This window comes from Somniosus microcephalus, chromosome 5 (genome assembly GCF_052327205.1).
Source record: "Somniosus microcephalus isolate GS21.2 chromosome 5, FLI_Smic_1.0, whole genome shotgun sequence".
Classification (NCBI taxonomy): domain Eukaryota; kingdom Metazoa; phylum Chordata; class Chondrichthyes; order Squaliformes; family Somniosidae; genus Somniosus; species Somniosus microcephalus.
The window spans coordinates 166,038,155-166,182,333 of NC_140991.1; the positions used below are offsets into that span (position 1 = coordinate 166,038,155).

Below are 144,179 nucleotides of genomic sequence, written 5' to 3' on the forward strand. Positions count from 1 at the left end.
TGGAACAGGTGTCAAAGGGTATCATCTGCAATAGTGGTTTTAGGATTTAGCTGATTGCAGAGAAAATTTATGCACTTGAATTCTAGCAATGCCCCATCAGTGAATAAAGTACACGTGTACTTAAGCCCAGGAGTGATACCTCATAGAACAAAGAAGTAGTTGCGTAACACAAAGCCACACCCTGTTACAGGCAGAGCTGGTGAATTCCTCGACTGTGTGGGAAAACTACATTTAGTACTTAGAGTGCTGAATATCCTTTACACTTTCAAAAGCTATTATTTTACTGTCATCAAATTTACAGCAAAAAAGATTTTCTCCAGCTCTCATACTCATTATTGTTTAATTCTTATTCTCAGTTTTATAAATCAGACCGAGAGACGTGTCTGGACCATATTACGTATATTTTGTGCAATAAAATGTTACTTTGAATAATTATATATCATGAATTGCATTTGTTTCCAAGTATTAATGTGAAAACCTCCACATTAAGGTCTTCTGGTGACTGAGGAAAAAGTACAGGTTGAAAATGTGATACAAATGTATTAAATTCTAAAACTTGACACATGCATTAGGCTTTCAATGGAGACAAATTAAACTGCATTATGCATCAAAAAATGAGTTCCACGTATTGGAATTTTGATCATTTTATTCTTCATGGGAAAGAAATGGGAGTGTGCTCTGTTTTAAGTATTGGTCCAGAAATTCGGGTCGGGAGCTTCCCGCGGGTGCAAGCCCCCAACCTGCACTTACCTAGAGCGCCAGCGGTTGAGCTGTGGGATTCCGATCCTGGGCCTCCTCCAACTGCCGGCACGCAGTGCTTGCGTATCCCAGGGGCGCAGTTAGTTCGAAGCATCCCCTGGGATCGCGTGGGCCATGGAGAGCCAATGGTAGCAGGGAATGCTTCATTCATAAGTTTGACAGGAAGAGCTGTCAAACCTATAAATACTATAAGCCCCAAAACATCACTAAAACTTCAAATACATTTTTTTTTTAAATTACATGAAATAACTATTTTAAACAATAATTTAAATTTTTGAAAAAATTAATTACATTTTCTAACGAGGCTAAAAATAAACTTGCCCTTTAAAGTATTAAAAAATAATAAACCTGTGGAAAAAATGTTTTAATTTTAATTAATTTACCACTTACCTTGTTAAAAGCAGGCCTTGCGCCATCTTTTTAAAAGTGTAACTGCTGGAGACTTACCCTCCCGGAGAAACCTGCAAAAAAAACGTAAGTTCAATGCACACGCGCTGCCTCTCCGGCGCACGCGTTCCACCTGTCAACCCCTTCTTTCAGGGGAACAAAAGTTCCGGTTTCCCGCGCATGCACAGTGCATGCACGAAACCGGCACTTTCGTTGGGCCTACACATGAGTACCCAGTGCGTACTCACGCGTTGGGACCTGAATTTCTGGGCCATTATGTTTTACAACAACGTGATTTCAGGTTTAGAAAAAAGTCAGATTGCAGGCATTGAAGTTGTGTGAGAAAGCTAGACAAGTCAATTTCTGGAATGTTGAGGGTTATGGCAAAGCTCTAAGGATACATCAGACATAAATCCCTTCATTCTGGAAATATTGAATGATTGAAAAGAGCTGACAAGATGGAAAACTGGTGCCTTTGGTTTCTTGCACCTATTTTATTAAATCCTGGTCTGGGGAATGGAAAATTCAGCTGGAGTTCCTGCTGTTGGTCACCTTCCAGTCACTTGTGCTGGGAAATTCTTGTCTGCGGACACTATGGATAACTTTCCGATGTTCGCTGGTGGTGGGGAACTTTGCTAGTCACCATTGCATATTGAAAAACCACAGGTGCCTGAAATTTGCTACCACTGATTCTCCTAAGGCCTGCAGCACAGCCATGGGTTTCTGAAAGCAACAGTCCACACCAGCAGCATGTTATTTTTATTTTGGGGATGTGAAAGTCTTAAGGTAAGACTGGCATTTATTGCCCATCCCTAGTTGCCCTGAGAAAGTGGGCTTTGTTCTTGAACTGCTGCGGTGAGCTGTTTGCAGCAGTTTGATACAAGAGAAACTATGAAATTAAATTATCAAGGAATATAAAAAGAAATAGTAAAGTATTCTACAGACACATAAATAACAAAAGAAAAATCAGGATAGGGATAGGGCCACTAAGGGATGCACAAGATAAACTCACAGGTAATGACAGCGAAATGTGAGAAATACTAAATAATGACTTTGCCGGATGGATTGCATCCACACGTATTAAACGAAGTTAGGGAAGAGATAGCAGAGGCACTATTACATATATATAAAAAATCATTAGAAAAGGGAATAGTGCCAGAGGATTGGCGGACAGCTAATGTGATTCCTATATTTTGAAAGGGAGATGGAATAAGACTAATTAGCTTGACATCGGTGGTAGGAAAAATAATGGAATCCTTACTCAAAGATGTAATAGAAAAACATCTAGAAACTGAAAATATAATAGAGTAGTCAGCACAGATTCCAAAAGGGAAGACCTTGCTTCACCAACCTTATTGAATTCTTTGAAGAAGTAACAGAAAGGGTAGATAAGAGTAATGTGGTAGATATATTTAGATTTCCAAAAGGCCTTCGACTCATAGTAGACTCATGACTAAGGTCAGAACATGTGGAGTCAGGAGACAAGTAGTAGAATGGATAGCAAGCTGGCTACAAAACAGAAAACAGAGAGTAGGGGTTAAAGGTAGTTACTCAGACTGGCAAAAGGTGGGAAGTGATGTTTCACAAGGATCGGTCCTGGGACCACTGTTGTTCACCATTTATGACTTGGACTCGGGAATTGGAAGTACAATTTAAAAATTTGTAGATAACACCTAATTGTGGGGTGCAGTTAATACAAAGGAAGACTATGACAAAATACAGGAAGATATTAATAAACCTACAGAATGGGCGTGTAATTGGTAAGTTAACTTCAATATAGATAAGTGTTAGGTGGTACATTTTGGTAAGAAGAATAAGGGGGCCACATACTCCTTGGGAAATAAGTGTCCAATTAGGGTTGCCGACCAGAGGGATCTGGGGTATAGATACACAAATCACTAAAAGTAGTGACGCAGGTTAATAAGGCCATAAGAAAAGTAAACAAAGCACTGGGGTTCATTTCTGGCGGGATAGAATTGAAAATCAGAGAAGTTATGTTAAACTTGTATAGAACCTTGGTTAGACCACACTTGGAGTATTGTGAACAGTTCTGGTCTCCATGTTGTAAAAAGGAAATAGAGGCACTGGAGAAGGTGCAAAAAAGATTTACTAGAATGAATGATACCAGAACCTAGAGGTTATACCTATCAGGAAAGATTGAACAGTCTGGGCTATTTTCTCTAGAAAATAGAAGACTGAGGGGTGACCTGATAGAGGTCTTTAAGATTATGAAAGCATTTGAGAGGGTAGTCGTAGGGAAGATGTTTCCACTTGCGGGGTGATTAGAACTAACGGCCGTAAGTGTAAGATAGTCACTGATAAATCCAATATGGAACTCTGGAGAAACTTCTTTACCCAGAGAGTGATTAGAGTGTGGAACTTTCTACCACATGGAGTAGTTGAAGTGACTAATATAGATGCATGTAAGGCTAAGCTAGATAAACACATGAGGGAGAAAGGAATAGAAGGCTATGTTGATGGGGTTAGATGAAGAAAGGTTAGATGAAGAAAAGTAAGGAGGCTTGTGTGGAGCATAAACACTGGCATGGACCTGTTGGGCCAAATGGGCTGTTTCTGTGCTGTAAATATATATAATACTATGTGTTATAATTGAGTGGCTTCAGAGGGCAGTTAAGAGTCAACCATGTTGGTGTGGGACAGGGGTCACATATAGGCTAGACTAGATAAAGTTGGTAGGTGTCCTGTCCTAAAGGGCAGGAGTGAGCCAGTTGGGTTTTTACAACAGTCCAACAGCTTCATAGTCACTTTTACTGATTTCAACATTTTATTTTCAAATTTTTTAAACTAAATTCAAATGTTCAAACTGCAATGGTTGGACTATAACTCACATTCACTGTATTATTAGCCCAGGCCTCTGCATTACTAATCTAAACATAATTACATGAAAAGTTACCCAATTGTGAAAGGACACGCATGAGTTCTGCTGTGATGAGTCTAAATGTCAAATTGTCTGTCAACATTAATTTTCTAGACTCAACTGTGAACAGTGGCCACTTGGGCGAGGTACTGAAGAATATGTTGTACCTGTAAAATGTAAATTAGTGCCTCCAGGAGAGGAGGGGAGAAAATCATTGGATTTATCAAAACCTGTTTTGAATGCAGTAGCCCTCACATTTACTCCTGTCAATGAGCCCCACCTTCTGCTCCCTTGAATCCATTCCCATTAAACTGCTAACCACCCAACTTTCCTTCTTGGTCCTGTTTTTCCTTGCGTCCCTGTGAGGTGTTTTTGGACATTTTTCTATGTTAATAGCACTACATAAATGAAAGTTGTTGTTGTGTTGTTACATGTAAACAAGTGAAAAATTATGCTTTGCATAGGATTAAAGATTACACAGTCACCTTTACATAAATGTTATCATTGACAACGTCTCCAACTTTTGGAGGTTTAATATTAGGTAACATAACCAAGTCAGTGTATATGCCTCTAGAGGCAGGGAGCACCACCGAGGTAAATGGTGTTACACCCTACCTGAGGGAATAAAGCATCACCAAAGACAAAGATAGATGATCGTTACAATGTTGGGAGTTTCTTATGGCAGTGACAAGCATCTGCATCAGTGAAGTCGCCTCCAAAACCAGCATAGGATGGAGCTTCTGATCTGCGCACAGTAGGCAATGGACACACAAGCAACTTGACACCTGAAGTAGCTCTTTCAAGGATATAAGCATCTCTGAGATGATTGCCACCTCAGTCCTTGAGTGCTCCATCAATACAGTCCCAGCCACAAACCTCATAACCTCCTGACACCGAGGTAGCACCACATAGGAGTAAGAGGTTAGGATCACTCATGGAAAGCATTTAGGTACAGCGGTAGTTATAGTGATAAGAGGTAGCAGTAGAAGTAAAGCACAATGCAGGGATAAGGTGGTAGTAAACATACATTTCTGGCAATTCTGAGTATATGACTGCGATTTCCCCAACCTTGGCGGGTCGAGACCCCGCTGCTGGCTCCAGCCCGCTGTGTAGAATGGCTTTACATTGATTGGGCCCAGCACATTTGCCGGACAATTGAAGGAAGCGGATCTGATGACATCATTTGATGATGCATCATCAGCCAGTTTCCTTAAAGGGACCATGCGCAAATAGATTTTGACAGTTGTGCTGTCAGTGTTCTACAGCATTGAGGTGCTGCAAACACTGACAAGCACTGCACAGAGGTGCACGGCTGCACCCAGGCTCTCCCATGGCTCCCTCCATATGGAGGGAGTCACAGCATGAAGGAAGGTTCTCTTCCCTTCCAATGGGCGGAAGAGATCTCCCCAGGAGACCAACACAGCCTGGTTGCACATTGCACAGGAGGGTACAAGCAGGGATGTGGTCAGGAGGACCTGGGTGCAGTGACACAAACTTTTCAATGATCTCAGTAGATCACGAAACGTTAGTACAAAGCCACACTCAACGTCATCCTGCTGTGCCACTCAACACATCCCCATCACTCTGCCTTCCCTACCCTACTTCTGCACATCCATACTCACACCAACTTACCTTGCACTTCCACCCATCCCTCTCTATCTACATTATCACTTCCCCATCTCACAAGCCACCCCTCACACTCACCCTCATCCTAGTTCAATCATACCAACTAACAACACACAAGGGTAGGCACTTGGATGTTTAACCAATGTTTATGTAAAGTTTCCGTCAATGTGGTGTCAAACAGTGAAACCTTTATTTTCAACACTTTGCATTCTTGGACAGATCTGTGTGCACCTTTGGAAGTGGCTTAGTGAGTTGCAGTGAATGGTGAGACATAACAGTATCCCCCACAATGGTGATGAGTGTGAAAGGAATGGCTTGGGCATTGTAGGGATGCTTTATGGTGTTGGTGTGGGGTGGTGCCAACCTGGCGCATCATGTGGCAGTCAGGGTGTACAGCATCAAGAGAAGTAAATCTGGCCATGGTGAGGCCATCCCTGGCCTCCCGGGCAGCAATGTGGTCAGGTGCTGATGTCCTGTGTCTTGTGCAGCATCAGTTGATTGCGGAGAAGGTTGGTGTTGTTGTTGATGCTGCTGGTGTGTCTGGTGCTGCTGGTGTTTGGGCTGATCGTGGTGGGATTCTGAGGAGCAAGGTGAGATAGTTTCAAGGGCACCGATGCTGATGTAATAGATGGCAGATGAACTTGAAAGCGATCTGTCAATGGTGAGCGAAGTTGTTGCAATGAGGTGACACTGGATAGAGAGTTTGCTCCAAACATTGCAAGCTGCATAAAGCTCAATCTATCTTCCAAATGCAGTAAGCAACAGCTTCTGAGCTTGGAAAGTGAACAGCTCTGAGCTGGGAGCTTTTATAGCACATTTGCAGCTGTGAATTAATGAGATGATTCCATGGTCATTCAACTTCCGACCTCCTTACCTGATGTGATCCCCGAGCAGCGTGGACCCTGTGGGTGACCTGGTAAACTGAAAATACTTTTTAATTGGCTGTTAACAAGGTCATAATAGCGTGAATTGCCTCCCCCGCCGCTGCGTGTTGGGTCTGTTCAGCCCTGACAGACCCGACATCTGGGAAAGTCGCGTGGTGGTGGGTTAAAAGCGAGGTCCCGACCCGCTGTCAACATTTTTTTCCCACCTGACCAGTCACCAAATGCACCCACTGACCCCTGAAAAATTTCTCCCTTTGTGTATTTATTTGTAGGGAGGCCTCCTGTTATCCCTCTTAAATGTTGATTAATATTTGTATCTGTCCTCTCCCAGAGAGGATATTATAGGTATTGCAGATTAGCTGAACGATTGTCTGAGAGTAAGGTAAGGGATTATGAAGGGCTCTATTGTGTCATGCAGATGGCACCCTCTTTATTCAAATAAGTTGGTATTGATCGCCTTCCTGAGGGCATGGACAGCTGGCATCCTCCGCTCTCTACTGGGATTCTTTATCATGCACAGGAGATTGGTCTCCAGTACTTCCTTCCTTTCACCTTCTGTGCTTGGAAGGTCCAATCCTTTTGCAATGAGCAAATTATGAAGGATGCAGCAAGACACTACGGTGGAGAAATTCATGTGGCTTGCACCACACGTTAGTGCCAGCTGGCGCTAAAGTGCCGTTGACAGCTGTAACGACAGCTGATGCTGGTTCCAGCGCTGCACATCATATCGTTGTTGCTGGTAGTGCTGCCGATAACCTCGTTCGCCAGGGAATGCACCATGATGAAGATCGTGATGTCAGTGAGTGTGCAACGCTCACTGGACGCCTGATCTCCCAACTTTGTTTTAGCCAATGTACTTACCGGCTGGAGAAAGCAATGACAGCTTTAAGTGGCGTGCAGCAGAAAGCTGGCTCCAGTAACGTTATTTAAAGGAATCCTCACCAATCACTCGCACCTGGCAGGGTTTTGCAGTTTGAGTGGCTGTGTGCTACTTCCTGCTACTGGAAGAGTTTTTCTTAGTCATTTCAAGGTTCTTTGCTATCAGGGAGTGTTCTGGCAAGTACAAAACTCCCCCATTATTTTTGAAAGGCTTCAAAGTACAACAGTTGCTAAAAATGACTCACTCACTTAATGTGCAATTGGTGTGCGACCACAGACAGCGAATCCTCAATGTGAATGCTCGCTATCCTGGCAACAGCCACGATGCCTTTATCCTATGCCAGACCGGTGGGCCAGCACTCTTCCAGCCATCGCATCAAGCTCGAGGGTGGCTGCTCGGAGACAAGGGCTATCCACTCTCCACCTGGCTCATGACTCCCCTCCGCAACCCCAACACTCGTGCCCAGCACTCATATAATGAGAGCCATGCTGCCACCAGGAACATCATTGAGTAGACCATCGGCTTATTGAAGCAACGGTTCCACTGCCTTGACTGCTCGGGAGGAGCCCTCCAGTACTCACAGGAGCGGGTGTCCCATTTCGTGGTGGCCTGCTGCATGCTCCACAACTTGGCCATCATGAGGGTGCAGTCCTTGCCAGTAGAGATTGCAGGACCACCTCAGGAGGAGGACGAGGGAGAGGAGGATGAGAATGAGGAGGAGGAGGAGGAGGAAGACGAGGAGGAGGAAAAAGAGGAGGGAGGGAGGAGGCAGCGAGACAATCGGCCTTCCGGTCAGGCTGTCCGTGACCAGCTCGTCAGACTGCGATTCAAATGAATGAAACCCCAGATCCCCGTAGCTCACCACATCCCCGTCATACAATCCCTGTCTCACACCATATCACAGCGTTCTCCTTGGCGTAAAGGTGAAATGAAAGAGACCACAAAATATTCCAAACCCCATTAATAAATTTATTTATAAACATATCACATGAATTCTAATAATTAATGACCCTTGTGCCTGCCATAGTTGAATAGTTGTCATTGTGTGCAAGGTGTGAGATGTGGGTGTGATTGTTGGTAGGTAGAGATTGTTGGTGGGTGAGTGCTGGGGGTGTGGTGCATTGAGCAGTGTGTGAAGCTTGTGGTACAAATGGTGGTATGTAGCATTTGTTGAAGTCTTCACTCACCCTGACCACCAGTTAAACTTCCTCCTGCACTGGGCATGGGACCTGGGGACCACAGTGCTACCCGTGATGTGGTGTGCCACCTCACTCCACATAGTCCAGCAGACTTGTGGCGAGGGCCTCCTGTCAGTTGGTACAGGACCGCCCGTCTTCTCCCCACTGCTAAAACGAATGCCTCCAAAGCTTCCTCGGAAAAGCCCCGGGCTCTCTCCCTGGGGGGCGGCGGGGGGGAGGTGGTGATCTGCCATCAGCATTTGTAAACATGTGCTCCTTCTCTTTGTCCTCCTTATATTGTTGAGGCAGCTGCACACCCAACAATGCTGAGAATGAGGTGCTGCAGCATCAAGGGTCTCCCCTTTAAGTAGTGAAAAAAGCCTATGGCAATCATTACTTGCGTTTAGACTACACCTGATATTGGTCAAACTTTTCAGTGTAACGCCAATGAGCTTGGGTTTTTAGACGAGAATCATGACTGCAACCACTTTAATGAGGAGTGAGGACAAATTTTGCGTGCAGTGTAGACAACTTTCACCTGGCGCTGCTTAACCATTTTTAGTGTAAACACCCCCATTCCTTGGCTATAATGAATTCTGGAAACCCGTGCTGGACTACACTGCAGGGCTTCCCTTGATCTGTCCAGGCACTGGAAATGGAATTTGAGAATTCTGATGCTTTGTTCCACAATGATCCTGGTAGCACCCAAGGCTTCATTAAACCTGCTTTTGCCCTCTGTCCATAGATGACATCAGCCAAAGGGAAGCATACGCTCTGGTCTTCTACCAGCCACGCTGTCACATTGCTATAGTTACGCAGTGCAGGTATCCTGGATTTGCTGAGAATAAATGATCATGACTCTTCCCTGGGTAGCATGCATTACCATATGTATTGAGGTGGAGAACGTCATTCACCAGCTGGACATTCAGGGAATTAAATCCCTTCCTGTTGATGAAGTTGATTGGATCAGATGAGACCTTTATAGCCACATGGTGGCATCAATGACACCCTGCACTTGTGGGAATCCAGCCACTGCAAAGAAATTGATATCTCTGCTTTGCTGTCACACCCATGGCACGGTACTGCTGAGCAAGGGGGGACATTTAAAAGAATCTTATTTGTTCTGAAATGACATTTGAATGAGTGAATTCAAGGAACAAACCCATATTTGTTTCCACTCCACTGCCGGCCTGCATGCGAAGTCAGCCAGTGACAAATGTAAATCATGAAATAGAACTGATGGGAAATAGGGGAAAAACTACAAATAAAGATTTAAAAATAAATTCATTTCCTACACCCTGCAAAATTGCAGAGGAAGCGGAATTATGGATAGAATCCATTCAGTAGCATGTTTGATTAGCAAGGTGAAGTGATTGGGGAAAGACTGTTCTCAGTTCTTGTGATTTTCAACAAGTCATTTAGTTTGATTGGTGAGATGAAAATGTTGGCGGTACAATTAAATAAGTTGAACATCTAACAGTGCCACTATCACCAAGGCCCATGTAAACAGGTTTCTGCCACGCCTCCAGCGAGGCTATGGCAGCAGAGCGAGAACAGCTTTGAGGAAATTCCCGGCCATGGTTCCAGATTTTTCATCCTCGTTGCTGGCTTTGCTTTAAAAAAAACAAACGTTTGGTAATTCCATAAGATAAGAAAAAGACAGACACTTCATAAAACTTTATTTTTTTATTGATAATTCTAAGTAGAAGTTTTCAGGCAATATACCGGACGTATGGAGAGACACATATTAAACTCTCAGTGCAAACACTTAGGGCTAGATTTTGTCAATGGAGGCGGGACTGCTGCTTGTCGTGTCAATGTCCCGCCTACATCCTCAACTGACCATTCAGAGGGATTTTCCCCTGATTGAGCTTGTTAAATCCGCCCTGCGGGCTCAGCAGGCCAATTAGGGAAGAAGTTACTGACAGATCACGTCAACGTCAGACGTGCTATCTGTCAAGACTTCTTGAAAGAAGAAATGACAGCGTTTGACAGCTCTGTGAAGCTGTCAAACACTGACATTCTCTTGAGTTTGATTAGTTTTGTGGTGAGGACTGAAAAAACATTGTTAAAAAGTAAATTTCAGATGTCTGATGGATCGGAGGGTCTATCAGCCATTACCTGAAATTGACAAGGTGGATGTCCGCTCTCCCGATCCAGCACGGCTAAAGGCTATAGAAGTCAAAAAAGTAAGTGAACACTTTTTTAAACTTATCACTCACCTTGCATATTTACCACTCCACCCTTGCACCCATCACTCACCTCTACACCTTACTTCCAGGTGCCTCCGACCACCGCAAACCTCCTCCAACCCGGCGGGGTTCTCCGAGATCGGGAAGCTTTCAGCTGTGAAGGTAAAATGGCACTAATCCTTTTTTCTGCCTGTTAACTACCTGTTAACAGGCAGTTAAAAGGATTAAAAGCCTTTCCCGCCTCCAGGAGATGGGACCCGAAGCTGCACATCCTCCCGCCTCCTGGCAAAAGGGCACGGAGGCGGGATGGCCATCCGCCCCCAATTTCTCCAATTTTACGTGCTGTCCCGCCTCCATGCCCGCCTCCTCGGGGCTTGGAAAATCGAGCCCTTAAATTACTACAAAGCAACCCACTAGTTAGTAAAAATGTTCGGTCATGATCATTGCAACATGAGCATGAAGTTTGGTTCACTTACAATATGAAATAAATAAAGTGTAGTAGGAATGCAGTAATTCCTTTAATTGGAAAAAAGATAACATTTTTAGTATCTTATAATACATTGGACATGAAAAATTAATCAAAATTGTTCAAAAGGTGATTATTCAATAATATATATTTATTAATCCACCATGTAATTGAGTATTCTTTAAATCAAGAAAAAAATTAAGGCACAGTGTAAGGTTTACAAATTTCTTGCATGTTGATTTTGGGCATTAAAGGATATGAATTAAGTAATTAAATGGAATCTGTAAAGGTAAAGAAATAAAATCCCAGTTCCTCTCCCTCAAGTAAAAACAAGTATCATCACTGCACTTTGTTATAGCTCAGCTGGCAACAAACGTTTTGCTTTTTTCATGTTCTGAATCACTGGAAAAAAGGAAAAAATGGTTAAGCGATTTTTGTCAATTCAATCACAATAATCTTACAGCAAGAAGCTGAAATATTTCTCTAGAACCGTCCAAAAACATATTATTTTTATGTGATGTGATAATTCCATTTTTCAGTATAGTGGCAGATCAATAATTCGACCACAGCCATGTCCTCAATTTTAAACCTGAAATGACCAAATTCCGAGCTTTTCAATCCTTTCTCATTATGACAAATGTCAGTCTGTTCAGAACTCATTTAACCTTTAGGGGGAGAAATTTCCCCTCTTTGCATCTCCCGTGAGGGGCGCTAATGGGGTGCAAAGGCCTTTTCGCCTGGGCGCGGCGCTGACCGCTCCTCCCGCCATATTCTGTGGGAGGTTAGCGGCGGCGCTACCAGGTTGTGACCTGATCTCATGCACCTGGAAATTGTGACGTCATCTCTGGGTGCATTGCCCCGGTAGTGCCCCTGCACAAAAATTCCCCTTCGCCCCTGTAACGTCCGTGTGTAATTGAGACACGGACTGCAGGAGTTGGTTATAACAGGTGTTTACTGAATGGAGACAAAACTGGAACTACTATACAAAGTTACTGCACAGGCTTATATGCAGGGGTGGTCACTACTGGTACTGCAGTATACAGGGGCTGCAGAATATAGTTCCTTCTTCAAGGTACATACACTACAATTCCTCCCCTTTTAGCTAAACGGTACATAACATTCGATTAATAATTAAATAACATATTTACAATTACAGTTGCTATATACATTAGCTGAAGTTAAGCAATTATAAATTCAGTCTTTGAGGAGGCTTCCTGATTCTGTCCGGATAACGCCTCTTTGGGGTATCAGGTTCTTCTGGCAAAGTTGATTCGGGATCAACGTCGTTGTTTGGTTCGTCTGCTTCCAATATCACCGATTCTGAGGTAGATGCAATTGGTACTTCGGTTTCATCACCAGGTGTATAGGATCGTGGTGTAGATTTGACGTTTTCCAGTGACTCTAGAATCTGGTCAGCATGGCGTCTTACAATGCTCTCTCCAACGTCCACGGTATACATTAGAGGTCCTTGCCGTGTGCAGATCGTTCCTGGCTGCCATTTCTCTGTGCGGTAGTCCCGGGCCAAAACTGGTTGACCTATCTTAAAACTCCTGGTTGGCCTTTCATTCATATTCTAAAACTGCCTGTTCTCCACATCTCTTCTGATGTTTGGCTTAACCAAATCCAAGCGGCATCTTAGTCTTCGATTGAAGAACATCATGGCTGGAGTTTGGTTGGTAACCGCATGTGTCGCATTCCGGTTGGCAAACAAGAAGTTATCCACCTTGTATTGTAGGGGTATGTCTTCATTACATATTGCCTTAATAGCCTTCTTGAATGTTTGAACGAACCTCTCAGCCAATCCATTGGTGGCTGGATGACATGGGGCGGATGTGTAATGCTTAACACCATTGTTTGTTAAGAACCTCCGGAACTCTTCAGACACAAACTGTGGTCCACTGTCGGAGCAAATCTGTTCAGGCAGCCCATTTCTGGTGAATATGGTTCGTAAGACTGTGATAGTTTTTTCTGTGGTGGTTGAGGACATTTTTATTACCTCTGGCCACTTTGAATGTGCATCCACCGCAATTAAAAACATCGAGTCCATAAATGGACCAGCAAAATCAATGTGTACCCTTTGCCATGGAGATGAGGGCCACTCCCATGGATGTAGAGGGGCTTGTGGTGGGGCGTTTTGGACCTTCTGGCATCCTGTACAGCTCTTGGTCATCTCTTCGATTTCTCTATCAATTCCCAGCCACCACACAAACGCTCTGGCTAAGTTTTTCATTATTACCCCTCCCAGATGACCCTCATGAAGCTCATTGAGCACTCTATCCTTCAATTTGGGTGGAATTACTACTCTGGATCCACACATCAAGGTTCCTCGGCACACTGACAGCTGTTCTCTTCTCGGCGAGAATGCTGGCAACAGTGGTTCGCCATGTGCTGGCCATCCGTTCATCGTTAAATCATAGACCCTGGAGAGTGTTGGGTCATTTCGTGTTTCCTTTTCTATGTTTGCATTCGTCACAGGTAGACATTTGACTATGGTCGAGTGGAATATCTCCACAGGATCCACTGCAGGTGCTTCTTCCACCGTCGGCAACGGTAGGCGCAACAATCCATCAGCATTCCCATGCTGTTTAGTTCCTTTGTACTCGATGTCATATTGGTGTGCCCCTAGGAAAAGGGACCACCTCTGTAGCCGTTGTGTTGTCATTATTGGGACGCCCTTCTTAGGGTTGAAAATGGAGACAAGAGGTTGATGATCAGTTAGTAGAGTAAATTTCTGTCCGTGCAGGTAGTGATTGAACTTCTTCACCCCCCACACCAGGCTGAGGGCCTCTCTGTCAATCTGGGCATAGTTACGCTCGGCTGCAGTTAATGAGCGTGACGCAAAAGCTATCGGCCTCTCTGAACCATCAAGGGATTTATGTGACAGTACCGCTCCAACGCCGTAGGGAGACGCATCACACGCCAGTCTTATCGGTAGTGATGGGTTGTAGTGAGCCAATACTTCTCTTGAAGTGATCAGGCCTTTACACTTCTGAAAGGCCCGCTTACATTCATCGCTCCATTTCCATGCTACTCCAGTTTGTAGCAGGGCGTTCAGTGGGTGCAGAATTGTGGACAAATTCGGCAAAAACTTATGGTAGTAATTCACCAATTCGAGGAATGACCTCAGTTGCGACACATTTTCAGGCGCTGGAGCCTTAATAATAATAATTCAACTTTGTCATTGTACAATGAAATGTGATCTTGCAAGCTCCCATGAGTCCAGTACAAATAACATTAACATTAAACGTAAATAGCACCGTCCTGGGAGAAGCAAAGCCGCTGCGTCTGTGCGCGCCGCCATTTCATTTCCACCATTCCTCCTATCTTCAGCCCAACGCCCAGGCCTGCTCACCAGCCGCCCCTCCCGGGGCTCTTTTCATGACCTTCTAACCAACCGCCCCTCCTCGGGGCTCCTTCCATGACCTTCTGCGCCTGGTCTTTCCTGATTGTCACCCCTCCAGGTACTAACCAGGCCTGGCTCTCGCTTAGCTTCAAAGCCTTGCCAGTGACCCTGTCCCTAGTCCCAGGAACAGTTTTGTCAGGGGACTTATGTAACCCCTCTTCATCAATCACGTGGCCACAATACGATATTTGTTTCTTAAAAAACTCGCACTTGGGGCGATTGGCTCGTAGCCCGTGTTCTCTTAGTCTAGTGAGCACCTGCTCTAGGTTGGCAAGGTGTTCACTGTCATTTTCACCTGTCACTAGGATGTCGTCCAAGTAACACTGAGTCCCCGGAATCCCTTGCAGGACTTGTTCCATCGCTCTTTGCCATATAGCCGGAGCTGATGCTACTCCGAATACCAGTCAATTATACTGGTAAAGACCTTTGTGAGTGTTTATCGTGAGATATTTCCTAGAGGATTCTTCAACCTCCATCTGCAAATATGCTTGTGCTAGGTCAATTTTTGTAAAACGTTTCCCTCCAGATAGTGAGGCGAAAATATCTTCTATCCTCGGAAGAGGATACTGTACTGTGTGAAGGACTGGGTTCACAGTCACCTTGAAGTCCCCACAGATGTGAACCTTCCTTGGCTCCTCAGACTTATTGTTTAATGTTTTCTTCATGACAGGAACGATGGGTGTCGCCCACTCGCTCCAGTCTACCTTAGTTAACACACCTGCATTCTCCAGATTCTCCAGCTCTGCCTCGACGGCTGGGCGAATTGCATACGGTACCGGTCTTGCTTTGAAAAACTTGGGAATTGCATTCTCTTCTATTTTTATCGAGGCGGTTATGCCTTTAAGAGTTCCCAGTTCTTGTTGAAATACCTCTTTAGCGTTAGCCAAGACTTTTGACAATCGTCCAGGTGTGACATCGTCATCCTTTTTACCAGCCACCATCAGCGCCTGAATGGAGTGCCAGTCTAAACTTATCTTTCTGATCCATTCACGTCCCAATAACGGTGGTCCACCATCTTGCAGTATGTACAGATACAATTTCTGTATTTCCTTGCCGTTGTATTCGACAGGCACCCTTATTTTCCCTCTGGGGTATACTTTCTGCCCCGTATATGTCTTCAAGACAATGGATGTGTCTTTCAAGGGTATGTGTGAGAATAGCCGCTCGTAGTCTCGTCAATTCATGACGGTCAGGGCTGATCCTGTATCTAATTCCATTTTGACTTGGGACCCTGCTATTGTGAGGGTGACCCAAATGGTTCGGTGATCCTCCTTTGTGATTACGTTGTGTAGTTTGAGACAGCTTAGTCTCTTGTTCGCGGATTCACTATCGCTCTTCTGGTCTTCGGAACTACTGTCCGTCATCTTTTGTACTTTCCTGTACTTTTCCTTAGTAGTCTTTTTGTTGTCGTTAGTCTTCTTCCCGGACCTGCAAACTCGTGCAATGTGTCCCATCTTTCCACATTGCCTGCATGTTTTGTCCTTGGACCAGCAGTCCTTCTGGTCATGGGTTGTTCTGCCGCAGCGATAACATTTTTCAAATCCCCATGTCATTTCATGGGTGCCGTATCCCTGTGGCTTTTGCTGTATTTCCGCAGCTCCCCTTGCTGCTGCTTCGTACGATACTGCCACGCTGAAAGCCTTATCTAGCGTCAGCTCTTTCTCTGAGAGTAACCTCTTCTGGGTTCCTTCACTCAGGAGTCCACAGACAAATTTGTCCTGTAGGGTATCTGCCAGTCCTGCTCCGAACTGGCAGTGCTTTGATAGCTTGCGTAGTTCCGTAAGGTAATCAGCATTGCTCTCATCTTTATGCTGATTTCTCTTGTGGAATTTAAATCTTTCTGCTATCAGCAGCGGTGTAGGATTTAGGTGTTCCTGTAGGATATCAACAATTTCGTTGAAACTCTTCGCCATCGGTTTGACTGGAGTGATCAGGTTCCGCAATAGGCCGTACGTTCTTGCGCCCATTAAGTTTAGTAGTACCGATGCCTTTTTCTCATCAACTACCTCATTTGCCTTGCAATATACTTTGACCCTTTCCACATACGTGGTCCAGTCTTCTATTGCATTATCGAAGGCAGTGATATTGCCAGTCTTCGGCATCTTGGAGATCTAAGATGGCACCTCACGCGCTTTGCCTTCTTCCCCGATTGAACAAAATGGCGCCTCCCGCGCTTTGCCTTCTACCCCGCTGGATTAAGATGGCGCCTGCCGCGCTTTCTGTCTTTTCCGCTGCTGCTAGCGCTGTTGCTGGCGTTTTTATGCCTTGATGGCGACGCCCTATGGTCTTTGCGCACTTCCCCCCCGCGCTGCTGCCAACGCTGCTCTCCACGGTCCCCGTGGCAAACTGCAGCTCCTCGCGGCTTTCTGCGCTTCTAATTTCTTTTATTTTAATTACTGTTCCCGTCGTCAGAGCAGACCCTATGGGACACTTTCCTCCCTCTTCTCGGGTCTGTACGCTGCCCGGCTTCATAGCACTGGCCGCGCCCTGTGTGCTCCACCCTCTGTCTCTCTCTCCTCTTCCCGACAACGCTGCTCTGCCCCATTGAAAAGCCACCCGATCGAACTCTAGCCCGCCGCAGCCCAGGAAGGATCAGTGTACTACCTGCCACCAGCCCGATTAGCTGGAACACCATAGACTGGATAACCAAGCCCAGCTCTCGACAGCCTCTCCTGCAAATCTTCGAATTCGATGAATCAGAGGGCGGTTGCCCACGGTCGACGCCCGTTTCTTCTGTTTGTTTTTTTTTCTTTTTGGATTTCTTCCTTCTGGCTTCGACCTCTAACAACTTCACTTCAGGGATGGATCCCCGTGAGGTGGTGCAGAACTGTAGGTAAGTTTGGATCTGCTCGTCGCCAGTGTAACGTCCGTGTGTAATTGAGACACGGACTGCAGTAATTGGTTATAACAGGTGTTTACTGAATGGAGACAAAACTGGAACTACTATACAAAGTTACTACACAGGCTTATATACAGGGGTGGTCACTACTGGTACTGCAGATACAGGGGCTGCAGAATATTGTTCCTTCTTCAAGGTACATACACTACAGCCCCCTGCAGAGGCGCCGGGCGTTGGCAGTGACTGCTGCAGGGGATGCGAGCAGGACGGCCGGCCGCTAGTGGGGTGGAAGTTAAAGCCGAGGTGCCGAGCGATGGCAGTGACTGCTGCAGGGGATGCGAGCAGAGCGGCCGGCCGCTAGCGGGGTGGAAGTTAAAGCTGAGGTGGCTGGCTGCCCTGAAAAAATGTTGGATTTTTAAAAACTTTTTTTTGCGCCTCCAGACGCAGGGTCTGTGCCGCGATCGGTCAGCCCGGCACTTTGCTGATTGCGCGGCACCCCCGCTCCCCGGTGGTCCAGGTAAGTTTAATAAAAACTGCAGCGTTTGCAGCGTGGGGCCCTTCCCTTTAATTTAGGGACGAGCCCCTGCAACGTGGCAGCACCATGCTTGGCCACTCGTGGCGCTGCTGAACACATTGCCCTGGGTATGGCCCTGGTCATGAACCTCCCCTCCTCTTGTGCTCCAAGAAGGAAGTGGAGAGCTTGATTTAACGCTCCACTTCCCTCTTGGAGCGAAAATGGGAATTTCAGAGAGGCTGGAAGAGGCGCTAGCTTTTCCAGCTTTTCTGATTTAGTGCCCCAAATGGGGCGCGAGGGGAATTTCTCCCCCTTAGAGTCTAGCCTGTATGACGGGCTAGCAGGGTAAATTGGGATAATTCCAAATACATTTGGTTTTGACAAATGTATGCAAATTGTGCAATACTTGTTACACACTTTGCAAAATGGACTGTGATAAAGTAAATTTGTATAACTCACAAAGATAAAGATTACTGTAAGCGATGTTATCGTATGAATGTTTAATGTTCTCTTACCAAATTCCTCTTTGTTATTTTAACACAGATATTAATCATATCGATACATCATGAATCTGTTCTATCATTTTTATTGGTTAAGTCCAACTGGAACATTTTCAGGGAATGTACCTGACGTAATGAATAAGAATTAATGTCTGCATTAAAGTAGCGGAAAATGAATTTGGTAGGAGTGCATTAATGTTCAAACAATACCACTTTTAGCAATTTCTACCCTACAGTATTTAAACATGGGCTCAGATTCACAAGCTCTTATTACTATGCAAACCTGAAACTTTTTGACAGTTTACCTGAAAAACCCAGAACAATTTCGCGAAAAAATTACAATTAATTTTTGCAGACAAATTGCAGAAAATGTTATGTTAGCAAATTGGCAAAAAGTTTTTGAATTGGGACAACAGGATTCAATGGCCGTGAAATTCGACACCTTAGCCCCGGGTGATATGGCTGGTTTCGGAAAAAAAATGGCGGCTGCCTCTCTTCCGCCCACTTCTGACGTGTCCCGCGGCGGCCGCCATTTTGGGCATGTCAGCAGCGCGGTTGTTGCCTGCGCTCGCTGGAGAAATGGTAATGAGGCAGATTTTGACGCCAATCAGTGTGCAATGCTGATGTGACGCACGACCTGCCATTTTCGACGTCGCTGCTCTATTCAACATCCTCTCCAAATGATGAACAGCTGAACAAGCGTTCAGCAGCAGGAAGGATCCCCCACCAGCGCTAGTTAAAGGGATCAGCAACAACTCGCAGCTGATTTGCTTTTTGATTTGGACTGGCTTTGTGTAAGTTTATGCAATTGTTTGGAGCTTTCTACAGCTATTTAAAGTTGATATACCACTTTGGATATTGTTGAGGGAGATGACTTATCAGGGGAAGGCAGCAGCAGCCAACTTCCTGGCACCATGGGTGGTCCTGCTGCACAGGATGGGAGGAAAAAGAGCGGGAGAGCTATAGTGATAGGGGATTCTATTGTAAGGGGAATAGATAGGCATTTCTGCAGCCGCAAACGAAACTCCAGGATGGTATGTTGCCTCCCTGGTGCAAGGGCCAAGGATGTCTTGGGGCGGCTGCAGGGCATTCTGGAGGGGGAGGGTGAACAGCCAGTTGTCATGGTGCATATAGGTACCAACAATATAGGTACAAAATGGGATGAGGTCCTAAAAGCTGAATATAGGGAGTTAGGAGGTAAATTTAAAAATAGGACCTCAAAGGTAGTAATCTCAGGATTGCTACCAGTGCCACGTGCTAGTCAGAGTAGAAATAGAAGGATATTTCAGATGCATATGTGGCTAGAGGAATGGTGCAAGGGGGAGGGATTCAAATTCCTGGGACATTGGAATCGGTTCTGAGGGAGGTGGGACCAGTACAAACTGGACGGTTTGCACCTGGGCAGGACCGGAACAGATATCCTAGGGGGAGTGTTTGCTAGTGCTGTTGGGGAGGATTTAAACTAAAATGGCAGGGGATTGGGAACCTGTGTAAGGAGACAGAGGAAAGGGAAACAAGGATAGAAACAAAAGACAGGAAGGAGAAAAGCAGAAGTGGAAGGCAGAGAAATCAAGGGTGTAAATCAAACAGGACCACAATAAATAAGAATTCTAAAAGGACTAAGAGTGTTAAAAAATCAAGCCTGAAGGCTTTGTGTCTTAATGCGAGGAGCATTCATAATAAGGTGGATGAATTAGCTGCGCAAATAGATGTAAACGGATATGATATAATTGGGATTATGGAGACATGGCTCCAGGGTGACCAATACTGGGAATTCAACATCCAGGAGTATTCAATATCAGGAAGGACAGGAAAAAAGGAAAAAGAGGTGGGGTAGCATTGCTGGTTAAAGAGGAGATTAACACAATAGTAAGGAAGGATATTAGCTCTGATGATGTGGAATCTGTATGGGCAGAGCTGAGAAATACCAAGGGGCAGAAAACGTTATTGGGCATTGTATACAGACCCCCAAACAGTAATGCTGAGGTTGGGGATGGCATTAAGCAGGAAATTAGAGACGCGTGCAATAAGGGCACAGCAGTTATCATGTGTGACTTTAATCTACATATAGATTGGGCTAACCAAATTAGTAACAATACTGTGGAGGAGGAATTCCTAGAGTGTATAGGGGATGGTTTCCTGGACCAATATGTCGAGGAACCAACTAGAGATCAGGCCATCTTAGACTGGGTATTATGTAATGAGAAAGGATTAATCAGCAATGTTGTTGGGCAAGGCCCCTTGGGGAGGAGCGATCCTAATATGATAGAATTCTTCATTAAAATGGAGAGTGAAGTAGTTGACTCAGAGACTAGGGCCCTGAATTTAAATAAAGGAAACTATGATGGTATCAGGCACGAGTTGGCTAAGATGGATTGGGGAGCGTTACTTAAAGGGTTGACAGTGGATAGGCAATGGCAAACATTTAAAGATCGCATGGATGAACTATAGAATTTGTTCATGCCTGTTTGGCATAAAAATAAAACAAAAAAGGTGAGTCAACCGTGGCTAACAAGGGAAATTAGAGATAGCATAAGATTCAAGGAGAGGGCATATAATTTGGCCAGCAAAAGCAGCAAACCTGAGGATTGGGAGCAGTTTAGGATTCAGCAAAGGAGGACAAAGGGAGTAATTAAGAGGGGAAAATAGATTATGAGAGTAAGCTTACAGGGAACATAAAAACTGACTGTAAAAGCTTCCATAGATATGTGAAGAGAAAAAGATTGGTGACGTCAAGCATAGGTCCCTTGCAGTCAGAATCAGGGGAATTTATAATGGGGAACAAAGAAATGGCAGACCAATTAAATACATACTTTGGTTCTGTCTTCACAAAGGAGGACACAAATAACCTCCCAGAGATGTCAGGGAACATAGGGTCTGATGAAAGGGAGGAACTGAAAGAAATCAGTATTTGTAAGGAAATGGTGTTAGGGAAATTGATGGGATTGAAGGCCGATAAATCCCCAGGGCCTGACAATCTACATCCTAGGGCACTTAAGGAAGTGGCCCTAGAAATAGTAGATGCATTGCTGGTCATCTTCCAAAATTCTATAGACTGTGGAACAGTTCCCATGGATTGGAGGATAGCTAATGCAACCCAACTATTTAAAAAGGGTGGTAGAGAGAAAACGGGGAATTATAGACTGGTAAGCCTGACATCGGTAGTGGGGAAAATGCTAGAGTCCATTATAAAAGATGTAATAGCAGAGCACTTGGTGACAGGATCTGACAAAGTCAACATGGATTTACAGAAGGTAAATTGTGCTTGACTAATCTACTGGAATTTTTTGAGAATGTAACTGGTAGAATAGATAAGGGAGAACCAGTGGATGTGGTGTTTTTGGACTTTCAGAAGGCTTTCGATAAGGTCCCGCATAAGAGATTAGCGTGTAAAGTTAAAGCACATGGGATTGGGGGCAAGGTACTGACTTGGATACCACTCAATGTGCAGTTGATGTGTGACCACGCCCAGCACATCATGATGGTGAATGCCCGGTATCCTGACAGCAGTCATGATGCCTTCATCCTGTACTAGTCCGGTGTGCTAGCAATCTTCTAACCACCACGTCGAACCCAAGGGTGGCTGCTCAGAGAGAAGGACTATCCACTCTACAACTAGCTGATCACTCCCCTCTGCAACCCCACCACTCGTGGCCAGCACTCATATAATGACAACCATGCTGCCATGAGGAACCTCATTCGAGCAGACCATCAGGGTTCTAAAGCAACGGTTCCTGTGCTTTGACTCCTGAGGAGCCCTCCAGTACATGCCGGCTCGGCTGTCCCATTTCATGGTGGTCTGCTGCATCCTCCACAACTTGGCCATCATGGGGGCGCAGCCCTTGCCACCATGGGTTCTGGGACCACCTCAGGCGAAGAAGAGGAGGAGGAGGAGGAAGGGAGTAGGCAGGCAGCAGAGCTCCGTTCCGTGAGTGCCTCATCTGAATCCGGTTCCACTGAATGAAACCCCAGATCCCCGCTGCTGCCTGTCAGTCTGGCTGGCTGTTAGGCAGCAGCAAGGGCACTGGCGGAGTGGCAGTGGTGGGAGTAGAAATGCTGTCACCCTGAGAGAGGACAGCAGGTTCTTGCTCCACGGAGCCTCTGCCACTCCCCCGGGGTGGCGCCTCAGCATTCCTAGCCATCTGTTGGAGGATGGATTGCTGGCCTGCTGTAACACCCTGCAAGTCCCCTTCCACACTCGTAAACCCAGCCACGATGGCAGCAGTCAGCTCCTGTGTGGCAGCAAGCTGAGACTGCTTGAGAGCAGTCTGCTCTTTTGTGGCAGCAAGCCGAGACTGCAGGAGAGCTGTCTGAGCTTCCACTGCAGCACTGAGATGTTGGGTCACTTCCACTTGTGCTGCAGTGGAAGCTGCGAGATCGCCCATCAGACCCAGCATCATGGTTGTATCCACAAGTGTCCTAATGGAATTGCCCATCATTTCCATCCTGGAAATCATAGCCTCCAAGCTCCGCACAAGACACCGTGCAGTGTTGGAGCTGGACTCCTCCATGCTCTTTGACACTGACAAGAGGCTCTCTGGCAGGCTTGCTATTACATCAATCATTTCCCTGTGCATGCCCATTATCCTTCTTCTGAAGGCCGCCCATCAAAGTCATCATCTGAGTCCTGTGCAGCAGAACTCGTGCGCGACCTCGCCCTCAGGGGAACTGGCACCTGAGCTACCCTTTCCCCCTGGCCTGGCTGCAGCTCACTCATGCCCAGTGACTCACCAGATGCAGATCCCGCCTCTATACTACCCTCTAAAGTCCCCACAGTACTATTTTCTGAGCTGGTGCCTGGGAGTGTCAGATCAAGTGATGGTGCCTCTTCTTCTCCTTCACTCTCCTCCATAACATTGGGGACAGGCTGTGCTGGTGACAGTTCTTGGGTATCTGAAATGAAAGGCACAAGGTTTGGGTTATGGTGGTGGGAGGGGAGGGGGGAAGCAAGATGTGCATGCTTACACCATCAGCAGCTTGTGAGTGAGAAGAGATTGTGGAACGAGGGGAAGTGGGAAGTGAGAAGAAGGATTAGGTATGAGCATACTGTCATCATCAGCAATGCTTTCAACCTCGCCACTTGTCACGGCCTCAGTGACAGCCCCTCAAATGATCTCCAGCACTGTGTCCTCCAACTCCGTCAGGTTGTGAAGCCGGGCTTCCCCCTCCGCCTGTCTGCTGCTTCTCACGGCTGTTATGTGCCACCTTTGCCTGCAAGAGAAAGGGAAGTTTGTCAGTAAGTGTAGTGCAATGTGTTTGGGTGATGTGCTTGTCATGGTTGAACAGCTAGCAGTGTGTGCAAGGTGAGAGATCTGGGTATGAGTCTTGCAGCAGTGGTAAGTGTGTGAGGGTGAGGTGAAGCTGTGATTATGAGGTATGAGTCGTGATTGCTGGAGATTGTTGGTAGGTGAGTGATGGGGGTGTGGTGCATTGAGCAGTGTGTGAGACTAGTGCTGCAGTTGGTGGGATATGGCATTTGAAGATGCATTCACTCACCTTGACCACTTGTGTGAGGTCATTAAACTTCTTGCAGCACTGGATCCAGGTCCTGGGGAAAACACTTGTGGCATTGACAGCTTTTGCTATCTCCTCCCACGGCCTGCTGGCATGCTGCCTGGAGTAGAGGACATAATATCATCTGTGCACCCTCAGGACCAAGGCCTCCAGTGCTACATCAGAGAACCTCCTTGTCCTCTCTCTTCCCTGTTGGCACATGGCTTCAGAGTGACAAAGAGGCACTTCTGCAACAAACCACCTCCCCTTTAAGTAGTGCAGAGAGCCTAAGCCAAATTTTATTGGCCATTAGACTGTACCTGATATTGGCCCCCCTGTTGAGCCCTAAGCCAATCAGCAGCATGTTTAGCGCTGAGATCAGCGCTCCAATCATTATAATGAGCAGGCAGCACAAATTTTGCGTGCTGCCTGGACCATTTTGAACGGGCGCGAGCACAATATGCTTTGAGCTCCCCGCACCCGTTTTTAAACTTTATCCAATTACATCCCCAGTAATTTCAGAAATTCCCACCAAGGTGCGTCACACTTACAGAGCGGAATATCTTGTGGTTCGTATGTGTAGAGGCGGTTTGAGTACTTCCCTGCGATATCTGCTCTCACAGTGAAAGAAGGATCTGCAGCAAAGCAAAACGCAGAGCAATGAAACCAAGCAACCTTCTTAGTCTTGAATTTAATCGGGGCTGTTTTACTCTGATACTGTACTTGTATTTGGTGCCACAAAAGCAGGAGATTAGCTTTGGTTAAAAATTAAACAGCAAGAAATGTCCAAATGTTGCTGATATGTTGCTATGTGGGATACATTAAACAGAAAACAATGAACATTTCATAGAAGTAGCTCCCCATGAATATTGCTGTTGGGCAAAACTTTGTGGAAAAATATACTTTGTGCATTATTCCATTAGAGATAGCTCTGGCCAATATATGGTCGTATTGCCACTTTATTCGTGCTTTTATTATTCTTTCTGGGTGTTTCTATTTATTACCACTGGCCTTCAGTGACTCTCCTGCTAGATTTCCAATTAGTTTAAATGAGAAACTGGATCAGGGAATGGGTTTGATGTCCAACAAGAAAGCTGATGAAGACTCGAGGCACAAAGACATAAAAATTCCTCTGTGTTGCTTCAAATGTATACAGAGAATGCATATCAGGAAATTGTGCTCTCCCAGCCCATGATTTCCCATCCATTAACTTTAATGGATGTAAGATCACAGGCTGGGAGTGTGCAGTTTCCTGGTATGCGCTCTCGGCATGTGCCAGGTGCAACACAGTGGAGTTTTTACCCCAAAGTTGAAAAATTCTGGTAATAAACCATACATCACTGAAGATACAATGGGGGTGAAATTACTCTGTGCAACAGAGCTAACACGTGTGCTGAATTAATTAATGTGTAGCCATTTGGTACAACAGCAGCAATAGAACAATGAATGTTAATGACAAATTCTTGAATAATATTTTTTGGCTTGTTACTTTATTCATGTTTGCCTTCTGGTCCAAATTGCATTGATCACACTTATTATAAAGGTAGTATTGAGAGTGAGGGGAGAGTCGACAGAAGTCCAGTATGGAGTAGAGCAGGAGACATTGTAAAAGTGGTTCTATCAGCACAAAACCCATGGGTGCAATAGTAAGTCTCACTTCACTGGACATGTTGAAAGAGGAGAAGGAATTCAGTCATCACTAGAGGCTAGCCAGAAATGTCTGAGGCCATAGGAGGAGAATAATCAGAATTGACTACTTTCTCAGACAGCATGTTTACTACTGATGATAGAGCGTAATCCCACCCAGGAGCAATGGGTGAGAAATACAACCTCACTAAGGAAACCATGATGAATTATGTCTTCTCGTGGAAACTCTCCTGCAACCAATAATCAAGATTGATACTGTACTGCCATATGCTCAATTCTAGGAAATGTCAAGCCATTTGGCAAGAACTAGTTCATTATGTAAGTCACAGATACCCTGTTCCAATATGTAAATCAACACCTGCCCCCAGCTTGAGAGGTAGCACAGCACTAAGTCTCCAAGCAACCATTATACTTGAGCTGGGGCAGTTGTTATTATACATACTTTCATTTCACTACAAGTTATAAATGACAGAAAATAGAACACACCACAAAATTTGAGTACATAATAAAATAAATAATAATAAGCAACATGGAATGATATGACTCTTGGATGTTGCCATTATAGAACTGGATGCGGTGGATTCCTCAGCATTAAATGATAAATCTACAAAAAGATCAGACACTAACTTGATTGAGTTTTTTGATGAGGTAACAGAGAGGGTTGATGGGTACCACAGAAGGCAGTTGAGGCCAACTCATTAAATATATTCAAGAAGGAGTTAGATATATTTCTTAAGGCTAAAGGGATCAAGGGATATGGGGAGAAAGCAGGGACAGGATACTAAATTTGGATGAACAGCCATGATCTCATTAAATGGTGGAACAGGCTCGAGGGGCCGAATGGCCTACTCCTGCTCCTATCTTCTATGTTTCTATGTGCAATGCGGTTGATGTGGTGTACATGGACTTCCAAAAGGCGTTTGATAAAGTGCCACATAATAGGCTTGCCAGCAAAGTTGAAGCCCATCGAATAAAAGGGACAGTGGCAGCATGGATACAAAATTGGCTAAGTGACAGGAAACAGAGAGTAGTGGTGAACGGTTGTTTTTTGGACTGGAGGAAGGTATACAGTGGTGTTCCCCAGGGGTCGGTACTAGGACCACTGCTTTTCTTGATATATGTTAATGACTTGGACTTGGGTGTACAGGGCACAATTTCAAAATTTGCACATGACTCAAAACTTGGAAGTATATTGAACAGTGAGGAGGATCGTGATAGACTTCAAGAGGACGTAGACAGGCTGATGGAATGGGATGAAATTTAACACAGAAAAGTGCGAAGTGATACATTTTGGTAGGAAGAACGAGGCGAGAAAATATAAACTAAAGGGTGCAATTCTAAAGGGGTTGCATGAACAGAGAGACCTAAGGGTATATGTACACAAATCGTTGAAGGTGGCAGGGCAGGTTGCGAAAATGGTTAAAAAAGCATACGGAATCCTGGGCTTCATAAATAGAGGCGTAAAGTACAAAAGCAAGGAAGTTATGATGAACCTTTATAAAACACTGGTCGGACCTCAACTGGAGTATTATGTCCAATTCTGGGCATCGCACTTTAGGAAGGATGCCTTAGAGAGGGTGCAGAAAAGATTTACAAGAATGGTTCCAGGGATGAGGGACTTCAGTTACGTGGATAGACTGGAGAAGCTGGGGTTCTCCTTAGAGCAGAGAAGGTTGAGAGGAGATTTGATAGAGGCGTTCAAAATCATGAGGGGTCGAGACAGAGAAGATAGAGCGAAACTGTTCCCATTGGCTGAAGGGTCGAGAACCAGAGGACACAGATTTGAGGTGATTGGCAGAAGAACCAAAGGCGACATGAGGAAAAACATTTTTACGCAGTGGGTGGTTAGGATCTGAAATGTCCTGCCTGAAAGGATGGTGGAGGCAGATTCAATCATGGCTTTCAAAAGGAAATAGGATAAAAATTGCAGGGCTATGAGGAATGTGCAGGGGAGTGGGACTAGCTAAAGGGCTCTTGCAGAGAGCCGACATGGGCTTGATCGGCTGAATGGCCTCCTTCTGTGCTGTAACCATTCTATGATTCTACTTACCAATAAATATTATACGGGGCACATATTTACCATCAAGTGCAAGGTTGTTGTCAGTGGTTTCATGCTTGTAAAATAAAGAACAAGATAATGAACACCTGGAGTGAAATCTTCACTGGTTGAGAATTGTATCAGAATGCAGGAGAGATTAAGAGACAAAAGGGATGATGGTGCAAGGCAAAAGGAGATGGTTATGGGCCTTGCCCTGCACCATCATCCCTTTTGTCTCTTAATCTCTCCTGCCTTCCATCCTATCACAGACCTTCCCTTTTGTTCTTCCCTCCCCTCCCCGCTTTCCCTGCCCCACCACTTGCTTAAAAACCTGTTCCATCTCCAGCTTTTTCCAGTTCTGACGAAGGGTCATCGACCTGAAACGTTAACTCTGTTTCTCTCTCCACAGCTGCTGACTGGCCTGCTGAGTATTTCCAGAATTTTCTGTTTTTATTTCAGCCCTCATAAGACCTCCCCAGGAACCTCTGGGTTATAGTTATTAATAAATATTCCCCTCAAAAATTCTGCCCACCAAACTCATAAATGCAGTTTCTGTTAAGTCTGTGTGTTCCAGTTATATTTAAAGTCAATTACTGACACAGACTACAAGAATAACTTTTCAATAGGTCTTTACTATTCGGAGGTTAGGGCTGTACTACCCAGCAAATTACTACACAGCACTTATATACCGGTGTGGTCACCACCGGTATTACCGTATACAGCAGCCAGAGAAAGTAGTACATCTCTTAAGGTGGAACAGGTTTAAGTTCTCTTAAGGTGGAACAAGTTACATACACCACAATCCTCCCTTTTTAGCTTAACAGTTATATCCCCATTTAACATAACATAATAACATATATACATATACAACTTCATGTAGAAACAGTTCAAAGGTTCAGTCTCTCAGGAGGCCTCCTGATTCGAGTTGGATAACGCCTTTGAGGGGTCTCTGATTCTTGTTGCTGAGGTGACTCCTCTAGTTGGTCTATTATGTCTTGGACATCATCATCAGGTACATTCACTGCCGAGGTAGATGCTTCAGGTTCATTAACTTCTTCCACGGTTGTCTCTGTCGTAACCATGGGTTCGACCCTTGTTCTCGATTCTACCAGTTGGTCAGCATGACGCCGTATTACATTTTTACCAACATCTACCGTGTACATCAGGGGTCCTTGTCTGGCCCGAATTGTTCCGGATTGCCATTTCTCGTTTCCATAGTCCCTGGCCAACACTGGTTGTCCTACCTTGAAACTCCGAGTGGTCTTGTTATTTATATGCTGGAACTGTTTGTTTTCAACTTCCCTCCGCACATTTGGTTTTAACAAGTCCAACCTGGACCGCAACCTCCTGTTATAAAACATCATGGCAGGACTTTGGTTTGTCACTGCATGAGCGGCGTTTCGATATGCCAGTAGAAACTTGTCCACCTTATGTTGTAGTGGAATCTGATCTTCACTCATGGCCTTTATTGCCTTTTTGAATGTTTGTACAAATCTCTCGGCCAACCCATTTGTAGCCGGATGATATGGGGCAGAGGTATAATGTTTCACCCCATTCTTCTTTAAGAATTTTTGGAATTCTTCTGACACGAACTGTGGTCCGTTGTCGGAACATATTTGCTCGGGCAATCTGTTCCTTGCGAATATCGTTCTTAACACCGCAATTGTCTTTTCTGAAGTAGTGGTAGTCATCTTGATCACTTCTGGCCATTTAGAATGTGCGTCCACCGCAATTAGAAACATGGGGTCCATGAATGGACCAGCAAAGTCAATATGTACGCGTTGCCATGGGGCTGAAGGCCATTCCCATGGATGCAGCGGTGCAATCGGAGGTGCATTTTGCACTTTTTGGCACCCTGAGCAGCTTTTCGTCAGCTCCTCTATCTGTTGGTCGATACCCGGCCACCACACATAAGCACTAGCAAGGCTTTTCATCTTGTCTCCCCCCAGATGACCTTCATGCAGTTCCTTTAGAACTCTTTCCCTTAACTTAGGAGGAATAATCACTCTCGTTCCATACATCAATGTTCCTTGACAGACGGACAGCTGGTCTCGTCTTGCCGAGAATGCCGGTAACAGAGAATCACCATGTGCTGGCCATCCCTTCACTGTCACCTCGTAGACTCGGGACAGTGTTGGGTCATTCCTGGTTTCTCTTTCAATACTTGCATTGGTGACTGGTAAACACTCGATGATGGTCGAGTGAAATAACTCAACAGGGTCAACCTTCGTTGTCTCCTCTTCTTCAGGTAGTGGCAGGCGCGACAGCCCATCAGCATTACCATGCTGCTTTGTACCTTTGAATTCTATCTGATATTGATGTGCCCCTAGGAAAAGGGACCATCTCTGGAGTCTCTGTGCTGTCATCACCGACACACCCTTCTTAGGGTTAAAAATGGATACCAGCGGCTGATGGTCTGTCAGAAGCGTAAACTTTTGGCCCTGCAGGTAATGATTAAACTTCTTTACTCCCCACACAAGGCTGAGAGCCTCCCTATCTATCTGAGCATAGTTGCGCTCAGCAGAGGTCAATGATCTGGATGCGAACGCGACTGGCCTCTCCGTGCCATTTGGCAACTTGTGTGAGAGTACTGCCCCAATACCATATGGAGAAGCATCACAAGCCAAACGAATAGGCAGTGTTGGGTTGAAGTGAGCCAACACTTCCTCTGAGGTTATCAATTCCTTGCTTTTGCGAAAGGCCTTCTTACAGTCCTCGCTCCACTCCCATGGTACTCCCTTCTGCAAAAGAGCGTTCAGCGGGTGCAGTACCGTGGATAAATTTGGCAGAAACTTATGGTAATAGTTAATCAATCCTTGGAACGACCTCAACTGAGATACATTAACCGGAGCGGGAGCCTTCACAACCGCTTCAATCTTGTCAGGAGACTTATGAAGTCCCTCCTGGTCAATGACATGGCCACAGTACGAGATCCGCTTCTGAAAGAACTCACATTTCTGCCGATTAACTCGAAGTCCATATTCTTTCAATCTGATGAGCACCAGTTCCAAATTTGCAAGGTGTTCCTCGTCACCATCTCCTGTAATCAGAATGTCGTCCAGGTAACATTGTGTGCCTGGAATTCCCTGTAATACCTGCTCCATGGCCCTCTGCCAAATTGCTGGAGCTGATGCCACTCCAAAAACCAGTCTATTATACCGGTACAAGCCTCTATGCGTGTTGATCGTGAGGTACTGGTGTGACTCTTCCTCAACTTCCATCTGTAAGTACGCCTGCGCCAGGTCTATCTTGGTGAAGTGTTTCCCGCCCGACAATGAAGCGAAGATATCCTCAATCCGCGGAAGCGGATACTGCACCGTGTGAAGCACCGGATTAACAGTGATCTTGAAATCTCCACAGATGCAAACCTTCCCTGGTTCTCCCGGCTTGTTGCTCGAAGGACGTTTCATCACGGGAACAATGGGCGTAGCCCACTCACTCCAGTCTACCTTAGACAGTACTCCTGAATGTTCTAGCGCTTCCAGCTCCGCTTCCACAGCAGGTCGTATCGCATAGGGTACTGGTCTGGCTTTGAAAAATTTTGGTTGTGCATGTTCTTCAATCTTGATGTTTGCCGTAATTCCTCTCAGTGTTCCCAGTCCCTGCTGGAACACCTCTTTAGCATCGTCCAATATTCTGGACAATCGTTTAGGTTTGACATCTGTTTCCCTGACATCTACCGTTAGTGCTTTTAAGGAATGCCAGTCCATATTCATTTTTCTAATCCACTCCCATCCCAGTAGTGGTGGAACTCCTTCAGGTACCACATATAAGTCCATTCCTCGGCTTTCTTTGCCCTTGTGGACCACCTTTACCTCTATCTTTCCGATGGGGTATACTCTTTGCCCCGTGTATGTTTTCAATACAATCTCCGTATCCCGCAGGGGAATATGTTGGAATAACCTTTTGTAATCTTTCTTATTCATGACCGTCAATGCCGATCCAGTGTCCAATTCCATCTTCACTTGGACTCCTGCTATCTGAAGTGTGACACAAATTGTCTGGAGGTCTGCTTCCTTACCAACGTTGTGTACTCTTAAGCTACCCAGTTCATTACTGCTGGCGTCTGAATCTGACTTCTGTTCGTTCGAACTGTTCTCTGTCACCTTGTGTACCTTTCTGTACTTTCCCTGCAGTGACTTTTTGTTGCTGGTCTTCTCTCCTGACCGGCATACTTTAGCTATGTGACCAAGCCTGCCACATTTTCTGCATTCCTTATTTTTGAACCAGCACTGGTTCTGATCGTGCGTTGTCTTTCCACAACGATAACATTTTACTGTACCCAAGACCATTTGATTTGTGCTGAGTTCCGGTGACCGTAGCTGCATTACCGCCGTGCCTCTCGCTGCGGCTTCGTGCGATGCTGCCATAGCGACAGCTTTATCAAGCGTCAGCTCATTCTCCTCAAGCAGTCACTTTTGTGTCTCTTCTTTTAACAATCCACACATAAATTTATCTCTTAGCGCATCTGTTAGTCCTGTTCCAAACTGACAGTACTTTGCTAGCTTACGCAATTCAATAAAAAATTCAGCATTGCTTTCATCTTTCAGCTGCTTTCTGCTGTAAAATTTAAATCGTTCCGCTAGCATCAGCGGCGTGGGGCTTAAATGATTTTTCAGGACGGTAACAATATCCGCGAAAGTCTTATCCGCCGGTTTCTCTGGTGATAGAAGGTGTTTCAATTGCCCGTATGTCTTCGCACCCATTAAGTTTAATAAGGTTAGTGCTTTCTCCCCATCTGGTATCTTATTTGCTCTACAATAAACTTCTATGCGTTCTACATACGTGGTCCAATGTTCGATGTCGCTATCAAAAGTATTAATGTTCCCATGTTTAGGCATCTTTGCAATTTTGTTTTTCCAAAATGGCGGCTTCCCACGCTTGGCGGTCTTTCCCACGCTCGTCTTCTTCACCCGCTGGCTGCAATGGCGATTGCTGTGCTGCTGCCGGTCTCGCCTCCCCAGTGGTTAACAACTCCGCCGACGCTGCTTCTACTCCACCGCGGTTCCCGTGGGCATTCACGCTTCCCTGCCATCGCGCCTCGCAGCCCTTCTTGCAGCCCAGTTATGTGCACCCGCTGCGTTCGAATTCACCGCGGCTCTCGCGCCTTCAGCTGCCCCAGTCGCTGCGCCTTTCGGCCCAAATGCGGCTCGGCCCTTTTCACCGGCCGCGGTCGATTTCACCGCCCTCTTTCCTCCGTCTTCCCTCCCCTTCGCTACAGCCAATGCGGCCGACTTTCGCTGATTGGCTTACCCACCACCATGGTAGAAGGATGATAGCTGTCTGCCGCTGATGGGGGCTTCGAGTTCAGAATTTCTCTTCTTCACTCCGGGTCCTCGATGCCTCCCGCGCGACGTGCTGTTCAGCAGGATGATGAGGGTGGATACCTCTTCTCGACGCCCGTTCTGAGGACGAAGCTGCCGTGGATGTAAACTGCCGCAGGGTAAGATTGGACTCGTCGCCACTGTTAAGTCTGAGTGTTCCAGTTATATTTAAAGTCAATTACTGACACAGACTACAAGAATAACTTTTCAATAGGTCTTTACTATTCGGAGGTTAGGGCTGTACTACCCAGCAAATTACTACACAGCACTTATATACCGGTGTGGTCACCACCGGTATTACCGTATACAGCAGCCAGAGAAAGTAGTACATCTCTTAAGGTGGAACAGGTTTAAGTTCTCTTAAGGTGGAACAAGTTACATACACCACAGTTTCTATAAAGGATACATTTTAAATTTTACAACTTCACACTTTCAGTGGGGAGCCTTGCTGCCAAAGATCACAAATGTAGGCATGCAGTGACAGCTGAGCAGCGAATATCTCTCCAGCAGAGATACAGATATGTATGGCAAATGTCTCAGTTTTCATTTTATTGATTTATATATATTTTATATTTTTTTTACTCGCAATATTTAAATAATCTGAATTACAACTGTTAATTTTTGCAATAAAATGTGAAGTATAATCCTTTGAAAGATGCATATGCGTTCAACAAACTGTAAAATTTTTACTTTTCATCGGAGCTATAGACATAATTTTCAAAATGCACGCTCCTGATGCAGGACCGGATATTGGGAGTATTGATACGCTCCCCCCAGTTTTTGACCCATTGATTTTAATCGACGAAACATTGTTGGAAGTACACATCCAAATTCCCAATGTGCACTCCATGTGGGCAAAACTGCAAGTCAGAAGTGCAAGTTTGTAAAATTTTCCCTTTTAATAAGTAAACAGAGCAATGCTTACCATTAGATTTAACATAATGAAATCTTTGTCAGCCATAGCCTGGATTTCTTCATTTTCAGCAAAGACTTTCTTCAGTGCTGAAAAAGATTGATAATGTTACTTTTTGCCTGTTTTCTGGTAATAAGAAAAAAGAACTTACATTTATAGAGCGCCTTTACCCAGGATGTTCCAAAGTGATTTGCAGCCAATTCATTACTTTTGAAGTGTAATCACTGTTTTGTAGGCAAACACTGCAGCTAATTTGCACACAATTAGGTTGCACAAACAGGAACGAGATGAAAAAGCAGTTTTGCTGGTCATGGGTGAGGGATAAATATTGGCCAGGGCACCTCCAATGCTCTTCTTCAAATAGTGCCATGGGATCTTTTACATCCAGCTGAGAGGCAGATAGGGCCTTGGATTAATCTAGCAATTTTCTAGCAGTACGTGGACATCTCTATATAATGTCTTGAATCCCTCCTATGCACTGTAGACCTGGTGAGCCTCCAACAATGGGGATTACAGTTCTGTAGCATGGTGGTCTCAAGAACAGACAATGAAGACAATTAGAAACCTCCGACTGATGTTATAAAGTTAGATAATTAGATGTTGTGCTACTAGGGGCAACCTTTCTCAAACCCTTCCCTCCATATAAACCCTCTTGCCAACATTCATGGCCATTCCTTTGACTTCACATTCTACCATCGCCTCTTTACTTCCAAGGTCTCCATTACAGAAAAGGTCATCTCTGACCACTTCCTTATATCCCTCACTACTTACATTAACTTACCCTCTTTCAACCCCCCTTATTTCTACATGCACCCCAGAAAAAGCTCTCCCTGAAGTTACTTACAAACATATTCTCAAACACCAAACTGCCTAGTCTTTGGCCCTCCATTCACCATGATACCTCTGTAGCTGTTGATTAACTTAATTAATCTCTCACCTCCATCTGTGATACCTTACTCACCATCAGTGTTGTTCCCCCTGGTACAGGTCCCATTTTTGATCCTTCAAATCCAAAAGGTACAAGCTTACCTGATGCACAAGTGGCATAATTCTAGAGAGTGGAGGATGTAAGTCCAGTTAACCGATCATTGGTATAGTCGAGTTTGGAGGCGACAAATACAAGGACGAGAGTTTCAGTAGGAGATGGGCTGAGGTAGGGGTGGAGGTGGATAATGTTACAGAGGTGGAATTATGCCACTTATGCACCTGGTAAGTTTGTACCCTTAAAAGAGGGTAAGTTAATGTAATTGGTAGGGGATATATGGAAGTGGTCAGAGATTACCTTTTCTGTGATGGAGACCTTAAAAGTAAAGAGGCAGTGGGAGATTGTGAAGTTGAGGGAATGGCCATGAATGTTGGCAAGAGAGTTTATGTGGAGGGAGAGGTTTGGGAGACAGGAGGTCAGTGAATTCATAGGAGAGAGGGCAAGGAATGCTGAGACGGACACTGAAATCACCAAAGGTGAGGAGGTGCTCAATGCAAAGGCTGAGGAAGAAAAGGAGGGAAGATATCTTGAGGAGAAACTCAGGATGGGGCTCAGAGGGGTGATAGACAATGAGGATTTTAAAGGCGAGGCAAGAGAGGCAGAATGGGTTGAGCATTTTGGCACTTTTGCGTGCAAGCTTTTCTTTAGAAATGAAGGGTTTGATATTTGTGAGTTCCTGCGAGAAGTGCAGCTGGCTGAAACTACTATCCGCTGCTTGAAAATACTGTTTACTTCATCTGAAATCCCGGGGACAAAGTCATTTTAATATTCAGGCAGGAGGTCAAGTCTGTAGAGGCACAACAGAGGCGACATCCTCAATAAGTTGGCGAATGTTGGAGAGACCCCTGCCCCATAAGGTGGCGGATGTTGAAGAGACTCCTGCCCCAACTGGGGGAACCTGAAGGCCAGGAAGGGCAAAAGAAAAAATGATCACAGATTTTTTAGAATGTTTCTCTGGGAGCAAAGGGTCTAAAGCACCTTTCTTACTACCAACTTGGGCCTCTCAGCAGGCCTAGGTCCAGCTAGGCCTATCAGGTAGTGAGCTGGGAAGAATTTCCAGGTAACACTCGTGGATGTAGTGTATGTAACTATAAGGGGAGAACTACTTTTTACAGCTCCTGTATACTGTAGTACCGGCAGTGACCACACCTGTATATAAACCCTGAGCAGGGATTTGTACTGTTAGTTTTAGAGTAACCCTCATCCAGTAAACACTGTTGATTGTTCCTCTGCAGTCTCTGTCTATTTATTGAAGGACACCATACATCAAGATTCAAGGATTTAACATTGGCGACGAGTCGATTCGAACCTACCTGCAACTCTGCAGAAGAAGGCTGATTCCAGGGGCACGGGCGTCGACCGTCCGGCGGAGACTCCAGTGAGATGGGCTGGCAGCAGGTACGGCGCAGACCCTTCCCGGATGGCGGCGGCTGGAGCCGACCGACAGCACAGGGGAAGGCCAAGCAGCGTCGAAGGTGTAAGAGAGAGGGTAAAGCGCACAGGGGGCAGCCGGGGTTGAAGACTGAGCGGTGTCGACGGAAAAAAAAAGAGAGAGGGTAGAGCGCACGGGGCACAGACGGGGTTCAGGACCGAGCAGCGTCAACGAGAGAGGCACGCAGGAAAACGCGCAGAGCGCGGCCAGTGTTCAAGGGCTGAGCAGCGTCCACGGGGGAAGAAAGGAAAGCGCAGGAGATGCCATTTGAGCTGCAGCGGAGAAGAAGGGAGAGCGCGGGAGACGCCATTTTTGAGCCGCAGCGGAGAAGAAGGGAGAGCGCGGGAGACGTCATTTTTGAGCTGCAGCGGAGAAGAAAGGAGAGCGTGGGAGACGCCATTTTGAGCCAGTCTAACCACACCAAAAAAAAAAATTTTTTAAATGCCGAAGAGTGGCAGTGTCACAGCGTTCGACAATCAAGTCGAAGATTGGACGACATATGTCGAACGCATTGAAGTATACTGCAAGGCGAATGAAGTGCCAGATGACAAGAAAGCGCTGGTATTGTTGAATTCAATGGGTGCAAAAACTTATGGCTTACTGCGAAACCTAGTAACCCCAGAGAAACCAGCGGAAAAGAATTTTGAAAACATAGTGTCAATCCTATGTGACCACTTAAAACCCACATCGCTGCTGATAGCAGAAAGATTTAAGTTTCACAAAAGGAACCAGCATAAAGATGAAAGTAATGCTGAGTATTTAACGGAACTGCGCAAGCTATCGAAACACTGCCAGTTTGGAACGGGACTAGCAGATACTTTAAGGGACAAGTTCGTGTGTGGGCTTCAAAGTGAAGGAATCCAGAAACGGCTTCTATCAGAAAAGGATCTTACGCTGGACAAGGCTTTCAGCATGGCAGTATCACATGAAGCATCAGCACGGGGCGCGGCTGAGATACAATGGAGACCGCAAGAATATGGCACAAATGAAATGGCATACGGAACAGTGAAGTGCTATCACTGCGGCAGAACAACACACGACCATAAGGATTGCTGGTTCAAGGACCAAGTGTGCAGACAGTGTGGAAAAGTAGGACACATAGCAAGAGTCGGCAGGTCGGAAAAGAAAACCAGCAGCAAGAAATCTCCACAGGAGAAGTACAAGAAGGTACATAAGGTGACGGAGAGTAGTTCAGACGAACAGAAAAGGGATACAGACTCTGGAAGCGAGGAGCTGGGTTGTCTGAAACTTCATAATGTGATCAAAACGGAGGATCAGCAAACTATCTGGGTCACGCTCAAGATAGCCGGAGTCCAAGTGAAAATGGAATTGGACACAGGATCAGCCCTAACAGTCATAAACCGAAGGGACTACAAGCGGCTATTCTCACATATACCCTTGAGAGATACAGAGATCATCTTGAAGAAGTACACGGGGCAAAGAGTCTACCCCAAAGGAAAAATAAGGGTGAACGTTATATATAACGGCAAGGAAACACCAAAAATGGACCTATATGTATTGCCAGAGGGAGGACCACCACTACTAGGATGTGAATGGATACAGAAGATATAGCTAGATTGGCATTCCATACAGGCACTGACTGTAGATGCCAAAAAGGATGACGACGTCACACCTGGACGACTGACAAAAATGCTAACTGACGCACAAGAAGTGTTCCAGGAGGAACTCGGAACAATAAAAGGCATAACAGCGACGATCAAAATAGAGGAAAATGCAAGCCCAAAGTTTTTTAAGGCCAGACCGGTGCCTTATGCGATCCGCCCAGCCATCGAAGCAGAGCTGGAAGGTTTGGAATGTTCAGGAGTACTGTCCAAAGTGGACTGGAGCGAGTGGGCTACACCAATCGTTCCTGTAATGAAGAGGTCATTGAGTAATACGCCTGGGGAACCAAAGAAGGTTCGCATCTGTGGGGACTTTAAGGTGACAGTGAACCCAGTCCTTCACATGGTACAATATCCGCTTCCGCGGATTGAAGATATTTTCGCCTCGCTATCTGGAGGGAAACACTTCACTAAGATTGATCTGGCCCAGGCGTACCTGCAAATGGAGGTAGAAGAAGCCTCGAAACAGTACCTCATGATCAACACTCATAAAGGTCTCTACCAATACAACCGGCTGGTGTTCAGGGTAGCATCAGCTCCGGCTATTTGGCAAAGGGCAATGGATCAAGTCCTGCAAGGGATTCCAGGGACCCAGTGTTATTTGGATGACATCCTGGTCACGGGCGAAAATGACAGTGATCACCTCGCCAACCTGGAGCAGGTGCTCACTAGATTGAAGGAATATGGGCTCCGAGCTAATCGCCACAAATGCGAGTTTTTCCAGAAGCAGGTCTTGTATTGTGGCCACGTTATTGATGAAGAGGGGTTACATAAGTCCCCTGAAAAGATTGAGGCAGTAGTCAAGGCTCCAGCACCGGAAAATGTGTCACAACTGAGGTCGTTCCTCGGGCTGGTGAACTACTACCATAAGTTCTTGCCAAATTTGTCTACCGTACTACACCCACTGAACACCCTACTGCAAACGGGGATACCATGGAAGTGGAATGACGAATGTAAACGAGCTTTCCAGAAGAGCAAAGATTTGATCACATCATAAGAGGTGTTGGCTCATTTCAACCCAGCACTACCAATTCGGTTGGCGTGTGATGCATCACCCTATGGCATTGGAGCGGTGCTGTCGCACAAATTCTCGGACGGCTCAGAGAGGCCAATAGCCTTTGCGTCACGATCACTAACCTCAGCCGAGCGTAACTGCACCCAGATTGACAGGGAGGCCCTCAGCCTAGTGTGGGGAGTGAAAAAGTTCAACCACTATCTGCACGGGCAGAAGTTCACCTTGCTGACTGACCACCAACCACTTATCTCCATCTTTAATCCAAAGAAGGGCGTTCCGGTGATGACTTCGCAACGGCTACAAAGACGGTCCCTTTTTCTAGGGGCGAACCAATATGAAATCGAGTATAAGGGCACGAAACAGCATGGAAATGCTGATGGGCTATCACGCCTGCCATTGCCTACTGCGGAGGAAGCACCAGCAGTGGACCCTGTCAAAATATTTCATTCGACTACAATTGAACGCTTGCCTGTAACTAACGCTGATATAGAGAAGGAGACCCGAAATGACCCGACACTGTCTCGGGTATATGGCTTGACGGTGAAGGGATGGCCAACACATGGCGACTTACTGTTGCCAGCATTCTCATCCAGAAGAGAACAGCTGTCAGTGATCACCTCGCCAACCTGGAGCAGGAAAAGTGTTAATTGTAATTAGTTGATATTTAATTGTTAAACGAATGTTATGGTACTGTTAATCTAAAAGGGGAGGAATTGTAGTGTATGTACCTTTAAGGGGGGGGTGGGGGTGGGGGTGCGGGGTTGGTGGGGGGGTGGGGGTGCGGGGTCGTGGGGGGGGTGGGGGTGGGGGTGCGGGGTCGTGGGGGGGTGGGGGTGCGGGGTCGGTGGGGGGGTGCAGGGTCGTGGGGGGGGGGTGTGGGTGGCGGGGGGAGGCATTTTGTAATCTCTTCTGAGGAAGATGAGTCAACCCAAACTGGATCAGTTCAAATTAACACTTTGAATTTGACAATCAATCAGAATTGAGGTTCTGTTTAAAACAAAATTCATTTAAAAATAAATATTTGTTCTGTCACAGGACTATTCTCACACTGTAGTGTATGTACCTTTAAGGGGAGAACTACTTTTTACAGCTCCTGTATACTGTAGTATCGGCAGTGACCACACCTGTATATAAACCCTGAGTAGAGATCTGTACTGTTAGTTTTAGAGTAACCCTCATCCAGTAAACACCGTTGATTGTTCCTCTGCAGTCTCTGTCTATTTATTGAAGGACACCATACATCAAGATTCACGGATTTAACAGTGGACATACCCCCGCGAGGGCAGAAACTATGGGCTGGATTTTGGCAGGCCCGAGGAGGCGGGAATGGAGGATTGTGGGGTGTTAAAATTGCAAAAAGTGGCGGGCGAGCCCGACCCCGCCTCCAAGCAATATTCCCAAATGCGTGGTTTTTGATCCCGTCTCCAAGAGGCGGGATAGGCCCTTAAGGCCCTTAACAACCACTAAATTGCCTCTATAATCCCATTTTGAGAGGCCTTTCCGATTTTAACATGTTTCCCAAGTGATTCACATCTCCTCTGAAACACGACGGTGAAACCTGGCGGGAGCACAATTGGATTGCTGACTATCAGCTGCAGCTCTACCATTAAATAGGAGATTTGATCAGTCATCATTTGCACGTGGCAGGGCTTTGTTGTCTCAGGTCACGGGGAACTTTTACATAGAAACATCGAAACATAGAAGATAGGAGCAGGAGTAGGCCATTCGGCCCCTCGAGCCTGCTCCGCCATTCAATGCGATCATGGCTGATCATCCAAATTCAGTACCCGGGCCCTGCTTTCTCCCCATACCCCTTGATCCCTTTAGCCTTGAGAAATATATCCAACTCCTTCTTGAATATATTTAATGAATTGGCCTCTACTGCCTTCTGTGGTAGAGAATTCCACAGGTTCACCACTCTCTGGGTGAAGAAATTCCTCCTCATTTCTGTCCAAAATGGCCTACCCCTTATCCTTAGACTGTGACCCCTGGTTCTGGACTCCCCGACCATCGGGAACATCCTTCCTGCATCTAGTCTGTCCAGTCCTGTCAGAATTTTATAAGTTTCAATGAGATCCCCTCTCATTCTTCTAAACTCCAGCGAGTACAAGCCCAATCGATCCAATCTCTCCTCATACGTCATTCCTGCCATCCCAGGTATCAGCCTGGTGCATCTTCGCTGAACTCCTTCCATGGCAAGAACATCCTTCCTCAGATAAGACGACCAAAACTGCACACAATACTCAAGGTGTGGTCTCACCAAGGCCCTGTACAACTGCAGCAAGACATCCTTGTTCCTGTACTCAAACCCTCTCGCTACGAAGGCCAACATACCATTTGCCTTCTTAACCGCCTGCTGCACCTGCATGCTTACCTTCAGCGACTGGTGCACAAGGACACCCAGGTCTCATTGCACTTCCCCTTCTCCCAATCTATTGCCATTCAGATAATAATCTGCCTTCCTGTTTTTGCTACCAAAGTGGATAACCTCACATTTATCCATGTTATATTGCATCTGCTGTGCTTCTGCCCAATCACCCAACCTGTTCAAATCATCCTGGAGTTTCTCGACATCCTCCTCACAGCACACATGCCCACCCAGCTTTGCGTCATCTGCAAATTTGGAGATATTACATCTAGTTCCCTGGTCCAGATCATTAATATATATTGTGAATAGCTGGGGTCCAAGGACCGATCCCTGCGGTACCCCACTAATCACTACCTGCCACTCGGAAAAAAAAACGTTTATTCCAACTGTTTGCATTCTGTCTGCCAACCAGTTCTCTATCCAAGTCAGTACCTTGCCCCCAATCCCATGTGCCTTAACTTTACACGCTAATCTCTTATGCGGGACCTTATCGAAAGCCTTCTGAAAGTCCAAATACACCACATCCACTGGTTCTCCCTTATCTATTTTACCAGTTACATCCTCAAAAAATTCCAGTAGATTAGTCAAGCACCATTTACCCTTTGTAAATCCATGTTGACTTTGTCCGATCCTGTATAAAAAGACCAGTGTTAGTGCAAGCAGCACGGAGTGCTAGCAGCAGAGAGTGCCTTTGAGAGTTTGGTCTCAGGATTAGCAAACATCGCGGAGGCGGAGCAGCGAGGCGAGGCCCAGTCGAGGCAGCTGGGAGCAGCAGCGGGTGTCGAGTCGGAGCAGCGAGGTGAGGCAGCCTAAACAGGCTCCACAGTCAACATTCCAAGGGGAGGTCAGATTTCAAAAGTGACATCACAGCCAATCATAGAGTCATAGAGTCATAGAGTTTTACAGCACAGAAAGAGGCCCTTCGGCCCATCGTGTCTGCGCCGCCCATCCATCCCTGTCCAGTCTAATCCCATTTTCCAGCATTTGGTCCATAGCCTTGTATGCAATGGCATTTCAAGTGCTCATCCAAATGCTTCTTGAATGTTGTGAGGGTTCCTGCCTCCACCACCCTTTCAGGCATTGAGTTCCACATTCCAACCACCCTCTGGGTGAAAAAGTTCCTCCTCAAATCCCCTCTAAATCTCCTGCCCCTTACCCTGAATCTATGCCCCCTTGTTATTGACCCCCCCACTAAGGGGAAAAGTTCCTCTTTATCTACCCTATCTATGCCCCTCATTATTTTGTACACCTCAATCAGGTCCCCCCTCAGCCTTCTCTGCTCCAAGGAAAACAACTCCAGCCTGTCCAGCCTCTCTTCATAGCTGAGGCGCTCCATCCCAGGTAACATCCTGGTGAATCTTCTCTGCACCCTCTCCAAAGCAATCACATCCTTCCTATAGTGAGGCGACCAGAACTGCACACAGTACTCCAGCTGTGGCCTCACCAGCGTTTTGTACAGCTCCATCATAACCTCCCTGCTCTTATATTCTATGCCTCGGCTAATGAAGGCAAGTATCCCATATGCCTTTTTAACCACCTTATCTACCTGCTCCGCTGCCTTCAGGGATCTATGTACATGTACACCAAGGTCCCTCTGACCCTCTGTACTTCCTAGGGTCCTACCACTCATTGTGTATTCCCTTGCCTTATTTGTCCGTCCAAAATGCATCACCTCGCACTTTTCAGGGTTAAATTCCATTTGCCACTTTTCCGCCCATCTGACCAACCCGTTTATATCGTCCTGTAGCCGGAGGCTTTCCTCCTCGCAATTTACCACCCCACCAATTTTCGTGTCATCTGCGAACTTACTGATCATACCTTTTACATTTTCATCCAAATCATTTATGTAGATCACAAACAATAAGGGACCCAGCACCGATCCCTGAGGTACCCCACTGGACACAGGCTTCCAGTCACAAAAGCAACCTTCGACCACCACCCTCTGCCTCCTGCCACTCAGCCAGTTTAGGATCCAACGCGCCAAGGCACCCTGGATCCCATGGGCTCTTACCTTCTTGACCAGTCTCCTATGCGGGACTTTGTCAAAAGCTTTACTGAAGTCCATGTACACCACATCCACAGCATTTCCCTCATCCACCCCACTAGTCACCCCCTCGAAAAATTCGATCAGATTTGTTAGACATGATTTACCCTTGACAAAGCCATGCTGACTATCCCCGATTAATCCTTGCCTCTCCAAGTGGAGATTAATTTTGTCCCTCAGAATTTTTTCCAATAATTTCCCCACCACAGATGTTAGACTCACTGGCCTGTAATTCCCTGGTTTATCCCTGCTACCCTTCTTGAATAATGGTACTACGTTAGCTGTTCTCCAGTCCTCTGGTACATCCCCTGTGGCCAGAGAGGTTCTGAAAATTAGTGTCAGAGCCCCTGCAATCTCCTCCCTTGCCTCCCACAGCAGCCTGGGATACATCTCGTCCGGGCCTGGGGATTTATCCACTTTTTGGCCCGCTAAAACCGCTAGCACCTCCTCCCTCTCGATGCTAATATGTTCAAGTATGTCACAGTCCCCTTGCCCGATTTCTATGTCTGCATCGTCTTTCTCCATAGTGAACACAGATGCAAAAAATTCATTTAAAACCCCGCCTACATCCTCTGGCTCTACACACAGATTGCCACTTTGGTCCCTAATGGGCCCTACCCTTTCCCTGGTTATCCTCTTGCCCTTAATATACTTATAAAACATCTTAGGATTTTCCTTTATTTTGCTCGCCAGTGTTATTTCATGGCCCCTCCTCGCCCTCCTAATTTCTTTTTTAAGTATGCCCCTGCACTTTTTATACTCCTCTAGGGCTTCTTCTGTCTTTAGTCTTTTGTAACTGCCAAAAGCCCCCCTCTTATTTCTAATGCATTTTTGTATATCCCTTGTCATCCAAGGTTCCCTTTGCTTGTTGGTCCCACCCTTGACCTTTACAGGAACATGTTGGCGTTGTACTCTCTCTATTTCCCTTCTGAAAGTCTCCCACTGTTTTGATGTGGATTTTCCTATAAGCAGCTGCTCCCAGTCCACTTTGGCCAGATCCTGCCTTATCATATTAAAATCGGCCTTCCCCCAATTTAGAACCCTTATTTCCGGGCCGTCTTTGTTTTTTTCCATGACCACCTTAAATCTCACCGAATTATGGTCACTGTCGCCAAAATGCTCTCCTACTGACACTTCCACCACTTGCCCGGCTACATTCCCCAGAATTAGGTCCAGTACCGCCCCCTCTCTTGTAGGACTTTCTACATGTTGGCTCAAAAAGCTCTCCTGGATGCACTTTAAGAATTCTGCACCCTCTAAGCCTTTCACACTCTGACTGTCCCAATTTATATTGGGGAAGTTGAAATCCCCCACTATTATTACCCTATTATTTTCGCACTTCTCGGAGATTTGCCTACATATCTGTTCCTCTATCTCCCCCTGGCTGTTTGGGGGCCTATAGTACACTCCCAGCAAAGTGCTTGCCCCCTTTTTGTTTTTAAGTTCTACCCATATGGCCTCATTAGAGGAACCCGCTAATATATCATCCCTCCTTACAGCAGTAATTGACTCCTTAATTAATATTGCAACACCCCCTCCCCTTTTACACCCCCCTCTGTCTCGCCTGAAGATTCTATACCCCGGAATATTGAGCTGCCAGTCCTGACCCTCCCTCAACCATGTCTCCGTGATAGCAACAATATCGTACTCCCATGTGTTCAACAACAACTTCAGTTCATCCACCTTATTTGCAAGACTCCTTGCATTAAAATAAATGCCTTCCAGCCCTGCCATATTCTCTTTTGCCTTCACATATTTGCTCTGCCTTCCCAGCTGACTTGTTTTTCCCTCTGTATTTGGCCGTAAATCACCCCCTACTATAGCTCCACTCTGTACCCCAACCCCCTGCCAAGTTAGTTTAAACCCTCCCCAGCAGTGCTAGCAAACCTCCCCGCAAGGATATTGGTTCCCCCCTGGTTCAGGTGTAAACCGTCCGACTTGTACAAGTCCCACCTTTCCCAGAAGCAGACCCAGTGATCCAGGAAACTAAAGCCCTCCCCCAAGCTGGTAGGTGATTGGCTGGTTGGTGAGTACTTTTCCTTCCCTTTTAAACCTTTATAAGTTGGTATGTTCAATTAAATAGAGGTGTGATATTCATCATCTAGAATCGGGGCAGAGGGTATTTAAAAATAATAATAATAAATTTAATTAATTACATAGAATGACAGAGCAGGTGATGTGTTACTGCTGCAATATGTGGGAGCTGGTGGACACCATTGATGTTCACAGTGATCACATTTGCAGTGAGTGTTGGCTGCTCGAGGAACTCCGGCTCTGTGTTGATGAGCTGGAGTCCGAGCTTCTAACACCGCGACACATCAGGGAGGGGGAGAGTTACCTGGACTCTGTGTTCCAGGAAGTAGTCACACCAATTAGATTAACTAATTCAGATGTAGTCCGTGGTCGGGGACAGGAGGGTGTGACTATGAGTGAGGCAGGTACGGGGATCCAGGAGGTAGTGTTGGAGGAGCCACAGCCCTTGCTCTTGTCCAACAGGTTCGAGGCTCTTACTCCCTGTGGGGACGGGGACTGCAGGGAGGATTAGCAACCTGGCCACAGCACCGTGGAACGAGGGGCCATTCAAGTGGGGGGAGTAAAAATAAATATTGTAGTGGTAGGGGATAGTATCATTAGGGGGATAGATAGGGTTCTTTGCAGCCGAGAGTGAGAGTCCCGAAGGCTGTGTTGCTTGCCCGGTGCTAGGGTTAAGGACATCTCCTCTGGGCTGGAGAGAAACTTGGAGTGGGAGGGGGAGGATCCAGTTGTCATGGTCCATGTTGGGAACAACGACATAGATAGGGCAAGGAAAGAGGTTCTGCTGAGGGAGTATGAGTAGCTAGGGGCCAAATTAAAAAACAGAACCACAAGGGTAATAATCTCTGGATTACTACCTGAGTCACGAGCAAATTTGGCTAGGGTAAATAAAATCAGAGAGTTAAATGCATGGCTCAAAGACTGGTGCGGGAGAAATGGGTTTTGCTTCTTGGGACACTGGCACCAGTACTTGGACGGGAGAGAGCTGTTCCGTTGGGACGGACTTCACTTGGCCAGTGCTGGGACTAGAATCCTGGCAAATCAAATAACTAGGGCTGTAGAGAGGGCTTTAAACTAATTTGTGGGGGGGGGGTTTCAAGAGAGCAAAAAATAAAAATGTCAGCGGAGAAGGCAATAGAGCAAGGTAGCAGTGGGGGAATTAAAAACTAGAGCTTGCCAGGAAGGGACAGAATGTATAAAGACAAAGGTAAAGTGGTAAAGTTGGTAAAAGCAGGAATAAATTGTCAGAAATCATATTTAAAAGTTCTTTATCTGAATGCACGCAGCATTCGTAACAAAATAGACAAGTTGACGGTACAAATGACTACACATGGGTATGACCTGGTGGCCATTACAGAAACATGGCTGCAAGGTGACCATGACTGGGAACTAAACATCCAGGGGTATTTGACAATTAGGAAGGACAGACAGGAAGGAAAGGGAGGTGGGGTGGCTATGTTAATAAAGGATGGAATCACTGCAATAGTGCTAAATGATATTGGGTCAAAGGATCAGGATAGTGAAACAGTTTGGGTGGAGATAAGGAATAATAAGGGGAAACAGTCACTAGTGGGTGTAGTCTATAGGCCTCCTAACAGTTGCAACTCTGTTGGTCGGAGTATAAATCAGGAAATAGTTGGAGCTTGTAATAAGGGAACAGCTATAATCATGGGGGATTTTAACTTTCATATTGACTGGACAAATCAAATTGGGTAGAGCAGCCTTGAGGAAGAGTTCATAGAGTGAATTAGGGATGGGTTCCTTGAGCAGTATGTTACTGAACCAACCAGGGGGCAGGCAATCTTGGCTCTGGTCCTGTGTAATGAGACAGGATTAATAAAAAATGTCCTAGTAAAGGATCCCCTTGGAATGAGTGACCATAACATGGTTGAATTCCAAATTCAGTTGGAGGGTGAGAGAGTTGGATCTCAAACCAGTGTACTAAGCTCAAATAAAGGAGACTATGAAGGTATGAGAGCAGAGTTGACTAAAGTGGACTGGAAAAATAGATTAAAGTGTAAGACGGTACATGAGCAGTGGTGTACATTCAAGGAGATATTTCACAACTTTCAAGAAAAATATATCCCACTGAGGAACAAGGGGCGTAAAAGGAAAGACAGCCATCGTGGCTAAGTAAAGTAATAAAGGATAGTATCCAACTGAAAACAAGGGCATATAAAGTAGCCAAATCTAGTGGGAGGATAGAAGATTGGGAAGCATTTGAAAGCCAGCAAAGAATAACTAAAAGATTAATTAAGAAAGGGAAGATAGATTATGAAAGTAAACTAGCAAAAAATATAAAAACAGATAGCAAGAGTTTCTACAGTTATATAAAAAGAAAAAGGGTGGCTAAAGTGAATGTTGGTCCCTTAGAGGACGAGACCGGGAAATTAGTGGTGGGGAACATGGAGATGGCAAAAACGCTGAACAAATATTTTGTATCAGACCAGTTAGCCTAACATCTGTGGTTGGTAAAATGTTGGAGTCCATTATTAAGGAAGCAGTAACAGGACATTTGGATAAGCATAACTTAATCAGGCAGAGCCAGCATGGTTTTATGAAGGGGAAGTCATGTTTGAGAAATTTGCTCGAATTCTTTGAGGATGTAACAAACAGGGTGGATAAAGGGGAACTAGTGGATGTGGTGTATTTGGACTTCCAAAAGGCATTTGACAAGGTGCCACACAAAAGATTACTGCACAAGATAAAAAATCACGGGATTGGGGGTAATATACTGGCATGGGTGGAAGATTGGCTATCGAACAGAAAACAGAGAGTTGGGATAAATGGTTCATTATCGGGTTGGCAATCAGTGACTAGTGGTGTTCCACAGGGGTCAGTGCTGGGACCCCAACTCTTTACAATCTATATTAACGATTTGGAGGAAGGGACCGAGTGCAACGTATCCAAGTTTGCCGACGATACAAAGATGGGAGGGAAAGCAGTGAGTGAGGAGGACATAAAAATCCTGCAAAAGGACATAGACAGGCTAAGTGAGTGGGCAGAAATTTGGCAGATGGAATATAATGTTGGAAAGTGTGAGGTTATGCACTTTGGCAGAAAAAATCAAAGAGCAAGTTATTATCTAAATGGAGAGAAACTGCAAAGTGCTGCAGTACAAAGTGATCTGGGGGTCCTGGTGCATGAAACACAGAAGGTTAGTATGCAGGTACAGCAGGTGATCAGGAAGGCCAATGGAATCTTGGTTTTTATTGCAAGTGGGATGGAGTATAAAAGCAGGGAAGTCTTGCTGCAGTTATACAGGGTACCGGTGAGGCCACACCTGGAATACTGCGTACAGTTTTGGTTTCCATATTTAAGAAAAGATATACTTGCTCTCGAGGCAGTTCAGAGAAGGTACACTCAGTTGATTCCGGAGATGAGGGGATTGACTTATGAGGAAAGGTTGAGTAGGTTGGGCCCCTACTCATTGGAGTTCAGAAGAATGAGAGGCGATCTTATTGAAACATATAAGATTGTGAGGGGGCTTGATTGGGTGGATGCGGTGAGGATGTTTCCACTGATGGGTGAGACTAGAACTAGGGGGCATAATCTTAGAATAAGGGGCTGCCCTTTCAAAACTGAGATGAGGAGAAACTTCTTCACTCAGAGGGTAGTAAATCTATGGAATTTGCTACCTCAGAGAGCTGTGGAAGCTGCGACATTAAATAAATTTAAAACGGAGATAGACAGTTTCCTAGCTGATAAGGGAATTAGGGGTTACGGGGAGCGGGCAGGGAAGTGGACGTGAGTCTAGGTTCGGATCAGCCATGATCCTATTGAATAGCAGAGCAGGCCCGAGGGGCCGTATGGCCTACTCCTGCTCCTACTTCTTATGTTCTTATGTTCTTATGTCACTGTTTTCCAAGTGCTCTGCTATTACATATTTTATAATGGACTCTAGCATTTTCCCCAATACCGATGTCTGTAATTGCCCGTTTTCTCTCTACCACCTTTTTTGAATAGTGGGGTAACATTAGCTACCCTCCAATCCATGGGTACTGTTCCAGATTCCATTGAATGTTGGAAGATGATCAGCAATGCATCTACTATTTCTAGGGACACTTCCTTAAGCACCCTAGGATGTAGATTATCAGGCCCTGGGGATTTATCCGCCTTCAATCCCATCAATTTCCTTAACACCATTTCCCTACAAATACTGATTTCTATCAGTTCCTCCCTTTCATCAGACCCTATGTTCCCCGACATCTCTGGGAGGTTATTTGTGTCCTCCGTTGTGAAGACTGAACCAAAATATATATTTAATTGGTCTGCCATTTCTTTGTTCCCCATTATAAATTCCCCTGATTCTGCATGCAAGGGACCTATGCTTGACTTCACCAATCTTTTTCTCTTCGCATATCTATAAAAGCTTTTACAGTCATTTTTTTTTCCCTGAAAGCTTACTCTCATATTCTATTTTCCCCTTCTTAATTAATCCCTTTGTCCTCCTTTGTTGAATCCTAAACTGCTCCCAATCCTCAGGTTTACTGCTTTTTCTGGCCAATTTATGTGTCCTCTCTTTGGATCTTATGCTATCCCTAATTTCCCTTGTTAGCCACGGTTGAGTCACCTTTTTTGTTTTATTTTTATGCCAAACTGGGATGAAGAAATTCTGTAGTTCATCTATGCGGTCTTTGAATGTTTGCCATTGCCTATCCACCGTTAACCCTTTGAGTGACATTCCCCAATCAATCCTACCCAATTCGCGCCTCAGACCATCGTAGTTTCCTTTATTTAAATTCAGGACCCTAGTCTCTGAGTTAACAACTTCATTCTCCATCTTAATGAAGAATTCTATCATATTATGATCGCTCCGACCCAAGGGGCCTCGTACAACAAGATTGTTAATTAATCCTTTCTCGTTACATAATACCCAGTCTAAGATGGCCTGATGTCTGGTTGGTTCCTCGACATATTGGTCCAGGAAACCATCCCGTAAACACTCAAGGAATTCCTCCTCCACAATATTGTTACTAATTTGGTTAGCCCAATTTATATGTAGATTAAAGTCCCCCATGATGACTGCTGTGCCCTTATTGCTTGCTTCTCTAATTTCCCTTTTAATACCATCCCCAACCTCCGCATTACTGTTTGGAGGTCTATAAAGCACTCCCACTAATGTTTTCTGCCCCTTGGTATTTCTCAGTTCTACCCATACAGATTCCACATCATCAGAGCTAATATCCTTCCTTACAATTGTGTTAATCCCTACTTTAACCAACAATGCTACCCCGCTTCCCTTTCCTTTTTGCCTATCTTTCCTGAATATTGAATACCCCTGGATGTTGAGTTCCCAGCCTTGGCCACCCTGGAACCATGTTTCCGTAATCCCAATCAAATCATAATCGTTTACCTCTATTTGCGCAGCTAATTCATCCACCTTATTACGAATGCTCCTCGCATTAAGACACAAAGCCTTCAGGCTTGTTTTTTTAATGCTCTTAGACCTATTAGAATTGTTATTTACTGTGGCCATGTTTGATTTAAACCCTTGATTTCTCTGACTGCCACTTTTGCTTTTCTCCTTCCTATCTTTTTCTTTTATCCTTGTTTCCCTTTCCTCTGTCCCCCTGCTCAGGTTCCCAACCCCCTGCTATTTTAGTTTAAACCCTCCCCCAGAACACTAGCAGACACTCCCCCTAGGACATCGGTCCCGGCCCCGCCCAGGTGCAAACCATCCGGTTTGAACTGGTCCCACCTCCCCCAGAACCGGTTCCAATGTCCCAGGAATTTGAAAATCCCTCCCCCTCACACCATTCCTCTAGCCACGTATTCATCTGAAATATCCTTCTATTTCTACTCTGACTAGCACGTGGCACTGGAAGCAATCCTGAGATTACTACCTTTGAGGTCCTATTTTTTAATTTACCTCCTAATTCCCAATATTCAGCTTTTAGGACCTCATCCCATTTTTTACCTATATCGTTGGTACCTATATGCACCATGACAACTGGCTGTTCACCCTCCCCTTCCAAAATGTTCTGCAGCCGCTCTGAGACATCCTTGACCCTTGCACCAGGGAGGCAACACACCACCCTGGAGTCTCGTTTGCGGCCGCAGAAACACCTATCCCCCTTACAATAGAATCCCCTATTACTATAGCTCTACCCCTCTTTTTCCTCCCGTCCTGTGCAGCAGATCCACCTCTGGTGCCAGGAAGTTGGCTGCTGCTGCCTTCCTCTGAAAAGCCAACCCCCGCAACAGTACTCAAAGTGGTGTATCTGTTTGAGAGGGGGATGTCCACAGGGGACCCCTGCACTACCTGCCTGTGCCTAGTACTCTGTCTGTTGGTCACCCATTCCCTTTCTGCCTGTCCAACCTTTGCCTGCGATGTGACCAACTGATTAAACGTGCTATTCACGACATCCTCAGCATTGCGAATGGTCCAGTGTGCATCCAGTCGCCGCTCCAGCACCGCAATGCAGTCTGCCAGTAGCTGCAGCTGGATACACATCCTGCACACATGGTTGTCAGGGACACAGGAAGTGTCCATGGTTGTCAGGGACACAGGAAGTGTCCAGGGACATCGGCCGTCTCCATTTCTCTGCTCCCCTCACTCACTCCAACCTACCTCCCTCTGAACTTGCAGCACTCCATTCTCTTAGATCCAACCCTGACATTGTCATTAAACCTGCTGACAAGGGTGGTGCTGTTGTTGGTTGGCGAACTGACCTCTACCTAGCGGAAGCTGAACGCCAACTCTCCGACACCTCCTCCTACCTCCACCTGGACCATGACCCCACTACCGAACATCAAACCACCGTTTCCAAGACTGTCACTGACCTCATCTCCTCTGGAGATCTTCCCCCCGCGGCCACCAACCTCATTGTTCCCCAACCCCGCACAGCCCGCTTCTACCTGCTCCCCAAGATCCACAAACAGGACTGCCATGGTAGACCCATCATTTCAGCCTGTTCTTGCCCCACGGAACTTATCTCTTCCTATCTCGACTCTATCTTTTCTCCCCTTGTCCAGTCTCTTCCCACCTACATCTGCGACTCTTTGGACGCCCTCCGCCACTTTAACAGTTTCCAGTTTCCTGGCCCCAACCGCTTCCTTTTCACCATGGATGTACAATCCCTCTACACCTCCATCCCCCACCAGGATGGCCTGAGGGCACTCCGCTTCTTCCTTCATCAGAGGCCCGACCAGTCCCCATCCACCACTACCCTCCTCCGCCTGGCTGAACTTGTTCTTACATTGAACAACTTCTCCTTTAACTCCACTCATTTCCTCCAAATCAAAGGTTTTGCTATGGGTACCCGCATGGGTCCTAGCTATGCCTGCCTTTTCGTGGGATATGTGGAACACTCTTTGTACCAGTCCTACTCGGGTCCCCTCCCTCACCTCTTTTTCCGATACATTGATGATTGTATCGGTGCCGTTTCCTGCTCTCGTCCCGAACTAGACAATTTCATTCACTTTGCCTCCAATTTCCACCCTTCCCTCACCTTCACATGGTCCATCTTTGACTCTTCCCTTCCCTTCCTCGACTTCTCCATCTCCATCTCTGGGGATAGGTTATTAACCAATATTCACTACAAGCCCACTGACTCCCACAGCTACCTGGACTACACTTCCTCCCACCCCACCTCCTGTAAGGACTCTATTCCATTCTCCCAGTTTCTCCGTCTCCGCCGCATCTGCTCCGACGATGCAACCTTCCACACCAGTGCTTCCGACATGTCTTCCTTTTTCCTCAACTGAGGATTCCCCTCTACCGTGGTTGACACGGCCCTCGACCGTGTCCGTTCTATCTCCCGCACTTCTGCCCTCACCCCTGCCCCCCCCTCCCGGAACCACGATAGGGTTCCCCTTGTCCTCACCTTTCACCCCACCAGCCTCCACATTCAACAGATCATCCTCCGCCATTTCCGCTACCTCCAAAGTGATCCCACCACCAAACACATCTTCCCCTCCCCTCCGCTTTCAGCATTCCGTAGGGACCGCTCCCTCCGAGACACCCTAGTGCACTCCTCTATCACCCCCAGCACCCCTTCCCCTTCACCTGGCACCTTCCCGTGCAAGCGCAGGAGATGTAACACCTGCCCCTATACCTCCCCCCTTCCCACTGTCCAGGGCCCCAAACACCCCTTCCAGGTGAAACAGCAATTTACTTTTACTTCTTGCAATCTAGTATACTGTATTCGCTGCTCACGATGCGGTCTCCTCTACATTGGGGAGACCAAACGCAGATTGGGTGACCGCTTTGCGGAACACCTCCGTTCAGTCCGTAAGGGTGACCCCGAGCTTCCGGTCGCCTGTCATTTTAATTCACCGCTCCATTCCCACTCGGACCTCACCGTCCTTGGCCTCTTGCATTGTTCCACGGAAGCTCAACGTAAACTCGAGGAACAGCACCTCATCTTCCGATTAGGCACTTTTCAGCCTTCCGGACTCAATATCGAGTTCAACAATTTCAGATCATAACCTCGGCCCCTATTACATTTTTACTTATTTTTTTTCCCCACCCCTTTGTTTTGGGTTTTCCCTCCCCCCCCCTTCCTCTCTTTTTTTTTTACATGGCAGCTGTCTCTCATTCTGCCAGTACATTTCACACCTAATCTAAGCCATCTTTTGTCTCTTTACTAATCCTATCACCATCTTGTCTCGTTTTGAATAACTCTTAATGTCTATTCACTTCTTTTGTTCCCTCCCCAGCCCTCCTTTTGATCTATTTCATTTCCTTTCCAGTTTTGAAAAAGGGTTTCGACCCGAAACGTCGACTCTAATTTCTCTCCACGGATGTTGCCTGGCCTGCTGAGTTTTTCCAGCATTTTCTGTTGTTACACAGGAAGTGTCCCTGAGTTCCCACATATCGTAGGAGGAGCATACCACGGCACCGGGCTGTCCTGCCATGACTTACCCTTTAGTTAATTGCAATTAAATTAAATCAAATCAGTCCCACCAATTACACTACTGTTAAATGGGATATTTAAGGGCCCTGGTTTTACAAACAGTCCCTGCTACACTACAGAGAGATTAGAAACTATAAACCACAGAGTTAGCAGGCATAACCATAGCTGTGGAAGTTTGCAGCCTGACACCCATCTCCAGTGTGACCTCCTGGGAAACCCCTCTCGCCACCTTGACTGAGCGCTTCCTCAACTGAGGCATGGGAACCAATTATTTCCTTTCCTCCTGGACACCAGATGAGGATGAAGACCAGTCGCGGCAGCAGCAGAACCATGAACAACAGCAGCACCAACAGCAGCGGCAACAACAGGAGCGCCAAGCTGCTGCTCATCCACCTGAAGCTGCACAGGCTAGAAGGTGGCAGCCCATGGAAACCCATCGGGGCAGGAGATACTCCCCAAACAGGGTCTACAGACAGAGGATCAGCTACCTCAACATGAGTGAGCAGCAGTGCCAAAGGCGGCTCCAACTTTCGCGAGAGGTAGTGGGTGACATCTGCACAATGGTGCAGGAAGACCTGGAGCCCAGAGGAGCAGGTGGACACCCCTTACCAGTGGCCATCAAAGTCACCACTGCACTCAACTGTTTTGCTTCAGGCTCATTCCAGGGATCAGCAGCAAACATCAGCGGCATCTCCCAGGCGGCCGCATACACTTGCATCATGCAGGTAACCAGTGCCCTCTTTGCCATCGCGCACAATCACATCTATTTCTCCAAGGATCAAGCAAGTGTCACGACACGTGCGGTTGGATTAGCTAATCTGGCAGGCTTTCTAAGGGTGCAGGGCGTTGTTGACTGCACACGTGGCCCTTAAGGCATCCCATCGTAATCCAGCTATTTCTGTCAACCGCAAGGGCTTCCACTCCCTCAACGTGCAGCTGGTGTGTGACCACAAGAAGGAATTTTGCATGTTTGTGCCAAGTACCCTGGCAGTTGCCATGACTCCTTCATACTGCGTCAGTCTAGTGTGCCTTTGCTCTTTAGTCCGCCAGACCAACTTAACGGATGGCTACTTGGAGACAAGGGCTATCCCCTAAAGACGTGGCAAATGACACCATTGAGGAGCCCATCCAACGAAGCTGAACAGAGCTACAACTACAGCCACATTTCCACCAGATCCATAATCGAGCAAACCATCGGCATGCTGAAGATGCGCTTCAGATGCCTGGATAGATCAGGTGGAGCCCTGCAGTACTCAGCAGCCAGGGTCTCCAGAATCGTCGTGGTTTGCTGTGCACTTCACAACATGGCACAGCGTCATGGCTTGCAGATTCCTGAGGACCAAGTGGCTCCTCACATATCCTCCTCAGATGAGGAGGAGGAGGAAGAGGAGGAGGAGAGCGAAAACGAACATCTTGCAGAGGCCCATCAACCAGCGGCAGCAGTACACAGGAACATTGCTGCCCGGGATGCAAGGAACGCACTCATCTTGGCCAGATTTGCTTAGCCTAGCCAATCAAGCAATTTTGCCTCGCAGCTTCTTACAAGAGCATCGACAATGGCCAAGAACCAGAGGATTCCTAGCACTCTAACCACCATACTGACAATTGCAAGTAATCCTAAGCCCTCAATGTGGAAGTCCCATTTGCGAAATGACACACGCCACAACTGCAACAGTTGCCATCAGAATTTTTATTTACAATAACCAACTGATGGCATTTAAAAAATAAACACAACATTTCACTCAAGTGACTACCCTTGTGACTATTTGTGCCGTATCTTTCTCTTATGCGTGCTCCTACGTGGTGCTTCCCCTGTGACTTCAGCAGATGTGGAGGCCCCTTGCTCACTTTCTTGCTGTTCCTGTCTCGACACTTTTGGCGGGCGTCCTCTGGGGTTGCGAACCTGTGAGAGCTCGGCAACAGTCTGCTGCTCCTGCAGCTGTGCAGGGGTTGAGATGCCGATCTCATTTGGGTGGGGACTCTGGTGGGGCTCTGACCGAGGGATTTGCAGTGGCATGGTCGTGTGAGCGCTTGGAGAGGAGCCCCCACTTCCTTGTTCTATGCCACCAACATCCCTCTCATGGGTCAGGTCCCCCTCAGTGCTTGCAAGTGGCTTGAGAGCACCTTGCTGCACATCAGGGGGCCATGGGGACCCGTATCTGCACTGGCAGTCCTACTCAGAAGGACTTCCATGAAGGTCTGGTTTCTCTGTTCAATAGCTGACCATCGCTCCTCCAGAGATGTCAGTCTATTCTGAACACTCACCATGTTTTCTACACTTTGGCGACTTAGCTCCTCCATGGCCGTAGCCATCCTCTCGTCTACTATAGCCATCCTTTCCACGGAGGTTGCCATCCTTTCCGTGGTGCTGCATTCATGTGCCAATGGCTCCACAAAGGCTCTGCTCATGTTCGCGATGACTCCTCCATTCGCTCCACACTCGCAGTGACCCTGGAGACAAAACCTGCCTGAGACTCCTGCACCTGTTCCTGGAGTTCCAGCACCACAGTTCTTATGGATGGACCCAGAGGCAGAGGGTCGACATGCAGCTTAGCCAAGCTGGGAGAGTCCTGCGCCCTCTGACTAGGACTCTCCACTGCTGTCCCTGTCTCCACAATCTGCTGATGCTCACTTGTGAGCTGCGATACACCAGGTGACAACACTACTCTATCTCGCGATGGTCCCACCGAGGTGTGAGTGTCTGCGCTGGTGCTGGGTTGGCTGAATTCTGCTGACGCTGCTCCCTCAGAGGTTGCAGCTTCCTCTGAGGAGTCTGGAGACTCAGGCTGTTCCTCCTGGGTAGCGGGGACGGGTGCTTGCGATGATCCTGTGGGGGAGTAAACGAAAGAGTCAGAGATGTGAGGCCAAGGTTACATGCACATTGAATATTGCAGATGATCATAAGTCCATCTGTTAGAGCTTCAGAATCATTATCAGCGACTCATGCAATGTCAATGAGAGAGATGAAAAACTATTCTGTCACCAGCTTTCTCTGATGCACCTGTCTGTCCGTCCCCCACTTGCGCATCGGCCTTGAGTCCCACTATCTCCAGGACCGCCTCCTCCCAAGGGGTGAGGTGGGCTACTGAGGGTGGCCTTCCTCCTGTCCTTGCTCTTTCCCTCTTATTGTGAGCTCTCTTTTCCTGCAATGAGGGAGACAAGTGGAGTTTGAGTGAGAATGAAGGAGTGAGTGTAGAGAATCCATAACATAGATGCATGGAAGGAGACAAAGATGGAGTGAGTTGGCAAGACCAAGGGCCCTCCCTGTGTTTTGTAAGTTGTTTTCATAGAATCACAGTGATAGGGAGTGTGAGGGCTACATAGTTGAATAGTTAGGTGAATGTGACCATAGACAGAGAGGGAATGGGTAAGGATGCAGGGATGTCAGTGTCAAGTGGGATGTGGAGGAAGAGGTTGCTAAAGCTGAGTGCTGGTGAGGAGAGGCAATGGGGATCAGATTGAGAGTGATGGCAAAGTCATACTCACTTTTCCAGTGCGCAGAAGGTCATGAGACCTCTTCCCACACTGAAGCCAGGTTCTGCGGATGAGGGACAACGAGTTCACCTCCTGGGCCACCTGGACCCACACAGCCTTCGTCTGCTGGGGAGTCTTCTTCCTCCCTGAAGAAGGGAAAAGCACCTCCTTACTAGCTCTTGCTCCCTCCACCAAAGCTTGCAGTGCTGCCTCGGCAAACCTGGGAGCAGACCTAGGTCTCCCGCTGCTCATTCTGCCTCCAGGTCCCTCTCACTGCAAAGGCCAAAAGGTTGGCAGTCTGCAGAAGAAGCAAGGCTTCTTGCAGACCTTAAATGCAGCAGCAATGATGACGTCATCGGAGGCGAGTTTCAGACTGAAAAAACTAATTGGGCCATGGGTTCCCACACGCTGGAACTCAATTGCCCAATTACGTGAAAATCGCATCAATCCCCCACATCGATTTGGAATCGGGTGGATAACACGAAAAGCGGATGACATGAACCCAGCCCGCCCCAATGACAAAATCCAGCCCTATGAATTTTTACAGTATTTGCTGCTTTAGAGCTGAGACACAATTCAACATTCTATCATGATCTCCTGGTGCTAACATTTTTAAACAAATACATACTGGAGATACAAATGTGTGCCAGTAATCAGTGTGAACTACTATTCTTGCCAGTGGTACAGTTGATCAAATAGGACCCCATGATGCCAGCTTTCATTTAAGGGCTCCAATTGATTAAAAACTACTGGCCATGAAATATCTCACAATTTGTTAGTTAATTGCGCAAATGGTGACTCAAACATTTTTTCCCATTTATTTTTCCAAGAAACAACACTGAAAGTAAGATTAATAAGACACTGCAGCACTCATCCTTAATCAAATCCAGGATAACCCTGTGTCAAGAACGAGTCGAATAAATGTAGGATGCATAATGACTAATGACTTGAAATAAATTTCACTTATAGCTGATCTAAAGATTTTTAAAAAACACAGTGCCTGTATTATGTTGAATGTGTGGAAAATGAAATTAAATAATATTTCTGACTATGCAGCTAGAAGAATTCCATAGAACAGATCATTTACCGTCACAGTGCGGGCAGACTTCCAGATGATGGATGACCATTAATGGCTTGTTGCTAAAACAATAAATAAAGTGTAAATCAGATGAGATTCTTCAGAAAATTATCTTGTTTAAAGCATACAAAAGCAAAATACTGCGGATGCTGGAAATCTGAAATAAAAATAGAAAATGCCGTAAATACTCAGCAGGTCAGGCAGCATCTGTGGAGAGAGCAAGAGTTAATGTTTCAAGTTGATGACCCTATCGTTAACTCTGTTTCTCTCTCCACAGATGCTGCCTGCCCTGCTGAGTATTTCCAGCATTTTCTGTTTTTATTTCATGTTTAAAGCATGGTCCTTGTGCCTACTGTTATATGCTTACCCCATAAAAGTGCTTCAGTGATTTTCCTCCCCACTCCCCCTGTGCTGTGGGTGGGTTTTTTGGGAAAGTCACATCCTTGACCTGCCACATGGAATGATGGTGAGTTGGGGGTGGGGGTTGGGGGTGGGGGTGGTGGTTGCAATGAAGGGGGGTGCGTAGCTTGGTAGAAGAGATGATTTCCTTCTCCTGCTACCCAGTATCACCAACAGACAAGGATGCCTCTGCCAAAGAGACATTAGGGTTTGTTTCTTGAAGAGCCAGCGGTGCTCCATAGCAGAAAACCACAAGGGACCGGGAGCAATCTGCAGGTAAGTTCAGTGCTATTTTAATTTAAAGTTTTGTTTCTGAGTTGGTTGACTGATGAACAGGAACCTTGGTGGTGTTGACTTTGGCTTCTCAGAAACTCTGCCAGCCAACATATGGAATGCAACGCAGATTTCAGAAGGCATTCCTTAATGGGGTGAGGTGGCAGTCACTGCCAAAGTCTCCTCCTTCCACAGACTGAATCATGCCTTTATCTGGCCTCCTTTCCCCGGGGCCTAAAAGCTGGGTCTTCCTTCACTGGATTACAAACAGCAACATCTCAACTCAAGAGTCTTTAAATCTGATGAAGTGTTAAATATTGCAGTGTGTCACATTGTTACAGCCACAAAATGGCTGACTTGACACTTTCACCTGCTGCAGTGGAACTGGGAGATTCCTCCCCACCCCCCTCTTCATAGGAACATTGTCTACAGAGGGCACTAATAGCAGCAGGAACCCAGCATGAATATGTCATAAAGTTCCACTGAGGAAAATTGGGCTGAATCTGGGGGGAATTACAGAAGTGCATCCAAGTAGTGCTAAATCCACCACATAGAAAAATCTAGGCCAGTGTTAAGATACAACTGCAGCAGCTTTTGTGATCCTAACATAAAGATGGATGTCTAGCTTAAGGATAAACTTGCAACTCTTGTTGTAAAGCCCAAACTCTGTCTTGGAGAGAGCTGAGAGAGCAGTTATATCTCTACAATGCTTTAGTGGATAGATTGTAGCATGAAATAATCTAACTACAGCCAATCCAATCATACTCAAGGTTTTCAACACTACTTTGTCTATGAACAAGAGATTGCTTTTGCCTGCAGCTTCCAAACATGACTATGAAACGCCATCCTGACCAGATACAAATTTCTAGATGGTAGATTTATTCTATCTGCTGTAGTATTTATTAATTTTGAATTCTTCAATATTACCTTTTGATGCAAAACATTAACAAAGATTAATTATCTTACCTTTGCTTTGCTTTATAAAGTCCTTCTTCATAGGTTTGAACCCATGTTAAATCATCTCCCCAACCTAAAACAATAATACACATAACAATATTAGCATGCAAATGTTTAATAAGCGGTTTAATCTGGGCCATCATAAAAAAAGATGTATTGTTTAATTTCAGAGCAGTTTAATTAATTCAGCCTCTACTATTGGCCCAGATGATGCTGTAGCAGGACCCCTAACAGTCTGCCATTAGTTACACATGCCCCTGCACGTTTAGGCTTTTAAATGTTTTGCGTGGCAAGTTGCTGAAAGTGCGAGCTGATAACTTTGCATCGAGGAAAGCAGAGCATCTGGAACTTAAGGCTATGAATTTAATAGACCTCAGAGGGTGGGTTTGGAGGCAGGTCAGATGTGAAAATCAGAAAAATTGACGGCGGGCTGCAACCTGCCGCCATCCCGCCACCACACGACTTTGGCAAGTGTCGGATCAGCCGCTCCCGAACTGACCCGACACCAAACGGCGGGAGAGGCAGTTAAGGCAGGCAACAGCTTGTTAACTGCCTGGATAATCCTATTTTAACTGCCTGTTCGGATATTGCAGCTTTTTCAGCATGCTGTCCGCCTTCAGAAAAACGCACCAGCTGCATTGAGCCGGGTTTAGTGAAGACCTGAATTGTTGGCAGCTGCTCGAACAGCTTAAAAGTGGTCCTGCAATCTCTCATTCTTTCACATGCCACAACTTAGTGCTTTGAGGCTTGGGAGACATTTTTCAGCTCTACTAATCTTGTGAGCGTTGAGCTGAAATCCATGTGCAGTGTGACCTCCTTGGAATACCCTCTGGCCCCTTTGAGCGCAAACAACCTCCATTCTTCCACAGAGCTATATGCCAACGGTATGGGAACCATTTATATCCTCGCATCCTGGTCGTCAGATTCGGAGGAAGAGCAGCTGCGGCAGCAGCAGAACCAGGCACAGCAGCAGCGCCAACAGCAGGAGCGCCAACCTTCTCCTCAGCCACCTGATGATGCACAGGGCAGAGGGCATCAGCGCAAGCCTGCACCTCGCCGCAGGAGAAACCCCCAACACTGGCTTTACAGGCAGAGGATGAGCTTCCTCAACATGAGTGAGCAGCAGTGCCAAAGGAGGCTGAAACTTCTGCGAGACGTAGTCGCTGACATCTACGCAATGCTGCACCAACACCTGGAGCCCAGAAGAGCGTGTGGACACTCCTTACCAGTGGCTGTCAAAGTCACCACTGCACTCAACTTCTTTGCTTCAGGATCCTTCCAGGGATCAGCTGCTGACATTAGTGGCATCTCCCAGTCGGCCGCACACGCCTGTATCATGCAGGCTACCAATGTCCTCTTTGCAAAGTCGTACAATTACATCCACTTCTCCACAGATGAAGCAAGTGTAACTGCGCGTAGAGTTGGCTTTGCAAATATGCCAGACTTCCCAAGGGTGCAGGGTGTCGTAGACTGCACACATGTGGCCATTAGGGCACCCCATCACAATCCAGCTGTTGTCAACCACAAGGGATTCCACTCCCTTAACGTCCAGCTGTCCAGCTGGTGTGTAACCACAGGAAGATCATCATGCATGTTTGTGCAAAGTACTCTGGCAGTTGCCATGACTTCTTCATCCTGTGGCAGTCTACTGTGCCTCAGCTGTTCAATCCGCCAACCCAACTTCGCGATGGCTACTTGGCGACAAGGGCTATCCCCTGAAAAAGTGGCTCATGACACCGATGAGGAGGCCATCAAACGAGGCTGAGGAGCAGTACAATGTGAGCCACATTTCCACCAGAAGCATCATAGAGCAAACCATCGGCTTGCTCAAAATGCGATTCCGATGCCTCGGCAGATCTGGTGGAGCCCTGCAGTATGCAACAACCACGGTGTCCAGAATCATCATCGTCTGCTGTGCCCTGCACAACATCGCACTGCAGCGTGGCTTAGCGCTGCCCGCGGAACAAGTGGCTCAGCATAGCATCCTCGGAAGAAGAGGGGGAGGTCAAGGATGAGGAGGAAGAGGACGAGAAGGAGGCCGAGGAGGAGGAGGAGGACGAGGATGAGTACGAGGAGGAGGCATGCCTTGCGGGGCCTGATGTGGCCAATGCAGCAGCACTCGACCACATTGCTGGCTGTCATGCAAGGGATGCTCTCATCCATACCAGATTTGCGTAAGCTTATGCTTCAACCACAGGTGGCTGTCATATGGCTATGAATGTGTGGATGACCATGCCACACTTCATCTCTCCAATAAATGGTGCTTTCCTATCACTCTCAGCACCATCATTACAAATGCAAGCTGCCCTGAGCCCTCAATGTGCAACTTCCATTTCCCAGAACACATAGGCCAGAACTTAAACTGTTTGCCATCACTTTTGTTTAATCTCATCACAGAAGGATAACAATCAAAAACATACAACAGAACAAAACACTCAAGTGACTACCCTTGTGACTATTTGTGTGTTAGCTTCCTCTTACGCATGCTTCTACGTGGTGCTTCCCCTGTGGCGTCAGCAGATGTAGAGGCACCTTGCTGACTTTGATGCTGTGCCTGCTTAGACGCCTTTGGCGGGCATCCTCTGGGTGCACCTTGCTGCAAATCAGTGGGGCCACAAGGACTCATCTCTGTACTGACAATCCTCATAACGGGGACATCCATGTACCTCTGGTGTCTCTCCTCAATAGATGCCCATCTATCCTCCATAGCAGACCATCTATTTAGAAGAGTCACCATGTTCTCCTGAGTTTGGCGACTTATGTCCTCCATGGAGGTTGCCACCCTCTCCATGGTGGCACATTCATGCGCCATTGCCTCCACAAAGGCAGTGCTCATGTTAGAGATGGACTCCTCCATTCTCTCCACAGTCGCAGTTACCCTGGAGGCAAACCCTGTCAGAGACTCCTGCACTTGTTCCTGGAGTTCCAGCACCGCTCTCTTTCTGGATGGCCTCAGAGGCACAGTGTCTACATGCAGCTGAGCAGAGCTGGGAGCGCCCTGCAATCTCCAACAAGGACTCTCCACTGCTCTCGCTGTCTCCACCATCTGCTGATGCTCACTTGTGAGTTGTGATACACCAGGTGGCAACACTGCTCTATGTCGCGAAGGTCCCGCTGAGGTGTGAGTGTCTGCGCTGGTGCTGGGTGTGCTGAGTCCTGGTGATGCTGCTCCCTCAGAGGCTACAGATTCCTCTGAGGAGTCATCCAGCTCTTCCTCCTGGACAGTGGGGAGGGGGGCTCTTGATGGTCCTGTGGGAGAATAAAGGCATGAGTTAGACATGTGATTTTTTAGGTAGCAGACACATCCTATTGTGCAGTCAATCTCTATGAACATCATATGCCATTTTAGTCAATCATGAAATCTAAATGCGAGGGTTGAAAATCTATTCTGTCACCAGCTTCATCTAGGGCGCCCGTCTCTCTGTCCCCCACTTCCAGCTCCTCACCACCTCCCACAATCTCGTGTGCAGCTCCTCAGCACTTGTCAAAGTCACCAGGGATGGTGGGCCCCCTCCTGTCTTTGCTCTCTTCCTCTTATTGTGGGCTATCTTTTCCTGCAAGGAGGGACACAAGTGGAGTTTCAGCGAGAGTGATGGAGTGACTGTGAAGAATCCATAACATTGAAGCTTAGATGGAGACCAAGATGGAGTGAGGTGCCAAGAGGAAGCTGCCTCCCTGTGCGTTGTTAGTTGTTGTCATTGCATAACAGTGAGAGCACGTATGAGGGGTGAAGTGATTCAGTACAGAGAGAGATAGAGAGGTAAGGGTGCAAGGGAAGTAAGGGTAAGGTGGGATGTGGAGGAGCAGGCTGACAAAGCAGAGTGCTGGTGCTGAGAAGAGAAGGGAAGCAGATTGAAGGTAAGTGTGATGTGATACTCACTTTTGATGATCGCAGAAGATCATTAAACCGTTTCTGGCACTGGGCCCAGGTGCGTGAACATATGGACCTAACGCTGACCTCCTCAGCAATATCCAGCCAGGCTGCCTTTGTTTGCTGTGGAGGCTTCCTCCGGCCATCGGGAGGGAACAGAACCTTCCTACACAAGAGCTTGGAGGGAGTCCTCATTAAATCATGGAGCAGCCTTGGCTTTGGCAGCACACATTGTAGCCTGGGTCCATTCAAACACAAGCCGAAACGAGAAATGAAAGGCTGAGGCTGCATGGGCCTCTTAAAAACAACTGCAGCAATGACATCATCAGAGGCGAGTAACAGACCCAATCCCACTCATTGGACCAAGCAGCGCCCGATGGGACTTAATAGGCCACTTAAATTAAAATCTCAATTCGGGAACGGCTGAAACCGACAGCGGGACCGGAACCCGCCCACCAGGCAACCCGACCCAAACCTACCTCCTCTATTAAATTCTAAGTGCCTAAGTGAACAGGGCAAGCAACTTTTGGATATTCGCATTTGACCGCGCATCTGCCCCTTGCCTGAAGTTACTGTACCATTTGCTTTTAATTAAAGGTTAGCATCATTAGCCTCACCATTATTTTGACTGCAATTGCTGGCCCAATGTTAAATCAGGTACAGAAAGAGAAACAAAGAGAGGAAAAGAAAGATTGGATTAAGACAAGGAGGAGAAATGGAAAAGAAAAGTAAAAAAATTAAATTTTACATTTCTAAAATTTCCAACAATTAAAACCTAAAAAAATGAGACTCCACACTTTGGGTGCGATCTTTCCAGCCCTGGGGAGGCGGGTATGGAGGCGGAACTGCCGGGAAAATGGCAGAATCTGGGGGCGGGTACCCATCCCGCCCCCAACCCGCCTCCATGCCATCTTCCCAGGAAGCGGGTAGCTGACGCGCACCGGGTCCCGTCTCATCGAGGCGGGAAGGGGGTTACAGCCACTTAACTGCCTGTTAACATTGACAAAATCGCCCCCACAGTAATAGTTTATTTTCAGCACCAGAGAGGTTGATTGGCAGTAATTAACACTTATCATGTTGTTAAAAGAGTACAGTACTTAGACTAGAAATGACTTGACTTAATATTCTGTGGTGTGTTTAGTTTGTATCATGCGTGCAAATACAGCAACTTCATGCCATTCAATGCATTTCACTGGTGAGGCAGACAGCAATAGCCTCACCGTTATTTTGACAGCAAAATCTGGCTTAATGTTTAAGACAAAATGAAGTTTTGGGAAGCAGCAGTGAGGACTTTGAGAGACTCACACCTGTAGGCGAATCTGTTCTATTTGTAAGTCCATTTCACCAAGAGGAGAATGTATGGCCGTGATAATAAAATAAACATGGTCTTGGGCAGAGCTTTCCCCCGCACCCCTGCATTGCTTCCTGTCTTTCTGCTTCTGTTACAAGCATTTTCCAGGGATTGTGGCTCCTCCTGCAGTGGCTTTATAAATCAATGTAAAATAAAACTGTGCATCCGCCTATCTTTTGGAAGCTGCATAGTTTTTTTTGACATTTTTTCACAACCATTGCAAGTCGACCACATCCCAAAGGGCAGTCAGTCAGCATTGGGAGTGCAGAGTGAGTTGTTGTCACTGTTACTAGTTTGTCACCTCAGAGTTACCTTTGGAGTCCATCAATATGCACAATGGACTGAACTACAAGCAACTAGAATTTTCAGCATTAAAAAGATATAAAAAACCGATTTGCTTTATTATAACTTCTCTATATTCAATACGTTCATTGTCCAAATAGGAGCCAAATCATCTAAATACTTTCAAATCATCCAAATACGTTCAATTCAGTTTCTGGTTGCTCCTATAAGTAGGATACAGGTGGTCTTTGAGTGCTGGAGCTCATTTTAAAAGGGTGAGGGGAAAACTGTTAGTCAGTGAATACAGTAATACATTTTAGATAACACGGAAAAGAAAAATGGTCAGCATGGCTCTGCTAAAACTTAAAGAGGAAATACGTTTCCAAAGATTTCTCATAAGTTCTTTTGTCGCTGTGCAAGTGAAGATTGCTATCTACTGTGCAAGTGTTCACTTCCTACAGTCACTTCCTACATTCACTACGCTTGCGTCTGCGCTCACTCAGAGGTCGAACTCCAAACCATCGTCAACATCTTCATCGAAGCGTACGAGAGCATGGGCCTTACACTAAACATCCGTAAGAAAAAGGTCCTCTACCAATCGGCCCCTGCCACACAGTACTGCCCCCAGATTATCAAAATCCATGACAAGGCCTTGGACAACGTCGACCACTTTCCATACCTTGGGAGCCTACTGTCAACAAGGGCAGACATCGACGACGAAGTCCAACACCGCCTTCAGTATGCCAGTGCAGCCTTCGGTCACATGAGGAAAAGAGTGTTTGAAGACCAGGACCTCAAACCCAGCATTAAGCTCATGGTCTACAGAGCATTAGTGATACCCACTCTGCTGTATGCCTCAGAGACATGGACCATGTACAGCAGGCACCTCAAAGCACTGGAGAGGTACCACCAATGCTGCCTCCGCAAGATCCTGCAAATCCATTGGCAGGATAGACGCACCAACATCAGTGTTCTTGCTCAGGCCAACATCCCCAGCATCGAAGCTTCGACCATGCTCGATCAGCTCTGATGGACGGGTCACATTGTCCGCATGCCCGATACGAGACTCCCAGAACAAGCGCTCTACTCAGAGCTCCGGCACGGCAAGAGAGCCCCAGGTGGGCAGAGGAAACGCTTCAAGGACACCCTCAAAGCCTCCTTGAAAAAGTGTAACATCCCCACCGACACCTGGGAATCCCTGGCCCAAGACCGCACAAAGTGGAGGAGAAGCATCCGGGAAGGCGCCGAGCACCTCGAGTCTCTTCACCGGGAGCAATTGGAAGCTAAGCGCAGGCAGCGCAAGGAGCGCACGTCAACCCAAGCACCCCACCCACCCGCCCCTTCAACCACCATTTGCCCCACCTGTGACAGAGACTGTAGGTCCCGCATTGGGCTCATCAGTCACCTGAGAACTTATTTTTAATGTGGAAGCAAGTCATCCTCGGTTCTGAGGGACTGCCTAAGAAGAAGAAGAAGACATTCATTATTATATAATGACAAAAATGAGCACTGCCTGTTGAACAGCTTTTTCTCGCTGTTGTCTGGAAAAATATTTGAAATGCCAGGGTCTGATGATGTAATTCGGAGCCCGACACAATGCTTGAATTGCACAAAGTCTCAGAGCCGCCAACAAAAGCTAGCAGCAAGTAGGATAGGGTCAGAAGAAGCCCCGGAAAGTTTTAATTGAAAACATTTTTTGTAAAGTTCCTTGTGGGCTAGGAGGAGCAGGAGTGCTGCCCAGAGATAGCCACACACCACCCCCCCACCCCCTGCCAATCCCACCCACTGGCCATGATTGTCCAAGACCCCGCCCTCCTCACTGACCCTGCCAGGTATTATTTCCCTCGGTCCCGGGCGGCAGTCTGCAGCCGCGTGATTTCTGTCCCCGCCGGCCAGCCTCTGCATCATTCCCGCTGGCTTCAGTCAGGAGTCAGTGAGGGGAGATTAAAATGAGGGTCTGATCTCCGACCCATGCAAGATCATTTTCTTTCTGCAATAACAGGTTGCTTTGCCAGTTATGCAAAGTGCACTCTTCTTTGAGTATAAATTTCAAGACCAAGGTAGGAGAAATCCAAGAACAGCAATATTTCAACTTCACCAAATCAATTAAGTAAATATCACATACCTCTTGACATTGTTTGAGGTGGCCTTTTTTTGATTGCTGTGACTAGGTCGGATGTGACAGCAACCAGGAGCAAAAATAGAGGAGCAAAAATCCGCAGCATTGTTGTATAGTAAACTGTAATTACACTCTTGATTAGAATTCAAGCTGGAAGAACAGGTCAAACAGAGTTACTAACACCAACTCTTTCTGCATCAATTCAGTATGAGAAGTACCTGTCTTAGTCACTATTGCAGTGAGTCCCTGGAAGGAAGAAGTTTCTGAAGTGAGGATTTATTTAAGTAAGGTGGATATGCAATCACCTCATCAAATAGCAGTGCCCATGGCAACGGTGTGACGTGCAGCTGGAGCATAGCTCATCAAAACCTCATTCACTCAAATAAGTTCTGACCATGCTACTTTCATTTAATATCTATTGCAGTGATGCAAATTGAAATATGGATGCCAAGATGAAGTAGAAATAGGGAAAGGGAGTACTGCCATTTTCATCAAACAGCTTTGACATTTTGTGTCAGATTCTATTCCAGGTGAGCACAACTCAGAACTGGGTGTAAGTCACAGAAAGCGAACTTTCCAATAAAAACCAGCAGTCATTCTAAACTTCACAAAGGTGACTGGGCTCAATCCTATTTGTACAGGATTAAAGCCAATAAAAAATGTTAATTCATTCTATGGAACAAAGCACCACTGATTTTACTCACCACTGATGCTGGCTTTTAAATTGGAAATGTCCTATGTTGCTCCATGCAGTATTTTTAAATTTCAGTACCTCTTCTATAAAATCTCCAAGAAGTTTCTGTTCAACAAATTCTATTATGTACAACATCTTCAATACTAATACTGTAAAAGTGATGATTGAAGGTGTTTAATGTACTTGCTTAGCCAAATACTTAATAACTAAAAGCGATTTTTTTTATAGCACAGAATATTTCAAAGATTCCATCCATGTTTGTGCCTTTCAGGGTCACAAACAGTAGAAAATGAGACTAACAGTACATTTTATTTATAACACCACCCAAACCGAAAAGGATGAGAGAGGTGATGAGACAAATCAAGAATTTGTGGTTAAGTGATACCATATTTAGATTTTTAAATCTTCCAGATTATGGGAGGGAGGAAAGACCAAGGAACATCATGGGTCAAATCTTGCCGGAGCAGGGCACCTTGTGGCATGAGCCATTAGTTAGACTTTTTCCTGCACCCTTCAGCTCGAATATAATTCGTGGTCACCTAATAGAAGTTTTTTAAATTTTAAAAGGAACTGATAAAGGTGATCTAGACAAATTCTATACTCTGATAAACAGATCAAAAACTATACAATGTAATTTGCAGATTATAAGTAAATAGAGAAGAGGCAAAACTATTTCACACAAGTGGTTATGGACCAATTAAATTAAGTAATGGAGAAGACAACTGAAGCAAATTACATAAATAAATGGATATAAATAGAGACAAGTAGAGTACTTGTGGAGAAAGCAGAGATGGACATGATAAGAAAATGAGTAGGTGAGGTTGCTCTGTCTAAGTAAGCAACAGTTCGTTGCACAGAGTTCAGGCAGCTAGATTAAAACCTAAATTTGCTTAGACAAAACTTTAAAGGATTGTATGATGCAATGGGTTAACAGGCTTGTCTTTTAATTTTTGGGATCAGTCTCCAAATCCAGCCCAGTCAGATCTGATGAAAGTATGCACCCTACTGGCCAAAAATATCCTACGTCAATTAAATTTGAGCAGTCTCAATGTAATTCCTATTGAATGTGGGTCACAGCCCAAAACTAGTCGCAGTTGAACAGAAATTGAAAATCACATTCAGGGGTCGATTTTAACTCAGGTGTGGGCAATTGTCGGGTTCCCCGAATTTCGTGTTTCCCACACGAATCTAAATGAATGTGTGAGATTGATGCAATTTTAACTCAATTGGCCAATTGATTTCCAACGTGTGGGAAGCCTTTGCAAATGGGTTTTTCGTGACTGCAAGTCCCCTCCGATGACATCATCATTGCTGCTGCATTTAAGGTCCACAGCAAGCCTTGCTTCCTCTGCAGGCTTCCAAGCTTTCCCCTTATGATGGCACAGGAGCTTGCAGGAACAATGGCCAGCGGGAGGGCAAGAACTGCGCCTAAATTTGATGAGGCACCACTGCAGGCATTGTTGGATGGGGCTAGGGCCCACAGGGAGGTCCTGTTCCCTTCTTCAGGGAGGAAGAGGCCTCCCAGTCAGACCAAGGCTGTGTGGCTACAGGTGGCTGGGGAAGTCAACTCCTTGGGGTCACACGGCGCACCTGAATGCAGTGCAGGAAAAGATTCCATGACCTTCATCGCACTTGAAAAGTAAGTATGAAATTTCCATCACCCCCAATCTGATCCCCATTGCCTTTCCTCACCAGCACTCAGCTTTAGCAATCTCTTCCTCCACATCCCACTTGATACTCACATCCATGCACCCTTAGCCATTCCCTCTCTATGCTCACATTCACCTAACTATTCGACCATGCAGATCTCACACTCCCTCTCACTCTGATGCTTTGAACACAACTGACAACACACAGGGAATCCCTTGGTCTTGCAACCTCACTCCATCTTTGTCTCCTTCTAAGTATCTATGCTATGCAATCTCTACACTCACTCCTTCATTCTCACTCAACCTCCGCTTGTCTCCCTCATTGCAGGAAAAGAGAGCTCACAACAGGAGAGAGCGAGCCAGGACAGGAGGAGGGCCACCCTCATTAGCCCAGCTCACCCCCTGGGAGGAAGCCGTCCTGGAGATTGTCGGGGCTGACAGAGATGTGGAAGTTGGGGAAGGACAGACAGGTGCATCCCGCAAGCTGGTGACAGAATAGTTTTCCATCTCATTGACATTGCATGAGTCGCTGATAATGATTCTGAAGCTACATCATATGGACTTATGATCATCTGCAAAATGCAATGTGCATGTAACCTTGGCATCACATCTCTAACTTTTTCCTTGACTCCCCCACAGGGCCATCGAGAGCCCCTGTCCCCAGTGTGCAGGAGGAAGAGCCTGAGATTCCAGACTCCTCAGAGGAATCTGCAACCTCTGAGGGCGCAGCGTCAGCAGAAATAAGCGCACCCAGCACCAGCGCAGACACTCACACCTCGGGGGAAACTTCGGGACATAGAGTAGTGTTGTCACCTGGTGTATCACAGCTCACAAGTGAGGATCAGCAGATTGTGGAGACAGGGACAGCAGTGGAGAGTCCTCGTCAGAGGACGCAGGACTCTGCCAGCTCGGCTCAGCTGCATGTCGACCCTCTGCCTCTGGGTCCATCTGTAAGATCAGAGGTGATGGAACTCCATGCGCAGACGCAGGAGTCTCTGGCAGGTTTTGTCTCCAGGGTCGCTGCGAGTGTGGATCGAATGGAGGAGTCCATAGCGAACATGAGCAGAGCCTTTGTGGAGTCAGTGGCGCATGAACGCATCAACACGGAAAGGATGGCTACCTACGTGGAAATGATTGTTGCCTCTGTGGTAAGGCTGGCTATGGTAGAGGAGAGGAGGGCTACGGCCATGGAGGAGGTTAGTCGCCAGGGTATGGAAAACATGGTGAGTCTTCAGAATAGAATGAAATCTCTTGAAGAGCGATGGGCATCTATTGAATAGAGAAACCAGACCTTCATGGAAGTCCTTCTGAGTAGGACTGCCATTGCAGATACAGGTCCCCATGGCCCCCCTGGCAGGTGCGGAGGGGGAGCTGACCCAGGAGAGGGAGGTTGAGGGCAGGCCTCAAGGAAGTGGGGGTTCCTCTCCAAGCGCTCACACCTCCATGCCACTGCAGAGCCCTTGGTCAGAGCCCCGCCGGGGTCCACACCCAAGTGAGATAGACGTCTCAACCCCTGCACAGCCGCAGGAGCAGCAGACGGCTGACGAGCCCTCACAGGCTCACCACCCCAGAGGATGCCCGCCAAAGGTGTCGAGACAAGAGCAGCAGGAAAGTGAGCAAGGGGCCTCCACATCTGCTGAAGCCACAGGGGAACCACTACATAGGAGCACGCGTAAGAGGAAAATAAAGCACAAGTAGTCACAAGGGTAGTCACTTGGGTGAAATGTGTATATTGTAAAAATGCCATCAGTTGGTTCTTGTGCATAAAAATTCTGATGGCAACTGTTGCAGTTCTGACGTGTGTCATTTCGCGAATGGGGCTTTCACATTGAGGGCTTAGGATTACTTGCAGTTGTCAGGATGCTGGTCAAATAGCTAGGAATCCGCAGGGTTTGGCCATTGTCGATGCTCAGGTAAGAAGCTGCGAGGCAAAAGAGTTTGATTTACTAGGCTAAGCAAATCTGGCCAGAATGAGTGCGTTCCTTGCATCCTGGGCAGCAATGTTCTCGCGTAATGCTGCCGCTGGTTGATGGGCCTTTGCAGGATGCTCGTTCTCGCCCTCCTCCTCCTCCTCATCATCATCATCATCTGAGGAGGGTATGTGAGGAGCCACTTGGTCCTCAGGAATCTGCAAGCCACAACGCTGTGCCATGTTGTGGAGTACACAGCAAACCACAACGATTCTGGAGACCCTGGCTGCTGAGTACTGTAGGGCTCCACCTGATCTATCCAGGCATCTGAAGCGCATCTTCAGCAAGCTGATGGTTTGCTCAATTATGGATCTGGTGGAAATGTGGCTGGAGTTGTAGTGCTCCTCAGCTTCGTTGGCTGGCCTCCTCAGCGGCGTCATTAGCCAAGTCCTCAGGGGATAGCCCTTGTCTCCAAGTAGCCATCCGTGAAGTTGGTCTGGTGGCCTGAATAGCGGTGGCACACTAGACTGGTGCAGTATGAAGGAGTCATGGCAACTGCCAGGGTACTTGGCACAAACATGCAAAATCTCCTTCTTGTGGTCACACACCAGCTGAACGTTAAGGGAGTGGAAGCCCTTGCGGTTGACAAAAATACCTGGATTGCGATGGGGTGCCCTAAGGGCCACACGTGTGCAGTCAATGACGTCCTGCACCCTTGGGAAAGTCTGCCAGATGAGTTAATCCAACCGCTCGCGCTGCCACATATGCGCGATCCCTGGTGAAATGGATGTGATTGTGCGCGAGGGCAAAGAGGGCATTGGTTACCTGCATGATGCAACTGTGTGCGGCCGACTGGGAGATGCCGCTGATGTCTGCTGATGATCCCTGGAATGAGCCTAAGGCAAAAAAGTTGAGTGCGGTGGTGGCTTTGATGGCCACTGGTAAGGAGTGTCCACCTGGTCCTCTGGGCAGCAGGTCTTGCTGTATCATTGCGCAGATGTCAGTCACTACCTGTCGCGAAAGTCGGTGCCACCTTTGGCACTGCTGCTCAGTCATGTTGAGGTAGCTGACCCTGTGTCTGTAGACCCTGTTTAGGGGGTATCTCCTGCGCCGACGGGCTTCCATGCGCTGGCCCCTTCTGGCCTGTGCTGCCTCAGGTGAGTGAGCAGCAGCCTGTCGCTCCTGCTGCTGTTGCTGGTGCTGCTGTTGTTCCTGGTTCTGCTGCTGCCATGCCTGGTGCTCGAGCTCCTCTAATGCCAAGAAGGGAAGGAGAAAAATGGCTCCCATGCTTCTGGCATATGCCTCCGCTGAGGAAGCGCTGAGTGAGGGTGGCGAGAGGGGTTTCCCAGGAGTTCACACTGGAGATGTGTGTGAGGCTCCAACCTTCCACAGGTGTGGTTAAGCCTGGTAAAAGTTGCCCCAGGCCTGAAACAACAAAGTCCTGCCACCTGCAAATGATGACTGATCGAATCTCCTCTTTAATGGTTGACCTGCAGCTGATAGTCATCAAGCCAATAATTTGTTCAGAGTAGAGGGACCTTTACTGTACTTCTGGTCAATGCTGTACCTGACCTGGTAAAACTTGAGGCTAATACTACTTGCTAAAGTTGAAAATAACAGCAACACCAACAACATCTTGCATTTATATAGCATCTTAAATGTAAGAAAAATTGCAAAGGCATAAAGGCATAATAAAAAAATAAGCACTGAACCATAGAAGAAAATATTAAGAGGGGTGACTGAAAGCTTGGTCAAAGAAGGAGGTTCTAAAAGGAGGAGGGTTAGGTGGAGACGTAAAGGTGTTTATGGAGGGAAATCTAGAGCACTGGGTCAAGGCCGCTGGAGTTGGGGCAAAGGAAAGAATGTACAAGAGGCCAGAGTCCGATGAGTGGAGAGGTCCTGGTGGGTCGTAGGACTAGAAGAGGTTACAGAGCTAGGGAGAGGCGAGACCATGGAGGGTGAGGATGAGAATTTTAAATTTGAGCCATTGGAGTTGTTGACAAGGGCAGTCTTCCAGTGTTTATCAGGAAAAAATTGCACCTCATGCAAGATTGTTTTTTGTCAGACAAGCAGTCTGATAGCATAGAGATTGTGGAGGAGTTGATAGAGATGGTAGAGAAGTATCTAATCATATTCAGAGCATCTCCAGCAATAACTTTTCTTCTGGCCCTTGCGCCATTATTTCTGGATCTATCCATGGCCCTCTCCTCTTCAACAACATGCTGCCCCTTGGCAACATCATCCAAGATATGTGGTCAGCTTCCACATGTATACTGAAAACACTCAGCACTTGGTGTGAGCAGAACCAAGCAAGGGCAGTCCTACTCAACTGGGCAATGGAAGAAAGGCATTGGAATAGGTGGTGTGATCGACCATGTCTAAAGCTGCAGAGAGGTCAAGGAGGCTGAGAGGGGATAATTGTGACATTGGTTAGAGCTATTTTGGGACTGTGGTAGGAGCGGAAATCTGACTGGAGAGATTCAAACAGGGAATTGCTACAGAGCTGGGCACAGATTTGAGAGGTGACAATATGTTCAAGAATTTTTGAGAGGAAAGGGAAGTTAGAGATGGGCTGTAGTTTACAACAATAGAGAGGATGAGGGTAGGTTTTTTGATAAGGTGGAGTGATTGATGATGACTACAGTTTAGAAAGGGAAGGGAACCTACAAATAGAAAGGTATGTCTTGAGAGGAACCAGTTACAAATGTCAGCTAGCATGGGGGCCAGGAACAGAGGTTGGGTGGTCAGCAATTTAGTGGGAAAGGAATCAAGGGAGCAGGATGTGGGTCTCATGGATAAGATGATCTTGGAAACTGTAAAGTCCGTGGGTTGTATAGCGAAGTAATACACAGACTACAAGAGTAACTTAAACAGGACTTTACTATTCGAAGGTCAGGGCGAATCTGTCCAATAAATTCTGCCACAGCACCTTTATACCGGTGTGGTCACCGTCGGTATTACAGTATACAGCAGCCAGGATAAAGTAGTGCCACACCTAAAATAGTTCTCTTAAAGGTGGATGGTTACATACAATAGTTCTCTTAAAGGTAGAACAGTTACATACACTACAATCCTCCCTTTTTAGCTTACAACATACTTATTCCCCATTAAACATAACCTCCTAACATATATCCAACTTTATGTTAAAACAGTTCACAGATGTAATCTCTGCGGAAACAGTTCACAGATTCAGTCTCTGCGGGAAACAGTTCATAGATTTAGTCTCTGCGGGAAACAGTTCACAGATTCAATCTCGGTGGATGCGCCTTCCGTGCTTCTTGACTCGGTCCTGACAACGCCTCAGTGGTGCAGCAGTTCCCCGTGGTGTAGTCGGTTCACGTTGCTGGAGTGACTCATCCAATAGTCCTTCACTGGACTTAACAGCTTGAACTTCCGTCCTTCTGAACCAGCATTGTTGGCTTGTAAAACTTGAGTACCTTGGGAAGTTTTCTACTTCCAAACTGATTTGGCTCCGTTCGCAGGGACCCCGTGCGTGATCTAATAGTGATGATGATGGTCCAGATGATCATCATCTTCTGCTTCGTCTTTTCCTTTTCTGTGGTTCAGATGGTTATCATCTTCTGCTTCGTCTTTTCCTTTTCTGCTTCTTGGAGACTCTCGGGGCTCCATTGTCAGCTGCCAGCTGCCTGCACAGTTCCTCCCGTAGTAGCGCCACCATCTCCCGATGTTCCTTAGACTTTTTGTGATTCATCAAGGTTTCTGCACTTTGGGAGTTTTCATCACAAGCTGGGCAGAACAGGTCCTCGTAATATTCGGTGTCGCTCAACAGGTCATGGTAATATTCGGTGTCGTCCTGAGCTAAGCCAGCGGGAGGGTCTTCTATTTCCTCCTTGCCCAGCTGAATGTTAGCCGACTTTTGTTCTAAATCCCGACATCTGTCCTGAAGAGACTTCCTCATGTGTTCAGCTTCATCCTGCTTTTTCTGAGCTTCCTGCAAGTCTTTTACTAATGACCTCATTTGTGATTTCAATACTTCAACTTCATTCGGAGATTGATTGATCGGACCATTCAATCCCTCTACTGAAGTAGCTGTTTCAGCATTCTGTTGTTCTGCATTGACGTGAGGCAGCATACTTTCGGCATCCAAGAGCGGCTCTGCTGCAGTCTTCTCAGTCTGTGTTGCCACCTCAGCTATTTCAATAACCTTTGAGAGTTCCGAACCCCTTTTCTTTGAAGATTGAGGCTCGTGTTCAAGTTTTTCCCATTTCAGGGTCTTGTCCCTCAGCATATGAAGAAGTTGGCTGACTGTTAACTCTTCTGCCATCATCCGTTTCCCATTAGCTGCAGGGCTGTTTATAAACTTGCCCTGGGGCTCCTTTGCTGTTTCTACTTTGCCATCATCTGCAGCCTCCACCATTCGAATTTCCACAAATGAATCGTCCGGTGATGCTGCACCCAACTTCAGTAGGAGCTCAGAAGTCATGTCGACCAAATCAGCCTTTTCTACCTGCAACCTGCTAACAAGCGCCTTCAGTTGCTGCACATCTTGTTCCACCAGATTAGAGCATGCACCTTCAGAAACCGAATCAGCTTTGATTCGTTTGGCCTCCTCTCGCAGACGGTTTGTGTGCTCCTGCTCCCTTTTCTCCCTCAGCTGCTTCTGTTGTCTTTCCAGATTCTCCCATTCGGTGTCATAGAACTTTTTCATTGCTTTCATCTCTTGTTCGAGACGGCAACTCAATTGCTCTAATTGCTGTCGTAATTTGAAATAAGTTTGAGTTCGAGCTCGGTGTTCCTCAGTAATGTATATGTCTGTAAACTGAACAGACTCAGAATTCTCTGTCAAACTATGTTGTTGTTGTTCAGTGGAGTTCTGTTCTGAAACTTTGTTCTCCTCTGGAGCATGAGCCTTTATGCACGCCTTCGTTTTTCCAACCTTAGTCAGCAAGTCCATTTTAGCCTTGTCTTTCATACTTGGGCTGGACTTATCGTCATCCGTTTCAGAGTCTGAGCTGATTGTCCGCACCGAGTCCTCCCTCGTTATTGTTTTTAGGTAGTGCCATTCCATGTCTATTTTCTTGATCCACTCCCGTCCTAGAAGTGGTGGTCCTCCCTCAGGTAGTACATATAAGTCCATTCCTGGGTGTTCTTTGTCCCTGTCTCTCACCTTGACTCTTATCTTTCCCATGGGGTATACTTTATGCCCCATGTATGTCTGCGATACGAACTTGGTATCTCTCAAGGGTATATGTGAGAATAGCCGGTTGTAATCCCTTCGATTTATGACTGATAGGGCTGATCCAGTGTCCAACTCCATTTTTACTTGGACTCCGGCTATTTTTAGCATGACCCAGATAGTTTGTAGGTCAGCTTCCTTACTCACATTGTGAATTCTCAGACTACCCAGTTCCTAGCCGTTTGGGTCTGAATCCGAATTCGGTTCATCTGAACTCTTCTCAGCCACCTTGTGTACTTTGTTGTACTTTTCCTGTGATGGTTTTCTTTGGTTGTTGGTCTTCTTCCCTGACCGGCATACTTTAGCTATGTGACCCAGTTTGCCACATTTTCTACATTCCTGGTTTTTAAACCAGCATTGGTTCTGATCGTGTGTTGTCTTCCCACAACGATAACATTTCGTTGTACCCGAAGTAATTTGATCCACACTGAGTACCGCTGCCTTTAGCTGCATTTCCGCAGTTCCTTTCGCTGCGGCTTCGTGTGATGCTGCAATAAGAACAGCCCTCTCAAGTGTAAGGTCGTTCTCTTCGAGCAGTCGCTTTTGCGTTCCTTCCTTCGACAACCCGCACACGAACTTGTCTCGCAATGCCTCTGTCAGATTTCCTCCAAACTGGCAGTATTTCGCTAATCTACGCAGTTCGACCAAGTATTCCGCGTTGCTTTCCTCTTTCCATTGCGTTCTCGCATAAAATTTGAATCGTCCCGCCAACATCAGCGGTGTGGGGTTCAAGTGATCCTTCAGAACAGCAACAATATTATCGAAAGTCTGATCCGCCGGTTTAGCTGGTGATAGAAGATGCTTCAATAACCCGTATGTCTTCGCGCCCATCGAGTTTAGCAAGGTTATAGCTTTATCATCATCTTCTATTTTATTGGCCTCACAATATATCTCGATACGTTCTACGTACGTGGCCCAATCTTCCACCTCGGCATCGAAGTTGTTGATGTTACCATGCTTAGGCATCTTCACTATCTCCCACTATCTTTCTGCGAAACAACAGGATTTCTCTTTAACTTTTTAACTTTTTCTTTTTTTTTCCAAAAATGGCGGTTTCCCGCGCTTGTCTTCTTCCCCGCCTACTGGCAAAATGGCGGTTTCCCGCGCTTGTCTTCTTCCCCCCTACTGGCAAAGTGGCGGTTTCCCGCTCCTGACTTCTTCCTCTGGTGGGAGGGGTAAGCTTTGCCCTCGGGCGACGACCGCTGGTTTACGGGGTTTGTAGCCTGTGCGCCGGCTTCAGTTTATTCTGAAGCGCGCGCTAGAAAAGCCGATCGTGTTCCTTGTTCCTCCCCCCTTCTTCTTTTCGGCAGGGGCAACCGGCGCTGGGGACAACCAGTTGGCGTCGGACAGATCCAGCTCCTGGTCCTTCACGGCAGCTGCTGCAAACCGCTGGCCGGAACCTCGCTCGGTCTCTCTCTCGGGCTCGGTCTCTCCCGCTCGCGCGGCTCTCGCTCGCTCTCTCTCGGGCTCTGTCTCTCCCGCTCGCTCGGCTCTCGCTCGCTCTCTCTCGGGCTCTGTCTCTCCCGCTCGCGCGGCTCTCCCTCAGCGGCTTTAAACGCCTCTCCCAGACCTCCCACAGTCCGGTCCTTTCCTCCCCGGCTGCGGCTGATTCTTCGTGGGTTATTTAGTTATTTATTTATTTATTGCCTCCGTGCCTTATGATCCCGGTCGCAGCGCCTCGCGGCCTCGGTAGGTGCCCGGCCTTTTTCGCTCCAATCGCACCTCCCAGCCCTCTCGCAGTCCGGTGCTTTCCTCCCCGGCTGCGGCTGAGTTCTCCGTGGCTTATTTATGTTTATATCTTCCCGCGCCTTACGATCCCGGTCGCAGCGCCTCGTGGTCGCGGTATTTGTCTGGCCTTTTTCGCCGTCGCGCTCTAGTCGTCTCACGACGCTCCCCAACCCGCTTGTACCGCGGCTTCTGCTCCACGCTGCCCCAGTCTCAGCGCCTCTGGGCCCGACTTCTGTCCGGCTCCTTTCCCCCTCGACCGTGGTCGAGTGCACCGCCCTTATCCTCCGTTTATTTGTTTCTATTTTCCCTTTACTCACAGTCACCGTGGCCGACTTGCTTCTCGTGTTGATCGGCTCACTCACCACCGTGGCAGAAGGGACAATCCGTGCCTGTTGCTGATGGAAGACTTCGTGTTTGAAATCTTCCTCCTTTCTTGGTCTGCAGACTCGAGTTTTCTCTCAGCAAAACGACGAGGGCAGGTGCCTCTTCTCGACGCTCGTTTACTTCTTCAGAAGTATTGTTGCCGCAGGGTAAGATCGAACTCGTCGCCACTGTAAAGTCTGTGGGTTGTATAGCGAAGTAATACACAGACTACAAGAGTAACTTAAACAGGACTTTACTATTCGAAGGTCAGGGCGAATCTGCCCAATAAATTCTGCCACAGCACTTATATACCGGTGTGGTCACCGTCGGTATTACAGTATACAGCAGCCAGGATAAAGTAGTGCCACACCTAAAATAGTTCTCTTAAAGGTGGACGGTTACATACAATAGTTCTCTTAAAGGTAGAACAGTTACATACACTACAGAGACGGCATGGGGGACGATGGGACAGAAACTAGAGAGTGACGGAGGTTTAGGCCTAGGGTGGGGAAAGTGCCTAAGGGGAGGTTTGGCTTGGTTGGTAAGGGGATGGGTGAAGAAGCAGCAGAAGCAGCTGAATGGATGATCTTTATTTGAGTGACAAAGAAGTCCATGAGCCCCTTGCACTTGTTAGAGCATATATTCTTTACACGGCACAAAACAAGGCATGCCGGGAGGATCATCAGACAGAAAGCTTGATTGGCTGCACCTGCCAACTTTAGCAGGCATTTTTTGTCTATCTGGCAACAGCAATAAGCAAATATCTTCATTGGGTCTAGATCAGCAGAGAGCTAAATGCAAAGCTATGCCATCTGCTGTAGATCAGGTGCTTACATATACCAGAGAGCTGGCACAGTCAGTGATAGAACTGGTCATTTGCAGCCTCAAGCCTACACATAGGACTTCCTTTCTCTTAATTTTTGTCTGTCACTTTAAAATCAATGTCCCTTCAGCTCTGCAAAGGCTGTTAATAGATTGAAATGCCTTTTGAGCCTTCTGGAGGCTTTTCTGGATTTTTATCTGCCCACTGTGACGTACCCCTTTAATTGTCTCCATCCCTTTAAATTTCACTTCCCTGCAACTTTCTGCTCCCACCACTAATGTGTTCCTTAGACTAGTGCAGGCCTCTATGTGAATTTTTGACTATGATACAAATGGGCTGACCTAGAAAATTTGAGTGCTATTAGCCTATTATTACTCAGGTGAGATTATAACCGCTTCTTAGCTTCGTAAACACCAATTGCAATTTTAAAGGAAATTATGCCCCTACTTTTTGTTGCCCCTACTTTTAGGACCATTTTATTTTTCTCAGACAGCAGAGAAAGGTAGGGGTAGAAGTTAGTTATTGCGTGTGTTTTACAGGCATAAAACAGGCACAAAAAGACCAATTTCAGGTGCAATGGCCTGCACACTAAGGATGCTTGAAAAAAATGTCTGACCCAAAATTGGACCATTTTTCAGGCATCTGGGGCAGCTACCTAAAGTATGCATCAGTCTTTTTACATATGCTAATTAGGTGCCTAACACCAGTTTAAGGTGTTTTCTGGAAATGGATGTGGCTAGCGGCCGCCACTGAAAAAGTAATTGTAATGATTTTGTTAGGTAAGGGTATTAAAGGTTACGGAACCAAGATGGGGAGTTAAGATACAGATCAACCATGATTTAATTGAATGGTGGAACAGGCTCGAGGGGCTGAATGGCCTACTCCTGTTCCTATGTTCCCATGTTCCTATATTTCTGGCCTCAGTATTATCCAAAACCATGCATATGTGGAAATTTGGGGCATGTCCAATTGCATTCCAGTATTGGGCCATATATTCCGATGCCTACGGGTGTGTATGAGGTGTGTACACACCCATAGGGACATCGGAAATGCCGGTTTCAGGCATGCACTGAAAACTGGCATTTCCGATCTGTCAAGAATGCGCTTGACAGATCGGACACCTGCCTTAGAGAAGGGCTTCTGTGGGGGGAGAGTTCCGCTTTCTGCATCTTACGCATAAGAGTTGGAAAAAAAGTTTAAAAACTTTTTTCCTACTCATTTATCATTTGAAAATACTTTTAAATGAGTTTAAATGAAGTAAGTTTATTTTTAGCCCCGTAAAAAACTTTAATTTTTTTTCAAAAAAATTATATTTTTGTTTAAAATATTTAATTTATTGTAATTTGAACACATTTTTAAAAAAGTGATTTAAAATTTTTTTTATTTAGGGGGTAAAATTTGGTTGGTTTGCGCCTCCCGTTAGCGCCTTAAGAGGGCGCGAATGGGGCGCAAAGCAACTAGCGCCTGTGCGCGGCGATGTTTGCGCTGCTCACGAAATTAACTAGACATTTTGTGGCGGCGCTAAACACTACCGCCACGATCTCCTGCGCCGGCAGATCGTGACGTCAGTCGAGAGTGCAACGCCCCGGTAGCGCCCTGGACCGGATATTGAGTGGCGCCCCCTGTCTTACCACCTGCCGCTAGCAACGACAGGTAGAGGGGAGCGTTTTGCTGTTGGGAAGGGACTGGGGGAGCGCTATTTAAAGGCGTCCGCTTCCTGCCTTTTCTTGTCGCCGAAATATTTGCACCACGCATTCTGAGTGAGAGAGAAAGAGACTGCAGGAGATATTCAAAGCTGTGTTGAGGAGTTTTGGGTACTGAGCAGCACTTTGCAGGTTCTTTCTGATTTGATCTTCCTTGCATCGATTTAGAAGAGAATACGGGGGCTGCACTCTGAGCTCTTTCCCTGGGTCTCTCCATTGTTCTTTCCAACAGATTTGATGTACAGGTCTCTCCAGGCCGAGATTCAAGGCTGCAATGAGCAGGGTGTGGATGGAGAGCAAGATCGACCCTCCCCTTTAAGAACAGGCCGGTGCCATTGTGTCTGTGTTCCATTGCTGACTGACATCACATGAGCTTCGCTAGCGCTCTGAGTTAGCGCCTCGCTCCGCGGCCTTTGCACCTTAAGACAGGGGTGTAGCGTCTCATTTAGCACTCCAATCACCTCCAGGGGCGATAAGAGCCAAGTTTGCAGTTGGAGGCGATAATTAGTGCCAGGCGCTAATCTTTGTGCCCGGCCGATAATTGCGCCCCAAATGAGGCGATACTGAATTTCTCCCCCTTAATGTTTTACAGTGTTTTTGGGGTGATCGCCATTCATATATTTGACAGGTCTATCTGTCAAGTGTATGAAGGGAGGTTCCCTTCTCTTATTGGCTCCCCATGGCCCACGTGATCCCAGGGACGCTTGCGAACCGCATGCGCCTCTGGGATACGTGGGCCCTGCGCATTTCGAGTTTGGAGAGGCCCAGGAGCGGAAGTATACGCACCTCGGGAGCCCTCAGGTAAGTCCGTAGATTTTTCCAGATCAGAGGCCTCTGCACGCAGGAAGCCTCCAATCGGAAAATATGGCCCATAAGTTCCCTAAGTGTTACTGCGCTCCCAACCACCGTAATAGTCAATTTATGAGACCATGATAGGGGTCCCATCCACCTCCTGCTGTTGAGTCAGGTAATGTAGAAGAAAAAATATTTTATGAAATAAGGGGACGGATATGAGACTGCAATTCAAGTGAGGTGTCCTTGTGGTGCTTAAAAATACTGTATCTCACAACTTACTGAATTACAGCTTTGCAATGAAACTCCCTACAAGGAGCTAAACTTGTGTCTAAGAAAAAGTAGAAGAGTCCCCTCTGCTGCCACAGACCTCAAATATCTTTTCACACGTACTGTATATTTTTAGACATTCAAAACTGCTTCAACAGCTTTGAAGCCCTATGCTTGAATGGGCTGGGGGGTGGGGTTGGGGAGGAAGTATATATTGATCAATAAAAGTTCAATTAGAATGGTAAACTTAATCTTTAGTTCTTTAGGGATTTGAATACTATTGCAATTAACTTGTGAGACACATCTTCATTCACATCGACGTATAGCACAAGCACATCACAAAGCACTGGACTCTACGTCTACTGGACTATTTATTTCGCAAAGTACAAAATTGAACCACAAATCAGCAACAAAATGTATGTCCTGTTTCAGCACAGAAGCATTTTTTGGGGGGCTCTGGCTGATCTGGCAAAGCCTCTTTGCAAGTAAAACTGTCTCAGTGATGGGACATAGTGCCTCTAAAATTAGTTGCATTTAATTGATCAGAGAGCAGAGTGACTTGGCAAGAGGGGCTGAAAATGTTCGGAATGGATCTCATACATTGACCTAAATAACAGTTAGATTGACAAATGATATTCTTTTCCACAATTTTCTTCTCTTTTCCTCTCCTGAAGACTCCCACAAGTGACAGATACCCTCCAGTACCTCACAGAGTGAACATTCTTTGTAGGGGGTGGGGGGTGGAGTTTTAAACTCTCATGACAGGCGGGAGAGGGGCTGGGGGGGTGGGGTGGGGGAGGTGTTAAATTCTTACGAATCTGAAGCCCAACCACAATCCGTCGCAAAGGTGTCCACATCCGGTTTAATGGGCAGGTTGCGGGGCGGGAGAATAACCTGCCCTGGATAAGCAGATCAATAATTTAAACATGCTAATGAGGCTGTGTGCCGCAAATTTTAGCTGTCTTTTAGTTTTAACGTCTGCAAGTGGGTTTGCAAGGGCTCAGGAAACCTGGCAACTGAAGGGAGGCAAGAACGACCAGATTCATCAGGTAAGTGCCTTTCTAGCACTGCTTGTGAGCCAGGAGGAGCAGGAGTGCTTGAATATACTCAATGACTGAGCATCACCAGCCCGCTGGGGTAGCGAATTCCAAAGATTCACAACCTCTGAGTGAAGAAATTTCTCCTCATCTTAGTTCTAAATGGCTGACCCCCTATCCTGAAACTATGAACCCTAGTTCTAGACTCTCCAGCTGGGAAAACAACTTCTCAGCATCTACCCTGTCAAGCCTTCTAAGATTTGTATATGTTTCAATGAAATCACCTCTCATTCTTCCGAACTCCAGAGAATATAGGCCCAATCTACTCACTCTCTCCTTAGAGGGTAGCCCTCTCTGTTGTGTATGTACCTTTAAGAGAGAACTGTTTTACAGCTCCTGTATACTGTAGTACCGGCAGTGACCACACCTGTATATAAAGCCGGAGCAGGCTTCTGCACTTCAGTCTTGAGACTATACTCCAGTAAATACCTGTTGATTGTTAAGTTACAGCATCCGTGTAGTTCTTGGGGAAACATCCTATTTAAAGAATCACGGATCTAACAGTGGCGACGAGTGTCGATTCTAATCTACCTGCAACTCTGCATTTCCCTTCGAGGATTCGCTCCGGGAGGGCGGTGGAAGAAAGTCGAGGCCAGAAACACGGGCGTCGACCACAAGCAACCGCCCAGTCATCCGGCAGAGAGTGAACATCGCAGGGGAGGCTGTGGAGAGCCGGGCTTGGTTCCCCAGCCACGACGATCAGCAACAGACTGACGGCAGGTACAGCGCAGACCCTTCCCGGACAGCGGCGGGTGGAGCCGGCCGATGGCAGAGAAAAAGCCGAGCAGCGTCGACGGGGTAAGATAGAGGGTGAAGCGCACAGGGCGCAGCCGGGGGTTGAAAACCGAGTGGCGTCGAGGAAAAACAAAACGGAGAGAGAGAGGGTAAAGCAGCAGCCGGGTTCAGGACCGAGTGGCGGAAATGGGAAAGGCGCACAGAAAAAAAAAAACGTGCAGAGCACAGCCAGGGCTCAAGGTCTGAACAGTGTCCGTGGGGAGAAGAAGGGAGAGCGCGGGAGATGCCATTGAGCCGCGGAGAAGAAGGAAGAGCGCGGGAGACGCCATTTTTAGAAGCCGCAGCGGAGAAGAAGGGCGAGCGCGGGAAGAAAGGAAAGCGCGGGAGACGCCATTTTGTGCCAGCGGAGAAGAAGGGAAAGCACGGGTGATGCCATTTTTGACAGTTAAATCACACCCAGGGATGCCGAATAATAATAATAATAATAATGTCAGGGTTGGGGAGCCACGGGGCCGTGCAGATACGGGGCCGTGCTCTCCGGGCAAGGTAGGTTCTGGACCCAAGTGCAGAAACCAGGCTAGAGGCAGGTATACAACCTTAAGGAACAGTACTTTATTCATTACTTAACTAGATTCACACATAACTAGATTCATACAAGGAACACAACAGCATACGTAAGAACTCGAGACAGGAACACCACAGCATACATAGAACTCGAGACAAGAACAATATACATAGAACTCGAGACAAGTTACAAAATGGCTAGTCAAGAATAGGAACTCAGGACAGCTTCCATGAGGCAACCTACTTGTCCATACTGAGCTGGGATAAGCTTACCACAAGCGCAACCAGCTTACCGAGACGAGACTCGAGACAAGCTATCAAGAGGGGCTGCCGCAGGGGTAACAGGCTTATCAATACAGAGCTCAAGACAAGCGCCAGCATGGCAACACGCTAGTCCAGCCCAGAACCTTATCAAGACTAAGAACAACAAGAACACAGACTTAGTTACATCTTAAATACAGAGCTCGAGAGAACCATGGCAACCAGCTAGTCAAAGCCAGGAGCCACAGAGCGAAGGCTAGTCCCCAGATCCCCGGTTAGGACTGAGCAAGGAGGGAAGCAACCACAGAACTTATATACAAAGAAAACCAGGTGAAACCCATGAACAGCTAACAGGCCATTAAATATTAACACAGGAGGCTAGGAACAATTAACAAAGGGCTAGAACCAAACAAGTGAAGGTGCCATCTAGAGGCTACAGCAGGAACTGACTGGCACCCTCACAAGCTCATTTGAGACCTCGCTCTCAGTGGAGCAGGTTGTGCTGCTGTTGCTGCTGCTGCTGCTGTGTGGGAGGTGGTGGTCGCCTTGGCCTGGAAGTGGAGGGGAAGGAGTGACCCCAGGCCACCACTACCAGCAACCTACAAGCAACTTCAACCATCTACCGAGGTGCCTGGAGAGGGAGGAGTAGAGGACAGAGGAGGCCAGCATTACAACTGGAGAGGCCTTCCATCACTGCCTCCCAATTTGGCCTCCGGTCCAGGAGAGGGAGAGAGGGGAAAGGAATACCACTCAGCTCCAACTTGGAAGGAGGGGAGGAGCTGCATCCTTTAACATCTGCAGGTGGGTGTCTTTTGTGCATTCCCCTAAAGACTTTGCATTCTAGGCGGGGGGAGGAAAGAAGACGGGCCGGAAAGCCTGGCCTGGGTTGGCTGGAGCCTGCCCGGGTGAAGCTTTTTCCCTTGCATTGAGAAGACCTGGTGTGGGGCTGAGCCTGGGCTTTCTCCAGCCTACCCAGGCGAAGACATCTTCTCCCCCTGCCCGAAGACCATCTGCCTAAGACTTTGTTTTTCCATCGGGGAGTGCATCCTGCTGACACCCACCCACCGAATACCACCTTGAGTGAGGACCCTGCCTTTGCGGCCCCCCTCCTTCCCACCCCCCCTCTCTCTCTCTCTCTCTTTGTCCTCTCTTTGCCTCTCTGAAAAGGCACCTCCCCTTTAATTCTACCTATTGCCAATTGAGCAGAGGGAAGGAAGGCCCCTCTCCCAATTAATTCCATCAGGGGGAGAGGCGGGCCAGTTACTTTACACTCCCTCTACTCAAGGGAAGGCTTTTACCAAGGCCATTAACACCTTCAGGCCTGTGACTTGGGGTGTGTGTGGCTCTTTAAAGAACCACCTCACGATGGCTTCCACATCTGCGGCGGTGACGGGGCCGGCAAGAACCTATGCGGCGTTGGCGACCAAAGCCTGGCTACTCCCGCTTCTGCTGCTGCCCCGTCGCCGTTCCGACTTGTTACAAAGAAGCTTGGGGTGAAGAGCTACACCCACCCCAACATGACCATCGAGGCGTGCGTGAAGGCCATGGCTGGGGTTGTCGGCCCTCCAGCCATACTCGCCGCCTCGAAAATGTATGGGAAGGCTGTGTTCTTCCTGGAGTCGGAGCGGGCGGTGGCCCTGGCCATCACCAAGGGGCTCACCGTGGGCGGGACCTTCCTGCCGGTGGACCCTCTAGAGGCCACCGCGCAGAGGGTCGTGTTATCGAACGTCCCGCCCTACATCTCGAGTGAGCTCCTCCTCCCCCACTTGCTCCAACTTGGGGAGGTGAGGTCGGGGATCACGCCGATCCCGCTCGGATTCCGGGAAGCTAGCCTTCGCCATGTCTTCTCCTTCTGGCGCCAGGCCTTTGTTCAGCTGGCGCGGGAGGGGGAGACTGACGGGGCTTTTTCGGTCCTCCATGAGGGGACCCTTCACCGCGCCTTCTGGACGACGGACGGCGTGCGGTGCCACGCCTGCAAGGAGGTGGGGCATGTACGAAAAAACTGCCCCACCTCCAAGGCCGCCAGGTCGTCTGGCGTGGCCGAGGCTGGCGCTGCCGCCGCTCCTCCCCCCGGGTCTGGCCGTGCCCCCCCCAAACAAATACTACCGGGGTGCAGTCGTCGTCGGAGGTCGATGCCATCCAGACCTCCGGCGAGGGGGAGGAAGTGTGTCCGGTCGGGAAGAGGGCGCGGAAGAATAAACACCGTGAGGTGGGCCCCCCCAGGGAGGGCGTGCCCCTGGATATGGAGCCCCTGACACCCGAGCGCGTTGCCGCGTTAATCAGGGAGGGCGAGAGTAGGAGGGGCCTCGTGCCCGAGCCTGTGGCCGCGACCGCCGAGGCGGAAGCGCCAGAACCTGCGGCCGGGCTTGGGCCCGAGGGACCCGACGAACCTGCTCCACCGGAGTGAGCAGGGGAGGCCCCTGCAGAAATGGAGGTCTCCCCTATCCCTCCACTTTAAAAAGAAGGCGCGACCCCCAGGAGGAGGAGGAGGACCAGGAGGAGGAAGGTCCCTCCGGTCAGGGGGAGTCGTCGCCCGCCGTGGGTGCTGCACCCCACCCCACCGCTGTCACCATCGTAAGCGATCGGCAGGAGTCGCCCGTCCCTGGGGAGGCTGAGGCAGAGGTGTCTGCCCAGCTTATGCCTCCCGGGGATGGGGACGAGACCCTGCCCGTGGGGGGGGTCGCGGAACAACCCGCGGCTGAGTTCGATCCCCTTTCGGTGGCATTACCCCTCAACGAGTCGGGCGGCTTGGAGTCTGGGTCGGGCGAGCTCGCGGAAGATGAGCTCGCCCAAAGCGGCCCGGACTTTTCCCAGGTGCTACTCGACCTCGTCGAGGATTTTACGAGAAATACCCCTTCTGCTGGGTTGGAGGCCGGTGGCGCGGTAGAGGAAGGCCCTCTGTCTGTGTCTCTGGCGCCGGGCGACTTGGAGCAGATCGGATTTACATATTCTCCGGTCTCTCCGGTCGTTCCGGCGCCTGGGGCGGAGGGGGGCTCCGAACCGCCGCCGTCTTCTGGCCTGGCGCCCCTGCAGGAGCCCAGGGAGGAATCCTCCGCCACCGATCCTGAGGGTGGGATCCGGGCGGAGGCGGGGCCGGCCGTTGCGGCCGAGCCGTTCACTGCGCTCTGTGTGACGGACAGGTCGGCCGCCGGTGGCGACCCCCCGGAGGAGGACGGGGACTCGGTGGTGGGGGCGGAGGACGACTGGGATTCCATCGCCGATGAGGCGATGGATGAGCTCCCGTCCCTCGCCGGGACCCCCCTCCTTCCCATCGAGGAACTCCGGGACTTTGTGGCCACGTGCCAGGGTCGTCACAGGATTCGGGTGGCCCTCGACAGATGGCCGGACCTGGCGCTGCTCGTCGGGTCAGCCCGCACCGCCGTCAAAGCCATGGACGCGGGCGCGGGAGTGAGCCTGCTCGGGCTGCGTCAGCTCCGATCCTTCCTGATGCGCTATCAATTACTCATAAAAGACTGAGAGTTAGAAGAGTAACTAAAGGCTTTTATTAACAACAGAATGGAGGTCTGCCTCGCGTGGTCGACCGGTCCAGGATACAAAGGGCTGGGGAGCAGTCACCTTTATACTAGGACCTGTGGGAGGAGTCAGCCGAGGCATGTCCAGGCATGTACACAGTGGAATACAAACAGGACAAACAGGAATACAAACAGTGGTTTACCACACTTCCTCACTGGGCTGCTAAGGGAGTGGCGGTTGACTAGCGGCCGCTCTCCCTTTCCCCGTTAGATATAAGTACAGGTTGATCTATGCTTCTGAGATGAAGATAACCATAGCCAGCCTCAACATCAACGGCAGCAGGGAAGCTAGCCGCAGATTTAATAACTTTTCGGTCCTTCGGGACGGGAAGTATGCGGTGTGCTTCCTGCAAGAAACCCACACCGTTCCGGGAGACGAGGTGGACTTGGTGGACGTCTGGCGAAATCTCCATCCCGACTCCAGCACCTTCACTTGCGTGAGGTCTGGGAGAGGAGCATCCAGGATCGACCGCCTCTACATTTCCCGGGCATACGTCTCCTGCGTTCCGGTGGCTTCCATGCGGCCGGGGCCGTGCACGGACCACCACCTGTTGTGGGCGGAGCTCGTTCCGCTGCGCGCAGGGGGGGGTCCGCGTATTGGCACTTTAACAACCTGCTGCTGGAGGACGCACGGTTCCGGGATTCGTTTAGTCGGTTCTGGGCCGGCTGGAGAAGGAAGCGGGGGGGCTTCCCCTCCTTGAGGCTATGGTGGGATGTGGGCAAGGCTCACATCCGTCTCTTCTGTCAGGAGTACGCGAAGGGGTCGACCAAGAGGCGGGAGGCCCGGGTCGGGCAGTTGGAGAAGGAGGTGCTCGACCTGGAGTCCCGTCTCGGTCAAGTCTTCGAGGACCCGGCCCTGCGGATGGTGTACGAAGAAAAGAAGGGCGCGCTGAAGGACCTGCAGCTTGTCGGGTCCCGAGGCGCATACGTGAGGTCGCGGATCCAGTTTCTGCGGGACCTGGACCGCGGCTCCCCCTTCTTCTACTCGCTGGAAAAAAGACGGAGGGTCCATAAGCAGCTCTTGGAGCTGCTGGCCGACGACGGATCTCTGGTCTCGGATCCAGAGGGAATCTGCGCGGAGACCCGCACCTATTACGGGGCTCTGTTCTCTCCGGATCCGTCCAGCGAGGATGCGCGCGGAGTTTTGTGGGAGGACCTGCCGAAGGTCGGCTTGGAGGACGCCGAAAAATTGGATGCTCCTCTGAGTCTGGAGGAGCTGACCGGCGCCCTCTGCCAGCTCTCTAGGGGAAAGTCCCCGGGGCTGGACGGGCTGACCGTGGAGTTCCACAGGGCGTTCTGGGACGTCTTGGGGGGCGACTGCGCGCGGGTCCTGGGGGAAAGTCTGGCGACCGGGGAGATGCCCCTCTCTTGGCGCAGGGCGGTTATTGTCCTGCTGACTAAGAGGGGTGATCTCCACCTCCTTAAAAACTGGCGCCCGGTCTCCCTCCTCAGCACGGACTATAAAATCTTTGCCAGGGCTATGTCTGCTCGCCTAGGCGCCGTGCTGGCCCACATGGTCCACCCCGACCAGTCCTACACGGTCCCGGGCCGGACCATCCATGATAACATCCATCTGGTCCGGGACCTGGTCCACCATTCCCAGAGGGCTGGTCTGTCGGTCGCCTTCCTTTCCCTGGATCAGGAGAAGGCGTTCGACAGGGTGGATCATGAGTATCTCTTCGGGACTCTGCGCGCATTCGGGTTCAGGACGCATTTTGTCGCCCGGATCCGACTTCTGTATGCTGCCGCGGAGTGTCTGATTAAAGTTAACGGGTCCTTGATGGCGCCCCTTCGCTTCGGGAGGGGGGTGCGTCAGGGATGCCCCATGTCCGGCCAGTTATATGCCATTTGCGTAGAGCCTTTCCTGCGCCTCTTGCGGAAGAGGTTGACGGGACTGGCTCTGCAAGGGCCGGGCGTGGAGGTGGTCCTCTCGGCTTACGCCGATGACGTGCTCCTCACAGTCACGGATCCCGCTGACTTGCGGAGGATGCGGGAATGCCAGCAGATTTACTCGGACGCATCCTCCGCCAAGATCAACTGGGAGAAATGTTCTGGATCCTGGTGGGTCAGTGGCGGGTGGACTCCCTGCCGGAGGAGTTCAGGCCCTTCGCCTGGAGCACCACGCACCTCCTCTACTTGGGAGTCTACCTCAGCCCTGCCGAGGATGCCTGGCCGGCGAACTGGCAAGAGTTGGAGGCCAAAGTCACCACTCACTTAGGACGCTGGACAGGATTGCTCCGAGTGTTGTCCTACAGGGGTCGAGCGATGGTCATATACCAACTGGTGGCCGCCATGTTGTGGTACCGGTTCGTCACTTTGATCCCTCCCCCTGCGTTTGTCGCCAAGATACAGAAGAAGCTCGTCGACTTCTTCTGGGACAAAAGGAAGCACTGGGTCTCTGCCGCGGTTCTGAGTCTCCCGCTTAGGGAGGGCGGTCAGGCGTTGGTGTGCCTCCGCACCCAGGCTGCGACTTTCTGTCTTCAGACGCTGCAGAGATACCTGTACGTCGAGAATCCTCCGAGATGGTGTGCGCTGGCGACGTATTTTTTCCGCCAGCTGCACGGCCTCAATTACGACATGCAGCTCCTGTTTTTGGAAGTGGGCGGCAGGCGTGCCAGCCTGCGGGAGCTGCCTGTCTTCTACCAGGAACTGCTGTGGGTTTGGAACTACGTCGCCTCCAGGCGGAGCTCTCCCCCGTCAGGAATGGCGGCTGTCCTCCGGGAGCCGCTGTTCAGGAATCCGCACCTCCACGTCCGCGAGTTCGGGTGGCTGGCGGAACGCAGGGCTGTGCCTGGCAGAGTGACTAGAGTCGGGGACCTACTCGATGGCGGAGGAGCGGGCTGGATGGCGCCGGAGGAGTTGGCGCGGTGCATGTCTTGGGACAACGTCCGGCTCGCGGTCGATGCCATCGAGGCGGTGAAAGTGACACTGCACCCCGGCGCCACGAGGTGTATCGAGGCGGCTCAAGCGCGTGGGGCGATCCCGTCCGAGCTTTCCCCCGTTCGGACGGAATTCCTTATCGGCGCCCTGCCCCGAAACTCCCCTCGGGGATCGGCGCCTCACAACTTGAGCCGTCTCGAGGAGATGCCCTCCGTGCCTTTTCATTCCGCACAGAGGGGTTTCCTGTACGGGCTGCTCCTGCACACCTTCCACTTTGTCATCTTCGCCTGCCGTCCGGACACGCCGTGGCGTGCCGTTTTGCCTTCCGGCGGAGGCGGAGGTCCCCAATGGAGGGCTCTCTATGCGGGAGTCCTCCCTTGTTGTATTGGGGACTTGGCCTGGAGGGTGTTGCATGGAGCAGTCCCGTGCAATATATTGTTAAATAGATTTACGGACACCCAGACCGCCTGTTTGTTCTGCGGTCTGGAGGAATCCGTTTTCCACGTTTATGTTCAATGTGTGAGGTTGCAGCCCCTCTTCCATTATTTGAAGGGGCTGCTCCTTGATTTTTGGTTGCACTTCAGTCCCACGCTCTTGATCTACGGTCACCCGGTGCGGAGGGGAGCGGGCAGGCTGGAGGACCTCCTCGTGGGTCTGCTCCTGGGCCTGGCAAAAAAAGCCATTAATTGGTCCAGGCAGCGGGCGGTCGAGGGGGTCATCCAGCCAGATTGCCTCCCTCGCTTCCGCGGCCATGTTCGCGCCCGGGTGGCCCTGGAGATGGAGCACGCGGTGACCGCCGGCGCCCTCGAGCACTTCCGTGAACGGTGGGCGCCGCGGGGACTGGAGTGCATAATTGGTTTAAACGACAACATTTTAATTTTATTTGTTAAGCTTTATTTAAAGATTTATTAGAGTTTTAGTTACAGTTTATTTGTTCAATTTATTTTTTGTCCTACAAAAAGAGGACCAAACAAGTGAAGGTGCCATCTAAAGGCTACAGTAGGAACTGACTGGCACCCTCACAGGATCATTCTGGACCTTGCTCTCTGAGGAGCAGGTTGTGCTGCTGCTGCTGCTGTGTGGGAGGTGGTGGTCGCCTTGGCCTGGGAGTGGAGGGGAAGGAGTGACCCCAGGCCACCACTACCAGCAACCTACCATCTACATTCAACCATCTACCGAGGTGCCTGGAGAGGGAGGAGTAGAGGACAGAGGAGGCCAGCATTACAACTGGAGAGGCCTTCCATCACTGCCTCCCAATTTGGCCTCCAGTCCAGGAGAGGGAGAGAGGGGAGAGGAATACCACTCAGCTCCAACTTGGAAGGAGGGGAGGAGCTGCATCCTTCAACATTTGCAGGTGGGTGTCTTTTGTGCATTCCCCTAAAGACTTTGCATTCTAGGCGGGGGGAGGAAAGAAGACGGGCCGGAAAGCCTGGCCTGGGTTGGCTGGAGCCTGCCCAGGTGAAGCCTTTTCCCTTACAGTGAGAAGACCTGGTGTGGGGCTGAGCCTGGGCTTTCTCCAGCCTACCCAGGTGAAGACATCTTCTCCCCCTGCCCGAAGACCATCTGCATAAGACTTTGTTTTTCCATCGGGGAGTGCACCCTGCCGACACCCACCCACCGAATACCACCTTGAGTGGGGACCCTGCCTTTGCGGCCCCCCTCCTTCCCACACCCCCTCTCTCTCTCTCTTTGTCCTCTCTTTGCCTCTCTGAAAAGGCACCTCCTTTTAACTCTACTAATTGCCAATTGAGCAGAGGGAAGGAAGGCCCCTCTCCCATTTAACTCCATCAAGGGGAGAGGCGGGCCAGTTACTTTAAACTCCCTCTGCTCAAGGGAAGACTTTTTACATTACCAAGGCCATTAACACCGTAGGGCCTGTGACTTGGGGTGTGTGTAGCTCTTTAAAGAACCACCCCACCATGGCTTCCACATCTGCGGCGGTGACGGGGCCGGCAAGAACCTATGCAGCGGTGGCGACCAAAGCCACGGCTACTCCCGCTTCTGCTGCTGCCCCGTCGCCGTTCCGACTCATAACAAAGAAGCTTGGGGTGAAGAGCTACACCCACCCCAACATGACCATCGAGGCGTGCGTGAAGGCCATGGCTGGGGTTGTCGGCCCTCCAGCCATACTCGCCGCCTCGAAAATGTATGGGAAGGCTGTGTTCTTCCTGGAGTCGGAGCGGGCGGTGGCCCTGGCCATCACCAAGGGGCTCACCGTGGGCGGGACCTTCCTGCCGGTGGACCCTCTGGAGGCCACCACGCAGAGGGTCGTATTATCGAACGTCCCGCCCTACATCTCGAGTGAGCTCCTCCTCCCCCACTTGCTCCAACTCGGGGAGGTGAGGTCGGGGATCACGCCGATCCCGCTCGGATTCCGGGAAGCCAACCTTCGCCATGTCTTCTCCTTCCGGCGCCAGGCCTTCGTTCAGCTGGCGCGGGAGGGGGAGACTGACGGGGCTTTTTCGGTCCTCCATGAGGGGACCCTTCACCGCGTCTTCTGGATGACGGACGGCGTGCGGTGCCACGCCTGCAAGGAGGTGGGGCATGTACGAAAAAACTGCCCCGCCTCCAAGGCTGCCAGGTCGTCTGGCATGGCCGAGGCTGGCGCCGCCGCCGCTCCTCCCCCCAGGTCTGGCCGTGCCCCCCCCCAAACAAATACTACCGGGGTGCGGTCGTCGTCGGAGGTCGATGCCATCCAGGCCTCCGGCGAGGGGGAGGAAGTGCATCCGGTCGGGAAGAGGGCGCGGAAAAATAAACACCGTGAGGTGGGCCCCCCCAGGGAGGGCGTGCCCCTGGATATGGAGCCCCTGACACCCGAGCGCGTTACCACATTAATCAGGGAGGGCGAGAGTGGGAGCGACCTCGTGCCCGAGTCTGTGGCCGCGACCGCCGAGGCGGAAGCGCCAGAACCTGCGGCCGGGCTTGGGCCCGAGGGACCCGACGAACCTGCTCCACCGGAGCGAGCAGGGGAGGCCCCTGCAGAAATGGAGGTCTCCCCCTATCCCTCCACTTTAAAAAGAAGGCGCGACCCCCAGGAGGAGGAGGAGGACCAGGAGGAGGAAGGTCCCTCCGGTCAGGGGGAGTCGTCGCCCGCCGTGGGTACTGCACCCCACCCCACCGCTGTCACCATCGTAAGCGATCAGCAGGGGTCGCCTGTCCCTGGGGAGGCTGAGGCAGAGGTGTCTGCCCAGCTCATGCCTCCCGGGGATGGGGACGAGACCCTGCCCGTGGGGGGGGTCGCGGAACAACCCGCGGCCGAGATCGATCCCCTTTCGGTGGCGTTACCCCTCGATGAGTCGGGCGGCTTGGAGTCTGGGTCGGGCGAGCTCGCGGAAGATGAGCTCGCCCAAAGCAGCCCGGACATTTCCCAGGTGCTGCTCGACCTCGTCGAGTCTTTCACAAGAAATACCCCTTCTGCTGGGTCGGAGGCCGGTGGCGCGGTAGAGAAAGGCCCTCTGTCTGTGTCTCTGGCGCCGGGCGACTTGGAGGAGATCGGATTTACATATTCTCCGGTCTCTCCGGTCTCTCCGGTCGTTCCGGCGCCTGGGGCGGAGGGGGGCTCTGAACCGCCGCCATCTTCTGGCCCCGCGCCCCTGCAGGAGCCCAGGGAGGAATCCTCCGCCACCGATCCTGGGGGTGGGATCCGGGCGGAGGCGGGGCCGGCCGTTGCGGCCGAGCCGTTCACTGCGCTCTGCGTGACGGACAGGTCGGCCGCCGGTGGCGACCCCCCGGAGGAGGACGGGGACTCGGTGGTGGGGGCAGAGGACGACTGGGATTCCATCGCCGATGAGGTGATGGATGACCTCCCGTCCCTCGCCGGGACCCCCCTCATTCCCATCGAGGAACTCCGGGACTTTGTGGCCACGTGCCAGGGTCGTCACAGGATTCGGGTGGCCCTTGACAGATGGCCGGACCTGGCGCTGCTCGTCGGGTCGGCCCGCACCGCCGTCAAAGCCATGGACGCGGGCGCGGGAGTGAGCCCGCTCGGGCTGCGTCAGCTCCGGTCCTTCCTCACTGGGCTGCTAAGGGAGTGGCGGTTGACTAGCGGCCGCTCTCCCTTCCCCCGTTAGATATAAGTAGAGGTTGATCTATGCTTCTGAGATGAAGATAACCATAGCCAGCCTCAACATCAACGGCAGCAGGGAAGCTAGCCACAGATTTAATAACTTTTCGGTCCTTCGGGACGGGAAGTATGCGGTGTGCTTCCTGCAAGAAACCCACACCGTTCCGGGAGACGAGGCCACGTGGCTCCTGGAGTGGCAAGGAGGGGTCAGCATGAATCACCTCTCCAGTGCTTCCAGTGGGGTGGCTATCTTGCTGGCCCCACATTTTCAGCCGGAGATCTTGGGGGTCAAGGAGCTCGTGCCGGGCCACTTGCTCCCGGTCACTGTTCGCCTGGGGGGCGTGCCGCTCCATCTAGTGAACATGTACGCCCCTGGGGCCGGTGCGCAGCAAGCGCGTTTCTTTGAAGAAGTGTCCACTCTTCTGGGCTCCATCGACGCGGGCGAGTGTGTCATCCTCGGGGGGGATTTTAATTGTACCCTCGAGGCGAGGGACCGCACGGGCACCCTGCCATGCCCGGCAGCGATGGAGAAGTTGAGGGACCTGGTTGGGTCCCTCGACTTGGTGGACGTCTGGCGAAATCTCCATCCCGACTCTAGCGCCTTCACTTGCGTGAGGTCTGGGAGAGGAGCGTCCAGAATCGACCGCCTCTACATATCCCCGGCATACGTCTCCTGCGTTCCGGTGGCTTCCTTGCGGCCGGTGCCGTGCACGGACCACCACCTGGTGTGGGCGGAGCTCGTTCCGCTGCGCGCAGGGGGGGGTCCGTGTATTGGCACTTTAACAACCTGCTGCTGGAGGACGCACGGTTCCGGGATTCGTTTAGTCGGTTCTGGGCCGGCTGGAGAAGGAAGCGGGGGGGCTTCCCCTCCTTGAGGCTATGGTGGGATGTGGGCAAGGCTCACATCCATCTCTTCTGTCAGGAGTACGCGAAGGGGTCGACCAAGAGGCGGGAGGCCCGGGTCGGGCAGTTGGCGAAGGAGGTGCTCGACCTGGAGTCCCGTCTCGGTCAAGTCTTCGAGGACCCGGCCCTGCGGATGGTGTATGAAGAGAAGAAGGGCACACTGAAGGACCTGCAGCTTGTCGGGTCCCGAGGCGCGTACGTGAGGTCGCGGATCCAGTTCCTGCGGGACCTGGACCGCGGCTCCCCCTTCTTCTACTCGCTGGAAAAAAGACGGGGGGTCCGTAAGCAGCTCTTGGAGCTGCTGGCCGACGACGGATCTCTGGTCTCGGATCCGGAGGGAATCCGCGCGGAGACCCACGCTTATTACGGGGCTCTGTTCTCTCCGGATCCGTCCAGCGAGGATGCGCGCAGAGTTTTGTGGAAGGACCTGCCAAAGGTCGGCCTGGAGGACGCCGATAAATTGGACGCTCCTCTGAGTCTGGAGGAGCTGACCGGCGCCCTACGCCAGCTCTCTAGGGGAAAGTCCCCGGGGCTGGACGGGCTGACCGTGGAGTTCCACAGGGCATTCTGGGACGTCTTGGGGGGCGACTACGCGTGGGTCCTGGGGGAAAGTTTGGCGACCGGGGAGATGCCCCTCTCTTGGCGCAGGGCGGTTATTGTCCTGCTGCCTAAGAGGGGTGATCTCCGCCTCCTTAAAAACTGGTGCCCGGTCTCCCTCCTCAGCACGGACTATAAAATTTTTGCCAGGGCTATGTCTGCTCGCCTAGGCGCCGTGCTGGCCCACATGATCCACCCCGACCAGTCCTACACGATCCCGGGCCGGACCATCCATGATAACATCCATCTGGTCCGGGACCTGGTCCACCATTCCCAGAGGGCTGGTCTGTCGGTCGCCTTCCTTTCCCTGGATCAGGAGAAGGCGTTCGACAGGGTGGATCACGAGTATCTCTTCGGGACTCTGCGCGCATTCGGGTTCGGGACGCATTTTGTCGCCCGGATCCGACTTCTGTATGCTGCCGTGGAGTGTCTGATTAAAGTTAACGGGTCCTTGACGGTGCCCCTTCGCTTCGGGAGGGGGGTGCGTCAGGGATGCCCCATGTCCGGCCAGTTATATACCGTTTGCGTAGAGCCTTTCCTGCGCCTCTTGCGGAAGAGGTTGACGGGACTGGCTCTGCAAGGGCCGGGCATGGAGGTGGTCCTCTCGGCTTACGCCGATGACGTGCTCCTCACGGTCACGGATCCTGCTGACTTGCGGAGGATGCGGGAATGCCAGCAGATTTACTCGGACGCATCGTCCGCCAAGATCAACTGGGAGAAATGTTCTGGACTCCTGGTGGGTCAGTGGCGGGTGGACTCCCTGCCGGAGGAGTTCAGGCCCTTTGCCTGGAGCACCACGCACCTCCTCTACTTGGGAGTCTACCTCAGCCCTGCCGAGGACGCCTGGCCGGCGAACTGGCAAGAGTTGGAGGCCAAATTCACCACTCACTTAGGACGCTGGACAGGATTGCTCCAAGTGTTGTCCTACAGGGGTCGAGCGATGGTCATAAACCAACTGGTGGCCGCCATGTTGTGGTACCGGTTCGTCACTTTGATCCCTCCCCCTGCGTTTGTCGCCAAGATACAGAAGAAGCTCGTCGACTTCTTCTGGGACAAAAGGAAGCACTGGGTCTCTGCCGCAGTTCTGAGTCTCCCGCTTAGGGAGGGCGGTCAGGCGTTGGTGTGCCTCCGCACCCAGGCTGCGACTTTCCGTCTTCAGACGCTGCAGAGATACCTGTACGTCGAGAATCCTCCGAGATGGTGTGCGCTGGCGATGTATTTTTTCCGCCAGCTGCACGGCCTCAATTACGACATGCAGCTCCTGTTTTTGGAAGTGGGCGGCAGGTGTGCCAGCCTGCGGGAGCTGCCTGTCTTCTACCAGGAACTGCTATGGGTTTGGAACTACGTCGCCTCCAGGCGGAGCTCTCCCCCGTCAGGAATGGCGGCTGTCCTCCGGGAGCCGCTGTTCAGGAATCCGCACCTCCACGTCCGTGAGTTCGGGTGGCTGGCGGAACGCAGGGCTGTGCCTGGTAGGGTGACTAGAGTCGGGGACCTACTCGATGGCGGAGGAGCGGGCTGGATGGCGCCGGAGGAGTTGGCGTGACGCATGTCTTGGGACAACGTCCGGCTCGCGGTCGATGCCATCGAGGCGGTGAAAGCGACGCTGCACCCCGGCGCCACGAGGTGTATCGAGGCGGCTCAAGCGCGTGGGGCGATCCTGTCCGAGCTTTCCCCCGTTCGGACGGAATTCCTTATCGGCGCCCTGCCCCGAAACCCCCCTCGGGGATCGGCGCCTCACAACTTGAGCTGTCTCGAGGAGATGCCCTCCGTGCCTTTTCATTCCGCACGGAGGGGTTTCCTGTACGGGCTGCTCCTGCACACCTTCCACTTTGTCATCTTCGCCTGCCGTCCGGACACGCCGTGGCGTGCCGTTTTGCCTTCCGGTGGAGGCGGAGGTCCCCAATGGAGGGCTCTCTATGCGGGAGTCCTCCCTTGTTCTATTGGGGACTTGGCCTGGAGGGTGTTGCATGGAGCAGTTCCGTGCAATATATTGTTAAATAGATTCACGGACACCCAGACCGCCTGTTTGTTCTGCGGTCTGGAGGAGTCCGTTTTTCATGTTTATGTTCAATGTGTGAGGTTGCAGCCCCTCTTCCATTATTTAAAGGGGCTGCTCCTCGATTTTTGGTTGCACTTCAGTACCACGCTCTTGATCTACGGTCACCCGGTGCGGAGGGGAGCGGGCAGGTTGGAGGACCTCCTCGTGGGTCTGCTCCTGGGCCTGGCGAAAAAAGCCATCAATTGGTCCAGGCAGCGGGCGGTCGAGGGGGTCATCCGGCCAGATTGCCTCCCTCTCTTCCGTGGCCATGTTCGCGCCCGGGTGGCCCTGGAGATGGAGCACGCGGTGCCTGCCGGTGCGCTCGAGCACTTTCGTGACTGGTGGGCACCGCGGGGACTGGAGTGCATAATTGGTTTAAACGACCAAATTTTAATTTGATTTGTTAAGCTTTATTTAAAGATTTATTAGAGTTTTAGTTACAGTTTATTTGTTTAATTTATTTTGGTCCTAAAAAAAAAAGAGGACCAAACAAGTGAAGGTGCCATCTAGAGGCTACAGAAGGAACTGACTGGCACCCTCACAAAGAATAATCAACTTTATTGTCATTGTTAGTGCACAAGTGCAGTACAACGAAATGTAGGCTTGCAGCTCCCGAGAGTGTACATTTAGATTAAGACATTTAAACATTCAACATTCATTTGGCTTGTAATACATTAACATAAACATAATAAAGTGCATTGGCAGATGTGCAGGCTTTAGAGTTTATTTGTGGAGTTCAGTAGGATGACAGCCCTGGGAAAGAAGCTGTTCCTAAATCTGGTCGTTTTGGTGCGAATGCATCTGCAGCATCTCCCAGATGGTAGGAGGGTGAACAGACTGTGGCTGGGGTGGGTAGGGTCTTTGATGATGGTCCGTGACCTCCGTAAACAGCGTTTCTGGTATATGTGCTCTATGGTCGGTAGTGGCAGTATCTCTACGTTCGACAATGAAGTTGAAGATTGGGCGACATATGTGGAACGTATTGAGGTGTACTGCAGGGCGAATGAAGTGCCAGATGCTAGGAAAGAACTGGTTTTGTTAAATTCCATGGGTGCAAAAACTTATGGGTTACTGCGAAACCTAATAACCACAGAGAAGCCTGTGAATAAGAATTTCGAAAGCATAGTAGAAATCCTACAGGACCACTTAAACCCCACACCGCTGCTGATAGCAGAACGATTTAAGTTCCATAAAAGGAACCAAAACAAAGACGAAAGCAATGCTGAGTACTTAACGGAACTGCGCAAGCTATCGAAACACTGCCAGTTTGGAGTGGGACTAGCAGATACGTTAAGGGACAAGTTTGTGTGTGGGCTTCAAAGTGAAGGAACCCAGAAACAGCTTCTATCAGAAAAGGATCTTACGCTGGACAAGGCTTTCAGTATGGCAGTATCACACGAAGCAGCCGCAAGGGGCGCTGCAGAGATACAACAGAGACCGCAAGAATATGGCACCAATGAAATGTCCTATGGAACAGGGAAGTGTTATCGCTGTGGCAGAACAACACACGACCAGAAGGATTGTTGGTTCAAGGACCAAGTGTGCAGACAGTGTGGAAAAGCAGGACACAGAGCAAGAGTCTGCAGGTCTGGGAAGAAAACCAACAGCAAGAAATTTCCACAGGAGAAGTACAAAAAAGTACACAAGGTGATGGACAGTAGTTCAGATGAACAGAAAAGTGACACAGACTCCGGAAGCAAGGAGCTGGGTTGTCTGAAACTACATAAGGTAACCAAAATGGAGGATCACCAGACTATCTGGGTTACACTCAAGATAGACAGAGTCCAAGTGAAAATGGAATTGGACACAGGATCAGCCCTAACAGTCATAAACCAAAGGGACTACAAGCGGCTATTTTCACATATACCCTTGAAAGCTACAGAGATTGTCTTGAAGACGTACACGGGGCAAAAAGTCTACCCCAAAGGAAAAATAAGGGTGAAAGTGATATACAAAGGCCAGGAAATACCTAAAATGGACTTATATGTATTGCCAGATGGAGGACCACCACTGCTAGGACGTGAATGGATCCGGAAGATACAATTAGATTGGCATTCCATACAGGCACTGAAGGTTGAGGCCAAAAAGGATGACGACGTCACACCTGGACGACTGTCAAAAATGCTAACTGACGCAAAAGAAGTGTTCCAGGAGGGACTCGGAACACTAAAAGGCATAACAGCAACGATTAAAATAGAGGAAAATGCAAGCCCAAAGTTTCTTAAGGCCAGACCAGTGCCTTATGCGATCAGACCAGCCGTCGAAGCAGAGCTGGAAGGGTTGGAACGTTCAGGAGTACTGTCCAAAGTAGACTGGAGCGAGTGGGCTACACCCATCGTTCCTGTAATGAAGAGGTCATTGAGTAATACGCCTGGGGAACCAAAGAAGGTCCGCATCTGTGGGGATTTTAAGGTGACAGTGAACCCAGTCCTTCACACGGTACAATATCCGCTTCCACGAATTGAGGATATTTTTGCCTCGCTAGCTGGAGGTAAACGCTTCACCAAAATTGATCTAGCCCAGGTGTACTTGCAAATGGAGGTAGAAGAAGCCTCGAAACAATACCTCACGATCAACACTCATAAAGGTCTCTATCAATACAAGCGGCTGGTGTTCGGGGTAGCATCGGCTCTGGCTATTTGGCAAAGGGCGATGGATCAAGCCCTGCAAGGGATTCCAGGGACCCAGTGTTATTTGGACGACATCCTGGTCACGGGCGAAAATGACAGTGATCACCTCGCCAACTTGGAGAAGGTGCTCACCAGATTAAAGGAATATGGGCTACGAGCTAATTGCCACAAGTGCGAGTTTTTCCAGAAGCAGATCTCGTATTGTGGCCACGTCATCGATGAAGAGGGGTTACATAAGTCCCCTGAAAAGATTGAGGCAGTAGTCAAGGCTCCAGCACCGGAAAATGTGTCACAACTGAGGTCGTTCCTTGGGCTGGTAAACTACTACCATAAGTTCTTACCAAATTTGTCCACGGTATTACATCCACTGAACACCCTACTGCAAATAGGGGTGCCATGGAAGTGGAATGACAAACGTAGATGAGCTTTCCAGAAGTGTAAAGAATTGATCACATCAAAAGAGGTGTTGGCGCATTTCAACCCAGCACTACCAATTCGTTTGGCATGTGATGCATCACCCTATGGTATTGGAGCGGTGCTGTCGCACAAATTCCCAGATGGGTTGGAGAGGCCAGTAGCCTTTGCGTCTCGGTCACTGACCTCAGCCGAGCGCAACTACGCCCAGATTGACAGGGAGGCCCTCAGCCTAGTATTGGGAGTATAAAAATTCAACCACTATCTGCATGGGCAGAAGTTCACCTTGCTGACTGACCACCAACCACTTGTCGCCATCTTTAATCCTAAGAAGGGCGTTCCAGTGATGACTGCACAACGGTTACAAAGATGGTCCCTGTTTCTAGGGGCGAATCAATATGAAATAGAATATAAAGGCACGAAACAGCATGGAAACGCTGATGGGCTATCACGCCTGCCACTGCCTACTGTGGAGGAAGCACCAGCAGTGGACCCTATCGAGATATTTTATTCGTCAATAATTGAACGATTGCCAGTAACGAACGCGGATATAGAGAAGGAGACCCGCAATGATCCGACACTGTCTCGGGTATATGATTTGACAGTGAGGGGATGGCCAACACATGGCGACTCACTGTTGCCAGCATTCTCATCCAGAAGAGAACAGCTGTCAGTATGCCAGGGGACAGTGATGTGTGGATCCCGAGTGGTGATTCCACCCAAGTTAAGGGAGAGAGTGCTAAATGAGCTTCATGAAAGTCATCTGGGAGGGGTGAAAATGAAAAGCCTTGCTAGGGCTTATGTGTGGTGGCCGGGGATTGATCAACAAATCGAGGACCTAACCAAGAGCTGCTCAGGATGCCAGAAGGTCCAAAATGCACCACCACATGCCCCTCTACACCCATGGGAGTGGCCCTCCTCTCCATGGCAACGGGTGCATATTGATTTTGCTGGTCCATTCATGGACTCAATGTTCTTAATAGCAGTGGATGCTCACTCGAAATGGCCTGAGGTGATAAAAATGTCCTCAACCACTACAGAGAAAATGATTGCAGTCCTACGGACCATATTTGCCAGGAACGGCTTGCCAGAGCAGATTTGCTCTGATAATGGACCACAGTTTGTGTCCGAAGAGTTTCGGAAATTTATGAGAAGGAATGGGGTAAGGCATTACATATCCGCCCCGTATCATCCAGCCACAAATGGATTGGCTGAAAGGTTCGTACAAACCTTTAAAAAGGCGATAAAGGCCATGTGTGATGATGAAATTCCACTACAGCATAAGGTGCACAAATTCCTATTAGCCTACAGAAATGCGCCACATGCAGTTACCAACCAGACCCCGGCCATGATGTTCTTTAACCGAAGGTTGAGATCTCGTCTGGATTTGCTCAGACCCAATGTGCGAATAAATGTTGAGGATAAACAATTCCAGCACATCAATGAGAAGCCGACAAGGAGCTTCAATGTAGGACAACCAGTCTTGGCCCGTGACTACCGAACAGAGAAATGGCAACCCGGAACAATATGCACAAGGCAGGGGCCATTAATGTACACAGTGGATGTCGGGGAGAACATTGTGAGATGCCACGTCGATCAGATCTTAGCGTCACAGGAACGAGTCAACCCCATGTCTCGAGTACCTGGGGATGAACCCGACATACCGGTAGCATCTACCTCCGAACCAGTAGCAGTGGAAACCGATGAACTAACCGACGAAAAGGGGCCAGAATCGCCTCCGCACCAAGAACAAGAACCTCAGGAAAGGCGCTATCCCGAAAGGATCAGGAAGCCGCCCCAAAGACTGAATCTATAAATGGACTATTTTCAGTCAATGTTGCATGTTAAAAATGTTAATTGTTAAATGAATGTTATGGTACTGTTAATCTAAAAGGGGAGGAATTGTTGTGTATGTACCTTTGAGAGAACTGTTTTACAGCTTCTGTATACTGTAGTACCGGCAGTGACCACACCTGTATATAAAGCCGGAGCAGGCTTCTGTACTTCAGTCTTGAGACTATACTCCAGTAAATACCTATTGATTGTTAAGTTACAGCATTCGTGTAGTTCTTGGGAAACATCCTATTTAAAGAATCACGGATCTAACACTCTCATCCCAGGAATTAATCTAGTGAACCTTTGTTGCACTCACTCTAAGGCAAGTATATCCTTCCTTAGGTAAGGAGACCAAAGCTGTACGCAGTATTACAGGTGTGGTCTCACCAAGGCCCGATATAATTGTAATAAGACTTCCTTACTCTTATACTGCAACCCCCTTGCAATAAAGGCTAACATACCATTTGCCTTCCTAATTGCTTGCTGTACCTGCATGTTAACTTTCAGTGATTTCTGCACGAGGACACCCAAATCCCTCTGAACACCAACATTTATTAGTCTCTCACCTTTTTAAAAAATATCCTGCTTTTCCATTCTTCCTACCAAAGTGGATAATTTCACACTTCCCCACATTATACTGCCACCTTACTGTCCACTCACTTAACCTGTCTATATCCCTTTGCAGCCTCTTTGTATTCTCCTCACAGCTTACTAGAAAGACAGTAAAGTGTCATCCTAGACTATGTACTCAATTCTCTGGAGTGTGGCGTGAATCCACAACCTTCTGACTTAGGAGCAAGAGTGCTACACAGGTTAAGGCTGACATATTGGAAATACACTAAATGCATATTACTTACTGTTTTCCTCCCTCTGGCTAGTGTTCTCTGCATCTCTTTTAGTTCTTTTCTATTTTTGTTCTCTTTCCAATATACCCTCTAATATGTATTCCTCTCCATAATTGTTCTCTCATATTTTTCTTTGTCAACTATGGTTTTTGTTGTTAGATCCGTGTATTTTTGATGTTGTGTGTCCTTCAATAACTAGACACGAGACTGCAGGAACAATCAACAGGTATTTACTGGATGAGGGTTACTCTAAAACTAAATGTACAGATCCCTACTCAGGGTTTATATACAGGTGTGGTCACTGCCGGTACTACAGTATACAGGAGCTGTAAAAAGTAGTTCTCCCCTTAAAGGTACATACACTACAATTCCTCCCCTTTTAGATTGACAGTACCATAACATTCATTTAACAATTAACACTTTTAACATGCACATTAACTGAAAATAGTCCATTTATAAATTCAGTCTTTGGGGCGGCTTCCTGATCCTTTCTCTTTAGCGCCTTTCCTGAGTGTCTTGTTCTTGGTGCGGAGGCCCCTTGTGGTCACTTGGTTCATCAGCTTCCGATGCTACTGTTTTTGGGGTAGATGCTACCTGTATGTCGGGTTCATCACCAGGTGCGCGAGACATGGGGTTGACTCGTTCCTGTGACTCTAGGATCTGGTCGACATGGCGTCTCACAATGTTCTCCCCAACATCCACTGTGTACATTAGTGGCCCCTGCCGTGTGCATATCGTTCCTGGTTGCCATTTCTCTGTTCGGTAGTCGCGGGCCAAGACTGGTTGCCCTACATTGAAGCTCCTTGTCGGCTTCTCATTGATGTGCTGGAATTGCTTATTCTCAACATCTCTTCGTACATTTGGTCTGAACAAATCCAGACGAGATCTCAACCTTCGGTTAAAGAACATCATGGCTGGGGTCTGGTTGGTGACTGCATGTGTCGCATTTCTGTAGGCTAACAGGAAATTGTCCACCTTATGCTGCAGTGGAATGTTGTCATCGCACATGGCCCTTACTGCTTTCTTAAAGGTTTGTACGAACCTCTCAGCCAATCCATTTGTGGCTGGATGATACGGGGCGGCTGTGTAATGCCTTACCCCATTCCTTTTCATGAATCTTCGAAACTCTTCGGACACAAACTGTGGTCCGTTATCAGAGCAAATCTGCTCTGGCAAGCCGTTCCTGGCAAATATGGTCCGTAGGACTGCAATAGTTTTCTCCGTGGTGGTGGAGGACATTTTGATCACCTCAGGCCATTTCGAGTGCGCATGCACGGCTATTAGAAACATCATGGACCAGCAAAATCAATATGCACCCGTTGCCATGGAGATGAGGGCCACTCCCATGGGTGTAGAGGGGCATGTGGTGGTGCATTTTGGACCTTCTGGCATCCTGAGCAGCTCTTTGTCAGGTCCTCGATTTGCTGATCGATCCCCGGCCACCACACACAAACCCTAGCAAGGCTTTTCATTTTCGCCCCTCCCAGATGGCCTTCGTGAAGCTCATTGAGCACTCTCTCCCTTAACTTGGGTGGAATTACCACTCGGGATCCACACATCAAGGTCCCCTGGCATACTGACAGCTGTTCTCTTCTGGATGAGAATGCTGGCAACAGTGAGTCGCCATGTGTTGGCCATCCCTTCACCGTCAAGTCATATACCCGAGACAGTGTCCGGTCATTTCGGGTCTCCTTCTCTATATCAGCGTTAGTTACTGGCAAGCGTTCAATTGTAGTCGAATGAAATATTTCGACAGGGTCCACTGCTGGTGCTTCCTCCGCAGTAGGCAGTGGCAGGCGTGATAGCCCATCTGCATTTCCATGCTGTTTCGTGCTCTTATACTCGATTTCATATTGGTTCGCCCCTAGAAAAAGCGACCATCTTTGTAGCCGTTGCGCAGTCATCACCGGCACGCCCTTCTTTGGATTAAAGATGGAGACAAGTGGTTGGTGGTCCGTCAGCAAGGTGAACTTCTGCCCGTGCAGATAGTGGCTGAACTTTTTCACTCCCCACACTAGGCTGAGGGCCTCCCTGTCAATCTGGGCATAGTTACGCTCGGCTGAGGTTAATGACCGAGACGCAAAGGCTACCGGCCTCTCTGAGCCATCCAGGAACTTGTGCGACAGCACCGCTCCAATGCCATAGGGTGATGCATCGCACGCCAACCGAATGTGTAGTGCTGGGTTGAAATGAGCCAACACCTCTTTTGATGTGATCAATTCTTTGCACTTCTGGAAAGCTCGTTTACATTCGTCATTCCACTTCCATGGTACCCCAGTTTGCAGTAGGGTGTTCAGTGGGTGTAGTACTGTAGACATATTCGGCAAGAACTTATGGTAGTAGTTCACCAGCCCAAGGAACGACCTCAGTTGTAACACATTTTCCGGTGCTGGAGCCTTGACTACTGCCTCAATCTTTTCAGGGGACTTATGTAACCCCTCTTCATCAATAACGTGGCCACAATACGAGATCTGCTTCTGGAAAAACTCGCAATTGTGGCGATTTGCTCGGAGCCCATATTCCTTCAATCTAATGAGCACCTGCTCCAGGTTGGCAAGGTGAGCACTGTCATTTTCGCCCGTGACCAGGATGTTGTCCAAATAACACTGGGTCCCTGGAATCCCTTGCAGGACTTGATCCATTGCCCTTTGCCAAATAGCCGGAGCTGATGCTACCCCGAACACAAGCCGGTTGTAATGGTAGAGACCTTTATGAGTGTTGATCGTGAGGTACTGTTTCGAGGCTTCTTCTACCTCCATTTGCAGGTACGCCTGGGCCAGATCAATCTTAGTGAAGTGTTTCCCTCCAGATAGCGAGGCAAAACTATCTTCAATCCGCGGAAGCGGATATTGTACCGTGTGAAGGACTGGGTTCACTGTCACCTTAAAGTCCCCACAGATGGAAACTTTTTTTGGTTCCCCAGGCGTATTACTCAACAACCTCTTCATTACAGGAACGTTGGGTGTGGCCCACTCGCTCCAGTCCACTTTGGACAGTACTCCTGAATGTTCCAAACCTTCCAGCTCTGCTTCGACGGCTGGGCGGATCGCATAAAGCACCGGTCTGGCCTTAAAAAACTTTGGGCTTGCATTTTCCTCTATTTTGATTGTCGCTGTTATGCCTTATAGTGTTCCAAGTCCCTCCTGGAACACTTCTTATGCGTCAGTTAGCATTTTTGACAGTCGTCCAGGTGTGGCGTCGTCATCCTTTTTGGCATCTACAGTCAGTCCTTGTATGGAATGCCAGTCTAGCTGTATCTTCCGGATCCATTCACGTCCTAGTAGTGGTGGTCCTCCATCTGGCAATACATATAGGTCCATTTTTGGTGTTTCCTTACCGTTATATACAACGTTCACCCTTATTTTTCCTTTGGCTAGACTTTTTGCCCCATGTACGTCTTCAAGACAATCTCTGTATCTCTCAAGGGTATATGTGAGAAAAGCCGCTTGTAGTCCCTTCGGTTTATGACTGTTAGGGCTGATCCTGTGTCCAATTGCATTTTCACTTGGACTTCAGCTATCTTGAGCGTGACCCAGATAGTTTGATGATCCTCCGTTTGGATCACCTTATGTAGTTTCAGACAACTCAGCTCCTTGCTTCCGGAGTCTGTATCACTTTTCTGTTCATCTGAACTACTCTCCGTCACCTTATGTACCTTCTTGTACTTCTCCTGTGGAGATTTCTTGCTGCTGGTTTTCTTTCCCGACCTGCAGACTCTTGCTATGTGTCCTACTTTTCCACACTGTCTGCACACTTTGTCCTTAAAGCAGCAATCATTATGGCCGTGTGTTGTTCTGCCGCAGCGATAGCACTTCACTGTTCCGTATGACATTTCATTTGTGCCATATTCTTGCGGTCTCCGTTGTATCTCTGCAGCGCCCCATGTGGCTGCTTCGTGTGATACTGCCATGCTGAAAGCCTTGTCCAGCGTAAGATCCTTTTCTGATAGAAGCCGTTTCTGGTTTCCTTCACTTTGAAGCCCACACACAAACTTGTCCCTTAAAGTACCTGCTAGTCCCGTTCCAAACTGGCAGTGTTTCGAAAGCTTGCGCAGTTCCGTTAAATAGCATTACTTTCATCTTTATGCTGGTTCTTTTTGTGAAACTTAACTCTTTCTGCTATCAGCAGTGGTGTGGGGTTTAAGTGGTTCTGTAGGGTTGACACTATGTTTCCAAAATCCTTGTCCACTGGCTTCTCTGGGGTTACTAGGTTTCGCAGTAAGCCATACGTTTTTGCACCCATGGAATTCAACAATACCAGCGCTTTCCTCTCATCTGGCACTTCATTCGCCTTGCAGTACACTTCTATGCGTTCGACTTATGTCGTCCAATCTTCGACTTCATTGTCGAACGCTGTGATACTGCCACTCTTCGGCATCCCTGGGTGTGGTTAGACTGGCTCAAAATGGCGTTTTCCCGCGCTTCCCTTCTTCACCGCTGCGGCTCAAAATGGCGTTTTCCCGCGCTCTCCCTTCTTCTCCGCTGCGGCTCAAAATGGCGTTTACCCGCGCTCTCCCTTCTCCGCTGCGGCTCAAAATGGCGTTTCCCGCGCTCTCCCTTCTCCGCTGCAGCTGCTCGGCCCTTGAACACCGGCTGCGCTCTGCGCGTTTCCCTTTCTTCCCCGCTGATGCTGCTCGTCCCTTGAACACCGGCTGCACTCTGCGCGTTTTCTTTCACGCCTCTCTCTCTTCTCCCATCGACGCCGTTCGGTCCTGAGCACTGGCTGCGCCCTGTGCGCTCTACCCTCTCTCTTCTCCCGTCGACGCCGTTCGGTCCTGAACACCGGCTGCACCCTGTGTGCTCTACCCTCTCTCTTCTCCCGTTGACGCCGCTCGGTCCTGAACACCAGCTGCGCCCTGTGCGCTCTACCCTCTCTCTTCTCCCGTCGACGCTGCTCGGCCTTTTCTGTGCCGTCGGTCGGCTCTAGTCGCCGCTGTCCGGGAAGGGTCTGCGCCGTACCTGTTGCCAGCCCGTTTCGCTGGACCACCGTGACTGGAGAACCAAGCCCAGCTCTCAACAGCCTCCCCTGCGATGCTCAATCTCCGCTGGATGACTGGGCAGTTGCTCGTGGTCGACGCCCGTGCTTCTGGCCTCAACTTTCTTCCACTGTTCTCCAGGAGCGAATCCCTGGGAGGTAATGCAGAGTTGCAGGTAGGTTCGAATCTGCCTCGTCGCCACTGTTAGATCCATGTATTTTTGATGTAGTGTGTCCTTCAATAACTAGACACGAGACTGCAGGAACAATCAACAGGTATTTACTGGATGAGGGTTACTCTAAAACTAAACGTACAGATCCCTAATCAGGGTTTAGATACAGGTGTGGTCACTGCCGGTACTACAGTATACAGGAGCTGTAAAAAGTAGTTCTCCCCTTAAAGGTACATACACTACATTTGTTTCCAATTTTTAACTCATATATGTGCCTATCACTGTTATTTCTTCTCCTCCACTGCTCTGTTGTCTCCTTACACCCTCTCTCTCTCTCTCTCTCTTCTAGTTCTGGTTTGTTGTTTCTTTCCTGTTTCTCTAACTTGCTTCTTTCCTCCCTTTCTAATTCACTGAACTTGATGGATTGCCAGCACAGCGTCTATCACTTTTTTGCAGTGCGCAATGTGGAACACATGTTTTCCTTTCCTAGCTGGTGACATTTTGTAACTTTGCCAGCAGATCCCATTTTAAATCTGATCATTGAAAATTCCCCTGCAGGAATGTCAGATCTGCAGAAATTTGATCCTAAATCCTAACAGGAGGATTCCAAAAGGTACGCAAATCACAATTAAAATGGGAACACTGCCTCATCTCAACATTCAGAGGACGGGCTGCGAATTTGTGTTTGATCTCTTAATTAAAGACCTTATTAATGAAATTTGATCTACCCAGAGACAGAAATCTCCCTTAGTTTATTGCTTAATTCCAAGAGGCCCAAATAAAATTATTTTCCTGAATGCGTTTTTAATAAGGGCTTTCCAATTTACTAAATTAATCTGCCCTCTATAACTTTGTAACTCCAGTCACTTGGTTTATTGCTTGGCTGACCACAGCCTATTTCAGTCCAAAATTCTAGAATCAAGTCCAGATTTTTACATACATAAAAGGGGCAGAATCAGTAGCAATTCATCGCTTGTTTATATTGCAAATTTCAGGACTAAGATTGATAGATTTTTGTTAGCAAGGGTATTAGGGAACCAAGGCGGATTAATGGAGTTTTTTTTTAACATTCATTCACAGGATGTGGATGTCGCTGGCAAGGCCAGCATTTATTGCCGATCCCTAATTTCCCTTGAGAAGGTGGTGGTGAACTGCCTTCTTAAATCAACTGAGTGGCTTGCTGGGCTGCTTCAGAGGGTAGTTAAGAGTCACATATAGGCCAGACCAGGTAAGGATCGCAGATTTCCTGAAGGACATTAGTGAACCAGATGGGTTTTTACAACAATCTGGTAGTTTCATGGTCACTATTACTAGCTTTTTATTCCAGATTTATTTAATAGAATTGAACATTCCCCAGCTGCTGTGGTGGGATTTGAACTCACGTTTCCTGCATCATCAGTCCAGGCCTCTGGAGTGCTAGTCTAGGAACAATACCACTATACCCAATGTTAAGGTTCAGATCAGCCATGTTCTAACTGAATGGCGGAACAGGCTCGAGGGGCTGAAAGGCCTACTCCTGTCCCTATGTCCCTATTCACTGCTCACTTTAGCTGGATAGTTTTCCTCTAATATCTAATATAATATTTTGAGATCAGGCTGCTGGTACTGAACCTCACCTCTTGGCCATCTGTATCAGGAAATAACAGGTGAACTTCCCATAATATCCCGATAAGTGCAATGGGCGGCCAGGTTTCCCTGCTGTCAGCACACACTCATAATTTGGCCCAATAGATCCTTCAACGTCTTGCATGGCAAAGATTATCAATGATTTGTGAGTATTTTTTCAGTTTTCAATGAAATGTCCCAATTAGGATGTGGTGGCCTTGTCATTATGGTACTGGTACTAGCAATCTCAGAAGTCATGAGTTCAAATCGCACGATGACAAGATAGGAAATTGAATTAAATAAATATGGTAATTTGCGGGCAGGTATGGAAGCTGCTGGATTTTTGTAAAAAAATCAACGGGTTCATTAATGTCCTTTAGGGAAGGGAACCTGTTACCCCTACTTGGTCTGGCCTACATGTCACTCTAGTCCCAATACTATGTAGTTGACTCAATGCCCTCAAGACATCTAGGGGTGGACAATAAATACTGCCTTGCCAGTGCTGCCCACATCTCAAGAACAACTTAAAAAACAAAATTGCTGGTTTTCAGTGGTCAATTCAGATCTACACACATCATCCCCGTCATGGGGAAACTGAATTATTTCTGTATGGTAACAGATATCAGAAATAAATACTCCTGTCCCTAATTCTTTGAGCAAATTGACAGTTACACAGATATTTGTAACTACAATTAAGTTCTCCTGGTTGTCCGCAGGTGTCAAGCAGTCTTCAACAGTGGAGATAGTCAATACTCATATTTATGCTGTTGCCTCACAGCGCCAGGGACCCGGGTTCGAATCCGGCCTCGGGCGACTGTCTGTGTGGAGTTTGCACATTCTCCCCGTGTTTGCGTGGGTTTCCTCCGGGTGCTCCGGTTTCCTCCCACAGTCCAAAGATGTGCGACTTAGGTTGATTGGCTATGATAAATTGACCCTTAGTGTTAGGGGGATTAAATACGTGGGGTTACGGGGATAGGGTGGGATATGTGTTGGTGTAGGGGTTACGGGGATCGGGTGGGATATGTGTCGGTGCAGGCTCGATGGGCCAAAATGGCCTCTATCTGCACTGTGGGGTTTCTGTGATTCTGTGATTGTGACTGCAGTCTATCATTGTGCATGTAGAAATTATGGGGATATCTAAACCAGGGCCTTCCCATAAGAGAGGACCTAACAACAACAACTTGCATTTATATAGCACCTTTAATGTAGCAAAATGTTCCAAGGCGCTTTAACAAGTGTTATCATCAAAAAAAATTGACACCGAGCCACAGAAGGCTCCCAAGCCTGAGGATTGGGAAAAGTTTAGAGTTCAGCAAAAAAGGACCGAGAGATTGATTAAGAGGGGAAAAATAGAGTATGAGAGTAAACTTGCAAGGAACATAAAAGCGGATTGTAAAAACATCTGCAAGTATGTAAAAAGAAAAAGATTAGTGAAGACAAATATAAGTCCCTTACAGTCAGAAACAGGAGAATTTATCATGGGGAACAAGGAAATGGAAGAGCAATTAAACAAATACTTTGGTTCTGTCTTCACGGAAGAGGGCTCAAATAACTTCCCAGAAATGCTAGGGAACCAAGGGTCTAGTGAGAAGGAGGAATTAAAGGAAATTAGTATTAGTAAAAAAATAGTGCTGGAGAAATTAATGGGACTGAAACTGATAAATCCCCAGTGCCTGATAATCTGCATCCCAGAGTACTAAAAGAGGTAGCCATGGAAATAGTGGATGCATTGGTTGTCATCTTCCAAAATTCTATAGATTATGGAACAGTTCCTGCAGATTGGAGGGTGGCAAATGTAACCCCACTATTTAAAAAAGGAGGGAGAGAGAAAACAGGGAACTACAGACCGGTTAGCCTAACATCAGTGGTAGGGAAAATATTAGAGTCTATTGCAGGAAACTTTGCGATATCCGGCACCGACGGGACCGGCGTGATGCCGATCTATGAAAACTTCTGGACAGACCAGCGCTAATGTTGAAGGATACGGAGGTTTTCATCTCCGTATCTGACAACAAACACTGTTGCTTAGCAACAGCTTGTAAACAGTCGGCCCGTACCTTGGAAGCGTCTCTGTAGCTTAGCAACAGCTTCAGCGAGGCTTTCCAGAGACTGACTGTTTAAAAAAATGCTAGGAGAAGAAAAAAAACCTAACAAAATGGCTGCTGATTTCTGCCGTTAGATCGAGGTTTCCGGTCATACAACCTCCGGATAAACCAAAGTTTCCTGTATAAAGGATGTGATAACAGGACAGTTAGAAAATATCAACGGGATTAGACAAAGTCAACATGGATTTATGAAAGGGAAATCATGCTTGACAAACCTACTGGAGTTTTTTGAGGATGTATAATAGAATAGATAAGGGAGAACCAGTGGATGTGGTGTATTTGGATTTTCAGAAGGCCTTTGATAAAGTCCCACATAAGAGGTTAGTGTGCAAAATTAAAGCACATGGGATTGGGGGTAATATACTGGCATGGATTGAAAATTGGTTAACAGACAGGAAACACAGAGTAGGAATAAATGGGTCTTTTTCGGGGTGGCAAGCGGTGACTAGTGGGGTACCGCAGGGATCAGTGCTTGGGCCCCAGCTATTCACAATATATATCACTGATTTGGATGAGGGAACCAAATGTAATATTTCCAAGTTTGCTGATGACACAAAACTAAGTAGGATTGTGGGTTATGAGGAGGATGCAAAGAGGCTTCAAAGCGATTTAGACAAGTTGAGTGAGTGGGCAAATACATGGCAGATGCAGTATAACGTGGATAAATGTGAAGTTATCCACTTCGGTGGGAAAAACAGGTAGAGTATTATTTAAAAAGTGATAGATTGGGAAATGCTGATGTACAAGGGGACCTGGGTGTCCTTGTACACCAGTCACTGAAAGCAAACATGCAGGTGCAGCAAGCAATTAGGAAGGCAATGGTATGTTGGCCTTCATTGCAAGAGGATTTGAGTACAGGAGCAAGGATGCCTTACAACAGTTGCACAGGACCTTGGTGAGACCACACCTGGAGTACTGTGTGCAGTTTTGGCCTCCTTACCTAAGAAAGGATATACTTGCCATAGAGGGAGTGCAGCGAAGGTTCACCAGACTGATTCCTGGGATGACAGGACTGTCGTATGAGGAGAGATTGGGTCGACTAGGCCTATATTCACTAGAGCTTAGAAGAATGAGAGGGGATCTCATTGAAACGTATAAAATTCTGACAGGGCTAGACAGACTGGATGCAGGGAGGATGTTTCCCCTGACTGGGGGGTCTAGAATAAGGGTTCACAGTCTCAGGTTACGGGGTAGGACATTTAGGATTGAGATGAGGAGAAATTTCTTTACTCAGAGGGTGGTGAGCCTGTGGAATTCTCTACCACAGAAGGCTGTGGAGGCCAAGTCCCTGAATATATTTAAAAAGGAGATAGATAGATTTCTAGACACAAAAGGCATTAAGGGGTATGGGGAGAGAGCGGGAATATAGTATTGAGATAGAGGATCAGCCATGATCATATTGAATGGCGGAGCAGGCTCGAAGGGCCGAATGGCCTACTCCTGCTCCTATTTTTCTATGTTTCTATGTTTCTATATCAGGACAGATGACAAAAAGCTTGGTCAAAGAGGTAGGTTTTATGGAGCATCTTAAAGGAGGACAGAGAGGTAGAGAGGTGAAGAGGTTTAGGGGGTGAATTCCAGAGCTTAGGGCCAAAGCAGCTGAAAGCACAACCGCTAATGGTGGTGCAATTAAAATCGGGTTTGCACAAGATGCCAGAATTGGGGGAGTGCAGAGATCTCGAAGGGTTGTAGGGCTGGAGGAGATAGGAAAGGGATAAGCCATGGAAGGATTTGAAAGCAAGGATGAAAATTTTAAAATAGAGGTGTTGTCGGACCAGGAGTCAATGTAGGTCAGCAAGCACAGGGGTGATGGGTGAATGGGACTTGGTGTGAGTTAGAATATGGGCAGCAAAGTTTTGGATGAGCACAAGTTTATATCGGGTGGAAGATGGGAGGCCAGCCAGGAGAGCATTGAAATATTCAAATCTAGAAGTAATAAAGGCATGGATGATGGTTTCAGCAGCAGATGAGCTGAGGCAGGTTCGGAGCCAGACGATGTTAGGGAGCTGGAAGTAGGCAGTCTTGGTGATGGAGTGGATATGTGGTTAGAAGCTCTTCGAGTTCAAACACAACACCAAGGTTGCGAATGGTCTGGCTCAGCTTCAGGCAGGTGCCAGGGAGAGGGATGGTCAGGGAACAGAGTTTGTGGCAGGAACCAAAGACAATGGCTTCTGCCTTCACAATATTTAGTTGGAGGAAATTTCTGTTCATCGGAAAAGCGGTGTGACAAATCAGAGACTGTAGATGGGTCAGGAGGGGTGGTGGTAAGATAGAGCTGAGTGTCATCAGCGTACATGTGGAACCTGATGTTGTGTTTTTGGATGACGGAATGTGGGTGTCTTCCATACACATGCACACAACAGAATGGCAACTGACATTTCACTTCACCGTCTGTATTTTTGTGCTCGATAGGATAAAGGATGACATTCCCCATTTTGTACTCCCAGATCAGCTATGTTACAAACCAGTAAGAATGCATCAGGAGCCATATCAATCAAGCTGCCTGACTCAGGAGATATTTCTTTCAACCCTGATTGTCCCACAGCTAAGATTGTCATATTCCAAATGTGAAGTTCTGTTGTGATGTGGACCCATGCAGCAGTCACTGTATTAAATGTACACAATTATTCAATATGTCACCTCAGGGAGCTATTGGCAGAGAAAGGCCAAAACATCTGGGTAACCTACAGTGTCATCATAGGCAGATTCAGGTGCCTGTTATTTCAAAATGTTGCTAAAGTTTAGAAGAGATCTCAGGTTACTTAAGAGTAGCCTGAATTAATGATGTCCAAAGATGTGCGGGTTAGGTTGATTGGCTATGATAAATTGATCCTTAGTGTTAGGGGGATTAAATACGTGGGGTTACGGGGATCGGGTGGGATATGTGTCGGTGCAGGCTCGATGGGCTGAAATGGCCTCTATCTGCACTGTGGGGGTTTCTGTGATTCTGTGATTCTGTGAATGACTACAAATAGGCTGTTGCAAGCGTGTTTAAGAGCAGAGGGTCATTACATTAACGTACTGCTGTTTAAAGCTTTCAAGCTTCTATTAAGGATAGTCATGGCTTCTCTCATGAATGATTGGACTACTGCTATTGTGGCCTTGGACTCCAAAGTGCAACAGGCTCACACCTTCATCTTGGACAGGCTTGGGGATCACTTACAGATAGCCATTGTTCAGGGCTTCAGTAATTTCACTGCTGCATCAGGTCTGCTGTCGCGTAGCTCATTGGACAAAGAAAGACTTACATTTATATAGTGCCTTTCACCACCTCAGGACATCCCAAAGCTTTTGAAGTGTACTTACTGTTTTAATGTAGGAAATGCGGCAGCCAATTTGCACACAGCAAGCTCTCACAAACAGACCAGATAATCTGTTTTTTAGTGATGTTGATTGAGGGATAAATATTGGCCAGGACACCGGGGAGAATTCCCCTGCTCTTCTTCAAAATAGCACCGTGGGATCTTTCACATCCACCTGAGAGAGCAGACAGGGCCTCAGTTTAACATCTCATCTGAAAGACAACACCTCCGACAGTGCAGCACTTCCTTAATACTGCACTAGAGTGTCAGCCTAGAATTTTTGTGCTCAAGTCACTGGCGTGGGACTTGAACCTACAACCTTCTGATTCAGTGGTGAGAGTGCTACCAACTGAGCCACAGTTGATAAAGTGAGACAGTGACCATTGACAGGGAAATGGCCATGGCTGGGTTATGTCTCAGGAGAACAATACTTCTGGATGCTCCTGCCAAATTCCTTTGATGACTGTCCATATGCCACAAAACCGGCAGAAGCGGGCAGCAATCGGGAATACTGGACCCCACCTCAATGGCAAGAGCTTGTTAGAAAATGCAGCAAGCAGTCATTTCACATACTTCTTCCACCAGGAAGCATGTAGAAGAACCACTAGGGTTGGTTGTACAACACACTGATTATACACTCACTACGGGTAAACAGCGAGTTTGGAAAACAGTAATGAGACACGCACATCATACTTAAGTGAATTAAATGTATGTTGCACTAAAGATGTACTTGTTATGTATTATGTGTTCTCCTCCCACCTGCGGTGGCGCTGTCACAGCAGATGAATGGTTGGGTTTGTTCTCTTTTGTTCTGTACTTTTCTCTGAACTTTCCTTTTGAATAAAGAAACAGCATGTTTGCAATCTCAGGGTTCTGAGCACTAATTGTGTTTAAGTATAACGGCACAGGTACAGACACAACAAAGTGGCGACGAGGATCGGATGAATCTGTGTTGTGGGAACTTGTCTTGTTTTCGACTACAAAACACTCGGAACAGGGATTGCAGCATTACATTAACGTTATGGGTGCAGTGAGTAAACAGAAATTAAAATTTGAAATGTGAGATGGCTGCTATATTCGGAAACATCGGTGATTTTGATGAAAATGTTGAGCAATGGAGCGCTTATACGGAACATTTTGACTATTTTGTTTTGGCGAATGCGGTGGCAAATGATAAGGTCGAGCCTACCTTTTTGAGTATAATGGGAGCAAAGACATTCAATTTACTGCGCAGCCTTGTACAGCTAGTTAAGCCAGGAACTAAAACATATAAACAACTAGTGGAAATTCTTGGAGCACATTTTTCACCAAAACCTTTGGTTATTGCTGAGCGATTTAGATTTCACAAACGGAATCAAGAGGAGGGGGAAACAATGACTATGTTTATTGCTGCTTTGAAAAGGTTGTCAGAACACTGCATTAGAGACAAATTTGTGTGTGGTCTGCAAAGTGCAGCCACACAGAAGCGCCTTCTTACTGAGGACAACCTTACTCTTGAAAAGGCCATTAAATGGAGATGGCGGAAAAGGAGGCTCAGCAGTTTAGTTCAACAGGGAGAGTTCACAAGGTGTCGTCTGAGCCTAAAGGTGCGCAGAATGGCACATGTTACCGTTGTGGGCCATCACGCTAATGACTGCTGGTGTACGGAGCTGGAATGCTGAAACTGTGGCAAAAAGGGTCACATTGAACATGCCTGTAGAGGTAAAAAAAGAACATACAGAGCTGGGAAGCATGAAAACAAAATGTCTGTATTTGGACAAGAGAAGAAAAAGAGAGTTCATTCAGTGCAGCATGATGGAACAAGCAAAACAGAGGGGAGCAACACCTCTGAGGAGGAAGAGGTGCATATACTGACGGTTGCAGGTGGTCCAAATGGCTACTGGGTGTCACCACTGGTGGAGGGACAATTAGTGTGGGTGGAGGTTGTAGTGTCCGTGTGTAGATAAAGACACTGAAGACAGGAGTTGGTTCATAGGTATTTACTAAGCAAGTCTGGGGGGGGGTTTCTAAAGGATATACACAATACACAGGCTTATATAGCCCAAGTGGCAATTACCGGCATTACGCACACCTGGGGCTCTTAAAGGCACATACACCACAATTGCTCTTAAAGGCACATACACCACAATTCCTCCCCTTCTAGCTAGCTAGTACATCATATTTTAAGTAATTATTAATTACATGTTATATGCAAAATAATATACATTGCTGTATTAATTAATTATAAGTTAGTCTCTCAGGAGGCTTTCTGACTCGGTCCGGATAACGCCTCGGGGGTGTAGTAGTTTCTGGTGGTGTAGTAGGTTCTTCTGGCAAGGCTGATTCGGCTTGAAGGCCAGTGTCGGGTTCATCGGGCTCCAGTATCACCGGATCGGAGGTAGATATGGGTATCTCTACTTCATCGTTAGATGTATAGAGTGGTGGTGTAGGTTGTCCCTTTTCGGATGACTTGATGATTTGGTCAGCATGGCGCCTTATTATGCTGTCTCCGATGTCCACGGTATACATCGGTGGTCCTAATCGTGTGCAGATAGTTCCAGGCTGCCATTTCTCGGTACGGTAGTCCCGGGCCAAAACCGGTTGGCCTATCTGGAAGGCCCTAGTTGGCCTTTCATTCATGCCCTGAAACTGCCGGTTCTCCACGTCCCTTCGGATGTTGGGCTTGACCAAATCCAGCCGGCTTCTTAGGTTTCTATTGTAGAACATCATGGCGGGAGTTTGGTTAGTAACCATATGCGTTGCATTCCTATATGCAAATAAGGAGTTATCCACCTTGTGCTGAAGTTTTATGTCTTCATTACCCATGGCCTTGATGGCCTTCTTGAAGGTCTGGACAAACCTTTCAGCCAATCCATTGGTGGCGGGATGGTATGGGGCGGACGTGTAGTGCTTTACCCCATTGTTCTTTAAGAACTTTCTGAATTCTTCGGACACAAATTGCGGTCCATTATCAGAACATATCTGCTCCGGCAGCCCATTCCTGGCAAATATGGTCCTTAATACTGTGATGGTTTTTTCCGTGGTGGTGGAGGACATCTTTATTACCTCCGGCCACTTGGAGTGTGCATCAACTGCGATTAAGAACATTGAGTCCATAAATGGACCAGCAAAGTCGATGTGCACCCTTTGCCAGGGAGATGAGGGCCACTCCCATGGATGTAGAGGGGCCTGTGGCGGAGCATTTTGGACCTTCTGGCATCCTAGGCAGCTCTTGGTCATGTCTTCGATGTCTCCATCGATGCCTGGTCACCATACAAATGCCCTAGCTAGGTTCTTCATTTTCACTCCACCCAGATGCCCCTCGTGAAGCTCCTTTAGCACTTTATCCTGGAGTTTGGGTGGAATCACCACTCTGGATCCACACATCAAGGTTCCTCGGCACACTGACAGCTGTTCTCTTCTTTGCGAGAATGCTGGCAACAGTGGTTCGCCATGTGCTGGCCATCCCTTCACTGTTAAATCGTAGACCCGTGAGAGAGTAGGGTCATTTCTTGTCTCCCTTTCAATGGCAGAATTTGTCACCGGTAGACATTCCACTATGGTAGAGTGGAATATCTCTACTGGGTCTACTGTAGGTGCCTCTTCTATCGTTGGCAACGGTAGGCGTGATAAACCGTCAGCATTCCTATGCTGTTTTGACCCTTTGTATTCAATGTTGTATTGGTGTGCCCCTAGAAAAAGGGACCACCTCTGTAGTCTTCGTGCCGTCATAATGGGGACACCTTTTTTAGGGTTGAATATGGAGATGAGGGGTTGATGGTCAGTTAGCAAGGTAAATTTTTGTCCGTGTAGGTAATGGTTGAATTTCTTCACTCCCCATACCAGGCTGAGTGCTTCCCTGTCTATCTGGGCATAGTTACGCTCAGCTGAGTTCAATGAGCATGACGCAAAAGCTATCGGCCGTTCCGAGCCATCAGGGAATCTATGGGACAATACCGCTCCTATGCCGTAAGGGGATGCATCGCACGCCAGTCTGATTGGTAGTGATGGGTTGTAATGAGCCAAAATTTTCTCGGATGTGATTAAATCTTTACATTTATGGAAGGCACGTTTACAGTCTTCGTTCCATTTCCAAATCACTCCTGTCTGTAGAAGATCATTAAGAGGGTGTAGAATAGTTGATAAGTTCGGTAAAAATTTATGATAGTAATTTATTAATCCCAGGAATGACCTTAATTGTGAAACATTTTCAGGTGCTGGGGCTTTTATAACTGCTTCAATTTTTTCAGGTGACTTATGCAACCCTTTCTTATTAATTATGTGGCCACAATATGATATCTGATTTTGGAAAAATTCGCACTTGGGGCGATTTGTTCGTAGGCCCCGTTCTTTCAGCCTAGTGAGCACCTGCTCCAAATTGGCAAGGTGCTCGTTGTCATTTTCTCCTGTTATAAGGATGTCGTCTAGGTAGCATTGAGTCCCCGGAATCCCTTGCAGGACTTGCTCCATAGCTCTTTGCCAGATAGCTGGAGCTGATGCTATTCCAGAAACCAGTCGATTGTACTGGTACAGGCCTTTGTGTGTGTTTATTGTGAGATACTTTTTAGAGGTCTCCTCAACCTCCATCTGTAGATATGCCTGTGCCAAGTCAATTTTTGTGAAACGTTTCCCTCCGGATGGTGAGGCGAAAATATCTTCTATCCTCGGAAGAGGATACTGTACCGTGTGAAGGATTGGGTTTACAGTCCCTTAAAGTCCCCACAGATGCAAATTTTTTTCTGTTCCTCAGAGTTATTTTTCAATGTTTTTTTCATGACTGGAACGATGGGTGTTGCCCATTCGCTCCAATCTATTTTGGATAATACGCCTGCCTTTTCCAAATTCTTCAGCTCTGCCTCGACTGCCGGACGTATTGCGTATGGCACCGGTCTTGCCTTAAAAAATTTTGGAATTGCTGTATCTTCCACTTTTATTGAGGCGGTGATGCCTTTCAAGGTTCCTAGTTTCTCTTGAAACACTTCTTTGGTGTTGGCCAAGATGTCTTTTAATCGTTCAGGTATGATGTCATCATTGTTTTTTTCCTTACTGGTCACCGTCAGTGCCTGAATGGAGTGCCAGTCTAAACGTATCTTCCTTATCCATTCACGTCCCAACAACGGTGGACCACCATCTTGTAGAATGTATAAATACAACTTTTGTATTTCTTTGCCGTTGTATACCACAGGCACCCTTATTTTTCCTTTGGGGTAGACTTTCTGCCCCGTATATGTTTTTAAGATAATGGATGTGTCTTTTAGAGGTATATGCGAAAATAGCCTCTCGTAATCTCGTCGATTTATTACGGTTAGAGCTGATCCTGTATCTAGCTCCATTTTAACTGGGGACCCTGCTATTGTGAGGGTAACCCAAATGGTTTGGTAATCTTCTTTGGCAAGTACATTATGTAATTTGAGACAGCTTAGTCTCTTGTTTCCGGAGTCGCTATCGCTATTCTGGTCTTCGGAGCTATTGTCCGTCATCATTTGTACCTTCCTGTACTTTTCTTTATTGATTTTTTGTTTTCTGTCAGTGGATTTATTTTGTCCAGATTGGCATACCCGTGCAATGTGTCCAATCTTACCACATTGCCTGCATGCTTTGCCCTTGAACCAGCAGTCCCTCTGGTTATGGGTGGATCTGCCGCAGCGATAACATCTTCCGAACTCCTGTGTCATTTTATGGGTGCCGAAGTCCTGTGTCTCTTGTTGTATCTCTGCAGCTCCTTTTGCTGCTGCTTCGTATGATACAGCCATACTGAAAGCTTTGTCCAATGTTAAATCTTTTTCAGAAAGCAGTCTTTTTTGTGTTCCTTCACTTAAGAGACCGCAAACAAATTTGTCTCGAAGATAATCCGATAGTCCTGCTCCGAATTGGCAGTACTTTGATAGCTTTCTTAATTCGGTTAGGTAATCAGCGTTACTTTCAGTCTTGTGTTGATTTCTCTTGAAGAACTTGAATCGTTCCGCTATCAGCAGCGGTGTTGGGTTTAAATGCTCCTGCAGGGTATCAACAATTTCTTTAAAAGTCTTGTCCTTTGGTTTGGCTGGAGTGATTAAATTTCGTAACAGCCCGTATGTCTTCACGCCCATTAAGTTCAGAAGTACTGAAGCTTTTTTTTCATCTGTTATTCCATTTGCAGTGCAATAAACCTCTACTCTTTCCACGTATGTGGTCCAATCTATTTCGCCATCAAAAGCCTCAATATTACCAGATTTAGGCATTTCAGAAAAGACATGGCGCTTCCCGTGCTTTTTTTTTTCTCTGTAGCAACGATATGGCGCTTCCCGCGCTTTCCCGCCGCTGCTACCGATAACAACGCTGTTTTACTGTGGTTTCCGTTTATTCACTGTTGGAGACTCGTTCCCGACGGAGGTCTAAACGCTGACCTGCTTGCCGCGCCGGCCGTCTCTCGAGTGCACCCTCCCAGTCCGTTATTGCTTGCCTCCGATTTCGCTGCCTGTCTCAGCTGTAGAGCCCGCCGCTGGAGCTCCAGCCTGACGCCCAGGAAGGATTAGCGCAGTACCTGTCACCAGCTTGGCCAGCTGGTGAAACCACAGTTTCTCTTACTTCCTTGAGTCTTCTGGACACTGGAGGAATCGATGTCCTTGAGGTGCTGCCGAATTGCAGGTAAGTCCGTTTCCACTTCGTCGCCACTGTAGTGTCCGTGTGTAGATAAAGACACTGAAGACAGGAGCTGGTTCATAGGTATTTACTAAGCAAGTCTGGGGGGGGTTTCTAAAGGATATACACAATACACAGGCTTATATAGCCCAAGTGGCAATTACCGGCATTACGCACACCTGGGGCTCTTAAAGGCACATACACCACAATTGCTCTTAAAGGCACATACACCACAGAGGTGGACACAGGCACCTGTATCAGACACTGTCTACAACAAAATGCTAAAGCACCTTACCCTTCAGCCAACAAACATTGTGCTAAAGACGTATACCGGCGAACCTGTGGCCATGAGAGGCGCCATTGAGGTGACAGTTAAATTGAACGGACAGACTGCGAAACTGCCACTATGTGGTAAAGGGAAATTACCCATCTCTACTGGGACGTGTGTGGCTAGAGAAAATCACGCTGGACTGGCCTGCAGTCCGCATGATGTCAAAAGGGGAGTCAGGTCTGACTGCAGTTTTAAACAAACATGCAGAACTCTTCAATGGTGAACTTGGGAGCATGAAAAAGATCAGCGTGAGACTGGACATTAAACCTGACAGCAAGCCGAAGTTTCACAAAGCCCGACCTGTACCCTATGCAATTAGGCCAAAAGTTGAGGCTAACTTGGAGGCCTTAGTCGAGAATGGAGTCCTGGAGCCTGTGAGCGTGAGCAAATGGGCCACACCCATTGTTCCTGTCCTGAAAAAGGATGGATCTATTCGAATCTGCGGGGATTTTAAAGTGACTATTAACCCGGTGCTGTCTGTGGAACAGTACCCTCTTCCCCTCATTGGTGATCTCTTTACGGGCCTGGCCGGAGGGCAAAAGTTCAGCAAAATCGACTTATGCCAGGCTTATCTACAAATGCATGTCGATGACAAATCAAAGGAGCTGCTGACAATTGTGACACACAAGGGGCTATACAGGTATTGCCGCCTTCCGTTTGGAATTATGTCGGCCCCTGCTCTATGCCAAAGGGCAATGGATCAGATTTTGAGTGGACTGCCAGGAGCCCAGTGCTACCTGGATGACATCCTTGTCACTGGGACAAATGAGGAGGATCATCTTCTGAACTTGGATGCGACACTACAGTGACTGAAAGAGTACGGACTCAGAGTTCGTAAGGACAAATGTGAATTCTTTCAGTCTTCAGTTGAGTACCTGGGGCATGTGATTGACGCTACCGGCCTGCACAAGGCGCCGCCAAAGGTCAAGGTGATCGTGGAGGCCCCAGCACCCCAGAATGTGAGCCAATTACGTTCATTTCTGGGGCTACTTAACTACTATGGGAAGTTTATTCCAGACTTAGCAACATTGCTGAAGCCGCTACATCAGTTGCTATGTCAAGGCAAAACATGGAAATGGACTGAACTGTGCAACGAAGCTTTCGCCCAAGCAAAGAAAGCTTTGCTGAAGTCGGAGGTCCTGACACACTTTGACCCAAAGCTACCAGTGCAGCTAGCATGCGATGCATCACCATATGGTGTGGGTGCAGTCATATCCCACATCATGCTTTCTGGTGAGGAGAAACCTATCGCCTTCGCATCACGCACTTTGAACAAGGCCGGGAGTAACTATGCACAGATTGAGCGCGAGGCCTTGGGAATCGTTTTTGGAATTCGAAAATTTAATCAGTACCTGTTTGGGAGAAGGTTCACACTCCTGACGGACCACTGTCCATTGACTTCAATCTTCGGGCCCCACACCGGAATTCCGTCTCTTGCTGCAAGCATGATGCAAAGGTGGGCTTTACTGTTGTCGGGACACACATACGACATCAAATATTGCAAATCAGACTTGCACGGCAACGCAGACGGTCTCTCAAGGCTGCCCTTGCCTGTTACTCCCCCAGAGCCTCATCAGATAGACATCTTCTACTTCAGACAAGTGGAGGGAGCACCTGTCACTGCAGCTCAGGTGCGAAGGCACAACCGCAATGATCCAGTCCTGTCTGAGGTAATGGACGATGTCATTCAAGGGAGAGCTGCAGGAGATTCTCCTAGTTTGAAACCTTACGTTTCAAAAAGAAATGAGCTCTCCGTCCAGGCAGGTTTTCTTCTCTAGGGACGCCATGTCATCATTCCGCCACCTCTGAGGGAACCTGTACTGCAACAACTTCATACAGGCCACAGTGGGATGGTTCGGATGAAGGAAATGGCAAGAAGCTACTTCTGGTGGCCAGGTCTCGATGGAAATATTGAGGAGAAAGCCAAAACATGTTCCCCGTGTCAAAGGGTCTGGAATGTTCCACAGCTGGCAACCCTACACCCCTGGGATTGGCCTGAAGAAGTGTGGCAGCGCGTACATGTGGACTTCGCCGGTCCTTTCGAAGAGAAGATGTTTATGGTGGTTGTGGACGCTCGTAGCAAGTGGCCGGAGGTCGCTGTAATGGGGTCTACCACGGCAGAGAAAACAATTGAGAAACTTGGTGAGATGTTCAGCCGTTATGGCTCACATCTCGTAAGTGACAACGGTCCACAATTTGTGTCACAGGAGTTTGCAACCTTCGTGCAAGTGAATGGTGTCCAACACATCAGGTCTGCGCCCTACCATCCCTCTACTAATGGCCTGGCAGAAAGGTTCATGCAAACTTTGAAGCACGCCTTGAAGGCATCGCAAGGTCAGGGCTCAATCCACCAACATCTGAACAGCTTCCTGTTGTCCTACAGGAACGAGCCGCATGCCACAACCAAAACTTCCCTGCTTCGCTCATGATGAAGAGGCAGTTGCGGACAAGTTTTGACTTACTCAAACCTCCAAGGGCAGAGCAGGTTGTTCAATGTCAACAACAAGTTCAAATTGAAAGAAGAGAGAAAAGAGCCAAGGAGAGACGGTTTCATCCTGGAGAGCACGTCCTAGCTCGAAACTACAACACTGGACCGAAATGGGTTCCTGCTACGGTGATCGCGTAGACGGGCCCTGTGTCTTACATGGTTGAGACTGCTGAGGACGTCATCTGGAGAAGACACACTGATCAACTGTTGCTAGGAGCAGAGACAGCCACAGAGGCTCCAACGGCTGGTTGGCCTGAACTGTTTCCGGATGATACTGCAAACCAGCATCCTTCGCCACAGTGCTCTTCTCCAACACAAGAAGTCAAAGAGACTGTTCCACCTGTGCAAACTCCTGACTTACGACTGACACAGGCACCTTCTCCATCCAGGCCTGTGTTAATGCCTACTGCTGTGGAAGCCAGCGATGACCGCCGGTATCCTGTCAGAGAGCGACGGCCTCCAAGACACTTGGATCTGTAGGCTTAGCGACTTACCCACAAGACTGGGGCAGAATAAACCCCAGGGTAAAGTCAGGGTTTGAGGCAGTCTACCTCTACCCTTGGTTAGTTGAGTGCATTGTAAGTAACTTTCCTGTTGAGGAATAATGTGGACATTTCATTTAAGAGGGGAGGATTATGTTATGTATTATGTGTTCTCCTCCCACCTGCGTTGGCGCTGTCACAGCAGATGAATGGTTGGGTTTGTTCTCTTTTGTTCTGTACTTTTCTCCAGAACTTTCCTTTTGAATAAAGAAACAGCATGTTTGCAATCTCGGGGTTCTGAGCACTAATTGTGTTTAAGTATAATGGCACAGGCACAGATACAACAGTACTGAGGCAGAAATTTCTTGGTGCCTGTTTTCGGGCATGAAGGCGGCAATGCACACAAAACACCTGCCCAAACCCGATGGCCTGTGGCTGGCCTGGGATTGGGTCTTGGGCCTCATCTAACTAATCTGGGTGAGCTGCTGGCACTTGTCGCACCTCCACAGGCAGCTCGTCCGACTAGTGAAATGTCCCAGGGGAAAGACACGAGGAGGGAGGCCATTCGCAAGCCGGCAGCAGCCCTCAGGAAGGCTGTGGAGTCAGGAGAAGCACTGTTGTTCCTTCTGGCTCCACAGGAACATTAAAAAAATAATTTAAAAAACAAACCTACCTTTTGTCGGCAGCTGCAGCCTGATACATCTGTGCACTGCAGATTAGCTGATGTTTTGGAAGTCCCCTGTGTCAGCTTCCAATCAGTCTGAGACATAAAATTTGGAGACTGAAGTGATGTTGACAACCACTGGCATTGTCATACTTGTTCTGGTGTTTGTAGGACATATATGTTACAAACCTGTCACCACCTCCCTCCTGAATCTTAGGCTCCAGTTTTAACTTGGAGTTTTAACATATGTAAATTAGGTCCTCTCACAGAAATTGGGCTGTGGTGAGTAGGGCAGGCATCGGGCCTGCCCCATTTAGGATTCTTCAGTGACCACTGTGGACTGAGCAGCAGCCGCCAACTAAAGGCGAGTGTTTTCAGCGGTCTCCCGCTGTAACATCACAGTCCACAGGAATGGCTACAAACTCAGCTGGGACCAGGATATGCTGGGCCCAGGCCTTGTACTGGAGTTCACAATTGGCCTTATGGGGAAAGGGCGGTTAGCTGAACCTCTGCCTAACCCTACAAAACCATCAATGTAAGGGGAGAAATCCGTACTGGAGACTCCCTAAGTCGGGAGTTTTCGCATCCTATTCCTCAGTCAGAACCTGGCATAGCATTGGTGGAGGTAAGTCTGGTCAAACCATGTGTACCTCCCTGATAGCCAGTGGAACAGATGCCCACCTAGGGGGTCCAGGCTCAGATTGGGGCCTGGAACCTCGAAGATAAGGGTGAAAATCTTTATTAAATAACTCAAGTGGACACAGGGGTGAATCTCTTCCCCTTTTCAGGAGGCTTGGCATGCCCTCTCTGGAAACGTAATAGGGTCAGTGGCAGAGGCCATGGGTGGGCACCTCCCAGCATTTACACTGGGATGTACCTCCTGGAGATTTTCAGGGCCATTACTTTTCATAATATTGCTTTACAAGGACATATACTTTTCCCATTCCAACACTTTAACCCTTCCCCATATTGCACAGTGCCCTATATTAGGGGTGAGGCTTCTCTTTCAGCCATGGGTCTCCCATTGGCAGGTTAGTTGTGGAGTAGGAACACCACACGCCATTGTAAATCCTACGCTAACCCACAGCAATTTCTTCCCAAGACTCTTGTTTGCTATTCAGGGCAAGCTTGTAGTGGTAATATCGCTTCTGATAGGTTTACCACCACTGGGAGGGGAAGTACAAGTTCTGGGTGCAGCCTTTAAAAGGCTGTCGCCAATTAAAGGGTACCATCATTTTTAGAAAGACTGCAGTAGTTGAACAGTGTCCAGATTCTTACACTCATCTCTGGAAGTTGTTTTGGCAGAAGAGTAAGAGTGCCAGAAGAGTAAGTTTGTTGGAAACTGAGGGCAGGAACCCCATAAGAAGGTGGTGCATGTTATCATGAGGGAGATTCCAGAAGCAGTCAGTGCAACATGCACCACCCCAAGAACTGCCACATAGTGCCAGAAGAGGTTCAATGGCTTCAGAAGGATAGCTAAGGTAAGCCTAGGCAGGCTTGCCATCTTTAACTCAGACAAAGTGATGGAAGGTGTCATCCACAGTGCTATCAAACGGCACTTAATCACCAATAACCTCCTCACCGATTCTTAGTTTGGGTTCCGCCAGGACCACTCAGCTCCAGACCACATACAGCCTTGGTCCAAACATGGACAAAAGTGCTGAATTCCAGAGGTGAGGTGAGAGTGACTGTCCTTGACATCAAGCTAGCATCTGACTGAGTTTAGCATCAAGGAGCCCTAGTAAAATTGAAGTCAATGGGAATTGGGGAAAACACTCCACTGGCTGGAGTCATACCTAGCACAAAGGAAGATGGTTGTGATTGTTGGAGGCCAATCATCTCAGCCCCAGGACATTGCTGCAGGAGTTCCTTAGGGCAGTGTCCTAGACCCAACCATCTTCAGCTGCTTCATCAATGACCTTCCCTTCATTATAAGGTCAGAAGTGGGGATGTTCACTGATGATTGCAAAGTGTTCAGTTCCATTCACAACTCCTCAGATAATGAAGCAGTCCATGCCCGCATGCAGCAAGACCTGGACAACATTCAGGCTTGGGCTGATAAGTGGCAAGTAACATTTGCGCCACACAAGTGCCAGGCAATGACTATCTCCAATAAGAGAAAGTCTAACCACCTCCCCTTGACATTCAATGGCATTAACATTGGCGAATCCCTCACCATCAGCAACCTGGGGTCATCATTGACCAGAACTTAACTGAACCAACCACATAAATACTGTGGCTACAACAGCAGACCAGAGGCTGAGTATTCTGTGGCGAGTGTCTCACCTCCTGACTCTCAAAAGCCTTTCCACCGTCTACAAGGCACACATCAAGAGTGTGATGAAATATTCTTCACTTGCCTGGATGAGTGCAGCTCCAACACTCAAGAAGCTCAACACCATCCAGGACAAAGCAGCCCGCTTGATTGGCACTCCATCTACCAACTTAAACACTTACTCCCTCCACCACCGGCGCAGCGTGTCTGCAGTGTGTACCATCTACAAAATGCACTGCAGCAACTCACCAAGGCTTCTTCGATAACACATCCCAAACCTGTGACCTCTACCACCTAGAAGGACAAAGGCAGCAGGCGCATGGAAACACCATCACCTGTAAGTTCCCCTCCAAGTCACACACCATCCTGACTTGGAAGTATATCGCCATTCCTTCATTGTCGCTGGGTCAAAATCCTGGTACTCCCTCCCTAACAGCACTGTGGGAGGACCTTCACCACACGGACTGCAGCGGTTCAAGAAGGCAGCTCACCACCACCTTCTCAAGGGCAATTAGGGATGGGCAATAAATGCTGGTCTTGCCAGCGATGTCCACATCCTATGAACAAATTAAAAAAATAACAGCCTTGACTCACCTCCTTACCTCAGATTTCTTTTGCAGCATGTGGATGTCAGGGGATTCATTTCTGCAACAGCGAACATGTGCAAACGCTCAAACACCTTCTTAACTCAAGTCCACTCTGCTAACTCAATTATGGGAGAAAGCGTTCATGCCAGTCACAGGCCCTTAACATTGTCTTCTCTCCCTACAAAGGAAAAGGTGGCCGACAAGCAGCGCCAAAGAAATATAATTGTGGGGAGGAGAAGTAGTGCTGAAAGCCCTGAGCGCATATGAAGAGGCACTGCAAATAATGGGATGGCATGTGGGAGTGATCAAGATTGGAACATAGGGTCATAGCAACAGGAGTGGACCATTTATTCCCTCAAGTCTATTCCGCCATTCAATCATGGCTGATCTGTACCTCAACCCGCCTTAGCTCCATATCTCTTGATAACCTGACCTAATAAAAATCTGTCAATCTCAGTCTGCACAGTTTCAATTGACCCAGTATCCACAGTCCTTTGGGAGAGGGAACTCCAGATTTCCATTACTCTTTGTGTGAAAAATTGTTTCACCAGAGGAAATATTTTTCTGTATCTACTCTATTGAATCCTTTTACAATTTTAAACACCTCAATTACATCACCGCTCAACCGTCTAAAATTAAGGAAATGCAAGTTCAGTTTACACAGCCTGTCATCATAATTTAACTCTTATGCCCTGGTATTATTCTGGAGAATCTGAACTGTACCTTCTTCAACATCAATATTTCCACCCTGAGGTGCGGTGGCCAAAGCTGAACACAGTATTCAAAATGGAATTGGACCAAGGCTCTGTGACTGGAGCATCAACTGCTCACTTTTGTATTTCTCCCCTTGAGATAAAGGCCAATATTCCAATAGCCTTTTTAATTATATTTTGTACTTGTGAACTAGTTTTTAGTGATTTGTGTACCCGGACACCCAAATCCCACCATTAAGAAAATATTCTGATTTGTTTTCTTGGAGCTGCCATCGTTTCCCCTACTCACTCAATGGCCTCGATATTAACTCCACTGTGACAGGCAGGAGAGGGTTGGTGGAGGGTTAAAAAGTGAAATGTGCAGAATGGGACCTCAAGCCATCACGAACGTGCCTGCCGCCATTTTTACGGTGGTAGATATCGGGGCTTCCGAGTATTCCGCTGTAGAATATTTAAATCAGGCTCCCACAGTGCAATTGGGAGCCCAATTTGAAGGTAACTGCTGCTACATGGGTTTCCCAGGGGTGGGGAAACTTGGCACTGAAACGGAGGCAGGAGCTTCTGGCTCCACAAGGTAAGTGGCTGTTTTAGTAGTCCTTGTGGGCCAGGAGGAGCAAGAGTGCTCTCCTCAGGAACCTCAAAGAAGGCTTCTGTCTCCCTCAGTTCCTCCCCCACCCAGCCCCGGTCTCTAGCCTACCCCCATTCCTCCTGGTTGCAGGCCTTCCAATCCCCTCCCACCGTCTCTATTGCTGACCCCTCCCCAGCCTTCCTGATCACAGGCCTCTCCCCCTCCTGATTGTCGACCTTCCCCCCGATCGCAGCCCTCTCCCTCCCGATTGCAGGTCCCATCTGTTATGTTCATTAATAACTAGTCGTTTTCATTATGAACAGCTAGCTTCTAGCTAGTCACTTTATTCATGCCATGTGGACTTCTATACAGCATCCATCTTGACTACTGCCTTGTGGGTAGCCTACTCTTATATATACATACAGCTCTACAGCTCCACCTAGTGTACCATTCTAGAATGACAGGTTACTGATCATTACATCCCCCTTTCTTTGAGGTTAAACAAAATCAATATCAATCAACTTTCAAGAAAAACAATAAAGATGATATCAGTAACACCTTTGTTAGTGCTCTATAAATTTAAACATTTTCACAACAGTCAAAGCTTTACTTTATACTCAAAGATTAAGTCTATCAGGCTTCTTTACTTCACGTGTGGATATTCTCAGAACGGGTAAGTCTGATGTGTTTTCATGAGAGCCTGTATGTGTGTTTGTGTTAGATTGTTCTGGTGGTGAGTGACAAGATTCAGTTGTGGCATTTGTAGGGGTTGCAAAATTTCCCCTATTTCCCTGAAGATTGAAAATATTGGTCCACATCGTGGACGAAGAATTGGGTGATGTGACTGGTCTACAGGCCTAGAAATTCAGTAAGGCGCTGCCAGCTTTGCGGCCAGTTACCGCCCAAAGAGGGCTTCTGCGCCAATAGAGGAGTTTGCGCTGATATTCAGCGCAGCGGTAATGGCGGCGGTAGCCGTTAGCGCTGCACCGGCACCGATGACGTCATCGGTGTGCACAGTGCCCCGCTACTGCCCCGCTACCGGCCCGACCCCCATATTGAGTTGCGGCCGCCTCTTCCGCAGCGGCCGCAAACAGCGATCAGAAAACGGGGCCGTACTGTAGCCTTAGTGGGGCGCTTTAAGGTGGAGGTGCGGCCGGCCGCTTTTTCGGTGGCTGCCTGCCCGCACCTCCTTCCCCGGCCTCCTCCACCTCCCCCCGCGGCATTGCCAGCTGCTTTCCGTGAACCCGGCACTTCTCCGTGGTGCCGGGCTCATTTGCTGGCACTATCCAGCGGCGATCTCCCCGTTGCAGGCACCTCCCCCTTAAGAGAAGGAGGAGGCCTGCAGTACTGCAGCCTGCCGCTCCGCAGCGGGTGGCGCAGCGGCGCCTAGAGCGCTGAAATTCAGTTTCAGCGCCCCAAGCGGGGGCGGGCACACCCTGGAATAGCGCCCGGTTCCGACTTGGGGCGCAAAAACTGAATATCTGACGGTCGCAACTGGCTCCGCGCTCAGCGCTAACTTTTGGGCGCACGCCAGCTGGCGGGCCCAAAGTTAATTTCTAGGCCACAGTGTTTTAAAATGTGCCGAGAACCGCAAAAGACTGCTCTGAGATGGACAGAATGTGGACAACACCGGAGTTGTAGAGCTCTGTGGAAAATATTCACACACCTTAAGACAGTACTTTATTAATAAAATCGTTCCCTGGAGTTTGGGCAATCACAAAAGGTTTTAAAATGGCCACAGAAAGCTTAGCCAAAAGGACAATGCAGCAAAACAGCTTGCAGTGAGTTGTCTGTGTGAAAAAAGTGGGAGGATACAGGGGCTGTGAGTCAGACCTGCCAATCAAAGGGAGGTTCCCTTCGAAGCACTTGAAGTTGTTTGTTGACTTAAGCAATTGTCCACTTGAGAATTGACCGCAGGACAATCGATTTGAAACTGCTTCTGTTTACACAGCCATTCAGAGCTCTCTTACAGTCAATGAGACATTGAAACCATGGACCCGGATCTTGAATGGGAACTGTTTAAGCATTGAATGTGTTTAAATCACCCATCATTCTGGACAATAGGGCTGTTGCATTCTCTTTTGTTTTAGCCCAGGTAAACTCCGGATGTGGGCGGGAACATTTCGGCCCCACAGTGCAGACACACTAACCCAGTCCAACCACTTTGAGTTAGCCAATCACAGCTTTTCTCTTCTGAATTGGAACTTTTTGGGCGCAAATTTTCCAGACAGGCAAACAGCAGGGGGTCACCAGGTATATAAGATAGCTCCTGAGAAGCTATCGCGCTTTACTTCCTGGGACCACAGGTGAGCCTCTCTCTCTCTCTCTCTCTCACTTCGCTGGACCACAGGTGAGCAGAGTTTCTGACTCCTCAGCAAAGCAACCTAGTAACGAGTTGGGGGATGGTAATTAAGGGGATATTGCTAAGATTGTTTAATCAACATTGTAGTCACTTACCCCTCATTTTTACCATCTGCATTCCCCCATTTAAGCAATTTTACTGTAATTACTGTGTTCGTGTGGTATAGTTTATAATTTGATTGTAGTTCATTTAGTTAATAAAGCTTGATTTTTTTCTCTCATCCAAACCACGTGTCCGTTTTAATATCATTAATTATAAGTCCTGCAGTCAGAACTGGAAGGTGGGGTAGCGATTCGAAACCGCTGTTTTAAAATTGGTTTATTGGAAATTGGTTTACAGTGTAGCAGCAAGGCTGCCTGACCAGGTGAATTACCTTAAACCAATTAAAAAAGAAGCCCCTCCCTTACACATTGTCATCGATTTGCTCTTGGATAGTTTCTTGTGTTTTTAGGCGGGAATGGCGGTTCCTCCTGAGAATCTGTCCTTCCTCAGTTCTAACAGTGTATGAACTTGGTCCTACTTCCTCCAGAACTGTTGGTATGTCAGCTACTATCATTGGTTCCTTTGCTTGTTTGTTTTGGTGTTTCTGACATGTCTCACATTCGCCTATCATGTTCTCAATGTCCTTATTTATGCCAGGCTAATAAACAGTGTCTCTTGCTCTCCTTTTGCATTTTTCAATTCCGAGGTGTCCCTCATGAATCCTTTTGAGCATGTCTTGACGTAGAGCCTGTGGAATGAATATTCTGTTCTGTTTTAGTAATAGTCCACTTGCGACACTCAACTCTGACCTGATGTGATAGTATTTTGGACAGGAATCCTTTGGCCAACCATGATGAATGTTCTCTATTACTGTTTGTAACACTGTATCTTTTACTGTTTCTTCTGCTATTTGCTTTGATTTTGTGTCTGACACGGGTAGCGCAGCAGTGACCATACTCACATGAACATCCAACTCTTCTTCAGTAGAGCTCACATGACTCATTATGGGTGCTCGGGATAGTGCATCTGCTAACACTATGTGTTTGCCTGGTGTGTAGGTCAGTTCAAAGTCATATCTTTGCAGCTTCATCATGAGTCGTTGAATCCTTGGAGACATCTCATTCAGATTTTTTTTTATGACGGCAACCAGTGGGTTGTGGTCTGTCTCAACTGTGAAGGTGGGAAGTCCATATATGTAGCCATGGAACTTTTCTAGTCCAACTACCAAGCCTAGACATTCCTTTTCAATCTGGGCATATCGACACTCAGAATCAGTCATAGACCTGGAGGCATAGGCAAAAGGCTTCCAATCTTGACCCTCTGCTTGTAGCAAGACCGCACCTAGGCCATCTTTTGATGCATCCGTTGACACTTTGATTCTCTTTGTTGGGTCAAAGAAGGTGAGTACAGGTGTGGTTGTTGTTGAATCCATGATTCTTAAAGTATGATGTTTTCCAATAACTAGACGGAGGCTGTAAATTAACAATCAACAGGTGTTTACTGGAGGAGGGTAGTCTAAAGACTAACAGTACAGAGGCATGCTCAAGGCTTATATACAGGTGTGGTCACTGCCAGTGCTACAGTAAACAGGAGCTGTAAAAGTAGTTCTCTCTTAAAGGTACATACACTACAATTCCTCCGCTTTTAGATTAACAGTACCCATAACATTCAAATAACAGTTAACACTTTAACATGCACATTTAACTGAAATAGTCCATTTATAGATTCAGTCTTTGGGGCGGCTTCCTGATCCTTTCTGGATAGCGCCTTCCCTGAGGTTCTTGTTCTTGGTGCGGAGGCGATTCTGGCCCACTTTCGTCGGTTAGTTCATCAGTTTCCGCTGCTACTGTTTCTGAGGTAGATGCTACCGGTATGTCGGGTTCATCCCCAGGTACGCGAGACATGGGGTTGACTCGTTCCTGTGACGCTAGCATCTGGTCGACGTGGCGTCTCACAATGTTCTCCCCGACATCCACTGTGTACATTAGTGGCCCCTGCCGTGTGCATATCGTTCCGGGTTGCCATTTCTCTGTTCGGTAGTCGCGGGCCAAGACTGGTTGTCCTACATTGAAGCTCCTTGTCGGCTTCTCATTGATGTGCTGGAATTGCTTATCCTCAACATTCCTTCGCACATTTAGGCTGAGCAAATCCAGACGAGATCTCAACCTTCGGTTACAGAACATCATGGCCGGGGTCTGGTTGGTAACTGCATGTGTCGCATTTCTGTAAGCTAACAGGAAATTGTCCACCTTATGCTGTAGTGGAATTTCATCATCGCACATGGCCCTTATTGCCTTTTTAAAGGTTTGTACGAACCTCTCAGCCAATCCATTTGTGGCTGGATGATACGGGGCGGATGTGTAATGCCTTACCCCATTCCTTCTCATAAATTTCCGAAACTCTTCGGACACAAACTGTGGTCCGTTATCAGAACAAATCTGCTCTGGCAAGCCATTCCTGGCAAATATGGTCCGTAGGACTGCAATCGTTTTCTCTGTAGTGGTGGAAGACATTTTGATCACCTCAGGCCATTTCGAGTGCGCATCCACTGCTATTAAGCACATTGAGTCCACGAATGGACCAGCAAAATCAATATGCACCCATTGCCATGGAGAGGAGGGCCACTCCCATGGGTGTAGAGGGGCATGTGGTGGCGCATTTTGGACCTTCTGGCATCCTGAGTAGCTCTTTGTTAGGTCCACAATTTGTTGATCGATCCCCGGCCACCACACATAAGCCCTAGCAAGGCTTTTCATTTTCACCCCTTCCAGATGGCCTTCGTGAAGCTCATTGAGCACTCTCTCCCTTAACTTGGGTGGAATTACCACTCGGGATCCACACATCACTGTCCCCTGGCATACTGACAGCTGTTCTCTTCTGGATGAGAATGCTGGCAACAGTGAGTCGCCATGTGTTAGCCACCCCTTCACCGTCAAATCATATACCCGAGACAGTGTCGGATCATTGCGGGTCTCCTCTATATCCGCGTTAGTTACTGGCAATCGTTCAATTATCGACGAATAAAATATTTCGACAGGGTCCACTGCTGGTGCTTCCTCCACAGTAGCAGTGGCAGGCATGATAGCCCATCAGCATTTCCATGCTGTTTTGTGCCCTTATACTCTATTTCATATTGGTTCGCCCCTAGAAAAAGGGACCATCTTTGTAGCCGTTGTGCAGTCATCACCGAAACGCCCTTCTTTGGATTAAAGATGGAGACAAGTGGTTGGTGGTCAGTCAGCAAGGTGAACTTCTGCCCATGCAGATAGTGGTTGAATTTTTTACTCCCCATACTAGGCTGAGGGCCTCCCTGTCAATCTGGGCGTAGTTGCGCTCGGCTGAGGTTAGTGACTGAGACGCAAAGGCTACTGGCCTCTCCAACCCATCTGGGAATTTGTGCGACAGCACCGCTCCAATACCATAGGGTGATGCATCACACGCCAACCGAATTGGTAGTGCTGGGTTGAAATGGGCCAACACCTCTTTTGATGTGATCAATTCTTTGCACTTCTGGAAAGCTCGTTTACATTCATCATTCTACTTCCATGGTACCCCCGTTTGCAGTAGGGTGTTCAGTGGGTGTAATACTGTAGACAAATTTGGTAAGAACTTATGGGAGTAGTTCACCAGCCCGAGGAACGACCTCAGTTGTGACACATTTTCTGATGCTGGAGCCTTGACTACTGCCTCAATCTTTTCAGGGGACTTATGTAACCCATCTTCATCAATAACGTGGCCACAATACGAGATCTGCTTCTGGAAAAACTCGCACTTGTGGCGATTAGCTCGTAGCCCATATTCCTTTAATCTAGTGAGCACCTTCTCCAGGTTGGCGAGGTGATCACTGTCATTTTCGCCCGTGACCAGGATGTCGTCCAAATAACACTGGGTCCCTGGAATCCCTTGCAGGACTTGATCCATTGCCCTTTGCCAAATAGCGAGAGCTGATGCTACCCGGAACACCAGCCGGTTGTATTCGTAGAGACCTTTATGAATGTTGATCGTGAGGTATTGTTTCGAGGCTTCTTCTACCTTCATTTGCAGCTACGCCTGGGCCAGATCAATCTTAGTGAAGCGTTTACCTCCAGATAGTGAGGCAAAAATATCTTCAATCCGTGGAAGCGGATATTACACTGTGTGAAGGACTGGGTTCACTATCACCTTAAAATCCCCACAGATGCGGACCTTCTTTGGTTCCCCAGGCGTATTACTCAACGACCTCTTCATTACAGGAACGATGGGTGTAGCCCACTCGCTCCAGTCCACTTTGGACAGTACTCCTGAACATTCCAAACCTTCCAGCACTGCTTCGACGGCTGGTCGGATCGCATAAGGCCTGGCCTTAAAAAACTTTGGGCTTGCATTTTCCTCTATTTTAATTGTCGCTGTTATGACTTTTAGTGTTCCGAGTCCCTCCTGGAACACTTCTTGTGCGTCAGTTAGCATTTTTGACAGTCGTCCAGTGTGACGTCATCATCCTTTTTGGCCTCAACCTTCAGTGCCTGTATGGAATGCCAATCTAATTGTATCTTCCGGATCCATTGACGTCCTAGTAGTGGTGGTCCTCCATCTGGCAATACATATAGGTCCATTTTGGGTATTTCCTGGCCTTTGTATGTCACGTTCACCCTTATTTTTCCTTTGGGGTAGACTTTTTGCCCCGTGTACGTCTTCAAGACAATCTCTGTAGCTTTCAAGCGTATATGTGAAAATAGCCGCTTGTAGTCCCTTCGGTTTATGACTGTTAGGGCTGATCCTGTGTCCAATTCCATTTTCACTTGGACTCCGTCTATCTTGAGCGTGACCCAGATAGTCTGGTGATCCTCCATTTTGATTACCTTATGTAGTTTCAGACAACCCAGCTCCTTGTTTCCAGAGTCTATGTCACTTTTCTGTTTGTCTGAACTACTGTCCATCACCTTATGTACCTTTTTGTACTTCTCCTGTGGAGATTTCTTGCTGCTGGTTTTCTTCCCTGACCTGCAGACTCTTGCTATGTGTCCTGCTTTTCCACACTGTCTGCACACTTGGTCCTTGAACCAACAATCCTTCTGGTCGTGTGTTGTTCTGCCGCAGCGAGAACACTTCCCTGCTCCATATGACATTTCATTGGTGCCATATTCTTGCGGTCTCCATTGTATCTCTGCAGCGCCCCGTGCGGCTGCTTCGTGTGATACTGCCATGCTGAAAACCTTGTCCAGCGTAAGATCCTTTTCTGATAGAAGCCGTTTCTGGGTTCCTTCACTTTGAAGCCCGCACACAAACTTGTCCCTTAACATAACTGCTAGTCCCATTCCAAACTGGCAGTGTTTCGATAGCTTGTGCAGTTCCGTTAAATACGCAGCATTACTTTCGTCTTTATGCTGGTTCCTTTTGTGGAACTTAAATCTTTCTGCTATCAGCAGCAGTGTGGGGTTTAAGTGGTCCTGTAGGATTTCCACTATGCTTTCGAAATTCTTATCCACTGGCTTCTCTGGGGTTATTAGGTTTCGCAGTAAGCCATAAGTTTTTACACCCATGGAATTTAACAAAACCAGTGCTTTCCTAGTATCTGGCACTTCATTCGCCTTGCAGTACACCTCAATGCGTTCCACATATGTCGCCCAATCTTCGACTTCATTTTCGAACGCAGTGACACTGCCACTCTTCGGCATCCCTGGGTGTGGTTAAACTGTCTAAAATGGCGTCTCCCGCACTCTCCCTTCTTCTCCGCTGGCTCAAAATGGCGTCTCCCGCGCTTGACTTTCTTCCCGCGCTCGCCCTTCTTCTCCGCTGCGGCTTCTAAAATGGCATCTCCCGCGCTCTCCCTTCTTCTCCGCGGCTGAATGGCATCTCCCGCGCTTCCTTTCTTTCCCCGCGGACGCTGTTCAGCCCTTTGAGCCCTGGCTGCGCTCTGCGCGTTCTCCTGCGCGGCTCTCTCATTGCCGCCGCTCGGTCCTGAACCCCGGCTGCGCTTCACCCTCTCTCTTACCCCGTCGACGCTGCTCGACCTTTTCTGTGCCGTCAGTCGGCTCCAGCCGCTGCTGTCCGGGAAGGGTCTGCGCTGTACCTGTTACCAGTCTGTTGCTGGATCGTCGTGGCTGGAGAACCAAGCCCAGCTCTCAACAGCCTCCCCTGCGATGTTCACTCTCTGCCGGATGACTGGGCGGTTGCTCGTGGTCGACGCCCGTGCTTCTGGCCTTGACTTTCTTCCACCGTCCTCCCGGAGCGAATCCTTGAAAGGAAATGCAGAGTTGCAGGTAGATTCGAATTGACCTCGTCGCCACTGTTGAATCCGTGATTCTTAAAGTATGATGTTTTCCAATAACTAGACGGAGGCTGTAAATTAACAATCAACAGGTGTTTACTGGAGGAGGGTAGTCTAAAGATTAACAGTACAGAGGCATGCTCAAGGCTTATATACAGGTGTGGTCACTGCCGGTACTACAGTATACAGGAGCTGTAAAAGTAGTTCTCTCTTAAAGGTACATACACTACAGTTGTCAGCACTGTTTTGAGGTTCATCCACTCTTGTTCATGCCTTTCTGTCCATGCAAACTCATTTGTTTTATGTAGCAGGTCTCGCAGACAGGCTGTCTTGGCTGACAAGTTAGGAATGAACTTTCCAATGAAGTTTATCATCCCCATGATGCGTAGCACTCCTTTTTTGTCAGTGGGTCGGGGCATGTTGAGTATGGCGTTTACTTTTTCCATATTTGGCTCTATTCCTTTACCAGATAGATTATCTCCTAGGAAAGTGACATCCTGGACGCCAAACTGACACTTGGCTTTGTTGAGCTTCAGTCCATTCCGGCGTATGCTCTGTAGCACTTTAGTCAGTCTCTCATTGTGTTCTTTCAGTGTGGAGCCCCAGATGATGATGTCATCAACATAGACCCGAACTCCTTCCAGACCTTCAATTATGTGTTCCATCGCTCTATGAAAGATTTCAGATGCAGATATTATCCCGAAAGGCATTCTGAGGAAACAATACCTGCCAAATGGTGTGTTGAAGGTACAGTATTTGGTGCTTTCTTCATCCAGTTTTAGTTGCCAAAATCCTTGTGAGGCATCGAGCTTTGTGAAGTATCTGGCACCTGACATTTCACTGGTGATTTCTTCTCTCTTGGGAATCTGGTAGTGTTCACGTTTTATGTTTGCATTTAAGTCCTTTGGATCCATGCATATTCTTAGATCATTGTTCTTTTTCTTTACACATACCATGGAGTTAATCCAGTCTGTTAGCTCTTCGACTTTCCTGATGACTCCTAGTGTGGTCATTCTGTCCAGTTCTTTCTTGAGCCAGTCATGCAGGGGTGCTGGAACTCTCCGTGGAGCATGTACCACTGGCTGAGCATCCTCCTTTAGCTGGATCTTGTAAGTGAATGGTAGAACTCCAAATCCTTTGAACACATCCTGGAAATTACTCACGACAGAATCCACTGAGTCATCTGGTCTGCTTATGGCACAGTTTATACGGTAGACTCTCTTGACCAGTTCTAAGTCCTCACAAGCTTTGTCACCTAGTAGTGAATCGAGTCCTTCTGCCACAACAGAAAACATGAGATGATGCACTTTGTCTTTGACTGTCACTTTAAGTCTGCATACACCTAAGCTATCTATTTTCTGTCCATTATAGTCCTTCAGTAGTACTGACTTTTTCTGTATTTTGGGCTTTTCTTTCATGTTTTTAATGTCACTCATACTGATTAAGTTTGCTTTTGCCCCAGTGTCTAGTTTCAATGTAACTAATGCTCCATTTACCTGCAGTGGGATCATCCATTTGTCCTCTTTTACTGCATTAACTTTATGTTCAGCATTGTCCATTCCTGAGGGCTGCACATTTTCTGTATCCTTTTTGATATTGTCACATGACACCATTCCTACAGAAAATGTCTCACTTAAATCAGTGTCCTCAATCACATTAACTTGTTGCTCTTTCTTTGTCTTTACTTTTGAAAAGCATTGTTTGGCAAAGTGATTCTTTCCATGACATTTTGTGCACATTTTTTCAAACGCTGGGCATTTTCGTGACTGGTGTTTGTAACCACAGCGTTTACAATTAAAAATTCCTTCCTCTGATTGCTTTTCATTTCTGTTCTGCCCACGTTTCTTCCCCTTGTAGGACACAGCACTGACAGCAGCACTATCACTTACTACAATCGCATTATTATTAATTTCACTGAAAGTCTTCGCGTGCTTTTGAGCTAGCTCACTGGCTTGGCATATTTTCACAGCATTTTCCAATGTTAGTGCGGTTTCTCTCAACAGACGTTCCCTGACCTTTTTATCATGAATACCAAACACAATCTGGTCACGAATCATGGATGATTTCAGCTCAGAGAAATTACATGTCTGTGCTTTCAGTTTCAGATCGGTCACAAAGCTATCAAAAGTCTCATTTTGCTGCTGTGTCCGTGAACGGAACACGTATCTCTCATAGGTTTCTTCTTTTTGGGAGAACAATGTGCATCCACCTTCTTTAGCATATCGTCCAATTTTTTTCTGTTCTCCTCAGGATCAAATACAAATGTATTAAATACCTCTATCACCTGTGGGCCTGCAACCGTGAGCAGCAACGCTATTTTCCTTGCATCTGGCATCGTACCGAATCTGATGGCAGCAATGTAGAGTTTGAATTGTTGTTTGAAAGTCCGCCAATTGCAGTCGACATTCCCCGTGAGTTTCAAACCCTCCGGTGGCTTCAAATGCTCCATGTCGTGTTTCACAATATGCAGCAGATTTTACCAATCCTGGTACCATGTTATGTTCATTAATAACTAGTCGTTTTCATTATGAACAGCTAGCTTCTAGCTAGTCACTTTATTCATGCCATGTGGACTTCTATACAGCATCCATCTTGACTACTGCCTTGTGGGTAGCCTACTCTTATATATACATACAGCTCCACAGCTCCACCTAGTGTACCATTCTAGAATGACAGGTTACTGATCATTACACCACCTACCTCGCGAATTCCAACCTCCCCCCACCCCTCCTGATCTTAGGCCTCTCCCTCGCCTCCGATCACAGGCCTCCTCCAGCAGCCGCAAATGCAAACCTCCCCCCAGCCCCGATTGCTGACATCCATCGGAGGGGGGGTGAAACGGAGTTACAAAATGTTAATGAGGTCCTGCCATTAAGATCACCAGGACATCTGTATCCCTGGCATTGCTGGGTTTTTGGCCATTTTCGGATTCACTCTCACCCTTCCCACGTCCCTGTAAATATCACGGCCAATGTGTCTATGTTCTTTTTTAACTTCTTGCTCCATCTGCACAACTTACTGTGAAGTTGAGGTGGCAACAAAAGAATGGTACAAACTGGGAAATACTCATCATATGTAGTGTTAGCCTTATATCCTTTTTCAAAGTATTG

General features: G+C 48.0%; 1 protein-coding gene across 1 annotated transcript; it reads right to left on the reverse strand.

The window, feature by feature from the left end:
• Nucleotides 1–11,289: 11,289 nt before the first annotated feature.
• LOC147117429 (anterior gradient protein 3-like) lies at nt 11,290–68,352 on the reverse strand. Its single transcript, XM_085987136.1, has 7 exons — nt 68,093–68,352; nt 60,473–60,536; nt 58,844–58,896; nt 33,934–34,010; nt 27,697–27,760; nt 24,551–24,634; nt 11,290–11,652 (listed from the first exon to the last, which is right to left on the reverse strand). Exons 1-7 carry the CDS (start codon nt 68,190–68,192, stop codon nt 11,603–11,605), a joined length of 492 nt encoding a protein of 163 aa, XP_085843262.1. The 5' UTR covers nt 68,193–68,352; the 3' UTR covers nt 11,290–11,602.
• Nucleotides 68,353–144,179: the final 75,827 nt, after the last annotated feature.

What these genes read in the sequence shown, in the direction of transcription:
- LOC147117429 (XM_085987136.1), bottom strand. Translation starts at nt 68,192, where the DNA reads ATGCTGCGGATTTTTGCTCCTCTATTTTTGCTCCTGGTTGCTGTCACA. An exon ending in AGTCTGCCCGCACTGTGACG is followed by an intron (nt 34,011 to 58,843) that starts GTAAATGATCTG and finishes AATCTTTTTCAG; the next exon opens with CACTGAAGAAAGTCTTTGCT. An exon ending in TCATTATGTTAAATCTAATG is followed by an intron (nt 27,761 to 33,933) that starts GTAAGCATTGCT and finishes TTATTTTACAAG; the next exon opens with CATGAAACCACTGACAACAA.